The 144,179-nt window shown below is 35.6% G+C and overlaps 3 protein-coding genes and 10 non-coding genes across 16 annotated transcripts; 7 read left to right on the top strand and 6 right to left on the bottom strand.

The window, feature by feature from the left end:
- Positions 1-26,265: 26,265 nt before the first annotated feature.
- On the bottom strand, positions 26,266-42,872 carry LOC115440303 (ephrin-A4). Its single transcript, XM_030164557.2, is given in 2 exon segments — positions 26,266-42,014; positions 42,016-42,872. Coding segments are annotated over 2 exon segments (783 nt in total). The 5' UTR covers positions 42,430-42,872; the 3' UTR covers positions 26,266-41,645.
- An 8,237-nt stretch (positions 42,873-51,109) lies between these two features.
- Trnan-guu lies at positions 51,110-51,182 on the top strand. Its single transcript has one exon. It is a non-coding gene; the product is annotated as a tRNA-Asn (tRNA).
- Positions 51,183-54,800: 3,618 nt separating this feature from the next.
- Trnan-guu lies at positions 54,801-54,873 on the bottom strand. The gene has a single exon. It is a non-coding gene; the product is annotated as a tRNA-Asn (tRNA).
- A 2,708-nt stretch (positions 54,874-57,581) lies between these two features.
- On the top strand, positions 57,582-57,654 carry Trnan-guu. The gene has a single exon. It is a non-coding gene; the product is annotated as a tRNA-Asn (tRNA).
- Positions 57,655-62,450: 4,796 nt separating this feature from the next.
- On the top strand, positions 62,451-62,523 carry Trnan-guu. The gene has a single exon. It is a non-coding gene; the product is annotated as a tRNA-Asn (tRNA).
- A 3,763-nt stretch (positions 62,524-66,286) lies between these two features.
- Positions 66,287-123,250, bottom strand: LOC115440292 (titin homolog). Of its 4 annotated transcripts, none has more exons than XM_030164537.2 (6): positions 123,012-123,250; positions 121,754-121,925; positions 120,648-120,759; positions 118,548-118,619; positions 117,468-117,628; positions 66,287-68,580 (listed from the first exon to the last, which is right to left on the bottom strand). In XM_030164537.2, exons 1-6 carry the CDS (start codon positions 123,028-123,030, stop codon positions 66,732-66,734), a joined length of 2,385 nt encoding a protein of 794 aa, XP_030020397.2. In that variant the 5' UTR covers positions 123,031-123,250; the 3' UTR covers positions 66,287-66,731. The 4 variants fall into 4 exon arrangements, with proteins under 4 accessions (XP_030020397.2, XP_030020395.2, XP_030020396.2 ...); XM_030164535.2 differs by lacking the exon at positions 66,287-68,580 and adding an exon at positions 106,298-108,711; XM_030164536.2 differs by lacking the exon at positions 66,287-68,580 and adding an exon at positions 108,944-111,315.
- Trnan-guu lies at positions 81,997-82,069 on the bottom strand. Its single transcript has one exon. It is a non-coding gene; the product is annotated as a tRNA-Asn (tRNA).
- Positions 88,255-89,275, bottom strand: LOC115440293. Its single transcript, XM_030164539.2, has 2 exons — positions 89,200-89,275; positions 88,255-88,670 (listed from the first exon to the last, which is right to left on the bottom strand). Exons 1-2 carry the CDS (start codon positions 89,243-89,245, stop codon positions 88,351-88,353), a joined length of 366 nt encoding a protein of 121 aa, XP_030020399.2. The 5' UTR covers positions 89,246-89,275; the 3' UTR covers positions 88,255-88,350.
- Positions 118,962-119,035, top strand: Trnan-guu. Its single transcript has one exon. It is a non-coding gene; the product is annotated as a tRNA-Asn (tRNA).
- Positions 119,931-120,004, top strand: Trnan-guu. The gene has a single exon. It is a non-coding gene; the product is annotated as a tRNA-Asn (tRNA).
- On the top strand, positions 121,017-121,089 carry Trnan-guu. Its single transcript has one exon. It is a non-coding gene; the product is annotated as a tRNA-Asn (tRNA).
- Positions 123,251-131,687: 8,437 nt separating the features above from the next.
- On the top strand, positions 131,688-131,760 carry Trnan-guu. Its single transcript has one exon. It is a non-coding gene; the product is annotated as a tRNA-Asn (tRNA).
- Positions 131,761-133,967: 2,207 nt separating this feature from the next.
- Trnan-guu lies at positions 133,968-134,040 on the bottom strand. The gene has a single exon. It is a non-coding gene; the product is annotated as a tRNA-Asn (tRNA).
- Between the last annotated feature and the right edge of the window lie 10,139 nt (positions 134,041-144,179).

Here is a 144,179-nt window from a genome sequence, read left to right as displayed (position 1 = left end):
GCAGCTTAACCAACGGAGTTCCATTTACAAAAATTAATTACCTCAGATAAAACAAAAAACTACCGTCAATCACACCATAGACAAAAAAGGTATTTTGTAGAAAATTAATTAAATATTAAAGAAAGTTCCGGCCAGTACCGTCACACGAATATGGCTGCGATCGCGCCAATCTTTTGTGTGTGTACCGTTAATTACGCAAAACTCTTATCGGAGCTCGTTGTCTATTAACGGCGGATTAGCTATGGTACATTAAACTTCAATGAACGCTTATTCTGGAGCTAGATAGCCCGATTGACTTGGGACAAATTTTATTAGATTAACGCTCGTTCGAATTTCAAATAGTTTAGTTTCGTGCTCTATTTTACAAGTATCTTTACGAAGAGTCATGTTAATCTTATTTGTTACTGATCTTTATAATCGCTTTGAAGGTACGTAAAAAAATTTTTTTAAATAACACTTTTTCATATTCTACCATTGGTTTCTTGTTTGTGATATGGAAGCCTTAGAATATTTGTCACCTGTCGTTATAAAAACTAGCCCGAAAATTATGTCTAGGAATATCAAAGCGCATTAAATATTACTGACGTTAAAAGAACCAACTATAATTCACTGGAAAGTCACTATTAAGAAACCTAACTGCAGTTCACTGGAAAATATATAAATATTTAAATATGTCTATTGATTTAATAGAGTATAAAAAGTTCTTTTTTTTAAATCTTTACTTATTTTACTAATATACATATTCTTTTTTATTTAAATTATTCTGTAGTTATTTTTTATTCCTATACCTGCTTAAAATGAAAAAAATATACATTCCTTGTCATTCTACTAGTTCCCACCCACTTTAACTTGTAAGGTTACAAAAAATCACGGACGGTCCCTCAGAGAACATGCTAAGAGGTAGGTCCTGTCTGTTTCGGTTGTATTACAGATTTATTGAGCCTCCGTGAAGTGACTCTTAGTTTATATTTAATTGATTAAACATGGCAAAATTAGTTAAGAACATAAGTACCTTAAAAGGTGAAAATAATTCACCGATTTTTATAAATATTATGTTTTAAATGCAATGCGTGGGAAATGCAAAAGGGATACCCTAAGATGTTTTTATTACATAGATACGTTATCCGAGCTCAATACTGGCAAGACGAAAGTAAGGTAACTGCCCGACATTCACTTAGTCAACCTCCAACCACTGTCGCGACTAGTCGGCTTACTAACTTTTGTATTTTTATAAATAAAATGCCTTCCTGTGTTTTTAGACGATGTACACATTATACTCCAACTGTGAATGAAAAAACGTTTCATTTTATACGTTAGTAATAAGTATACACTCTTTAACTTATTTTTTAAACTAATAAATCCATTTTATTCGACTGTCATGGCGACGGGGCGGCCGACGCTCGGGCCCATTCGGAACCACTCGGGCTCGCTCGGGCCGTATCGATGCGAGCCGCTAGGGCTGTGACTATAGTAAATACTCCGCTGTTTTTATGTGCAATTTTGTTAGTGTATGACGCGTCTATTTGTAAAATGTCATTGGGGATACCCACTTTCTTAACATGAAAAGACGCCCACGATATTAAATAATTTGTATAAATGCCTGCATTCATGCGCCGCAAGTCATTCCGACTACTTTAAATATGCCGATTCATAGCCAAACGATCAATTCCAAATTCCGTACGAAACACCATTTTGTTTTCGTTCGGAAATATCTTTTTAATGTAATAAAAATGGCCGCAAACACATCAATTTGAATAATGTTCCAAATTCAAACAGTAGCCTGTGTTTATGTCAACAACTTTTTTATCGTTTTAATCGCTTAAAACGGTCGATTAAACGAAACGATTTCTTGAAACAATCGTATCTGGCAATCTGCATAATTCGTTTAAAAAGTTAAAGTTCCAAATTCAAAAATTGATACGTACGAATCGGAATCGTTTTGCAAATATAAATTGTATTTCTCCAACCTCTTATTTTCTACCAAATCAAAACGAATTCTCAATTACTAAGCTTGTAACGAATAATTTAATCGAAACTGAATGTTAGGTTAGTTATTAATTATTTCGAATATTCGAACAAACAGATAATTTCAATATTCATTTGTAATAAAAAAAAAAAATATAAAAGAAATAAGAATCTTAAAATGTATCAGAAAATTCTTGTAATTTGAATATATAAAATAATACGAGTAAGTACGTAATAAAATTACAAGTAACTCACTTAAACAAATTCACAAATTGCTTCATCTTGTAGATATTTATTTACGTATTAGGATTGATGTAAACAGTTTCACTATAGCGTCCCAATTTGATCTCAAATACAATCGTTATTATTCGGTATTCGGCCAAAAAAATGTGTCGAATAGTAGCCAGAAGATTTCTTACAAACCTAATTTAAATCTCCTCAGACGTTCCAATTCCGAAATACGCTAATAAGATTTTATTTTTTAATGACGCGTTCCGTTTTACGCAACATGTTGTCGTTGTTTTTTTGGGATGGGTTATTTTTTATTATGCCCTATCAACGTCCATTACCAGTCATTATGTTTAGATTGTTGTACGGCATCCCCCTGAGTCGATATCCCGCTGTTTCGGCCTGTCTTTTTTATTTCTGTCTGCCTCTTCTGTTAATGTAATGCGGCTATGTTATAAGGCACCAAAATCGATACGTTTTTTAAAATACCATCGTATTTTATATTTTATAGCGTAATATTACCGCGATGACTTGTATTACCCAGGTTATTTAAAAGGACGTTCCGTTGCACGCGTACGAGGGGATACGTTGTACATGTAAACTTAAATTATTTTTTGCAATTTTTGTAGTTTTACGCCAGTTTCTTGGCGTGTTGTTCGTATAATGAATGCATTTATGGTTCGACGTTGTTTGTGGTTGTTTTATAATAAAACCATGGACATGGTTAAGGAATGTTGTACCTTTTGTGAATTATTTTTATTAAAGACAATCGATCAAGAGTAACGGATAAAGAAGCCCCGGCTTTGAAATGTTAATAAGTTCATGATTTGATTGACACATTAACAAAATTACGTATTGTATTTAGAAGCCAAACGAAAGCCGACAATAATGATATTCTGAAGGTGAGTCAATTTAATCAAAAGATCTTAATTTTGAATCTACGCAGATCAGCCATCTACTAAGTAAGAACGCAATAAAGGTGCTAAAAAGAATGAAACCTTGTACAAAGCATATCGATTTCGGAGCAATAAATCGAAATGGTTTAATGCAATTAATGTTATTTTCATTTGGTTGGAACAAAACGCCTCTCTCCTGGGGCGCTTACATTTCTATTTACAAAGACTTAAGACTCTAATAGAATGATGATTAAATTATTGATGTTATTAAAATCGACTTGCGTTTTCTGACGATTCGATAAATGTGGGTCTTTTCCCCATGGGTCGATATATTACGGAGTTAATAGATATGTTGGTCTTACTTATAAAAATTTCGCAAAGTTATGCTTAGTTAAAATGCAAAATTTCTCGATCAAGTAAGTCAAAACCCACCATCTTGCTTCTTAATAAGGTTTAAACTAGGAAACCGGTGATGTTTTTTGATAGATATTTAAACAATTCTTAATCACCTCTTAACGCTAATACAAGTTTATAATTAAGACAGTTAATATCAAGATTTTTTCTTGGTGCAATAATTAAATTGACGATCTCGCGTCTTTCAAGTTATTCGCGTTTTATAGTCATTGTAAGAGATTTTGTTAAACGATTACCAAAAATAATATAACCTCACCACACACATTCATCATCATCATCAACCGCAGGATGTCCAGTGCTGAACATGGGCCTCCACCAAAGATTTCCAGGTCGATCTATACAAAGCGGCCCGCATCTAGCGACCTCTTGCGACTTTTATGAGGTCCTCTTCACCTCACACACACCACCACACATTATCGATCATAATCTTATGTAACCAGCACCTTAGCCACCACCCAAGGCTTGCAGTATACATATAAAAAAGGTATTAGAAAATGTAAGTTTTTTTTTTTTTTTTTTATTTAGTTGTAGTGGAATATGCGTTTATCTTCCATCTCACCTGATGGAAAGTTTAGATGAATACAGAGGTGATACACGCCCATCCAAGAGAAACCTGTTCACTCTACTCTTGAAGACTCCAGAGTTCAACTTATGAGGAAAAATAGACCCAGGCAGGTCAGTTCTATACATTTTAACTCTACGCTCAGCGGTCATCAAATAGCCCATTATTAAATGTAGCACGATTTTACGATTGGACAAAGAAAAAATTGTACAGTAAACCCGAAATTAAAGAGCTTTTTCTACTAACTGACTCATGAGTCCAAGGGCGATAACGTAGAGTGAATCAAAATATAGGCTTTGTTAGTATGTTTTTGAGATTATGTAGGTATAGTAATAGCTTGGTGGCACAATGGTATTGTGTGTACAACACCTCTTTGAGGTCCCAGGTTCGATTCCGGGTCGGGAGTCATGGTTTTTTTGCTCAACATTAACTCGGAGTCTGTTACTTATGATATGGCGATAGGCTCACCCCCTATCAGGTCATGAAACGTTACACACAAAAATTAGTTGCTCTGGTAGACCTATGCCTACCTATAAGGGTATGAAGACTGAAAATAGTTTTGACGAGATAATAGATATATTAGCATGTTGTTGCGTTTCGTATTATGTATGATCTGATTCTTAAAAGGAAAGGGACAAGAATTATAGCATTAAGTCCGCTGTATACGTTTGTATATTAAGTGCAATAAATAAATAAATAAAAATTAGCGCAAAAGGAAATAGATAACGCCTAGGCTGGAAAACCTAAACAGGCATCTTTAGTCCATTTGTACCACTGGTAGGTCTCTCATGTGTGAGAGTCCGCCTGGATAGATACCACCGCAATGTCTATTTCTGCCAAGCAGCATTGTGTAGTCACCATTGTGTTACGGTTTGAAGAACATTGTAGCCAGTGTCACTACTGAGATAATAAGAATTACGAATTATGATAACAAGAATTAAGATGGGGAGCGCAGTGGAATACCATACAATACTGTAAAATTCAAGATGTTGGATGGTGTTTCTACTGTTTATGAGCGGTCGTATCGCTTACCATCAAGCGAACGGCGAGCTCGTCTCGTCATACAAAGCAATAAAAAAAATCAGCTATTACTAAATCAGCTATACCGGTTGGTCTATTCACAGGGTCGCAAATCTTTGACACCTACGTACTTACGAAATTAGAGATTACAGTACAACAATGGTGACTAAAAGTCACAATTAGAAAGCAAGGTCGACTAAATAATTATTTTGTAGCACACGTTTCATTAGCTGGGTCTAATCGGGATCTGTTGTGTACGGGAGAATAATTGTTCGAACTTGTTGGCGAATATGCTGGCTGGGTGGAAAAAAAAAATACGTATATTATAGTGAAATTTTTGTTTTCTAAAGATATCGCATTTTTATTACAATAGTTATTTCGCGGTTCGCTTGAGTGAAATAATTCTTCCGGGAATAACTCCCGCTTTATATTTCTCGGGTCATAATTGAGTCTATATTTCAAGTTAGTTTAGTAAGACATTAGTGAAAACTGCATTCAATTACATAGACTCGTTTGTGCGTGATAAGTGTTAAACATTAACATATTGGTACACAAAAGATCTAAAAACTGTTGTATTAGTTTCTGTTGCTTTAATAAGACCATCTTCATCTCCATATCTTTCTATTTAATAATTTCATTGCGGGTTCAAGACAGATTAGTGTTCCCGGAGACTCGGCGAACTTCACTGCTCAATGTTATAAAATACGTGCCACTGCCAATCATGGCTTACAGTCTAGTGACGTGTATGACATTGGAGTAGCCCTTACTCTATTCATCTAAAACAGCTCGACGTAACACACGTCCGTGTGTTTCCCTCCGCGATATTACGTCACGCCCTCACAGATCGTTCAATAATGAGGAATGACCGCCCGACGGAATGAGTAATGAATCCATAACAGCCCAGTTCTATTGATGGATTTGGCCTGTTGCCGTCGCACTTGATCTTATATTCAGCCGTCAGAATCTGTCTATACGATAGGATAGTCCTAGACTTAGATCGCCCTGGCCGCCCTGAAAGACCTGAGTTTTCCAGGTCAAAGTCATCTATATAGTATACTAGGCGCTGCTCAGGGCTTACTGAGACTGATAAGCATTTCCCGCTACAAAAAGATCCTGAAACAGGGTTTGACGCCAGCGCCATAATAACCTTTTATTCCCGCTTCAATCAGGTTTCAGGCCTGGCCACAGCACAACTACCACGCTACTTAAAGTGACTGACGATATTAGGACGGACATGGAGGACACCAAGGTCACAGTTGTGGCTCTGGTCGATTTCTCGGACGCCTTTAATATCGTCACGACATTCTCCTAGTCATCCTTTTTAAGAAAAATGATTTCTATTTCTTTCCATGGGCGTAAATCACCGATAAAGAATCTATGTGTTTATCCTGGGCATGGTCAAGCCGTGTAGCAAATTCCATCGAAATCTGTTCAGTTGTTATTGCGCTTACTTCTAACAAACATCCAAACAGGTTCTCAAACTTTCGTATTTATAATATTAGTAAGCTAGGAAGTAAGATTCGTCTAGGATTTTGTAAATCTGTGTGGCATAAGTCATAATATCTAATCATTTTTCCATCGGTTGCTGGTGGTAGGATATATTTTATATCCGCCTGGATAGCGACCACCGTACACAAGGTGTTAAAACCCGCCAGGGCCCACGTTAGTGTCGCGTTCAGGGATCAGCCTGTGTATAACTGATTCCAACAAGCCGACATAATTGTGTCGACTGTCAAGGGGTAATCATTTCTCGTCAGTTGATATTCTATTGGATTCTATTTGATATTCTTCACTTCCCATCAAGTGTAGTGGGGTCACTTTGTCATTCCCATATAAAAAAAAAGATACTTCTTACAAATATTTTACAATACTTTAAAAAAAACGTTCAGTCAATTTAGTAGATTATTCACTACTCCCTTGTCAAACATGAACCCAACGCTCAATGTCAAATTTAATAAAAAATCAAAACTAATACGTCTTTAAGTCCCGATTGGACCCTCGCTAAATAGGGGGCGAAACACCCGATGTGTAAAATTCCCTAAAGTCCCGTAATCAAATAAGGTCCTTGGGGATTTGTTGATATGTTCATTCGATCTGTTTAGGGTTGGCACATTCATAAATATTTTTTAAGCTTTATCAAACACCAACTATAGTGTGAGTTGACTTATTGTTGATAACTCATTCTCATGTTTCTTCATTTGCCTTTTATTGATAACCTACTCTCATGTTTATCTATTGTGTTGGCTTACATGAATCCCTCTTAGCCGAATTTAGGCTATGGCGACCAATCTCAACGGAGATCAGTCATATAGGAGATATTATAGTGCACAAGTGCATGCGCAATACACAGGTGCACTCTCTGTTCCTTTACGCTCATAGTCCGGTGAGATGGCCGTCATGACCGAAGAGGGATCAGGAGCAGGACCAATGGCTTTACGTGCTTTCCTGGGTATCCCACCGCCAACATCCTGCCTCCGAGCTGCGACAAAATAATTTTTAATATGGAAAAACCTAGTCATTATTATTTTGGACCTGACCGTGGATTCGAACCCAAGATCTCAGCGTAGTAGTCGCACTCGTACCATGTACGCATTACAACTACGCCACCATGGTAATGGATTAAGTTAATTTGCTTAGAAACAAATGACCTCTTATAATGTATTTATAGAACCTGCTTTATGTCTCAACTGCTACGATATGGTTCCAAGAAATGCATTTCTACGTTCAAGGACTTCATCATCTATTATTCATCCAAAATTATACGACCAAGCTCCTTAAATAAAGACACAAAAAAAAATTATGGCAATCAATATCATCAAATAATTTGCACCCTATAAAAATTCTGATCATCTATTCATCCAAAATTATTTTTATGGCAGTCAATATTATCAACTTGCTACCAAAAACTTCTAACAGTTTTCTGTTATATTTGTTTCCACCCCTAAAAATGCATCAACCCTGCCGCTTCACCCCTCATTGAATAAAAGACTTACCTTCCATGATACGAACAAATCTGATAAACAAACCCTTTGTAAAACATTTGCAGGTATCAATAAATTTTATATAGCTATTAATATTTAACCCTTAAAATTTTAAGGGTCTAGGAGGATTGATTTTTAGGATTTTTAGGTTATAAAAATAGACGTAAGTTTAAGTCTTGAATTTCAAGCATTTCAAGTAATGATTTGGCGTTGTTTTTCCCGAGAAAGTCATTTATACATTTTGCTTGACCTGATATTGAACTCACGTCTCAAATTTACAACCCACTAGACCAAGAGATGACTAATCATAAATCCTAAATGACAATGCACTCGTTGCATCGCTGTCTACCCCATCAAAACACATCTAATCTATACATATTATAAAACAAAGTCTCCAAAAGATCGATCTCTCTGTATGTGATGGATTTTCTCAAAATCTACTGAACGGATTTTTGTAGGGTTTTTACTGAAAGATAGTGCAATTCTTGGGGAAGTTTTAGGTTGATAATACATTACGGCTTTATGTAAATTGACTGAAATATAACGATTACTGTTGAAGTAGTCGCGTGGTTTTAAAAAAATCTAGGTTGGGATTTACGCGGGAAATCTTTGTGAAATACTGATTTCCATGCAGGCGAATCCGCGGGTATAGCTAGTTTTAAAACAAATTGTACTGTTCGTTTCATATCCTCAAGACTAACAAAAAACGATTTTGATTTGATCCCCGTTCTAATAGATCGAGAAATAATAGGTTATAAACAAAATAAAACCAAATGTGCATTTTGTGGTACACATAACATTCGATTTAATTTGGCATTCGAATAAACTAAGAATTCTAACAAATAAATAATTGGACGCTGTATTTAGGCCTTATTTAATTTGATATATCGAATAATTATACTTTACAGCTTTTGTTCGCGGCTCCGCCCGCGTGAAAGTTTTTCTAAGATAAAAGTACCGCTATATATCACGGGATAAAAAACACCCATATCACTAGAAGTAATATAGCTTCCTATTAGTGAAATATCTGCAAAATCAGTTTCGTAGTTCCTGAGATTAGCGTATTCAAACAACCCCATCAGCTTATATTATGTTAATGACGAGATGAGCTAGCCGTTCGTCTGATGGTAAGCGATACGATCACCCATAAACAGTAAAAATACCATCCAACATATTGAATTACAAAGTATTATTTGATATTACACTGCGCTCGCCATCCTGAGACATGAAATCCTGAGACATAAATCTTATTATATCCGGTAGTTACACTGGATACAATGTTCAAAATGGAACACAAAAGTGACTACACACTGCTGCTTGGCGACAGAAATAGACATGGTGCCTTCCCAGGTCGACTCTCACATATAAGAAACCTACCAGTAAGGCATCAGTAGCCCTTGGTATAAAATGCTTTACCTTCAAGCCATAGTGGTCAAACTTTGCAACAACAAAATGTAATTTATTAACAAAAATCTGATACGCAATACTAAAATCCAGGTCATAGGCCACAATGATACATGACCACAGATAGCCATACGCGGCGAACACTCCATGCTTTACGGCTTGTAACAATGACAAACGAAAAACCACTCATTTTTAAACAGATAAGCTCCGTAGAAGGTGTACCGTGGGTATACTGAAGTATATATTACGTACTTATTACCTAAAATACAATTCTTTAGTTTTAACAGAACTGCGTTGAACCTTTTAGTCTAAAAAATAAATTATTATACAGAGTCATTTTGACATTGCGTCACTAAATAAAACCACATACTTATCTTGAAAATGATACTACAATAAATAATTTGAACTCTAAATGTAAAATAAAAAAGTGTAGATGAACAAAATAAACAACAATAAAAAGTAATTTTTAATTTATTCGCCCTATGCCGCTACTACTCCAAATGAGGTAATAATAATGAGCTGATAATGATATAAATGACTATAATATGCACGAAATAAGGTCTATTTTTGTTAATATATTTTCGACAGCCGGATTATCCATAATATTATATCATATAAGAATAATACAATATAAGTTTATGATATGAAGTGTCCCACTCAGGTACACTCTAGCACAAAATAACACTCAAGAATGATGCAGCTTCCTATATTAGTACTGGTAGGTAAAAAAGTGCATGGAAAAGTGTATTGGTCCGTAAAGTGACGTGGGCTCCGGACATGATTTCCAAGTGGAATAGATTTTTTAATCTCTCGTGCGTACACGGGCTTAGATTTGTGTCCGCCATTCCGATTGTCTATTCCGATATCAGGTCGGAAATACCGTACGAAATGTGGGTGCATTCGTTGTCTCTGCCTACACATTCAGGGAACACAGGTGTGACGGAATGTTGAAGTATTTATGGCATTTTACTTGTATTTTTAGGGATTTAAATAACACGTAAATTATCCTTTAGCGAGGAAGGACATATTTTAATATATCGACATGCTAATATGAATTTCAAGTCGTTTATTCACAATCGAAAAACAATTTAAGTAAACCTTTCTTCCAAATAGAAAGTCGCAAATTATTGTGAATCCGAATCGACAATTCCTCAGATAAGGAAAATAAAAATCTAAAAATACCCCTTACCAAATCCAATCGTGGAGGTGACCCCGCGCCGACTGACCCGTGTGAAACTTTGACATCGTGATCTGTTCGATTTTCGAATTTGAAAAGAAAATTAACGCGCGAACGTCACGGCCCGTTGATTGGACAGAATCTGTGTCCGATCGTTGACGAATCTTCACGAACTCGATGTTCTAATTTAGAAAATTGAATTGTGGAACGTTTTTTGTTTAAATTCGGAATTTCGTTTGAATGTTTATGGGCTGATTATGCGAAGTCGATGTACCAACAACCTTTGTTCTAAGTTTGCGCAAGGTAAATTAGAAAGAATGAAAAAAGTATTTTTGTTCGATTTATGAAACTCTTTAGATATTTTATTCTCTTTGAATACAGGTTCGAAAATCAATTTCTGAAGTTATTTCTTAAGAGAGTGGAAATGACGACTCAGCTGTCAAAGAGGCAAAGGTAATGGCGCAAACAAAGCAACTCACGTGTTTAGATTTGCGTCGAAACTCTGCATCCGATTATTTAATCTTTCTGAAAGAAAGTATTTAACATCAATGCGTAAAAAAATCAGAAAAGGATCCAAAAATATATACTATAATTATTAAAAATATTAAGTTCCTGTTACCATAATCTGTGGTCAGAGCTGTGGTTATAAATGTATTTATGACATAAATCCACGCTTTAACAAAACCAACTGTTATTTAAACCTTTATTGGATTATAAATGGACTTCAAATAACATTGCTGTACATTATTATTCGCCTGTACGCTTTATCAAAACTCAATACATCAACTTCGAATACCAGTTCTTACAAAAATAAGACCAAAAGTCACACCAAAGGAAAAGTTCTTTCCGGAAAATACACACCAAATATTTAAACTACTCGGAAAGAATACAAAAGGCACCGCAACTTCCGATGCGAAAAATTCCTCAATGAAACAAGTCATTCTGACTCATAAGTGACATCACTTGTAACAATATGTAAATGTAACCACACGATAGACAAATAACTGTCATTCATCATTTACAGGCACATAGTGGTGAGAGAAGCGGACAGCGATTTCATTTATTAATCTACTAGCTTTTGCTCGCGGCTTCGCCCGCGCGGAGAAGTTTTCCGGGATAAAAGTCCCACTATATATTTTCCCGGGATAGTAGCCTATAACCTTCCCCCGGTCTTATACTATCTCCATACCAAATTTTGCTTTCTTATACCACGTCTTATGTCACGTCCCGTTCCCATGGGAACGGTATAAAAAGTATCCTATATCCGACTCCTGGTTCTAAGCTATATCCCGACCAATTTTCAGCCAAATCGGTTCATCCGTTCTTGAGTTATAAATAGTTTAACTAACACCACTTTCTTTTATATATATAGATATTAATACTAGCTGACCCGACAGACTTTGTCCCGTCTTATCTATGAATTTGCAGCGCGCATTCTGTCAATTGCTGACAGTTATTTCAAACAATTTACAGTTATATAGAATTAATATTTTCGTTAAGTTTTCTAATTTTCCGCACATTTTTTTGAATTTTTTCTTACATAAGACCCTTCTGACAATAACAAACACAAAAAAAATAGTGAAATCCGTCCAGCCGTTCACGTGTGATGGCGTGACCAAGGGAAATGGGGATTAATTTTTATATAATATATATGATAAAGCTGAAGACTTTTTTTGAACGCGCTCATCTCAGGAACTACTAAAACCTAATGTACTTTTTATCTCTAGAAAATAAAAACCGTACTCAGCAGTAGGCAGTATAGGTATAATACAAGGCTGGTGTTGTTAACTGACTGGGTTGCTTCCTTGGTCTAACAACGTATATGGATTTAGAACCAAGAGATCCTAGGTTGGAAGCCCAGGCTGGGTATTTTTTTTTTTAATTAGGCAATTCCCGAGAATAGTGTTGGGGTAGCTCTAGCAAAGCTTACAAGCAGACTTACTAATCTCGACATTTTTTTTAAATACTCCAGATAGGTCACGAAACCAACATTAGAATTATAATTAGATTTTTAAAATTATTTAAATCCCAAAAATAACCGTTAGAGTGTTCTAATTATAACAAAAATCCGTTTAAAAAATATGGTCTGGAAATTCTTTAAACCTAAAATTCCTTGATGTTTCTGACACTATAGTTCTAAACGGTCTTTAAATGTATAAAAAATATTTGCATAAAATTTCTAGGCAACATTTTTGTAGCTATTTTTTTTTATTTATATTGAATTGTGTAATAATTTTGACATATGATATATGACACTTATTAGCGAACATCTTCATTAGAGTTTATAAATGTCTCCACTCGCGACTGTCCAACTATTAATGATTTATTCTTAATAACGGCTATTTATTTTATTAAATTTAGATGGCATTTTTAAATGATACACACATATTCACGCCATACGGGGGCACAAATTTTACACTCCGGGCTGATGCTAAATACATAATATCACTTTGCCCGACCCGGGAATCGAACCCCAAGACCTCAACAGCAGTCACGCTGTAATACAATTACACCACCGAGATAGTCAGAGCATTCCCCGCAATAGCAGCCCAAGTGTGTCGCGTTCCGGAATCAGCCTGTGTACATCCGGTTCCAACAGGCTGGCATAATTATGTACAGTGTGAAGGGGTAATCATTCCTCGTCGTCAACATTCTATTGGACCCCACTTCAGAAAGAAAATATTTATTAAAACAAGCAAAATTACATAATAATTACCAAAAACAAAAATACTTAAATCTATTTGCTCGTCTAAAAAAGCGGCGATAGCCTAGTTGAGTGTGGAACGGACTGCCGAGACGAATGTCCGCAGGTTCAAATCCCAAGGGCACACACCTCTGACTTTTCTAAAAAATCATGTGTGTATTCTTAGTGAATTTATCGTTCGCTTTAACGGTGAAGGAAAACATCGTGAGGAAACCTGCACATCTGAGAAGTTCTCTATAGGAATTTCGAAGGTGTGTGAAGTCTACCAATCCGCACTAGGCCAGCGTGGTGGACTAAGGCCTAATCCCTCTCAGTAGTAGAGGAGGCCCGTGCTCAGCAGTGGGCAAGTATATAATACAGGGCTGATATTATTATTATTATTATTTGCTCGTCACAAAAGCGACCCCAGCCCAGCATATGCTGATAAAAAGAAACCAGCGCTGATCTTCCGCTGGGCCGTTTTGTGAAGCAGTTACCATCAGGTGCATTGGAATCAATGTGCCGTATAAATATAAAAAAGAAATACCACCATCAAAAAAATATGACATTATCTTTAGCTGTTTTGTGTAAGCTACTTTAATGAAACATGTTTAAATTCTTTAAATACATTTTCCCATGTCGGTATGTCTGATGGTATTTGAACATGACCGTGTAACCATTATTTTAAACAAATAACTAATATTTGACAGGATATTGCTTGACGCAGGCGCGTGTCCGAACATCGCAGTGTGCGATGTTAAAGACTAAGGTATTTTTATTGACAGTGGAAAAACGAATTAGGAATAGTCTTTTTTTTGGATTCGATTTACTTTTGGTAATGAGTCTTTTATTATCTTGCTAATCTATACATAATATAAGCTTTTATTTGGTGGTTGGATGCGATTTGATTTATTCATGAACATTTTATTATCTTGCTAATCTATACATAGTATAAAACAGAGTCCTTTTTTCTGTCAGTAGGTTATCGTTTTTGTCAAAATCTAACGCAAGGCGATTTACAACCTAATGAGATATCAAATGTAAATTAATAAGACATATATCAAGTGTGAGGCAAGTAGAGTTGGCACTCGCTTTGATCACTCTTGACTACTCGATGCGAGAGCACGCCTCTGAGATGTTTAGTATATCAAAACATTTATTCGCAAACTTAACGCCTTATCCCATATAGGGCAGAGCGTTTTTATACTACAAGCATGCTGTTTATCGGATAGTAAGCGTCAAGAATACCCATAACCAGTAAGTCACTTTAAAATACAAAACACTGGGTGAGGGTTTCATTCGATTCCCAAAACATCTGATCAAAAATGTATTCAAAAATACTTGGGTTAGCTTTGGAACTTGTTCCTGATAAGATGGTCAGCTTCCTCCTACATGAAACGGAAATGTGCTTCGCGCTTCGTGGGTGCACTAGTTCTTTGCTTACCTTTTGAAGACAGAGGCGTGATTTTACAAATTTTATTCAACATCCGTGTACCTGATGGATGTATAATTCCAAAAATCCTTTACTATGTGCAGTATTTTTTTTATTGCTTTGATTGACGAGACGAGCTTAATGTTCGCCTGATGGTAAGCGATACGACCGCCCATAAACAAAAGAAACACATACCATCCAACACTTAGAATTACAAAGTATTGTTTGGTATTCCACTGCGCTCGCCATCCTGAGACGTGAGATGTTAAGTCTCATTATGTCCAGTAGTTACACTGGCTACGATGCTTTTCAAATCGAAACACAACAGTGACTAAACACTACTGCTGGGCGGCAGAAATAGTCATTCCTGTGGTATCTACCCAGGCGGACTCTCACATATGAGAGACCTACCACCAGTATACTATCATTTCGAATTTGTCAGAATAAATTGTTTAGAATATGCATTAGCTCAGTGCTATAAAAGATTTCCATTTCTCTACATCTTATTTTAAAAACCGTGATAATCAAATTAAAAAATCCAAAACAAAAGCATCTAAACAAAAAGCACTTAATCACCATTAGTAATGACTTCAAATCAGTGTCTTCACTTCTTTTATTACAAGTCGATTACTTGTAATTTATATTGGTATTGCAAATTTGTACCCAATAAAATACATTTCGGCGCGTTATCGTAATGGTACATGACGCGAAAGGGCTAAATTTATTGAGGCAAGACTCAATACCTGAGTACATCTACGTCCTGCTGGGACTGATCAGATCGTACTTTGAACATACTTGGTAATGGTATGGCGGCTGTTTATGTATAATTTACTTTGGCTTCGTTTAATTTCGTATGGGTATAAAAAATTGAAATTTTAAAAATTTCTCTATAACCATCACAATAGAAACGATACCTTTTTTATTGCTTTGAATCGTCATTCACTGCACTACACCCATACAAATAAGGTAAGCCAGTGTAACTACTGGACATAAGAACTTAACATCTCATGTCTCAGGATGGCGAGCGCTATGGAATACCAAGCAATACTTTGTAATTCAAGGTGTTGGATGATGTTTCTACTGTTTTTGAGCGGTCGTATGGCTTACTATCAGGTGAAGGGCAAGCTCGTCTCGTCATTAAGGCAATACAAAAAGCACGTAAAGCCGTTGCTCCTGCGCCTGATCTCTCTCCGGTCATGTCGGATTGCCATCTCACCGGATTTATAAGTATTGTGCACACACTTGTGCACTACAATATCCCTTGCGTACTTGGCTGATCTCCGTTGATATTGGCCACCGTAGCCGAAATTCGGTTAGGAAGGAATCATACAGTACAGAAGACATTATTATAAATAATATTGAAGCATTTAATAATTCAATCATAACGCCACGACACAACATCGCTGTCTCCTTAACAGACATCTTCCAACAATTGCTGCAATGCACATCATGCGCCATTTTGTTCTGTGCTATAAAACAAATTCATGTTCACGACCTTATAAAATATAGAACAAGTGATCCCTATAGAATATTAGCTAACAAAAAGGAATAAATACGTGTGCAAGAATACAAAAAGCAAAGATAAGCCATAATTATTTACTTCAGCGGCTACAAGCGTTTACCATCTTTGTTCGGAACAGGTTTGGTTGACCAGTCTTATATTAATTAGTGTAACAATCCGGCGGTTCGGCAAATTGACTTATTTATCATATATTTGTTATGGTCAGGAAAGGCACACGATCAGTTTTGACTGACGTGGATATAGTTTTTCGTTAACTTACTTACTTCAATTAAATTTGATCAGTTTGTACTTCTCCCATTACATTGATTATATTGACCTAAGCCTTGATATACGGAAAATCATCTCTATATTTTGCGAAGAGAAAAATGTAGTTAAAATGTGACAGATTTACAATGCTTATTGTATTTTTTTTTACTTCCAGTGACTTGACGTCAACTGGGCGGCATCTTGTATGCATACTTACAGCAGCCTCCGAAGCCATCACAGGAATCAATTCTCGCAGTGATTATTTTCCTATCCTATTAAGAGCGTTTACGCATCCGCGCGCCGTATGTCTCAAAAACAGCACTTTTCGAAGGAGATAATATCCATCAAAACATTATTTTAAAAACATATGAATTAGTAATTATTATAGAAAATTTTGTTGTCTAAAAAGTTAGTAGAGAACATTTTTAGATTTATTGAGTATTTGTAAATTGTTTAATGATTACTGAACAGAGGTTTTCAAATTTGCGCTTCGAACGTCTATTTCGAAGCTCAAAATATCTTAAACCACTAAGGAACATAACAATATGTTATTTTTATCTAACTAAAAAGATCCTGAAGAAAAAAAGTTAGTAGAGAAAAAATATCTTTTTTATGTTTAATTCATGAGAAATAAAAATTCAAAGAATTCGAAAATTTCAGAAATGTTGGTCATTTAAATGATTTTTTTTTTATCACTATATCTTACTTAATTGAATATAATATTGGATTACTATAATAGAAGAACATCTCCTTAAAAACATACAATTTAAAAATTCTACAAAATTAGTTCTGTTATTTTTCTATAAATATTTTAAATACCACTATAAAACGCAACGCGCAAATCGTTTCAAATTAGTCCGCCTTGAGGCTTTCTAGAGAGAGGACGTATCGCTCGTCGCTCCGGTGAGACTCCAGTTGGACTTTGCTGTGCGTAGAAAAAATAGTCACGTGTATACAGTGATTGCCACATCTTAGTACTTTAGTAAATAAAATATTTTTTTCTTTAATGATTGACAATAATTTTAGTAGTTACTATAAATTATTATTATATTATTATGTTTCAGACACAATGGGAAGTAAAGCTATTTCTAGGCAAGAAAAGGAAACGTAACAACGCTGAAACTTCGGCTAAAGCAAAAGCTAAAAGATTGATGTACTAATGTTATAACATGCGTCTGTAGTATGGTTGTTGCTTTTTTTACTCATTAAACACTTGAGCATAGTTACTCGAAGGAAAAAAATTGAACCTTAAGCTAAAAACAATTAGCCCATTGAAATGTTACATGAGCTTTGTATTTTTTAGAGGACCCAATTTTATTTTTAGAACATGTGTCGGGGGTCAATAGAAGCTTAATCTCAAGTTTGTGAGGTCGCCCCCCTTGTCCCCTGGCCGCCATCATGGAAAAGGGGTGAAAACACTTTTTTCGCGATATCTCAGAAACTATGCGTCTTACATAAATTTTGTAAAGTCATAATTTGTAGCAAATTGTTTTGCCTACAAATATGTTTATATAACTTTTTGCCCTAAATTAAAAATTAAAGAAGTTATAAGCAAAAATGTGAGAAAATGTTTATAAAAGTTTTCTTTTTGCTCTATAACTTTTTTACATTTACAAAAAATTACCTCAAACTAACTTGTAAATGATCTTTTGAGGAAAATTGTTCCCTATTTTTTTTTATTTCATTCATTTAAAACGCTGTTACAGCGCTCCAAAGTTTACCGGGTTCGTCAATGCTCATGAGAATCCGGTCGAAACAAAATGTTTAACTTATTTTTGATTTTTTTTTATTGTAAATATATTATTACAATTTTTTTGTTAAATTCGTACAACTTTACTTATTTATTCCTAACTCTTTTTCTTTGCCATAGAACTTACCAAATTTAACTTATCGAATGTTATGCAGGTAGAAAAGGTATGAGTTACCATTTGGGGATAAAGGAGAAAAAAAACATATTTGCAGGCAAAACAATTTGCTACAAATTATGGCTTTACAAAAATTTTGTAAGACGTATAGTTTCCGAGATATCGCGAAAAAAGTGTTTTCACCCCTTTTTCCAAGATGGCGGCCGGAGGACAAGGGTGGCGACCCCACAAACTTGAGGTTAAGCTTCTATTGACCCCCCACACATGGCCCTAAAATAAAATTGTGTCCTCCAAGAAATGCAATATTCGGTCCTTAAATTGTAACATTTCAATGGACTAAACGCACATTTCAAAACTCGTTTTACGCCCGCGGGGTGCGCGGTTGTATGCGGTACCCGCTGTATTGGCGGCCAACTATTAGAATCGTGCGGGCCACGGTAGCACCAGCGCGCTCTGTGGTTAGTAGGTGGGCGACTGCAGTAGTCGGTAGGGGAGGGGTGGTTACAGAAATCTGACGCCATTTTCCTCCATCGTGATCGTTTCTGATATGATATATAGCAATACCTATTAAAAAAAAAACTATCCAAAAATATAACCAACTTCCGAAAAAGAAGTCTTTTATTTCTCACTTTTAGTTATACACCTAAAAATGACATCTCATTACATACACCTTCTGACTCAAAATATAAATTCCAATATGTAATTTCTAATGACTTAATTTAAACTTTCAATACGCTAAATATTAAAAACTGCAGATCTATGGAGTAATTATGTGGTCCATTATAAACATCGTAGCACAGTAATTTTCCTGATTTATTGTCTGATTACGGAGTTCTGGTGCCTATCTTTCGGCTTCATGATGAGCTCCACTTTACTAAAGGGTACTTTCTAAATGCAAATGCATTTGCATTTAAAAAATGAAAAAAACAATTTGTAAAATTGCCGTTAAAATTTGTTAAAAATGTTTATTTTTTTTTATAATTACAAAATGATACATATAAACTATTTCATGATGAATTCTTATATATTTAATAATAGAATTCTTCATTTATCATAAATTCATAAATCATAAGTTACATTCCAATTAGATAATTAAAGCGAAAAGATCAAAATTGGTTGGTCTGACTATAAAGATAGCCGACGCGCTAACTCTACGCACACAGCTACGCAACGGCTCTGTGTGAGTGAATTTTGCGAAGAATTACCTATAGTTGACTTCACGCGCGGCACGTAAACGCTCTTAAAATATAATAGTAAATTGTAATTTAAGATCAATATAAGTAAAATCTTTAACGACGTCTGGACTCTATATTATAATATGCGCTCTTTGACTTACCGTTCTTTTATTTATTTCTCTTGCTTCCATTCTAATTATCTGTAAGGTATATTACCTGTAGTAATGAGTCCATTGTACTCTTAACTATTTTGTATGTTTCCGTATTATCTGGAAACGAATTGACTGTGCCGTTGGTATTGCTTTGGTCCATGGACAGCGGGTGTTGCTTACCATCAGACGGACCAGTTGCTCGTTTGCCTACAATAAAAAAATAGTTATTTACAGCTGTCAAATTAGTAGTGTCGTGTCCAAAAAATGGCGCCGATCTATCGCATACCAATTGACTTGTCTTCAAGTGCGTCGCGTCTCGCGTGTCACAAAACATTCGCGGGCACTTCGACTGGTCACACTTATCACAGCAAACCCACCCTTATTCTCTTTCCACAGACATAATTTTCGCATAACAACCATCGTTATGAGCAATTTAGCAAATGTTCCGAATGCATCACGCTCCGGTCGTGGTAATATGCAGCGTGCACGCAATCCTGGCATCTTTAACTTGACCAATTAGATAATGGATGTGCGGGACAAAGGGTGACATTTGATTTAAGTGGTATTTTAGATTGTCGTCACTGATATAATAATAGCTGTGGTGTAAATTGTTTAAACGACATTATTTTGGAATGATAAAGTTGAGTATTGTTTCTATTATACATAAACAGGTCTCTTCCTCGATTGCGTGGTGCCTTCTTTATAAGAAATGTCTGTGTTCTTTTTTTACTTTTCTGCCAGCAATTTCCAAGACAATATTTAATGGCTATATGCCTAAAAAGAATAGAGAGTAAGAAAGAGGAATTTGACGAAAATCTTACTCACCATATAAACGCTGTACCAAGCTGTCACATCATGTTATTCTGTAAGAATAGTACATCGTTCGAGACCATTCATTTTATGCTGGTGGAACGATATATTTTATATTTGCCCAGATAACGACCACCGTACACAAGATGTTAAAACACGCCATAGTGGCCCACGTACGTGTGTCGCGTTTTGAGATCAGCCTGTGTATATCCGGTTCCAACAAGCCGGAATAATTGTGTCGACTGTCGAGGGGTAATCATCGCTCGTCAACATTCTATTCCCACTCCACTTACCATCAAGTGTAGTGGTGTCACTTTGTCGTCTCTGTATATTTAAAAAATTAGACAAATATGTCACCGAGTCTCTACTTTGTAATCATCTAAATTATATTTAAATATCTCAAACAATCCATCCCTTCTACGAGGTCTTGATAACCGGATCAACGCGGCAACAAGCTACTCAAAGATATAGACAATTACGTTTTTACTATAAGCAGCATAGCTTTAGCCGACCCGCTTTGGATGGCAAATTGATTTGCCTTTTTTATTTATGTGGATTAACTTTTGTTCCTGGCTGCACTCGCTAGATTGTATAGATCTACCTCTTCTGGCTCATTGGTAGACGATGCACATTTATCTGCACTTTTACATAAGTTTGATGATTAATGTTTGTGAGTTGGTAACTGACAAGGTTTCTAGAAATACTATATGCGTTGTGCCCATACCAATGCTCATCAATATTACTTATACAGGAGCAACATTAAATTTATATCAAATTATTATATTAATTATTATCTCCATTTATAAGCCACCAAACATGGCTATCAAAATGTGGGTGTGATCACCCCTGCCTGCTCCTTAAAGGAGAAAACTCGGGATGCTATGTTCATACTTTCATCGGCGCACTATAACAAGGTCCTATGTTCCTTTTTTTATTTATATTGTAAAAATTGGAAAAGACAATAATTCATGATGCCTTATTTATCTTCCAGGATTAATGATTTTTTTTACTAAATAATAACATAATTATGTAATATATACAATTCAATGTGTGAAAATAACATAGAACCTTGTAATATTAAACCAGCAATATTTATATCCTGTTTTTCCTAAATTACTTAATTACTTTCCGAACTAACAATGCCAGGCATTGCAATTTAATTATATTTGGTTACTGGAACGACTAATCATGCTCTAATAACAAAGTTAAACAAACATACAAAACCACAATCGATATACAGTTAGACAAACATTGTGTTTTTGTCATCGCACAACTATTTGTATAATTGAATCATTATGGGCGGCTGTTTGCTGTTCAGCTATTTGTGGTAATATTCAATGACTATTTTTAATTGAAATAAAACTAACGGATTTTATCAGGGTTATTTTTATTATTTTCTCTAGACGTTTTGAAGCGTTACAGAATTCATGGTTGTCTGCAAGTCATAGTTACAATATCTACCTACATTTTACGATTATACAACTTTAATTATTTATTTATTTTATTTTAGCTGTTGGTGGTCTGATCTACGCTGAATGAGCTCACAGTGTCTTGAAGTCTGGCAGCCGGTCTTTTGGGTTCCGATTTAATTAAATGTACAATTGGATCACAGGCTTGTGACAGATTCCAACCGTCTCCTCTATTGAAGTTCTGATGTTTTTCAATTTCATTGTTATTAAATGTGTTTTGCTAGTAATATGAGAGCAACTACATATCGACGAGTAAAACGGTAGACGTGAGCGACATTTGTTTGCAACAATAAGTTTCATACATATTTAAAATCAATACTTTTTCTATTTTTTTTAAACTAGTTAAAATTTAAAAAAAAATGTAGCTTAAGTCAATTAATTAGCTTTTCACACACCCACACACAACATCACGCATTTTATCCCCGAAGGGGTATGCAGAGGCGCAACCAGGGCACCCACTTTTCGCTAAATATGTTCCGTCCCATGATGTGATAGGGGGCGAGCCTATCGCCACATCGGGCACAAGTTCCAGACTCCGGGCTGATACTGAGCAGAAAAACCCAAATATTAGCTTCTCAATCGTCAATATGATGCTGGCGATGTTATATTGTACAATTACCATGCCTGAGGTCCGGAATTCGATCCTGCAAGTAAAATATTTTTTTTTACCTCAGTATCAGCCAGGAGTTTGGAATGTGTGCCCGATATGACGGATATAAAATACTACAATATACTACTATTACTATAGCCCTATACTTTTAAGTTGGTGTGTAATAAGGTTTCATAAATCATGACTCATAAATGACAGGCTCCATACATACTTTACCCGTTGGTTAACATTTGTCAACGCAAAACCATACATTAAGCAAAGGAAGTCGCAGTTCAAACTAGTTATACAGCGCTCAAATGATTGTCATTTCGATGTAGTAGGTGATAATAACGTGTTTTGAATTTATAAGTAGTTTGAAATTGAAGAGCGAACATTTCTTTGAAAATTTTTATCATGGTTATTTCAACGTAGATGTCTAGGGAATAAATGATTATAAAGATTTATGGTTTCGCGAATTTTTGACATTCGTTAAGTAGTTTTACTTCAATGGGTGTTATTAAATTTTTTGATACTCTGTACAACGAAACACATCACGCATTTATCCCCGAAGGGGTATGCAGATGCGCAACCAGGGCACCCACGATTCGCCAAGTGTGTTCCTTCCCATAATGCGATAGGGGGCGAGCTTTTCGCCACATCGGGCACAAATTTCAGACTCCAGGCTGATACTGAGCAGTAAAAACCCAAATATCACTGCCCTACCCAGGATCCGAACCCAGGTCAACACAGCGCTTCCGTACCGAGCACGCAATACAAAGAAACGATAACAAATGTGTTCACGACTATATCCCTCAAGGCTAAAGTAAAAAAACAACTAGCGCACCCACTTTCAGCCAACCTTATCCATCCCTTAACGCGATATGAGGTAAAACCATTTCCACACCTAAACTCAAGAAGTTCATGCACGGGAAGACCTTTGCCACGGCTATAGGCACACAGTTCAGTATATATACTTCTTGGCTGTAAATATACTTTGAGTAATGAAGGATCGCGAACCCTTTCCTGGCTTCTCCTTCACAAATCCTAAGAGGGTTCCTTTTCTTCCCCCATTCTTCCGTAACCCAGATATCCCCTCCAAACATTCCCCCAGGGCCCTAGAGTAGCTAAGCCTGGGGATTCCAGTATAACATTCGCAGGTTTTCTCCAGTGTAGACTTCGGGTTCCGTTACACAAAAACAAAAAAAAACTTACGAAGATAGCGTGCCTGGGCTGAGAATCCAAATAATTAAGCTCATAGTCCACATAAACTATGTTAACTAGCATCATAATAGTACATATTTTTATAGTCCAGAAGAGACTAATAGCTGTACTGAATTTTTTCTATCAAACAGACGCCTTTTGTAACCTAAAAAAGATATTTCTTTGAAAATTTTACGCAGCAAAAAATTCTTAGAAAATGAAGTCTAACTTGTATATAATTTAATATTTTCCACGAGCGTGACGGTGGTTATGTTTTTCAAGCCTTCAAAAACAGAATACGTTCAATTGGAGTCTTTTTGTAAAGCCAAAAGGTTTGATTGGAATATGGGCGCAGAGCCAGGGTAAAATACGTTTTGTTCGTAATTCTATATTCCTAGAGTGGAATTAGGTCAGCTGAGATACGTTGAAACTTCAACTTCGTTGATTTTTGAACTTTCATACATGACGTCAGTAAAAAATATTTCTGAATGAGTTGTGAGAAGCGATATCCAATAGTCATCGATAATGTAGTATCTAGCATCAAGTATGGTGAAAGAGTGAGGAGCAGGGACAACAATAGTTATGTCGATTGAATCTATACTTATATATGAAACTGACGAATAAGTTGAGACGATATCCAAGATTCGTCGATAATGTAGTATCTAGGATCAAGTATGGTGAAAGAGTGAGGAGCAGGGACAACAATAGTTATGTCGAATGAATCTACAGTTGTTTATAAAGCTTGAGGGTATGTTTGTTTGATTTTTTTTTATGTGCACGGCAAATCCTACTGCACTTGATGGTAAGTGGGGTCCAATATAATGTCGACTGACGAGAGATGATTACCCCTCAGCAGTCGATACAATGATGCCGGTTTGAGTCCCCTAATGTCTACTTCGCTTACTGCAACTACTCCTGAGTGTTATAGGCTACTTTTGATCTCGAAACATTGTCACACGAGTAAAGCCGCAGGCAAAAGCTAGTCACATACAAACTCTTCAATCAGAAATGCACACACACTTCAATATTCGCATTAAACTACAATATAAAATAGTCAGAAAACTAAACCGGAATTTTTGGCGAAAATATTATCATTATGGATGATTTTTACTACAATGTTAGCAGAGGTAGAGTATGTGGTTTAATTTAGGAACGCAATGTAAATATGCAAACTTTCCTACATCAAGCAAACTTAAAACAAGTCGGAATGTCAGTTCATCAGCCAAAAACAACCGAGACGAGATTAACATACATCAACTTTGCACCGGTGAGATCAAAAAAGAAACCAAAGTCCTCAATGGCGATCCGGCCTTATACGACGGATAAAACTTTAATACATTCAAAAATACTTTCGACTTCACCATGAATGATTCAGTGAATTCCGTAAACGAAAATCTTATTTCTTACTACGATGTTAATCAGTTTAAATTACCGCGTTCGAGAAATCAAAAGGATTTCCAAATACAAACCAAAGTCCGTTTCCTGTAATTCACCTTTATTTTATTACTTCCGGTTAATACATTATCCGTTGACCTTGGTTTGCTTTTTAAATTGCGTAACACTTCAATGTTTGTAGACGATAGCCTAGTTGGGAGTGGAACGGACTGCCCAGACTAATGTCCGCCGGTTCAATCCAAGGGCATGCACCTCTTATAGAGTTATGTGTGAATTCTTTGTGAATTATTTCTTGCTGCAAGGGAATTTCTAATTGCATACCTGAGAAGTTCTCGATAAGAATTTTAAGGGTATGTGAAGTCTGCCAATCCACACTAGGCCAACGTGGTGGACTGAGGCCTAATTCCCCTCAGTAGTATAGGAGGCCCGTGCCTAGCAGTGAGACAGTAGATTCAATGATTGTGCAATTTGAGGTCTAATTTTACAATAGTTTTCAAGATTTATTTTAGCTCTGGTCCTTAAGAACCAGTTAGCAACATAGATAATCTTTCAATTGTTTGCAGCAATGATTTAGTTGTATAACCGGTTGCTCGTTGAGGATCCAGTCACATGATAAATAATCGTCGGTTTTCACTTTTGGGTAACCATCGAAGTGCAGTTAGGGTCTGCGCTACACAGTTCCAATGCTGCCATATAAATAATCCATACTTAAGCCAATAGTATGGATTATTTATATTAGTCGGACGCCCGCCTACAAGGTGGACGGACGACCTGGCTAAGGTCGCAGGAAGTCGCTGAATGCAGGCCGCTTCCAACAGGTCGACGTGGAGATCCTTGGGGGAGGCCTATGTTCAGCAGTGGACTTCCTTTGGCTGAGATGATGATGATAAACCAATAGTATAGATTCCGATCATGGTTGAAATCCCGCGACTCCCAATCACATAGAACGGTTTGCAGACCGCATTTATGCATATTAGTACCTATATTTTATATCGGTTTACCTTTCAGAAGACTTCACCCTTCGCCACTGCTCAGTATTACCCTAAATACATAAAAGGGTTATTAAATGAAAAACATGTATAGTTCTCTCCAACATTTATTGGTCGAAAAATAAATTAAAGACTTTGGATTTTAACAAAGGTCCGAAATCGTACAAATAAATACCTACAGGGTCTACGTCTTAATATAACAACATATTTACAAGATCCATTCTTATTCCAATACTTTACTTAGTTTCGAACCTCCATCACTATTTTTACAATTTTCATAAATGAATTTTTAATAACAATTTTATTTTACCTCTATTCGTCCCATAAAGGTGGAGAGGCGGAGATGTGGACTATTTTTATTATTTACAAAATTTACAAATCAAAAAGCCAAGACGATGCATTAATTTTTTCTAGACTTTTTCAACGGAAATCAATATTGCCAATTTCTCTGGAATTCCAGGAATACCCTTAATTTCAATGTTTTCACATCCCCACCCTCACCATGCGTGTAACGTTTATCAAAAATCAATCACGAAACATACATTATGGCCGCTTGTAAAATTTGAACAGCAACATATGGAACAGCTGCAAAAAATATACATAACTAACACGTCTTCGTTCCTACAACCTATTAAGTATTTCAAACGATAGGACATTCTGTACCCTTGAGGAGAGTCTGAATGACTATTCAGTGGTTGGTATGCGATTTTCACTAATTCTAAGATTAGTATATGTATAAAAATACTTTTAGAAGTTTTAGAGGTAGCTGATGCTTTACACGAGTACATTGGTTTAACTAACCATTAAAAAATTTAAGTACATTAGAAATTATTAAAAAAATCAGTCTAAATTGTTAAAATAAAAATACTATAAAATAAAATAAACAATAGTTAGCCGTCGCTAATAGCACCAATTTTAATATTTTCAATGGAACATTTTTCACCGACGCGAGAGATGTAAGTTATGTTTTTAATAAACGCTGTTATAGCATTTTCTGTTATAAAGATGTAAATTAACTCTTTCATTAGAAATTGTCAGAACTTTGCCCTCAATATTACGAGATCTGGGAGGTTACTAAATATGACTTATTATAGTCATCTTTGTTTGAATAAAAAACGCGTTTATTTATTAAGAAATAAAGCTTACTTGAGCTGGTAGTCTGCAGATCAACTAATTTAACTAAGTCATACGAAGCTGAAACAGAGTTCATCTGAAATAGGCCGAAATTAATTGATCCAGCACGAAACAAAGCCTTGTAGGTTAAAGCTGGGACCTTACTCTCTATGACAGTGTACAAACACTACAAACACGACCGTGTTACGTTATCTTCGTGAAATTAGCGTGGAATGGTATTCTGTATGCCAATTTCTATTGTATTAAACACGACGTGCGCTACGTGCTTGTAACGCACTGTCAAAATAAAATATGGCATAGAGAATAAGGCCCCTGAAGTAGCCTCACGTTGGCTATAATATGAGAACTGGAGAAAATTTTTGTTGGAGCATTCTCTAGTTACCTATAAAGCAATTCACGAAATAGGACATTATGTAATTGAGATTAAGTTGAAAATAATAATGGAATAAACGATAGCAAGGAGAGTACTATATGCTATAAAAGTTTCTTTTTGATATAATTAATGAATTGCGATTACCATAAGTGCTAAGCAACAAAATATTTTTTTTTACACCAGCATCCAAGTTAAAAAGAAAAAGAACACTTATAGGTTGCGTAAACAGCGTTCAAGAATTTATAACCAAAGCTTCGAACTTGCTACCACCAAGGAGACACCACAGACGTTAGTAATGGTTTTACATATCCATAATGGCGTAAATTTCTTAGATTATTCCAGTTAAACATAAACTACACCTCTCGCGTTTCATTAGAAAACAATAATAAAATAATAGAAAACAAATTGCATTCATTGGGCAAAGGTCACACGAATTTACAACCTTCACTGAGCAAACAAATCAATTTCGTCATTAATGTTCCAGAACTCTGCTACAGAATACATTGAGTTATGATTCACATAAAATCGATAGTATACAAACAATATATTACTTGAAGGATTTCATTTTTGGTCATTTTAAATCAAATCTTTGCTAGACATTAACACATCTCCTGCTCTAATAAGATGGTAGTTCAAAAATATACCAAAAAACAATAAAGGAAGATCCAATTTCAATAATTATTAGACCATTGTTCCTGACAAAGTATTCCTCTAGTAATTTTTTGATACAAGTGGACTGAAAATCATAAAGAATTTTAATTAATTTTAGTTCACCAGCGATCTTAACCAGACAATTTGTTTCATGGAAAATTCTAGGCGTCTCTATGACTTCTCCATTGAGTTTAGAACCCCCTAGGTGTAACGGTAAATAATTTTATAAGATTAATATTCCCTATTGCCAGATAGACCTGAGTAGATACCAGTAAATTCGAGCTAAAACCTTACTCTATGGAGCTGAGATGTAATGTCTAATAAAAATTTAATTCATACAATACAGGAACATTTTTTCAGCACTTTTCTGAACGTATTTCACAGAAGAGTTCCCGAACAAACATTTGACAAAACTAGGCACAAGTCATAGGATCAAATAATCCGCATTCCAGCCACTAAATGTTCATTACAATACAATAACTATCCATTATTATAAAAGAAATATGTCACAGATTTTAATTTTAGACTTACATAATATCAATTATTTTAACGTTTTCCGACCAGAGGCAACGTTTTTGTCTGGCAAGACTGGAATTATACTAGAAAGTTCGACATACATAGCAAGCACGAAATCACAAAAACGCATTTCCAGTAACCTGAATATCGCTCGGCAAAAAAATCGATATTTCAACATAATTTTTGCAGTAAAATCATATGACAAGGTTCAATAATTTTTTGTACTTTCATCTGGCAACACTGAATTGACATTTGACAAAAAGTAACAAGTTCAGTAAACAGAATGTAACGAGAAGTTTTTGCTTTCATTGTATTGATTCACCAGATAACCACATTATCGATTTGATAAAGGCATTGGCATAAAAAGTTACGTCTTTTATCTGTGAACAAAACGTGTGAACTTAAAAAAATACTGGCACATTGTTCACGAAGTGACATAAAAAGTACAGAATTATAATATGAGGGCGGCGCGATGTCACATAAACAATATATTTGGCGCTATTATAACCTTATTTTTGTCGTGATGTAGAATTATTGGTCGAAGACATAATAGGTCATATTTAAACAATGCGCCAAGTTTTTCTTTGGTGAATCATTACTGCTCAAAACTTAATTATGTATGAAAATTCCACTCATATTACAAAAATATTGCATTTAAATATCAAGTGGTACGTAATTAATATTCCGACTACGAATTTCACTATAAACGCTGACAGTCAAGCATTATTAATGCGTAAATGGTCGAAGCTAAGTTAGCCCGAAGCAGTAAACACGTTAAACGGCGTACAACTTAAAAAAAAATAGAGAATACTTCGCCTTACTTGAAACAAGCCTCTTTTGCCATAATAATATGACATTTAAAACAGGTCCATTGACCATATACACTGTAGCTAACCAGACCTTGTTAACACTGTTTCAGTCTAGGTTGTTATGTTAATTGAGTTTTTAAGGGTAAAAGAAATATCTGAGATTCACAGCGGGATGTTATTAATGTAGCGAAATGAACGGATGTCGGTAAAAAGACAAAGTTATGATGTATCCTTTATGTCTTTGACATGTATTAGTCATCGAATAGCTCATTTTGAGGTAAAGCTTGTCAGATCTGTGAAAGAAATTGTAATCGCATCGATTATAAAGTTGTAGCGGCGAATATGGTATTCACTATAAAAAGGCGATGCAATACTTTCAAGATAATACAATTAATTCGAATGCAATCCGTTCTAGATTAAATCAGAAAGAGAAATGCTGTTTCTTTTTAGTATACCAAAGATTCTTTGACAGACTTGTTCAAACCAGTTGAAAAATTCTTCAAGTTATTGACACATGCGCATTTTTGACTTTGTCCGTAACACACGAAAGCAAACAAATTAGTGGAAAATTCAAATATTAACATAGAAGTGAAATTTTTCAAAATCAATTCCATGGTCTACCCGCTGTGATTTCTATTTTGACAAAAAGAATAATGAATCAAATAATCTGCCTTAACTAAATTAAAGTTGCAATGACATTTTAGAACTTATTAATCTACATATATCAACTTATAATCTATATACATGGTGTATGCTAAGATAATACGCGTTGTCTGAATACTGGTCGCCATTTTATCGCGTTACACGAATTTGCTTTCTAGAAAACCTCGTTATACGAGTTCATTGTACTTTCTATCAATACTTTGCCGTAAAAAATTAATTCCAAGTTACTATTACAATACGTAAACCTGCTTGGACAGGTTTTTGTTTGGAAATAATCAAAATTGAAGACCTTATAACAACAATCGTAAATTATATGTTAGTTCTTTAAAGTGATTTCATGCTTCATATAATTATAGTCTTGTTTCTTGTACACTTATAATTTATTGAATTATACTTAATATGACTCATGAGCCGCCATATTGAATATCATCTTTATTGACTGTTAGAGTTGCCATGATACAATAATATTTCTAAATAGTAGAAATATTAATGTAAATAGTTTTTTTTGTCTCTGGTCGAAAATCCGCCAATAAAACAGTTTAGTTTAAATATAAAATTATTTTTTTCTCATTAAAAACTAGCGGACTGTTTTTTTCTGTCGAGATTCAAAAATGAGGTTATCATTTTTCATTATATAATAATAATAATTAATAATTATAATCAGGCAATTATTAGACTAAGTACACAGCACAACTAATTGAAAAACTAATGTGAGAGAGAATATTAAGAAAAATATTTCGTTAACGTTCGAGTTTCAAATTATTTCGAGTTTGTTTCAAATATGATGAATAAATATTTCACACCGCTAATGCATTGTTTTAAAAGTTTCCCAGAGCAATGTTTAAAATATTTTAGACCGTTAAGATATAACTTTAATTATGTCATATCATTTATAAAATAATTTTATAAATACATAATATTCTTAGTATAAGAGATGTATCAGAAAAATTAGGCCTATACTTCGTGACGAAATCGTTAAAGCATGATTTTTTTTCTAAAAAGAGCCACAATATACAGTTTTTATTTCACACTATGTTACCAATTTTCGTATTGGATTAAGGGCTTCCGGTCTTACAGCACCCACTACACAAATATTTGCGAATCACAGTACAAACATCTGTTTAGGTGGAAAGATTGAACCTACTCGTTGGTATTGCCTACCTTGTCGGTACTGCCCTATTGTACTTCTCATAGGACGTACCACTCAACAGGCTAAATACCTATTAGCAGCCAACCATTGACATTGGCAACAGGGGCCAACCTTACAATAAAGGTAACAGTGGCCTATAATCCAAATTGAGAACTATGATAGACTTACCGCTGTTTTCAATTAATAATCTACATCTTTTTCGACTCAAGGTGAAAATGAATCAATTTAATTTTTTTTTTTTTGTCATGTTTACAAGGCTTTTTATGGTTGGTTTATCCTCGAGTTCAGATTGATAAAGATTATTGTTTTTATCAAAAAAGCTAATAAGAAGTGATTCCTAACTAAAAAAGAAAGAAACGATTCGCCAAAAGTGAAACTGTAATACTGATTAAGGAAAAAAAATAACTTTCACAACGAATTTAAGACATAAAGTCTAGAAACTAAATAAAATAAAAATATAAAATAGATTTATTTGTTCCTTCGTGATTTGTAACGTGTAAAAACGATGTTCCAGATTTATTAAAATTGAAAAAACAACTCAATTTTGTTTCTACCGCAATTTAAATCAGTGTTATTTTTTCGCAAACCGAATAATTGACAATACTTCTCTTTAAAATTTATGAGTTCTTTTGAAAAAAGACATGAGTAATATATCAACCACAAAGTATATTTACGATAATTTAAATATAATCTAGAGTTTTGAAAACTATTTTACTAATATTATAGTGAACTTCTGCTTTATGCTTCTTGAGAATGGCAACCACGTCCACCTTCAAAGACAACGCGCCAATCGATTTTTAAACCACAGAAGTTGGTAAGTGGAAAATTTAAGAGATCGCAGCATCGCCGTGACTAACATCGGGGTCAGGTAAGTTTTTACCATGCTTCGAATTCTTTAATCCGTTGCTTAAGATGACAAGCGGATTTATTACATCTTATTCAAATAATATTGGCTGTTCTTTGTTGTAATTTGCGTTGCTGGAAGGGATCATAATCTTTATTTATTTAAAGGCATTGAAAATCGATTGTCAAGCTTGGCTATATTTTGCGGTATTGTCAGGCAGTTATTATAATTATTTTTTTCCTTATTGCAAATTTCCTATGTCCTCCACCCGATTCTGACACATCGTGGTGTTTAGTGACGTTTTTGAGTAATATGCAAGTTTTTGTTTGCTAGTTTAAAGTACACAAAAAACCGCAGGAACATTATTTTTGTACGCTCGTAAGCCTAGTACGGTTTTATTGAATCTAAATACTTTTAAAATTATATAAATATGTTAGAAATAATGAAGTTCTATAAATGTTTTAAAAAGCAAATATTTAACATATTTCGTGTAATGTTAAGTCAGTGCGAGCAATAAAATGAACCCAATGATAAAAACATAATAATTAAAATCACACGTTTAGTAATAAAGTTGTAATAAAAAGTGTGTAAAACGTACGCTGCTCGTTAATTTGTTAAATTTAGCAGTTTCACAATGTTTTTCGAGCGATGTTTAGAAATATTTACCCAGACAAAATATTCTTTGAAATTTACGACGTTCTCTAATACTACATTGTTCATAATGATGGATAGACCGTTGGGCCGTTTACTATTTATATTTTCGCTGTAAACTTAAATATTTTGTCTTTGTGGACCAATTTATTCTTTCTTTACTAAGATAGATGCGTAAAGCAATAAGATGCTATAAACGAAAATGACAATTAACTGACAAATAACTTACATCTAAAAATCATGAATTTACAAAGCGAAAGTTCAAAACCTACCGAATTAGTAGAAATTTACTTAATTGGCAACACGGAATTTTGTTTTCTAGCTCCGCTAATACGTCATGTCCGTGACAAGCCGCGATCAATTTAATTTGAGTCGACTTTGATGTCATCTCGAAACGTTTTGCATCGTTTATATCAGAAAATTCAAATAGCGTTGAAAAATGTCGGACGACTTTTAACATGAGTTAAATATACTCGTCCGGACTTATTTGAGTCAAGATAAATGACCACACTATGATTTAGTGACTAATGTTTAAGAGTGGATTTTTTATGGACCATAAAGAAGTTGAGTCTGAAAAATTTGCGGTCGGATGTTCAATACTGCTGCGCAATATTTTTGGATTAGTTGTAGAGGAATATTTTGACTTTGAAGTATTGCAAAACCTATAGGACGAGAAACCCTAATGAGAAAAAAAATACTTATATTTACACGATTTTTAGACATTGAAATAAAATTAGTTTGAGATATTTTCGCGATTTTAAGTTAATTTTTTATTTCAAAGTTTTACTTCAGATTCTGTTTTACGTGTTTTAAATACAACATACTTATCTTGAGTCCCGAATCAATCCAATATATCAAAATGCTTTACACAAACACAATCTTAACTCAATGACAATACCATTAAGTCTTGTTTTTCAATAAATAATAAACCAATATCGCACTGTCCTCGCGGCGGTACACTTTACCGTTATCGAGATAAAATGCATACTTAACACACGAGAACTCTTTCAGATGGTCAACCCACGCCCACACGGAACTTCGACGGGCACCATCCATTAGGGTTTTTTAAAAATCGATTTTCGAACGCTCTGTATCGTTTTTAGTGTTTATACAACTTTTGGCGGTTTAATGTATGGTAACATTGAGATCCCCCAGGCGCTCTTAATGCTGAATGAAAATTTTCGAAATATAAAACACCAATCTTACTTTAAATATAGGATTTGATCGTGTACTCAAGATGCTATGCTTTGAAAACCCGTTACGACTTGATGCAACTACGTATTCAAATCACTCAGTATTTTACTTTATAGGCTAAGCAGACAATGCGCGTTTAGTAAAATAATTTCGTACCAATGTTTCTTAGAAGGCGGCTAAGGTACTTTGAAATTAGGTATGCTTACAATGATTTATCATCTTTGTATGTACCTATATGTTAAGTAATAACTCAATACTGTAAATAGGTGCTACTGATAACCTCCGACCCGCTGGTCCGACGATATTCGTAGGATCGCCGGTGGACGCTGGATGAGGAGAGCGGAGGACCGAACAGCGTGGCGCGCTTTAGGGGAGGCCTATGTTCAGCAGTGGACAGCTGTAGGCTGATGATGATGATGATAACGCCTCTTTCCTATAGTTTCTATCAAACCATAGATTTTGCCTATCATATTATATTTATCATTCTAATCATGTGATTCCAATTATAATGACTATTATATTGTAGCAGTTATGACTAGACGCAATGACGCCGTTTATGACTAATTGACCTTGTGGTTAATGGGAAAGGCCAACAAGGCTGAAGTTGTTTTGTTAAAATGTATCAATGTATGCTTTTAATATTTAGAAAATTACCACGGTCTTGCAAGTGATGAAATAATTTCCAAATTAAATTATGACCTCAGTAACAGCACGTCGAAAAACTAATATATTTTGTCAGCAGACATAAATATAATTATAGATTGAACATCAGGACCAAATTTGAACTCCAAAAGTTATTGGTAATAAGTCGCTGTCTTATTTGAAATGTCCGTTTTATATGCGCATTAGAACATGCAAGTCACTATATGGGAATAAATAAGTGTTTTACATTGGTGTTCTGCTATTTCACGGTAGATTGAGTAACCATCGCATGATCAACATTTTTGTAAGACAACCTTCCCAATGTCCACTCTGTATATTATAACTCTTTGTTTGTCAGCAAATCCAGATTACAAGAATCTACCAACTCGAATCACCACTACGGCAACCTAGATACACTCTAATTGATTGTAAGCAGTCGCAAATCTTTCTACCTAAAATACCATGAAAATTTAGATCGCTGGCCATTTGGGTGACCTGGATTTGCCGAAACAAACTGTAGTCGATGGTCACTAGATTTCGGCCTAAAATTGATTTTCAACGTTATTTAACTAGTTTATAGATAGTTTTTTTGTATTTTGCAAATTAATTGATATTCCTGTTAGTGCAATACCATATTTATGTATTATTTATAATCTGCAAGGGTCCTTACGTTTTTGAAGTTATAGTCTTTAAATCAAATCGTTACTTCTAAGAATAAAGTATATTAAACGTATGCTAACTAGGAAATATCGAAGAATTCCTAATAACATTAGAGTATTCAAAACTTTACATTTCATCTTAAAGCCTCAAATGTATAGTTCTTTTTTATTGCCTTCGTAAGCAAACAAGTAAGGAGTCCGCCTGATGGTAAGCAGCATCTGCCGTCCATGGACTACAGCAATGCCAGAGATACAGCCAAGCTGTCGCCTACGGGGAATGCATAGTTCACGAAACAGTCCCAAATATTTACGCGTCACACAATTTATAGATACATGTTATTATCAGATACGTGTATAGTTATCAAGTGGGTCTTTCTCTGATTAAAAAGATCGATAACTGATTACATTTATCATGCACTAATGTTACTCAGCGCAGCGCAGTTTGGGGACCTATGGGATCGAAAAGCTACAATGCATCAATGATTATTGCTGCATTTTACTGGATTTTTTATTTACACAATCTTTTTATTAATTTACTTTTCTTGTTTGTTATCGAGATATACTATCTTTAGGATTTGATGCATAATGAACTAACATAGTCTAAGACTAAGAGCATAACTTTTTCAATAAAAATGCTAAAAAAAAAACAAAAGCTGGCATGAAACGTAAAAGACATCTGTAAATCGGGAAAGAAAATATGAATCCTCTGGCGTGTAAACAGTTTTTATGAGAAAAATAAAACCGAGTCACTAATGTTTACATTAACTAATATTTTTACTTATGAATGAACATACGGTGGACATAAAACTGAACCCCCGCCTTGTAATCGCGTAAACAAACTAAGTCTGCCAACACGTTCCGAGTTAACATCGTAACTCAATCTCGTTAACCGTCTGATTTATCTAAGTTAAACTGCCGGTTAAACGAACTGTATCGTGCTTTTGATAATAAACTAATCGTGTATTGAAAATTTGGTTATATTTTCAGCTTGAGGGTTACCACGCGAATTTGAATTGGTAGAGTTCAGAATTTAAAGGTAGATATAGCACGATGCTTTCTTTTGTATCCCGTCTTAGTAGAATTTGATAACTTCTTTGAAATGATGAAATTTTGAACTCATTTTGTTTACAAATTTACAAGTTACATATAGATTTGTTATTCTTTCTAACTGTAAAGATAAATGTGCTATCATCAAATATTTGTTCTGGTGCTAAAATCGAAATCTGTGTACTCTGATACTCGAGGCAATCATGGTAAAGATGTATAAGTATTCATTGATTAAAAGACCGATAGCTTATCTTAAAAAACAATTAATACAAGTGAATGAAGACAACGCGATGGTCAAGCGACGTAAATTGAGAGAAACTCCAATTTCATAGGGCTCATCAAAAAAACAATGAATGAAACTGAATGAAGAGACAAATCGAGGTTTAATCGTCGTATATAGAAAGAAACTACAAATTCATAAGACATTATGGAATGTTTTCGTTCTCAGACAACCCTACAGCATACTACCGTATAAGTCGAATGTTTAGTTATCTAGTGTTGATTATGTAAGCCCAGATACCGCGATGTTTTAATTAAAACTTTGTTTGGTAATAAATCTTAATGAGAAATGTTCATGATCCTGCCGTAATAGGATAGATATATTAATTGCAGATCATTAGAAGAAGATGGATTACTGATTAAGATTACAATAGTAGCCAAAATATTGAAGTAACATCTATTGATTTGCTGAAAATCTGGTTCTTATTGTAATTGAATAAGGATTAATAAATACATCCAGTTGTAAAGTAATCCAAGGCTAATTGGATATGTCGAATCTCAAAGAGATAAACAACATAAATTAAGTCCGAAGGCATAAGTTACAGTCCTGTATAATTTCTAATGGCCAAATACGAGTCTGTTCCTTGCTGTTAAATTAATGCCTTGACCAATTGTATTCTTATGATTATATCGACAATACAGTGTTTATTTGAATTTTTTAGAATCGTAGTGTGAGGTATGACTGTCAATACCTATTTTGGGTTAGACATCTCCGACCAGAAATTAAGAAAACATCTCACTCAATCAAACCGTTGTTTTTTTTTTTCCAAAAAACATTAAAACACCCGAGTTAAGACGTGCGCTCATTCACAAGCCCTTCTTTCCTAAAATAGCCAAAAGACAACTCAGCACGGTGTACCCAGAAATCCCTTGGTAGACGTTTAACCGTTTGCTCTAAGTAAAAATAGAACCACTCAACGCATTGGCGGAGAGCTCGCCTTAAGATCGTCTTAGTATGACATTTCCTTTATAATAAAAGAAGATCCTTCATACACTAATTAGTTCAATTTACGAATAATCCGATGGATTAACTCTTGAGATATGCCAACGACAATATTGAGTTTGGCAGACATATTTGTCATCCAGGTAAAAGGAAATTCTAAACACAATAAATACTAATTAGATTGATTTACGACTAATCTCTTGAATTAACCATTGAAATATGGAAACGATAATATTGATTCTGGCAATGTGCTCATTCAGGATGATATACGCTTAGTGAATGATGAAACAGAAGCTAATAATATGTATTCCAAAGAATTCATTGGATGAAGAAGGTTGTTATAAAATCCAGAAATTCCCAAGTAGAAATATATGACAAAGTAACAATATACAGATAATGTTGAAGATCCCTAAGGATGAATAGTGCAAACAGTAAATATAAACGTTGTTATCTAAAACGACGATAATACAGCAGGTTTTACTTCCTTGACATTAGAATTCGGTGTGATAACATAACTGACCAGCCGCATTGTACACTAGATAAGTGTGTTTACTCTCTTATCAATGTTTACTATCATATCGTCAGTGGCACGTAGACATGTCACCGGAGTGTCTATTGATACCTGATAGGGCGTGGACTCTTTCTTTTGATCCTGAAGTTATTTAGGCCAAATTGGACCTACAACATAGGTTTATGAAGTTGAGTTTTAAAAAGTACACCCTATTTTTTATATAATTAACGAAGCACTATGTTCTAGAGGAATTGAATGTTGGCATTAAGGATTATTTGTACAATTACATTCCAAAACTTAGTATAAAAAGTTCATGACTGGACATATTTAAAAAATATTAATATATTTTGTCGAAAAAACTAGATTTTCATAAATATTAAACTTTGTAGTTATTGAATTAACTTCGTTGAACTTAGGCCTGCTAGCTCAATCTAGCTGTATAGTAAAAATATTTAGATACTACAAAATACTTCAAGAATAAGATCAATAATGCTATTAATCACTCCACGCATATTCCACTCTATTGGCCACCTGACTTAACATGCCATTATAAACCACTTTCATGAGCATATTATTTTAAACATTACAGGAAGATAATCAGTCAATAGTCTAACATACTGACACCTCAGATTCGGCAAATGCCAGTCTGCCAGAATTTCAAATGAATTTCCAATCCTGACTCCGTAGCCTTACTGACACGTCACATCAGGCAAGTGCCTAATCTGACGTGTCAGTGTCAGAATTTCAAATCCTGACTCCGTAAACATTACAAGCTCCTAGCCAAGTGAACGGAGATAAACACAAATAGTACGTTTATAAAACTTGTTTAGAAAACAATGCATTAGGGCAGACACGAGCGGTCGTTTGTTTTTTAAATTACCTATCCTCCTGTCTCACAGTAATTAGCTGTTTCACTGTAACATTTGGACTTTGATGTCAATTTGATGTAAATATTTATATCGTGTTTCACAATATCCGAGGCAATGTTATTAAACGGGATATGAGATTATTAATAAAAACTTTAGAACTGCTTAGATTTAACGTACCAAAGTAATTTTGCGTTTTATAGCCGGTCTGCAGAAAATATATTTTATTTTGCTGGTAGGACATATTTATATCTGCCAGGATAGGGACCACCCGTACACAAGGTGTTAAAACCCGCTATAGTGGCCCATATAAATGTGTCGTGTTTCGAGATCAGTCTGTACATATCTGGTTTTAACAGGCCGACATAATTATAGCAACTGCCGAGGGGTAATCATCTCTTATTCGACCTTCTATTGAACCCCACTCCACTTAACATCAGGTGCAGTATAAAAAACTGCAAATATTCACTGATCGCAATGCTCAAAATGGACAGCCGTATTTTGAACAGCATATAATTTAAATTACACTTATGAGAACCTTTTATTACACTTTAATATATCCAAATCGATGTTTAAGGATTTTTAATTTGTTATAAAGATTTCGGCGACGATACTAACGTCTTAAGTTTCGAATTACGTTTTGATTTTACTGCATTCATTACATAAATCTTAATTATAAAACCTCACGGTTTAAAATCAGTCCGAAACTGGCGGTGATCAATAAACACCTCCCAAGTAATTCATCTGCCACCAAACTAGTGATTTTGAACTCTATTACCATTTACTCGGACGTTGTTAAACAGGTCCCTAGTTTAGTTTTCACCATAGATTCTATCCGCTCCATTTCCACACTCCATAGCATTTTAGCCACTACTTTTGTCACTTTCTCTCTCAGTTTAAAACCGTAAGAGGGAGAGAGACAACGCTAAGTGAAACAGCATTAACCATTTTTATGAGAATGTACTAACGCTCTCGGGCATGTAAGAGGGGACGTCAATTCGACGCTTGTTAAGTTGTAGTAAAAAATGTCTACATATGCCACTGCCAGCGCAATATTGTTGAAATTTTGGGGCATTTGGGCGCATATCCAAATCGGGATAGATATGAGTGATCCGATTTTTAACTGCCAAACTCAGTCAGCCTCAAAATTCATTTTTGATGGAGAATATTTTATATAGAGAAATTTTGGAGACGAATGTTTAATGTTTTTGTGTTATAAAAGTATCAAATTTACTTAATTATTATGGATGGAGATTTTTTTTGTTGTTTTTTGTTTCCTTTGAGATAGAAGTTGAATAAAATGCAGTTTAGATCTAGTTTGTGTTCTATTAATTTTAATGTCATTAACACGACAATGAACAACTTCAAAGTCCTGTCCAAATCGCTATGTCGCCTCGGCAAGGCCTGCATAACAAAAACAATTTGAAACTCAAACGCGTTCTTAGAAACTACCTAAAAATATCAACTGTCACTAACTGCGTATGTCTAACTGAAAACCGGTCTATTATTTCTACTATTTAACTATTTGACTATTTTGTATAATGTAAAAAATGTATTTAACACTTTCACATAATGGCACAAAGTGTGCTGCAAGATGTTGTGTCGTTTTCCAAAATATTTTCCAAAAAAACGTGCCCAGACAACGCCGTACAATATTTCCTTACTTAACATAATTACTTATTAATGTCCCTGGGTTTTTTTGGAAAAATATTTTGGAAACAGATTATTTTTGACACATTTAGGCCTTAATAATTGTATACTTCTAAACGGAACTTCTTAAGCAAAGTCATAAGAAAATAATTTGTTTTCGAAGCCGCCATTAGAAGCCATTTTTGAAGCTGTAATAAACATGATTTGTAAAAAGCTAGAATGCAAAATTCAGTCGGTGAAGAATCCAAGTAATCAACTTCATATCACATAAAAAAGCATATAAAGAGAAATAATTACATCCTAAATAAAACCAAAAATCACAGATTTCCTGGACAAGATTCACAACTCGCCCCAGCTTTTTTTTACACATAAATAAATTCTAGACAAGGGGAAAAAATAAAGAAACATGTCTTTTGGACTCTAAATCAAAAACGTTTCCTAATCGTCTATAAGATTTCGCCTATAATAATTCATACTGATCGATCCGCGGACCGCTAGTCTTATAATATCCATTGCCATAATGAAAAATATAAAAAATCGTTTAATTCCTAATGGTTTTAAGAAACCTAATTATTATATCCGTTAACATTTTTTTATATATATTTAACTGAGTTCATAACTACGTTTTTTTCGTTTAAAAAAAACAATCCGTTTATATCCATTCGATTATTCAGTAGGGCCGATAGTTACATTTTAGGCTCACGTTTGGAGTTTCCACTGTCCGTGTTAAGTCGCGGGCCACGATCACTTTACTTACAATGTTCACAGGACACAACATTCACGTGAAGACTAGAGTGTCCGGACGAATGTGCAGCGTCTGCATGGGCTGGGTTGGGCCCGGCTTGGCCAGGAGGTCGGGGCGTGGACGCCTGGCCGCCCGAGCGCACATTCACCGAGCCAGCGGCGCCAGCACCGCGCTCGCGGCCAGGGCCAGGGCGAGGGACGAGGCGAGCGCGGCGCCGCGCGAGTGCGACAGCTCCTCGCTCTTGATCACCTCGTTCGGCGTCTTGTCGTACTTGTGCGTCTTTTTGGTGACCGGCTTCACGGTGGTGGTGGTTGTGGTGGTGGTGCTGGTGGTCGGAGGCGGCGGCGGCGGCGGGGGCGTCGGCTGCGGCGGCGGCGCCGGCGACTGCTCCTCCGGCTTGCAACACACCCTGAACACCAGCTTCATGTTGTGACTGAGGCATCTGCCGCCGATGCGTCTGTGCAGGTCGTCTTTACTGGACGTCGATATGAAGTAATAGTCCTTGCCCGGCAGGGAACTCCAGCCCGCCGGGCTGCGGCGTGAACGGCCGGAACGTTATGGTGAAAAACATCAGTTTGTGCGGCTTGTCGCATATCGCTATTATGCGAGGGTTTGGATTGGTTATTCTACAAGTGTCGTACTCTTCTTTACTAACGTTGTATATTATATACTTTTCCGTGTCTTCCTCGTAGGTGCCGGGCGTGTACACTGGACATATTATATTTACTTGGTCATACTCAAACTGTGCGTTGCCTTTATTCAAGTCGAATACGTGGTCGGTGTTGTCTATTCTGAATATGCTGTTTGTTGTGTTCCAGTGTATGTAGAATGACTTAGCATAGTTCCCCATCACGCTCTCGATGAAGAAAATCAACACGAGAACAGTCCACGGCGTGTGCCTCAGCCCGAAATAAGTTAGGGAAACCATTTCTTACTGGTTCAACCAAGTATCATTATCCAACAGAAGATGCTATTCTACGCGTCTCCACCGCACACACACCAATCCATATTTATATTATACGAACATGTTACGAACGTTTATCATAATAAAACTAACACTGCGACACGGGATAGCGCACAGTTCACTTTTCAACACAGTGAGTCCACCATATTCCTCTACACGCCAGATTCTAGTCGGCGATAATACGAAATTCCATAGGCCGTGGTCCGCCGTGAAAACGCGTCCAAATCACATTCATGAAGCACAGCGAGCACTGTATAAACGCGACGTACGTGTCTAACTTTAGCGTTTCTGTTCGTATAAAGTTGAAATTAATCAATACATCACAGATTTTTTACAATACTGAGGTGTTCTTTGTATTGGGAGCGGGCGACGCGGTGTCGCGCTGTAAACGTAAGCGCCGCGCGGCGGTCGGGCGAACTACTGGAATGCGGCCCCAGCCCCTGTACGCATGCGGCCGGGCACCCCCCGCGCGCCCTCACACCGCCCCTCGCTTACCGGCGCGTTCAAGCTGGTCGGAGCTTTTGAGCGCGACGCCATCTTGCTAAACCTGAGACAAAAAATGTTTTTACCTTACACATTTTTTTTATATTATTACACTAAACTAATTTCGATTTGTAGTACACGCTTGCTTAATTTCATAAATATTTGTTTTATTTATTAAGGCTTCGCAGGAATGATGGTGTTTTTGTGTGTGTCATGAACGCGACCGTAAGCGGCCATTGAAATACTGCACGGACGGGCTACGATCAGCGGTGAAGGTAGCGCGTCCCGAACATTACCATATTCCACATACCTAATTATCAGTTGTACATAATTTTTTTGTTGATTATGCAAAAATATGAATTAATTATGTAAAATTACGATGTGTTTCCATAAATAATCGACATAGCTATTTTTCTTAATGTCATTTACATTTTATTTTGAAATGTTAATCGTCCGACTAAAGTCTTGTTGTATTAAAATATATTGACTTCAAACAAAAGATATACTTGTACTCATTTGTTTATACTGTTTTTCTTGTAGAGCCAATAGCATAGATTATTTTGCTATAACATTCTACGCGTCCAAATTACCACAAATATAAATCATTTTTAAGTTTTTTGTTACAAATTAGCATAATTATAAAGCATTAATTTATGTTCTCTGTTATCCACACTAGCTAGTGACAAAAATATCATAAACGACTTTTTTTTGTCGTAAAACATGTTTTTTATTATCCTTTAATCTAATTATATTGTTTCATAGACTCTTAATAAAATAAATCTATTTCGCCTATACCTACGTTATAAAACGTATTATAATAATATTTATGATTTTTTTATTTTATCTCTACCAGGTCCGCGCTTTCTGTACAATAGAGTACTCTAGGCCTTTTTCATACGCTAGCCTAATATAGTTTACTATACTTGGAATAAAATGTATTAAGACTTGTTATAATATTATACTTACTGTATTTTTTATTATATTTGTATAAGGTAGGGCCTCTCATATTATAGAAAGCGTTAGGGCATTTTAATCCAACAAGCTGACCTAATGTAGTATAATTCACTTGGATTTTTTTTATAAAACAAGTGGCAGAAAGGGTTATTTTTAATTAATAGACTTGCCAGTCTTTTCAGACGGTTTAACAACAAAATTAATACAACATCGAAATAAAAACTAGTTTATCATAATTTTGCAAAATTCTATTTTTTTGTATAATTGTAAAATGCAGATATTGTAACTTTGAGTTTTTGAACGACTAACATCTCATTCTATCTGTGACCATGAAATCTGTAGTCTTCGAAACGTTGAGAGAAAATTATAATATATAAAATCACGATAAAATCCGACAAATAGTTTCATCCTATCTCTAACATTCAAACGTAAGAAATCATCATGAATCAATTGTGACAGTTAGTGATGCATGTCCTGAGACCTTCTATTAACATCTTTTTATATATAGTAGTATATTCAGTTGATGCCATATTGAATTTTGGTCATTGACGTATATTACATAGACACGAACGTCCATATAACTATTTGTTCAAAATCTGAACTAAAATAGCAATTAAAACGTCACAGTTATAACCAACTTATTCACTTGAACAACAAATAATTTTACTTATTTGACTAATATGTTTTATTCAAATCCAGGTTTACACTTAGACTCGTGTTCTTATATTATGAGCGCCAATCCATACACAACCACAAGCTGTCAATATTGACCATACTAAAGTCAGTTTGAATGGATTGCAGTTCAATTAAGTTGAACACAGTGAATGTTCGGAACACCAAATCTAGTACGTAGTACATATACAATGGTTTTAGTTTTGTTTGTGAGGCGTTATCCAGTAATATTGTTGATCAAATACTGGGACTAAAATGCAATACTTAAATAGGTTTGATAACCGTTTTTGAATCGCAAACCGTTTTACTTTCAATGAACATTTACTTGTACAATATTCTTCTATCTCTATGTAGTATCTCTAAGTAATTGAAATTTGATAACTGCCAGGAAAATCATTGCAACCAAAGAGTCCTAAGATTATATAGAGCGGACATAGAAAGATTGTTATACAAAAATATTGAGCTCAAACTACCGTAATATAGCAAATCACCAATGTAAAATACTTCACATTTTTTCCATCTGGTTTGCACGTTTTTAATGTTTATATTAGCATATTTTCTGTATTTTTTGTGTTAATATCTAAGGACGCTGTGATATCGTCATACGGACATTTCAAATAAGACAGCGACTTATGTCCAATTGGTAATAACTTTTGGAGCCTGAATTTAGTTTTGATGTTCGGTTTATAACTAACTATACTGTTTAATGTCGTTGATTGCAACTTTTGGACAAATTGAGTTACAACCATATTCCGGTAAAAATAAGGTCATTTTTACACCAATTCTTTTGGTGTAATCCCTGATAGTCTATTTCTTTTAGGAAGATAAAAAGTAAGAAATCATCGTAAGTAGTAGAGCTTTGAGAAAAAAGAAAGAGTCTTTAGATTACTAATGCACAATACACGATAATAATACGTAATACACTGTCTGTCTTAATTGTAAATAAAATAACAGTAGAAACAATGTAACAATTCATATATTTATGTGAAAAAATACTTGATACTTGATTTTCTCCAATTCCCCTATGTCATGACTGTATTTATGACTGTAAGTAAGCTTGCTTGAGACTCTACTTAGAGATTAAAATTAAAAAAAAATTCGGGTTTTATCGCGGTTTTAATATTTTACTTTTCTCCCAGAAAGAAGAAGAGAAAAGTAAAGTAAAATATTAAAACCGCGATAAAATCAGAAAACTAGTTTAATTTTAATGTAGACATTCGCTAAACATAAGAAATCATTCTACGTAGAGATTATTTGACTTATAGTTCAACAAAACGATGTGGACTATATAATTTTGCCGACGCATCGTTCGCTGGTTGTAATTATATCCGAAGTCGCAGCCAAGATCCTTTTCTACAATCGCTAACGCTAACGTTATGTAGAATGACAATATCTTAGCGATAAACTTATCGATATGTCATTCCCATATATTTTTCCTGTTTTTTATTAGCGTTTACGATTATAGAAAAGCGTCTTAGAGAGACTTATGTAGAGTTTCTAGTAAGAAACAGGAGTACCTCTTCGCGGCGGTTACTCGTTTTTACAAATATCAATTTACGGTAAATAACATGACCCTATTATTTTTTGAAGTCGGTTAAAATATATATAAATCAGTAGTGTGATGATCTTTTCACATCATTAATAGCCCAGTAAAGTAGTTAATGATTTAGTCTGATAATGCCTCTTTGTCATTACCCGCGTCGGATGACAAAAACAATAATGTCATTAGCATTTCGAAATAAATCCTACGTAATTAGCAATGATACGGTTTCTAGTAATGAGGTGACCATGTGTTATGTATAATGGAATTTATAAAATGGTAGATTATTTTTATTGGTTTATATTGTCGTATTAAAATAATTCAATGGAAATTATTGTGTATGTTTAAAATTATTTTTAGTACCCAAATATATTTTAATTATAAATAACTATATATCTAAACTACAATAAACAACAAAAAAACGTTTCTTTTTTCTCTGTATCATGTGCTGTATTCTATATCTTAATTTTACTTTGAAAAGAGCAACACTAGAGTTTCTTGCCTGTTCTTCTCTAGTCCGAATTGCTTACCGAACTAGTGGTAGAGTTAATATTGACGAAATCTAATAAAAGTATAACATTTTACAGGTTTAAATAAATTATGTCGTTTTTTATCTTAAAGGCCTTCTTTGTTAACATGGTTCTATGTGTGACATGAATTGTAATTTAGATTTAACTTAAACAATCAAAGGGATAATATGAAAGTATTTTTAAATTATTATTTTTCTGGTTATAGAGTATAAGTATAAGCCTAACCTAAATATGAAGTACGAATTAAATTTTTCCAATCAATTAACATATTACCTGTGTCCTGCATTTCCCGAAACCGTTGTCATCCGATTCTGCTCCACTTCCAACCATGTCCCACAAACGCCAGAACCCGTGTACACACGTTTCGTCTGACAAATCCTATTACGGAACGTCAAAGTGTGCCTGTAATGAGCACAATTGAGGGGGTACACCCCCACCACGACCCCCCAATTACGTTCAGCTTTGTACGGTATAAAGTGTTAGGTTATTATTTTTATGTTGCTTCCTGTTTCCTGCTGGCGATGTCGATTCCTGTTGAATTAAACTGTATTTTTTGCATTTTTTGTTTATAGAGAAGTTTTTACTATGCTCACTATATTTTTTTATTGCTTTGAATGACGAGAGGAGCTTACCTTTCGCCTCAAGGTAAGTGGCGATAGCCTAGTTGGTTGTGGAACGGACTGCCGAGACGAATGTCCGCAGGTTCAAATCCCAAGGACACACACATCTGACTGTTCTAAAAAAAATGTGTGTATTTTTTGTGAATTATTGCTTGCTTTAACGATGAAGGAAAACGTCGTGAGGAAACCTGCATACCTGAGAAATTCTCTATTAGGAATTTTCGAGGGTTTGTGAAGTCTACCAATCCGCAATAGGCCAGCGTGGTGGAGTAAGGGTATTCCCTCTCAGCAGTAGAAGAGGCCCGTGCCCAACAGTGAGACAGTATATAATACAGGGCTGATATTATCATATTATTATTATATATAGCGATAAGTCCTACCATTCATATTGTGTCGAATTAAGTGATTTCAAATTGCGTTAATAAATGAAGCCACATACACATTCACTGGTGGTAGGTCTCTTATATGTGAGAGTCCGCCTGGGTAGGTACCACCGTAATGTCTATTTCTACCACCCAGCGTGCAGTGAATGTTGGGTTCCGGTTAGAAGGACATTGTAAAAAATAAAAAAAAAAATAAAATAAAAATGCTTTATTCATCACGTAGGCGAACATAGTTGCACTTATGATAAGTCAAGGTACATGAGAACATTTAATTATTACTTAATTAAATTAGCTTATATAAACAAAGACAATTTATATTGAAAATAAAATAAATGAAAAATATAATTAGTAAACAAAGAAGCCAGCTCGGGCTGGCAGGGTAGAAGAAATAAAATGATGTATATATGTATTTTTGAATAAGCAGTAAGGGAGAAACGCGTCGCGATCCTCACCGGTGAGGACAATAAAAGCCCTAACCTAGCTAACCTACCAGCCTTTCACTAACTACCTAAGCGATGACTACCCGAAGAAGAAAGGCAGAAAGAAACTCCGGGCTTTATTTTTGTCATCAATTGTCCATTCTTTTATAATATTGTTATTAAATATATCTTTTTTTAATAAGTCTTTTCTATACAAAGTCTGATTAATTATATAAGCTAATACACGCACATCACCGTAAAAGTGCGGAGAAAATCCACATAAAAGTATTTAGCAATAACTAAAAATTAACGAAAAAACAATAATACTAAAAAAATTATAAAAACTATGAAACAGTGTACAGCGTGCATACGCCTACATTTACAAACATAATATTTTCATTTCATATTTTGTCATAGATCTCGGTCAATATAATTTTGATTATAAATTTTAAGGCTGATGCAACAAAATGATCGGTCGGTTGTCTATTATACATTGATAATTCAATGAGTCAATATAAAATAAAATATGTCACGGACATTTAAAACTGTACACAGTATAATGTAAAAATTGTAGAAAGGTACACATGAGACGTTTATGTAGTTAATTTCTAATATTGGCGTTAACATAGGGTTGGACAGGGTGTGCAGGACTGTTTTTCCAAACCGTCTGATCATCGAGGTAATCCTTTACATTATAATACCCCTTTGACATTGTAGCCAGTGTAACTACTGGACATAGTGAGACTTAACATCTCACGTCTCAGGATGGCGAGCGCAGTGGAATACCAAACAATACTTTGTAATTCAAAGTATTGAATGCTGTTTCTACTGTTTATGCGTGGTCGTATCGTTTACCATCAGGCAACTGGCAAGATCATCTCGTCATTCAAAGCAGTAATAAAAAGAAAACAAACATCTTTTCCTCTGCTAACATTGTGCCAATAATCATTCGTTAATACGAATATTGGCAACCTTAGTAACCTTCAAGTAGTTCATTACAACGTGTACTAATAACCAGTTTGTTCAATGAAATGTTCAACAATTGCATCACTACATTACTCATACAATTATTCCGAGAATTCATACCGCTATATACAATTACTTGCACCAGATGTGTGAAGAAAAGTGATTATTCATTACCCGAGTTTTTGTTGTATTATTTGTCTGCTTCGGTGGCATCGTGTACACGATACGACAACGACTACCGCGCTGAGGTCCTGCCTTCGATTCCCGGGTTGGGCCAAAAATAATTGTGACTGGGTTTTTCCAACTTACAAATTACTCAGCCGCAACTCGGTGTGAAAAAGTTGGTGTGATACCTCCGTACCTCAGAAAGCACGTCAAACCATTAGTCCAGTGCCTGATCTCTCCAGTCATGTCGCGATGACCGTCTCATTGGACTATGAGTGAAGGAACAGAGAGTGCACCTGTATATTGTGCACACACTTATGTACTATAATATCTCCTGCGTATTTGTCTGATCATCTTTGAGATTGGCAGTTGTGACCCAATTCATATTAAGCGCTGTATTATTACCGTCCCACTAATGGGCACGGGCGTCCTCTACTATCGAGAGGGGTAAGGCCTTATTCCATCACGCTGGCTTAGAGCGGATTGGCAGACTTCATTATAATATAACCTCAAAATTAGTTTAGAGTTTCCTCAGATTTTTTTCCTTCACATTTAAAGCAAGCGATAATACCCATACTTTATGTCTTCTTTCTTCTGCTTATTTCTTACTTTAAGGCAAGACTTTTCTTGGAGAATTAAAAAATACTAACTTATTTACATACTTGCTGGTCAGTTTATGCCATAAAAACATAAATATCCATAATCATCATCATCATCAATACATCTAAAAATTTAGCGCTGCAGTTCGAAACTACGGCTGGAATTCAAGAAAAATATTTTACTCATAAGTAGTTCAATTATTATTGCGCTTTTTATCCTAAGAACGGACGTTTACTCGGCCGAAATCGCGAGAAAAAAACTAGTATTCGAATAAAATCATCGCCAACCTTCAAGTAGCTAATTAGTAGCTATGTAATGACCCCATTGTTCACCAATTATATTAACTCAACGCGTATATGCAAATTATATCACTAATGTATGTTTGTATGTCGCAAACCAAACACGATCTTTGGCAGTGTATTATATTCTGTACGTAATTTAAGTGCTATTGGATCATTAATTATACAAAATGTAATGGATTAAGTCATTGTTTGGTATGGTAAGTCTTTTGTATAAGAGGGTCCCGCTGGGGAGGTACCATGGAATGTCTAATTGCAAGCACCAGGGTGTAGTCACTGTTTTCCGATTTGAAGAACATTGGAGCCAGTGTAACTACTAGATATAATAAGACTTAACATCTCATGTTTCAGGATGGCGAACGCAGTGGAATACTGATCAATATTATGTAATTTAATTTTGGATGATGACTCTACTGTTTTTGGGCGGTCCCCTTCCCAGGCGAACGGCAAGCTCGTCTCGTCATTCAAATCAATAAAGAATAGTATGGTCTTCTGTATTTAAAAAATTTGACTGAAGAAGTACCAATGAAATGTCTAAGCAATGCTTTTGAATATAAAGCTCTAGATAGAATTGCTATTATAATATCAGCCCTGTATATTGTCCCACTGCTGAGCACGGGCCTCCTCTACTACTGAGAGGGATTAGGCCTTAGTCCACCACGCTGGCCTAGTGCGGATTGGTAGACTTTACACACCTTCGAAATTCCTATAGAGAACTTCTAACGTGAGCAGGTTTCCTCACAATGTTTTCCTTCACCGTAAAAGCAAGCGATAATTTACAAAGAATACACACATCATTTTAGAAAAGTCAGAGGTGTGTGCTCTTGGTTTAGAACCTGCGGACATTCGTCTCGGCAGTCCGTTCCAACCAACTAGACTATCGTTGCTATTATTGATAGGCATTTATATCACTTAAAATCAGGCGAGCATACACGTCACATCATTAAGCTCAATTCTGGCAAATGTAGAGCGATTTAACGTCTCTACGCCTGTTATTGACATGATGAACAAGAGCCTCCGTGGCGCAATGGTTAGCGCGTTCGGCTGTTAACCGAAAGGTTGGTGGTTCGAGCCCACCCGGGGGCGATTTTTTGTAGAATGCATGCTTACTTGATCAACACATCAAATGTAAGATATAGGTAGAGCTGAACTGTGTTATGATCTTGCACAGAAATAACGAGTGGTCTCAAAGCGATTTCTTCCACGTATTTTATTTCCACATTAATTATTTTTTTCCGCTCTGATTTCAATATTTTTTTATTTTTGATATTGTTAATTAATTTCCGTCTACTCTCTTCTATTTATGTATGTGTAACCTATTGGTGAAAGCTGTTGGATTAAGAACCTTAATTTTCATTCATTTTAGTCATAATTTGTTCCGTTTATCTCCCAAATGAATAAATAAAGATTATGTCTGTTCCTCCCGTAGAAAGACAAAACATATATACACTTAGACCACAGATAAAAACTCAAACACAACTATTTTCACAAATGCATTACCCGGCGTCTAGCCAAACGCGGTGTCAGTTAAAGTTCAGCGCGGCGGCATTGTTTAAAATTTCACAATGCATTAGTAACACAAAACCGTTGTTTGTTTGTTACGTTTATTGATGACCGACGCCCCATTAGGTCGGTGTTGTAGAGCTGGAGATATTGGATAATATTTAACTTTGGATTTCGTATCTGTCATTGAAGAGTTTGGTTTTGATAATAAATATAACATATATTTTCTTTGTCCTTTTGTTGGCGGTAGGATGTGTTTTCCGCGTGATGTGTTTGTGTGTTGTATCCGCCCGGATGGCGGCCGCCGTACACAAGGTGTTAAAACCCGCCATAGTGGCCTTCCTGTGTCGCGTTCCCGGATCAGCCTGTGTATATCCGATTCCAACAGATCAGTAATTGTGTCTACTGCCGAAGAGCAATCATCTCTCGTCAGTCGACATTCTATTGGACCCCGCTCCACTTACCATTAGGTACAGTAAATACACTTTTCCATGCACGAATAAAAACAATATAAATACATCAATAAATATTCCACTTCATGTAATGTAGGTAGATACTCACCTATAGTAGATATAAGCCGGGGTGTTTCGTGGGAGACAGCGGGGGCAGTGCCCCTAAAGAAAATTAAAATTATCAAAAAAAAACATTAAAAAGTGCAGGAAGAAAGGGGGGGGGGGGGAGATCTAACGAAATATATGAAATTTTAACTTTCGAGAATTAAAGTGCCGCTAAAAAAGAAGTGAAAAAAGACCTGGATATAAGTATATTTGATCACTTTTATACTGATGAATCTAATTCAAATATAGTTTTATAGCATAGCTTTTGAAGTGGATGATAAGTATTGTCACTCTTTTATGTTTTTAGTACATTTAGTGCAGCAATAATGTGATGTTTGCTTTATGTGGATGTGCGAATTGTCGCGCTAAAAATACACCATTCCACCTCCAATACGTTACTCATATCCTGATATAGTCGCGTAATTAGCACTATCTTTCAACCGACTTCCGAGAAAGGAGGTTCTGATTTGTATGTGTGAGCCATAAGAGTAGTCGAGCAAATTCAAAATTTTAAATCGCCATTAAACTTTTGTCTTTATCAACAATGGCTATTTCTTCGCTTATATAAACTTTAAAGGGCTTAGTTTATTTTAAGAAAAAAAAAACATAAAGAAAAAATATTTCGATTGAAATAAATGTATAGGACCGTTTTGAAATTTTAAAGTTGTTTAATTACTTTTGTGGCTGTACATAGATTTTCCTGAGATTTATTTTTAACTTTACTTACTACTTTTTAGATGCGACGGTCTACTGTATATGGGCTGTGGGTTCGATATTCGGATTGGGAAATAATTTATGTGGATTTTTCTAACCATATTTTTTCGCGACTGGAATATCTTAAAGAGGGTTGAGATCAAGGAGCTCATGATAAATGGCCAAAAATATTGCTCAGTACCATTCTTGAAAATGTTTGACAGATATAAAATTTTCGAAATTCAGGCTACCTACAGAGAAGTAAAATCAAATAATTAAAGCATGTATGTTCTTAATATTACTTTACAAGCATTCCTTCTACCCGTAAATCATCTTTCACTATAAATAACCTTATCCCACGCAAATAAAGACGAATTTACCTACAGAATAGATGTCTAAAAATATTCTCAAAAATTCCCTGAAAAGGTTGGACTAAAAGCTTCCCTAGACATAGATAAAGAGTATCAGACCAACGCTACCAAATAAAGCATGCTCTAAAATTATCGTTGCGGGAATTTGGAAATTTTCCTGAATCCAGACCGTACTGTTTAGAGGTAAAGTTTATCCTGTTTTAGGTGTTTTATTCCTTTCACTTAACCTCTTCGTTTTCTTTTGTTACTAAGCTCGTTCGTAGTATTAATGATAGACCACAGTATTTTCTATTTTTGCATTGTGTAATTTAGTAGTGAAAACTTGTAATTGACCTTCTTTGAGATAATTCTTTACTATGAATTGTACTAGCTACTAGTAGTATTAATAATAGACCACAGTATTTCTATTTTTGCAATGTGTAATTTAGTAGTGAAAACTTGTAATTGACCTTCTTTGAGTTAATTCTTTATTATGAATTGTACTAGCTACTACTAGTTTCCCAATTATCATTATCATCATCAGCTGCAGGATCTCCACTGCTGAACATGGACTTAATTATAATAAAATAAAATTAGATTACTCCCGACGTACGGAGAAAATTGGACGGTTCATTTTTCCAACTCCTCCACATCATTCTATTTGGTTATTTACTTTGCGGGATAAAGACGAATTAGTGAAATAAAATTAAATAATTTATTTAAACCTGTAAACTGTCATACATTATTTAGATTCCGTCAATATTAACTCTACCACCGCCAGTATTCCTTGAGACTCACCGAGTTTCACCGCTCGGTGTCAAATGCGTGCCACTGTTGATCCTAGCTTACAGGAGTTGTAGTGGTAGGGCTAAGGGGAGAAAAGTCTCTCCGACGTTTCGTTGTATAATTTTAAAATGTTTGTAAGTATTCTAACTGACATTTGAAACGACCAACACTTCAGCTTCCAGATTGGACTAAATCATTCATGAAAACTGCATACTTGCAAATCTTAGGTCATTGCCCCCAAAAAGCTGGCCAATATGTGCCTGCTACTAATTTTAAACTACCCGAATACTTATGTGGCGGTCTGTGCCCATTAAACTGAGTTGGTTCGGTTGTTCTTCGGCGGCGGAGTTCGCCGTGGAACTTTACAGCTAATGTTAGAATGTTACTTTGATCGTTTTGTTTTATATTTAAAATATGATTGTATGTCTTGTTACGGTGGTGGTAAGTTGCAGTTTGATTACAAAATGTATGGGTGAGGTTGATGTAAGTTTTTTGAATATATTTTGTACCCGAAAAAGTTGGAACTGCCAGTCTACTAGATTATTCAGTATAAATCCACGCAAGCCGGCATAACGCTAGAAACTAACAAGGAATCCCATTTCCCTCGTTACTAAGGCTCTATTTTAATTAATATCATGTGCAGTATAATAATAACTGTGCTTAATCAAAAAACATTTTTTTTTTCCAATTTCCAGTGATTTCGATTTAATTTTTATAGCTCAACCAAGAAGAATATATATACAAAATAAAAAAATCTTTTAAAATAAGATAAAAGAAACCAGTATTAAATTAAGGTCTCTAATAGATTTACAACTCGCCCCCGGGTGGGCTCGAACCACCAACCTTTCGGTTAACAGCCGAACGCGCTAACCATTGCGCCACGGAGGCTTATGTCCATCATAGTGTATATGCCTTTCAGTAAAAGTATTTCAAACTAGGCCCATAACGAAAATGCCTTTCTGCAATCGTTAACGCTAACATATCCGCAACCAAGTAGCCTTTCTAAAATCGTTAACGTTTCGTATGACAATGACTTAGCGATAAACTTATCGGTAGGATATGTTATACCCAAACACATTCTCTTTTTTCTATTAGCGTTAACGATTGTAGAAAAGCGTTGGCTACCAGAACCTGATGCGGACAAATGCTTTTTCTTCCCGCAAGAGAAAACTCCATCTTCATTTTTATAATCATATTTATTATGTAGTAGTTTTTTTTTATACACGAGAGTCTAAGTAGTTATTCCCAATCAGCCTTGTTCAAATACTTATTTTCCATTTTAAAGCAATTTCGAGACAGTATTAGTATTTCTAAACAAACTTGGCGACTCAGTGTGATCGACAAAGCGAGAAGTGTTGGGAAGTTCGAAATCAAGCAGGCAACTCAAGACCGTGCGGAATGGAGAGGGACTGTGGACGCCCTCTGCCCCATCGAGGGGATATAGGACCTAAATGAATGAATTACAAATTCACAAAGAATTATCTTTAACGGTGAAGGAAAACATCGTGAGGCAACCTGCACACCTGGAAGTTCTCTATAGGAATTTCGAAGGTGTGTGAAGTCTACCAATCCGCACTAGGCCAGCGTGGTGGACTTAGGCCTAATCCCTCTCAGTAGTAGAGGAGGCCCGTGCTCAGCAGTGGGCAAGTACAGGGCTGATATTATTAGTTATTTATATTATTATTGAATGAATTACTATTCATATTATATGATTCACTGCATCGGTGGCGTAGTTGTACTGCATGTGGGGCACGGCAGCGCTCTGAGGTCCTAGTTTCGAATTCCAGGTCGGAGAAAGATATATTTGGGTTTTGTGCTCAATATCTGCCCGGAGTCTGGAATTTGTGACACAGCGATAGACTCGCCCTCTATCGGATTATGGGACGAAACACACTTGGCAATAAGTTGGTGCCCTAGCTGCGTTCTGCATACCCCGGTGATAAATGCGTGATGTGAGTTTGTTTATATGATTGACAGGCCAGAGTCAGGAATATGGTCTGTTATGGCGAAAGGCTCGTCCCCACACATCATGGGACGAAACACACATGGCGAAAGATGCGCCCTTGCTCCTCCTCCTAATCACCATCATCATCATCAGCCCTTTATTATATACTGTCCCACTATTGGTCACGGGCCTACTCTACTACTGAGAGGGATTAGCCCTTAGTCCACCACGCTGGCCTAGTGCGGATTGGTAGACTTCACACACCCTCGAAATTCCTATAGAGAACTTCTCAAGTATGCAGGTTTACTCACGATGTTTTCCTTCACCGTTAAAGCAAGCAATAATTCACAAAGAATACACACATAATGTTTTAGAAAAGTCAGAGGTGTGTGCCCTTTGGATTTGAACCTGCGGACATTCGTCTCGGTAGTCTGTTCCACAACCAAGTAAGCTATCGCCGCTATGTCTTCCTAATTATTCAGGGATAAAGTGTTGTGTGTTTTATTTGTTTGTTATTTAGACTTAATATTGCATAACAGACCAAAGTTCAAACATACCTGAAACCGTAACCCACACACGAAGATCACAGTCAGTTAACCTGCCGTGTGACGAAGTCGGTTCTCATAATGTTTAGTAAACAGCTGACGTTTACGTCACGTTCCACGAACTGTCTGTAGTCAGGTTACGAAATGGGCATTCCGTTCGCTGTTTTCATCGTTACTGCTACTGTTTAGAGTTGCTTTTGGCAGCATCAATGTCACTTTTAAGTAGAATCTCAAGTATATGCTTAGTAAAAACACAAATTTACTCGATCAGCTGTAAGTCAAAACCCTCCATCTTGCCTTTTAATAAGGTTTAAACTAGGAAACCGGACAGCTATTTAAGCAATTCTTAACCACCTCTTAACGCTAAAGCAAGTTTATAAGTAAGACTGATTATGTATTGAACTATTAAACAAAGCTTAAGTTGGCATTTAAGAGCTTGTACTCAACTGAGTCAGCACTATTTGACAAACATAACTCAATTGTCAAAATCCGTCACGCATTGTGGCCTAGATATAATTTTAACCAGTTTTATTATGGGTGTTTAAAAGCAAGTATCTTAAGATACAAATTTTAAGTGACAACAGCTCAGCTGATTTGCACTTAAGAGCGATACTGAGTTATACAGGACTAAGTCATCTAGGTTTCTCGTATACGGGACTTAAGATGGGCAGTTATTACAACTAGACGAGCTTGCTGTTTGCCTGATGGTAAGCGTTACAACCACCCATTAGCAGTAGCAACAAAAATGTGAATAGCAAAGTACTGCGTGGCACTCCAGTTCCCTCGTCTCCCTGAGACATTAATGTTATTAATTTACGTGTACGTCATAATGCCCAATAAGTACCTTGGCTAAAATGACCTTCAAATCAGAACACAATAGTGCACGGACACTGTTTCTTGGCGGTAGCAATAGACATAACATAACGTGCCAAACGGCTACTATTGTTGTGTTCCGGTTTAAAAAGCATTGTGGCCAAAATAATGAATGGGCAAGTCAAGAATTAAAAATCTCGGCTCAGAGTGAAGAGAGTTCAATGTAATAGCTTTCTAATTCTTCATTACCTGTTCTAATATTTTAAGGGAAAGTTTAAGAAGGATAGACAAGAGCCTCCGTGGCGCAATGGTTAGCGCGTTCGGCTGTTAACCGAAAGGTTGGTGGTTCGAATCCACCCGGGGGCGATAAATTGATTTAATTCTTTGAAACGGAGTCTTTATGTTTCTCCTTTGAGAACCGCGATAAATCATATTTTAATTGAAAGTCAGCCTTTCATTGAACTTCAAAATCATTGTCCGTGATTTTATCCTTTTATGATTTCGCATTAAGCCCCAATCTGACCCGGGGAACTGCGGACCTTACCTAATAAGTAATCGTCCTCACAATACGAGGAGGGGCTCTGAGATATCATGAGACAATGCTTTGATTGCTACCAGAACCATAGCTAATGCCTTTTTTACTCTAATTGGATATAATCTATACTAATATTATAAATATACAAATTTCGTTGAGGGAGAACATCGTGAGGAAACCTGCATATCCTAGAAGTTCTCAATAGGAATTTTGAGGGTATGTGAAGTCTACCAATCCGCACTACGCCAGCGTGGTGGACTCAGGCCTAATCCCTCTCAGTAGTAGAGGAGACCCGTGCTCAGCAACGGGGCAGTATATATACAATAAAGGGCTGATATGATTTTTTATTATAATATTATAAAGAGAAAAAGTTTATGAGTTTATTCGTAAGTTTGTGGGGTCTAATCTTTGGAACTACTGAACGGTTTTGAATATGCACTAATAGGAACACTCACTGTGTTCAACTGTATACTGCAATTCTGTATTGGTTGCCATTTTACTTATACTCTATTTAAAGCGCTTTAGCACTGCACGTTTGAAAAGTTTGGTTATACGACGATTGATGTTTAGCGCTGCAGCGAACTTTAGTTCTAACTCCAGGTTTTGAACAAATCACTACATAGTATAAAACAAAGTCGCTTTCTCTGTCCCTATGTCCCTTTGTATGCTTAAATCTTTAAAACTACGCAACGGATTTTGATGCGGTTTTTTTAATAGATAGAGTGATTCAAGAGGAAGGTTTATATGTATAATAACATCCATTAAATGGTGGAAAATACTGTTATTTTGTTATGTTATACCCGTGCGAAGCCAGAGCGGGCCGCTATGTTTTTATATACAACGTTCACAGTTTTTCTGTAGTGTACTTAGTATCAGCATTGCACACGTGCAAAGCCGGGGCGGGTCGCTAGTAGTTTATATGTATCGTGTCTATAGAATATACGTCAATATAACAAACCTTTGTTTCAAAATAGCAAACGTCAATTCGTATAGATTTTGAAACAGTTTACCTTAACGGCGACATTTTATAACCCAAAAGGGATGTTTTCAATTAATTTTACAACCCAACCCTTTGGTTTCATGGCCGCTCATTGCCAAAGTCATAAAATAATATTCACAATACTTTGTCGGTGTTTTTAACCCGTTATGTATAGTTTTGGTTTACTGTTTAATTACAGTTATGTCTTAAATAAGGGTTATTTTGCATGTTTAAATTTACAAAAAAATTAACGGATAGTTAATGAACTTATATTACTTTTGTTTTTACAGTTGAGATAAGTATTTACCCGCTTTAAATTTGTAGTTACTTATTACTTAATAGTAAGAGTGATATTTTAATAACAAAATAAATTACTTACCTTAACGAACATATAATGTATTTTCTTGCTTTTTTATTTTTTTGCTGCTTTAAATTTGTGGTTACTTATTACCTGATAGTAAGAGTGATATTCTAATAACAAAATTATAGCTTATATTAACGAATATATCACGTATTTCTCTTGCTTTTTTAAGTCTTTCATTAGAAACGCGGTAAATACATAGTTTATTTATCTAAAATGAATTAAAACAGTATAAACATTAAACTAAAGAAACATATTAAAAGCTTTGTCTAACAGAATATAGATAAATGAACATATTCATAATAATCTGATTTATTGAATTTTAACACCGTAAAAAAACCTAAAGAAAGTAAATTTTATTTTATTTATCAAATTTACCGAACATACAATTTTCCTTATAAACTAAGACAAATAACTTTTAGGTGGTACCATACTAATGCTATTAAATTGAGATCATACGACTAAACTCTACCTCTACACGACACTAGGCACAGCCTGTATCATAGGCGAAAGATTTGAAGTATTATATGCTATACTTTACGTGTGATGCCTATACATAGATATGTTTTGCTTAAATCTAAGATCACGTTTTTCTTGAAGTAACTAGCTTAAATATAATAATAATATCAGCCCTGTATTATATACTTGCCCACTGCAGAGCACGGGCCTCCTCTAGTACTGAGAGGGATTAGGCCTTAGTCCACCACGCTGGCCTAGTGCGGATTGGTAGACTTCACACACCTTCGAAATTTCTATAGAGAACTTCTCAGATGTGCCGGTTTCCTCACGATGTTTTCCTTCACCGTTAAAGCGAACGATAAATTCATAAAGAATACACACATGATTTTTTAGAAAATTCAGAGGTGTGTGCCCTTGGGATTTGAACCTGCGGACATTCGTCTCGGCAGTCCGTTCCACAACCAACTAGGCTATCACCACTTAAATCTACATATGAGTAATAAGTATGTATGTATGTCGTACAAGCAGCGACATTGTTTCTTTGAGTACACAGAAGTTGTACGTCGTGGGTTGTAAAATTTATTATAAAATATTAAATCTGTAGGTACCGTGTTCGGCTACTTCGACCATTGTTTTGTCGTTTACGATCACTGCCAAGTTTATATTAGTTATAAGATATGACTGATGTCTCCTTTCTCTAATTTTAGAATTGCATGTTTATTCATCCCCGGGTCCGTATGCGCTGAAGGCCACCGCGGGTTTTGGTTGGAATGCCGGTGTGGAGTATACAGGGGTTAAGGACTCGGTGTAATGCTTGCTCGGATGATGTTATACTCCAGAGTGTCGACATTGGGCCGTAAGACCGGTGAAACCAACATAACCGTTCCTCTCACCCTCCCAAGTAACGGTAGGCATAACGCGGTTTTTGGCGGCGAAAAAAAATATTATTCATGTCAACAATTTCACCTTACATTAGAATAACTTTGGTTGATTTCAATATAGGTATCGCATGATTTTCTTAATAATTATATTAGCCCTGTATTATACCATCCCACTGCTGGACACGAGCCTTCTCTAATACTGAGAGGGAATAGGCCTTAGTCCACCACGCTGGTCTAGTGCGAGTAGACTTCACACACCCTTAAAATTCCTATAGAGAACTTCTCAGGTATGCAGGTTTACTCGCGATGTAAAGAATACACATATAATTTTTAAGAAAATTCAGAGGTGTGTGCCCTTAGGATTTGAACATGCGTCTCGGCAGTCCGTTCCACACGTTTTAACTAGGCTATCGACGCTTACAAGCGTTTTATATTATACAGTTTTAAGTTATGACTTATTTTGTCTCCTTTCTCTAATTCTATGATTTAATTTTTATTCAAATTAAAACTTTAATACCTTACCTTAATACCTTTATTAACTTTGGGTGATTACCTGTTCAATATATTTCATGATTTTCTTAATATACTTAAATTAACTTTGATGCTAAATGATTCAGAGTAATTTATGTGCTAGACATTAGGGATTAAGTAAAGTTCAATTAAAATAATGCTTCGTTGTTCAGTTTTCTTTGTCTATGTATAATTAATTGGTGGACTTATTAGCAAGACTTATGCTTTCTATGCTTTAATAATAACTAATCCAACATGGAAAGCAGGAAGTCTTTTTTAAATGTTTATTTTATACCAAACAAAACACATTTTAATTTAAAGCGAATACAATTTTGTATCAACATTTTCAATATTGCCGAACTATGGTCACCCCATTTAGGCCACGTTGTCGAAACGTCAAATACAAAACACATCAACAAACTCGCGAACACTAAAGCAATTGTTCTCGCGCATGTCGCTTGACGCATTCGTCATTTTGCTATAATAATCTTTGTTACAACATACACGGGATTTTATTCTTTAAAATTATTGGTATAGAGAGCATATTTGTATGACAAAAGAATACGATTCTTTGAGAAATGGGTATTGTTTTTGAAAATGGAATCCGGGTGACGTCTTTGGCGGGCTTTGTGCGCCATTTTGAAATATAGATTATTTAAATGTATTTTTTATTTTTCATAACGGCGTAGAAGGTGTCTTGAATCTTGGTTTCATTTTGTATCAAGAGAAATTACAGTACAACTCAATTAAGATTTTATTTTAGTACTTTTTTGAATAATCTTAAAGTATTGAAAATTAAAATTAAATGGATTATGAGGCTTCTCATTCACCTGGTTATCAATAAATTTCGTAGCTACATTATTAAGCCACTTTCTTTCGAATATTTAATAATTTTGAGTATCAAAGAGAAAATATAATTAATTTCTGATTAAAAATATTTATAAAGACCCTTAATTAATCAAAATGACGATCAATACGTTACACAATGCTATGCAATACTTTAATTCAAAATTGTGAGTGGCGTTGCGAATTAATCGACAAGCGTGGCGCGTCAGACGAGGAACTTGCTCTTCTCGGCTTCAATTATATCATAGCTTTTAGGGCTTTGGCCGTGTAATTCTTTTTCCGGAATGCAATGGACAGCAGTAAAAAATAAAAAAAAAATCTTCATTAGTAAAATGTTATATTTTTCTGGGAAATCCTTAATATTTTGGAGTGAATATAGTCGAAGTTACACCTCATGGAGTCAGTTACCTTTATGGGAAAGGCTAGTTATAATCGGTTCAACTGTTTTCAAAATTAATGAGATCAAAAGGAAAAGTGAAGAATCCGTTTTTAAGTATGGTACTGTTTAAATTTTCAAAGAAAAGGAGTTTAGATAACTCATTCATTCTGCTATATTTCAGCAGATGGGAATATAAGCTGGAATTATTAAGAGCCTCCGTGGCGCAATGGTTAGCGCGTTCGGCTGTTAACCGAAAGGTTGGTGGTTCGAGCCCACCCGGGGGCGAGATATCTTTTATAGTTCACGACAATGTATATTAGAATAAAGATATAAAGAAAATATTAGTCATTTACAAATATTCTGAGACAAGGTACCGAAGAACTAAACTTTTACACCTAGCAAATGACATACCTGCTATTATATACATTTTCAAATGTATTTATTTTTATTCCCAGGTCGAGGTAGGTGTTATTAGGTTTTTCTGCTCAGTATCAGCCCGGAGTCTCAAATTTGTGACCAATATGGCGATTGGCTCCCACCCTATCACATCATATAACAGAAAACACGGCGAAAAGTGGGTGCCTTGATTATAACCTCTGCCTGCCCTTTCAAGAACATACGCGTGAAGAGAGTATTTGTTATATCGAGTAGAAATTTCAAAAGTTATTTGAATCAAAAACTGAAATCTCATTTACCTGCACCTCAGTATCGTCATAGTTCATTAACCTGCAACATCAATGTATATTTATCATCATTAAAGCCACCGCAGGTTTATTTCTTCCGTAACTTTGTCCGATAAACGTATTTACGTCAAACGGCAAAGGATTTCCGAGTCCTGTTGGAGTTTGTAACAGTTCTGAATTCCGCCTCTTAAGCCTGTGCCGCGTTAAAGTTTTCTAGAAATTTCGAATTAATGAGGTAATATAAAAAACATTTTAATTTACCTGGTTTTAGATAGGCTTGTTTATAATATGTGAAATATAAGTACTTTGACCTATATATTGTTAGAATTTATTATAATTACTATTTTATTTTGTTTGTTTTGTAAGAAAATATATGCCCCTTAATGTGCGTGTTCACATTATATCAGACAGTGTATTGACTTTTAATGTTCATTAATTAATTCATTCAATCATTCATTCATTTATCCATTCATGGAGGCTCTCCCGAAAACTAACGATGGGAACACGCACATTCGAGGTTGAAGTGTCGTACAGTAAACATCATATTATAAAGTGGTTACCAATAAATTTAAAATTTTACAAAGTGAATAATAAAAGTTATTACGAAAGCAGAACTGAATTATTATTAGAACAGCCAACAATATCATCTTTGCTATGACGTTACTACAGACTTATTAATAAACGAATGGAAATTCACTCCACTAAAACCTATAACAGGAAATTTAATTCTTGTTTGTCCAACCTTATTCTCATTATTTGGGATCGGGTCTTCTCACTAGTTTGCCCTAGATTAATCCTAATGTTTATCACTAGTTATTAAACTTTTTTGATGTCTCTTAATATTAAACAACACAACTAAACAAATTGTAACAACTAACATACATTTTGTAACTTGCAATATGTTGTACTGACTCTCCATTGAAGTCTCATTGCAAGGCAGCTTAGAACTTTAATCTACAAGTTACTAAGACAAAACACTTTAATAGTAAGTCATTAAGTGATTTGTATTATACCTTCATAGCCGTATAAGTTGCTTAGAACTCCTGTGCTGTAAATGGCCTCTGGGCATATTAGCGTAGGTAACTATGGATTATCTCTAGTGGGGAGAGAGGGGGCAAACGGCAGGAGGAATAAAAAATGGTCGCCGAATTTAACGAAAGGCCTGTACAGCCGTGCTAAGCACAAAAGCGGTATGTCGGGGAAACCTTATTCCAAGATAATCGAAGTTTTGTAAATATAGTTTTGTATGTAAAACTGAAATAGAGAAACTCTTAAAGTTTTTTTAACAAGTTCTAAACAAGATGCCGTTATTTAGGTGAGTTCATTGGATGGGTATTTTTTTAAGCTATCCGACGTCATTAAAATCAAGAATTTGATATTTTTTTGAGATACCCCTTTTAAGCTTAGCACAGCAGTATATCACGCGAAGCCCCGGTAAGCGCAAGGCTTTTTCTATGGCTCTAGTTATGCCTTGGTTGGCCCACTCTCGCGTTCTCCCACGTGCCTCTCATAGAATTTAGCAAGGCACATTAGGACTGTCTAATGCAAGCATCGTCATCATGTGATAGTAAAACATGACACCCACTTTTACAACACATCACGTTTAATAAAAAATCTATACGAAAACCTTTATAAAAAATACAATGATAAAAACGGTGTAACAAAAATATTGAAATATCATTGCACAGTTAAAGAGATTGCCCAATTTCTTTTTGTGGTCGTAAATGCGGCCTAGTGGCGGCGTAGCGAGATATCGATAAAGAATATAGATTGTTTTAACCTTTGTGTAAATTTTAATTTTTAAATCCTTTTGTCAAATATTTTAGCATTACCTATGGTCAGCTCAAAGAATACTATAACCTATTCGGGGCTGCAAATGAAAACAATTACTGCATTCGACTTTCAACTTTATTGTAATGGTTGCATTGGCGATTCCTTAAAACGTTCGAAATACTAACGCTTTTTATATTTCTTTTAATTTTATATAGATCCCGCTTTTCGAATTTCATGTCAAAGTACAGTTAATTAAATGGGCCTCGGAAAGTCATCCTTTAACAAATTTTCACAACTTTCAAAAGAATATTTTCGAAAGACGTCGCCATGTTGTGAAGTCCATAGCACAAGGCAACTTATTGTATGCCCAAGATTTTTATTTTTGTCGAGTTTTAAATGATAATTCTGAAGCCATATTGTGTCCGTACCAACGACATTTATTATTATTTCGTTCGTTACTTTTGAGTAAACTAATTTGATTCCATTTCTATAGCTACTTGATTTTGCATAGCTTTAATTATAAATGCATAATTCTATGATTAAAACATTGCTTTATATTGATATGGCTGATGACTCTTCTTTCAATGTAGCGTTAAGTAGCATCTTCAGTTCGAGTGATTAAATTGCTTTCAGCAACAGTTGGAAATCTCGAGATAGATGACAATATGGGTATAGTATATTCAATTTATACTGCCGTTTATGCCGAGGAAGTCCTTCAGTTTGAAGTCTTCTTATTAGGCTCTTCTTACCAAAAGAACGAATAGCCATCTCGAATGCATCAAAGATACCGCTCTCGGGGTTTTGATAGATATCTCGACGCAGATTATTGCATAGACTACCAGGTATTCTAATCTTAAAAAAAAAATAAAACAGATAGATTACTATCAATTGTCGATAAACGGTTCACGCATAAAAATATCGACTACCCCATCCCTACCTCGACGCCATTAGCAGCGCACTGTCAACTGGCATCAATCAATCATAATCATCTTTTGTTAGGCTCCAGCTATCGAGAAATTTTCCGGACAATAATGGAAACTTGGGGTCCGTTCTCGTCCCTGGATGATTGACTAATAGCGATAAACGATATGCACCGGATTGACAAATGTTTGATCAAGATACGCGGGTTGGTTTAACCTGTGATAAATATCAAATAGCTTTAACGATGAAGGAAAACATCGTGAAGAAACTAATCACTTATGTTGTATAAGAATTTCGAAGGTATTAGAAATCTGTTTGTTATGTTTGACGTATCTACCTTCATACATACATTTGAATGAATGAGTGAATGAATGAATGAAAACAGATTATAGTACACCACATACAGCGAAATAAATACTTATTTTTTTAATACGTGCAACAATCTTCGCTCGGTCTTATCTCTAAAAGCGATCTCTTCCAGACAAGAAAAGGCTAAATATAACAAGCTCTAGAAGGCTACATTAATGATTTGATTCATAATTTTGAAATACTTTACTTTCGTCTAAGAATAAAAATGATGTTCTTATTTTAAACTTTATAATTTTACAATATTGAATACATAAAGCAAACATAAATTTAAATAACAAAGGTCACATAACACTTGGAATTAAATTTAAAATTAAATTAAGTAAACTCAAAATAAATTACACTAATAAATTTAACAATAAATAACAGACAATATAATTTAGGAGAGCACATAAACAATTCTTCTTGCTGCTAAGATGATGTTTCATAGACTTTTAACTACGCATTTGCGAACCAGAAGGTAACTTCATTACACAAAAACATTAGTTCGAAGAAATTAACATTGTAACACTTAATATATTAAATACATGAAATGTTCTAAAAAGAACACAATTGCAGTAACACTTCACACTACATAATTTTCTCAGAAACATTCATTTAAGTTTAGAATAAAATAATGTACACAAACTACGACATTAAAATTGATTTGTCCGAAATATATTTTATAAAACAAACTTAAAATTTCGAGGTAACAAACTCCATTTATTTATCATTTGTAAAGGTGTTTATTCTAGAAATTTCTTTTCCAGTTCAATGTTTCTTATCTTCTGAACTCTTAGATGGCTTATCTTTTTTATCATTGTTTGGATCATCGCCTTGTTCTTCTGGATCAGCCTCTTCCACTTCTTTGGTCTTGTCTCTTTCTTTACTAGAACTTGGCGGTCTTGATGTGCTGATATCAATATCAGTTTCGTCCAAATCTATATCAGCTTCTTCATAATAATATTTTGTGTCGTCTGATGTTGTTGCCCTCGATATTGTGGGTTCTATATCTTGTAAAATAGCTTCTTTTAGTCTTTCAGGCAAATCGACATTCTCCAAACGTTCTTTAGACGCCGTAGCTACTTCGAAATAAGGTTCCGCATCTACTATTCCTTCTACACTGACTTCATTTTCTATTCTTGTTTTGTCCATATCAGTTTGACCCTGACCTGTATACATTTGATTGTCGCCCTCACCCAACTTTTCAACTGATCCTTCAGTCATTTTCTCTTGCACCTCTACAGGCTGTTTTGCTTCTGTACTAGTTTTAGATGGTAAATATTCACTAGGTGCAGTTTCTGCCTCCGATGTTTTCAACTCCTTATTTTGAGGTTCTTGAACAGTTTCATCTGAAGATGTTGAGGGCAATTTGATTCTTACGGATGACTTAGATTTTGTTGTTTCAGTTTTTGAAACTTCTGGTGGACTCATACTAGGTCTTTCGCTTAGCAACGCTGTGTCGTCAACTGGAGGTACATTAGTTTTATCTTGTTTTAAATTTTCAAACGAAATAGTTTCGGGTGAAATTGCGTCTTCAAATAATTTAGTTGCTTCTGGCAGTGCAATTGGATCAGATATTTCTGATGAAGCGCTTTTTTCAGTAAAATTCTTTTCAGCGTCAATAATATTTACACCTGATATGGGTGGTTTTGCCTTTAAGGCAGATTTAGTTTCTCCAATTTCACGATTGGATGATAACTCAGTGAGAGTTGATGTTTCAAGCGAAGTGTCATTTGGTAGATCTGCAGATAGTGTTATTTTATCTATTGATGGATCAGATTTTGCTGGGATAGCTGCTTCGTTAGAAGTTGTAGATGTCTCTTCTTCCTCCGACGTTTCCGAAACATTTGGTGCTCTTGGAGTTTCAGAAGAAAACTTTTCATTTTTTTCATCTGCAGCAGGTTTTGTTAATTTTTCTGCTTCAATTACTTTTTCTTGAGTTTCTTGAATGCGATCCGTTAATATAACCTCAGTTGATTTACGTGCAGATGATTTAGACTCTGTAGTGTCAGTTCCTGTATCTGAGTGCGATAATAATTCACTCGAACTTGTAGTCTTTTTTGAAGTTTTATCTTCGGTAACACCTTCTCTGAGTGCCTTAGTTTCATCTAAAGATGCTTCAGGTATGCCAGTTAAAACTTCTGGTTTCGTTTCAGGCACTGCAAGAATCCCCATTTTTTCCTTAAGCATACCGGTGTCTTCAATTATCCCTTGCAAATCTACCTTTTCTACATCTAGCAAACCTTCCTTTTCCTTCTCAGTTTTTACAGTTTGAAACTGTTGAGTTGATTTATAAGCATCACCAGTTTCGCCGGCTACTGGCGGTTTTATAACAACGAGAGGGTCACCGCCCTCCGCAGCGGGAGGCGCTGCTGCAACTGGTCCCTTTGCTGGCTTCCCTTCAGACTTTATCTTCACTTCTGACACCTTGTCAATAACTTGGGTCTTCTCCCCGGCACCAACCTCTTCCATTTCTTCTAGTGCCTTTATTTTGTTCTGCTTCACGCGTTTAAGACGGAATATCTCTTCTCTTTCTTTCTCTTCTAACTCCGACAATATGTAACGTATGCTTGCAGAAAGTCTTGGTATGACTATTTTCGAAAGTACGTTCTTTTTCCTGTTACAATAAATATAAATGATTAGAATACGTTGAAACACCTTTTAAAATCGTAATGGTAGATATCAATTTTGTGAATTGCCTGGTTATTTTCAAACTAAAATTAATTATGAGTTGAACTACTTTATATATAGAAAAACGACAAGTAATTCAATAATAATATTGGCCGGTTGTCAAAAAATTATTAACAAAAATAGACCTTATTTCAGACCATTAAAATCGCCTTCAAAAGGCTGCTTGACAATTGACAGTCAAGTGGTGAGATTATCGTAAGATTTTCTGGTGGTGGGATATATTTTAACATTAGAACAATTGATGACAAAAAAGAAAGCCCGGAGTTTCTTTCTGCCTTTCTTCTTCGGGTAGTCATCACTTAGGTAGCTAGTGAAAGGCTGGTAGGTTAGCTAGGTTAGGGCTCATGTCCTCGCCGGTGAGGATCGCGACGCGTTACCCTTCTAATTGCCCCTACTTGCCAGCCCGAGCTGGTTACTTCGGTTTGTACCTTGTCTTTTGTATAAACTTTATCCCTATTTTAAAATGTCCATAGTTATATAAGTAATTTTAATAGTTGTTTAGAAATAATAATTATTCTTATTCTTTGTTTTGACGTATCATAAGTGCAACTTTGTTCGCCTACGTGATAAATAAAGTATTTTATTTTATTTTATTTTTTTTTATATACAAGGTGTTAAAACCCGCCATAGTGCCCCACGGACGTGTGTCAGATAAGCCGGTTTCAACAGGGCGGCATAATTGTGGCGACTGTCGAGGGTAGCGACTCCCACTTCACTTATCATCAGGTGCAGTGAAGTCACTATACCGTGCACAAAAACGTGTAAATCGTATAATAATAATTATACGATTCGATAAAACCTAAATATTTTTTTTATTTAGTTAAATTTTGAAAAAATACTCTATTTCCTACTGAGTATATTAAAAATGTCAATGGTTATAAAAAGCTATTCATTTAAAAGAATTGCATCATATATTTTTTTCTGTTTTAGTTGTAAAGCAGTTTAAAGCTACTACTATCCGCCATTTTCAATAAACGACCCCATCGCTTTTTCGATCTATCTCAAAAATGGACCAATCAAATTGTTTTTTAACATATTAGCAAATGAGCTGTTTTGATTGGTCCATTCTCGGAATTGGATTAAATATTGAGATTGGGATCGTTTATTGAACAGCTGATATACTAATTCGTTCAATGTCTAAATAACTATGTATCTACACTAATAACTGTATTAACTCGCACGCTAGCCTTTCGTAAACAAGACTTGCAACAACCTCAGAACAATTACGATTATTGTCCAAATTTTAATCCTAAATACAATGCAATTTAAGGCCATACCACAAAAAAAAATCATAATATTTGAAAACATATTGGTTTAAAGATCGCTAATCCTTTTGTTGAATACAGAAAGGTAAGTCAAGGAGGTAAAAAATTCGTAAGGGTTACGTTAAAATGCTCCGAGAGCTATAGAAGGGTCTAGAATGGATCAAAAGGATGGAACTTAAAAGATTAACGAAAGAATAGACTTGCAAACAAAGACATTAAACTATATAGTTATAGACTGAACGTTCGGGCCAAATTATTGCTCCAAATGTTATTTATTACAAATTGGTAATAAGTCGTTATCTTATTCCAAATGTCCGTATGACAAGATGTCACAGCGTCCTTAGATATTAATACAAAAAAATATATATATACATTAATTCGAATATTAGCAATCGCTAGAAAATACTTCATCATTTTTCCAAATCATGATGTGGAAAAATGATGAAGTATTTTCTATTAGTGTTTTGCTATTTTACGGTAGATTAAGTAACCATCGAATAAGCGCAAAATTTCTGTATGATAATCCTCCCAATGTCCGCTCTATATAATCATAGAAATATTTACTTGCAAATGACTATAATAGTTAGATATTTCCTAACCATGTTACATAACTGCGGTAAAATGTATGAATACGCTCTATGCTCTTTCACTGTTACCCGAATAGCAACCATACATAAGGTGTTAAAACCCGCCATAGTGGCCTTCGTAAGTGTGTCGCATTCTGAAATCAGCCTGTGTATATCCTGTTCCAGTATATTTGGTTGCTAAGCCGTCATAATTGTGTCGACTGTCGAGGGGTAATCATCTCTCGTCAGTCGACATTCTATTGGACCCCACTTCACTTACCATCAGGTGTAGTAGGATCATTTTGGCGTTATTGTATAAAAAAAAATGTAATCAAAAATTTCATTAATATGTTTAAATCCTGTCATCAATTTAATACTAATTAGCTAGAAATTAACTGCCGCACTCAGTAGTGACTTCATTTTAATGATCATTAATTTTATTTGATTGTTTACAACTTCGTCAGTGCATGCGAATCTTTCTATATAAACCTCTTTCTTTTAGAATACTTCATAATATCAAAAGAAACGTAATTATTTTCCTTAAAAACGTTCACAGGAACTACAAAATGACGGCTAAAAACATCTTAACAATACGTTTAAACCTTAGCACAAAGTAAACCAGGTAAATTTACAATCCTTTGTTATTTGTAAATAACTCCATCTTTAGTTTATTAAACAATGAAAAGTGACAATATTATGGATATTCGTATTGTTTGCGCCTTCGTTGTTGTGCCTTAATACTTATTTCAGTTCTTTTATGCTAGTAATCCAAGCTTATAATGATATTATTATTGCGTGATTTCAATGCTTATTATGATCCAAGTTTAATTTATTGATAAAATAATAAATTATCGTATATAAACGGAGTTAGTTTTTATCAGAAATTACACGACTTGAATCATGAAAGAAGACAGTGAGTACAGTTTTTTTTTAAAGAAACCTCTGCATTCACAATAATTTACATTAACAAGGAGGTTGCGTTCTTATTTCTTCAGTTATATGTATACTGTCGCACCGCTAGACACGAGCCTATACCAGTGGCGATGGGTGAATTTTACCATAAGGTCACCCGTCACGACATAAAGTACTAATAATTTACATAAATTCGGTCTCGGGATTCTCACTCCCTAATATCAAAGGTCGCGGGGTGCGCAAATGCATGCAACCGCAACTACATAAATTCGGTCTGCAAAGTCTTATGATAATTATATTTTACAAATTACGAAAGGGAAGCCGGTAGGAATCGGATTATATGGACCCTTCGCCTGTATTACTAAGAGGGTTAGGCCTAAGACCACCACGCGGAGTACTTATTGTTATTAATAAAATGTGTACAGAAGTTACTGTATGTATTGGAAAGGAGGACGACCACTACATCACAAATCCGAAAATTACATAATAATAATAATATATAATAATAATAGCAGCCCTGTTTTATATACTTGCCCACTGCTGAGCACGGGCCTCCTCTACTACTGAGAGGGATTAGGCCTTAGTCCACCACGCTGGCTAAGTGCGAATTGGTAGACTTCACACACCTTCGAAATTCCTATAGAGAACTTCTCAGATGTGCAGGTTTCCTCACAATGTTTTCTTTCACCGTTAAAGCGAACGATAAATTCATAAAGAATACACATATTATTGAATTACATAATATTTGGCAGCTAAACTAAGTTCATACTTTTATAAATTGTCATGGTATGCTCTTAGTTAACAACTACAAATAGTAGATTGGTTCAATGACAAAGTGAAAATATAGGAAGAAGTAGCTAATCAATTTATAAGTGAATAATTTTCTACACTAAATAATTGGATAAAACGTGATGAATGCCTGTGTTCTGTTAGAACAAAATAGAATTTACACGAAAGCGTCATAAATTGTCTTCCTTTCCAATATTACAGAATGTGTATTAATTTTTAAACATTGTTGTCTGCCATTAATTTCATTCGGGAACAACACCCACACAATAAACAAATTCAATACAAACATTTCCAATACGTCTAATAAAAACCACGTGACTCGTCAGAAACCGTCGGTCGGCCATTTTGTTACGTTCCGTTACGCGCAACAAAATGAAATTAAAAACAACGGAGCAACAAAGCGAGCGGAATAATGGTCTATTTATTGCGTGAATAGGAACGTAAAGGATTTTTGGCTCGTCGCGCCGTTTGGGCAGGTCATGTGCCCTGAACAATGCAGGCTAAATTAAATATTCAGAGATAATGGATGATGTACACTCGCTTACGCGCAGAATTTTATGATTTACGGTAATTTTGTTAGGGTTCTTTATAATTATAACCTAAAAATATCTTCCTCATTTTACATCTGCATTTGGACCCCTCTTTAAGACCAATAAAGATTTCAAATATTGTTAATACGTTGCTAGAAAATAAACCTGGTATAGAAATTGCGATAAACCAAACGCATTTTGTAGAGCCAGAATGTATCAAATCGTTCCGAACATTGCAGAAAGTCAGTTATAACAACACAGATATTTGTATTTTAAAAATTATCATAGAACCATTGTAGCACAGATATTTCCCCGAAAGACTGCAATAGGACATAGAATTTTTCATTTCTACATATCGTGAGAGGTGACATAGGTATTTTGATATTACATACAGAACAAAACTTCCGTAATTTGAAGAGCAAGAGCCAAGACCTGTCATTGCTCACATTTATTTCATTCTCACGGTTTGAGCTAACTTACAATTTGACGTAAATACAGACCTTCGCCGTCTGTCCAAAACAATGTGACAAGAATACAATACAATATCAGTCCTATATTATATGCTCTCCCACTGCCGGGCATGGGCCTCCACTACTGATTAGGCCTTAGTCCACCACACTGGCCTAGAGCGGATTAGTAAACTACACACATCCTCAAAATACTTATAAAGAACTTTTCAGGTATGCAGGTTTCCTCACGACGTTTTCCTTCACCATTAAACAAGCGATAATTCACAAAGAATACACGAAACTTTTGAAAAGTCAGAGGTACGTGGCCTTGGATTTCGAACCTTGAAACATTGTCACGGCAGCCCGTTTCACTCCCAACTAACCTATGCTTTGTACAATACAATAACCTAAAAACAAACGCCAGATATTTATAAACAATTCTATTAGCGCACTATTTAAATGGTTCACATCGTCAGACACAAAATAAAATGAACAAGAATGTCGTAGTACAGCTTACGCCAGACGTGTGCCGGGCAAACTGTATTATGTTCGTAATGATCGGAGTTTTTTTTAACGGCCTTGCAGTTTGGTGAGATATGTTTTTTTTGTGACACTAACTTCATACATGTATTTAAATCAGCACTTTTATCTATTTTTTTTTAAACTAGAAAAAAGTTTTTCGAAAAAAAAATGTCGCTTAGATCAATTAGCGTTTTACCATCGATAAATTGATGTTTGTAATGATCGGAGTTTTTTTTTGACGGCCTTGCAGTTTGATTGGTGGGATACGTCTTTTTTTGCGAAACTAAGCTTCATACATATTTGAAATCAACATATTTTCCCATGTTTTTTTAACTTGTTTAAATTTTTCGAACAATAATGTCGCTTAAGTCAATTAACCTTTTAAACGTCGATGTATTAATCTTTGTAATGATAGGTATTTTTTGACGGCCTTGCAGTTTGATTGGTGGTATAATATTACTTATGTTTTTTTTGCGACACTAAGTTTCATACATATTTAAAATCAGCATTTTTTCCATGTTTTTTTAAACTTGTTAAAATTTTTCTAAAAAAAATGTCGCTTAGATCTATTACCTTTTACCATCGATAAATTGATATTTATAATAATCGGTGTTTTTGTTTTTGAAGGCCTTGCAGTTGCTTTGGTGGGATATATGTAAATTGTGGAGAGTTGTTTGGGTAGAGTCAGGGTTTACCGCCGTTTTAATAAACAAACTTTATCCCTTCGTAAATTTATCGTGAAAATGCACCAATTAAAACAAAGATTTTTTATTTGCTTACAAATTACTTATTTTGATTGGTTTATTCTTGGCATCAAAAAGAAAATTAAGATTGAGATCATTTATAGAAATCAGCTGTTAGTAGATAATAAATTAAAATTTTAAATAAATTTTGATTAAAACTTCACACATAGTTAAACTTACGTTCATAAAACTTACCAAAATTAATATATCATAAAACGCATAATTATATATAAAGTTGTGTTAAACAAAAACTATATCAATTCCATAGAAATTATAAAGTCATATATTTATCTTTATATCATAGCGTATATCATAGTTTTTACAAAAACCGGTATTATTTTCGGTTAGAGCAAAAATATTTTTGTTTGTCACTCAAGACAGAAAGAATCGTAATGTGGTGATAATGTGTCGCATTTTTAAGTGACATTAACGACCTGTGGAGCGATATGTTGACATCTAAACGACAATAAAATGCACTGCAGAAACAGAAAATCGTGAATTCTATTACACAATGGCTAAAGCATCTCTCTATAATAGACAGAGAATTAGGAAATATATTAACAGTATATTATTGTTTGTTGCTTCTTTTAACGATGAAGAAAAACATGGTGAGGTAATCTATATCAGTCTTACTTATAAAAATTTCGCAAAGCTATGCTTAGTTAATACACAAAACTCGATCAGCTTGCAAGACAAAACCCGCCATCTTGCCTCTTAATAAGGTTTAAACTAGTAAACCGGTGATGTTTTTGACAGATATTTAAGCAATTCTTAACCATTTAACAAATTTATAAGTAAGACTGCATATATTATATATTCTCTCTTAAGTTATGTGAAATTTGCCTACTTGTACTAAGCCAGTGTAGTGGACTAAGGCCTAAACCCTCTCAGTAGTAGAGAAGGTCCTTGCCCAGCAGTGGGACATTACATACAAGACTGATAAATGTATTATTCATTGGATTTATTTCCGTCCTATGAGCTACCTGCATTTCGTACCAAATGAGTCCATTCTACGCGATCTCAAAATCAAATCTAGGCTTTCCACCATCTATTTGCACGGTGTATTGGAGTTTTTCGGCCACATAGCCAGAAAGGACGGACATAACCTCGAACAACTGATGGTCTACATAGTCGAAAGTAAACGTCTGAGAGGTCGTGTCCCCATCAGATGGTCGGACCAAATCCGCTCTACGCTTTGCACCAAACCTCATGTTGCGCTCCACAATGCTAAAGATAGGATTAGATAGCGCAACTTAATCAAAAGAAATATTACTCCATGTTCAGGGGATCACGACCATCAGAAATGAGGAATATGATGCGGGGAGCAGGGATACGTGATGGCGAGGATAGCACTATATCGAGCACAAATTCCGTTTCACATTGACGAGTTTTATAATTATATAATTCGTAATATAAGCGAGATGTCTACGAACGTATTTCCTTAATGTCTATTTCTATATCAACGCAGCAGTAGGTATGCAAATAATGCGTTTTGGTTTAAAGAGCTTTGTTGTCGACACTGACTACCTTGTGGCGTAGTTGTATTACGGTACCACGGCAGTGCTCAGGTCTCGGGGTCGATCCCCGTGTCGGGCACTGATATTGGATTTTTCCACCCTGGAATTTGTTCCGGATCTGGCGATAGGCTCGCCCTCTCTTACATGAAACGGAATACACACGACGGACAAGTCGGTGCACCAGTTGCGCCAGGCCGGCATAATTGTGACGACTGTTAGGAAAATCACCTCTCGTCAGTCGACATTCTATCGGACCCAACTCCACTTACCATCAGGTACAATGGGGTCACTTTGACGTGTAGGTAAGGAAAATAACAGCACCTCTATTTTGGCAACTGGCGAATATCAATCCAAACATACCGCAAAAACTAAGCCCAGCCAGTTATAATTATCATTTTTCCAGCACAAATGGCGCATATTAAACCGTACAAAGTCTGACGGAAAAGCTTTTAAAAATTAATGAAAAACTGCTCTATATTCGGCGGATATCATTGACAATAGTAAATTGACCGCGCGACAGGCAGTCGCGTTATCTATTCCCTACATTAGTGGCCATTATTGATGTTGGAATTATATAGAGCTGTACAATTTTATTTGCAACCAGATTTTTGGTAAAATTGTTATGGAGAGCTCACATAGTTCAGGACTCTACGATCTTTACTTTTGCCGTAACAAGCGAGCAAAAATATTTAACAATATATACGTATTCGCTACTTCGAAACAGTATAATTTTTTCATAACCCTTGGGCTTTAATCCCCGCACTTGGACAATTTTTTTTATAATCCACAAAGTTTTTTTCCCAGTAATAGATAAGCTCAAAAGTCCCTCAGTTTCTGACATCCATGGTTCAAAATAAATTATATATAATAATAAATAAAGCGGCGATAGCCTAGTTGGGAGTGGAACGGACTACCGAGACGAATGTCCACAGGTTCAAAACCCAAGGGCACGCACCTCTGACTTTTCTAAAGTTATGTGTATATACTTTGTGAATTATCGCTTTCTTTAACAATGAAGAAAAACATCGTGAGGGAACCTGCATACCAGAGAAGTTCTGTAAAAGTTTTGAGTATGGGTGAAGTCTGCTAATAAAATTTGCGCTTACCATTGAGTCAAAATATTTGTGTGACTCGTTTTTTTTCATTCATACAATTTTATAAAACTTTCTTGTATTCCCTCTATACGATGTCCGTACATTTGCCTACATTAACATTCGGTCCATTTCAATTTTAGCTTTTATTATTGAGTTTAGATATTAGTGCGATATGACGTATTCATTAGGTATTATTTTAATTGAAAATTATTACTATATACGCTTATTAGACTAACACGCAATGATGTGAGCAAACCTAGTATTCTTTAGAGCGATTTCGAGGTAATACAATGTGTAAATTATGCAAATAAAAAATTATATTGGTAAAGATATGTATGTAAATCCTTCCTTCGTGGTACACGGAAAACATAACCGTGTGCTAAGCGTGTGGCAAGAAAGCAAGACACGACACCGTGTCGTTTCATTGTGATTGGTTGAGAGATTAACACGTGACTGACGTATTGGTCGCTCGACCAATCACAAACATCGAAATTAAACGACTTTGATTTACGAGTCCCGTTTTTTGTGACATTATAATGGCAGAACGTCTTTATTCTTCTTTTAAATTTAAGGTGGTAGCTCAAGGTCCATTTTCATACATTTTGTTTCGGCTTTAATCTGGGTAACTAAACAAGTATTGGCAAGTAATGAATTTAAATTCACGTCTAGTTAGTGATTAGTTCTCGCAGTTGAAAGAAAAACGTAAAAATAATTAGTAATCATGGATATTTCGGCCTTTAAAATTTAATATGACGAAATTTTAAAGGCAGAAATATCCATGATTATTAATTATTTTTACGTTTTTCTTTCAACTGCGAGAACTAATCACTAACTAGACGTGAATTTAAATTCTTTACTTGCCAATACTTGTTTAGTTACCCAGATTAAAGCCGAAACAAAATGTATGAAAATGGACCTTGAGCTACCACCTTAAGACCAATGTAAAGTTAAAACATTAAAAATATTCCAGCTATATGTAGATAATAAAAAATAATATAAAAACCTTTATTCATATTTGTATACTCTAATTCAATAACGTTTTTTACAAACACGAACACAACTTTTTTCAGACCCATAAAACCGAAACGCATCGAATATCAAATCAACTGCAACCCGCCATCTTGAAAAAAGTTGCATTACGTAAAAAAAAAACTAAAACGACGGCAAAAAGGCCAGTATTTAAGAAATAAAATCGTAAATAACCGCGGAGCGGGCGCGACGAGCGCGGGGCGGGCCGCTGGCCGTAACTCTTGGCTGAAAGAAATCTGCGCCTTAATCTGCTTATATAATCGACCCCCTTAATGTTAGCGATAATGAAAGTAAAAATGGCCTTTTATTTTTCTAGGAATGGCTTTTTAATGATGCTTTTTTAGGGGTCACCTTCGGTACTATCGATCAGCTGTTATGGTCGAAATCTTCTTACCCAGATTGTATAATTGCTTCTATAGCTGATGAGAGCATATTTTTATATTGTTTTTGCAAAATTACCCGCACGATCTATCTAATAATAAAAAGGCAATCATATCAAAGCGATAAATGAACTGAAAATGATTTATATGGATATTTGAAATCGCCATTTTTTTCTGCGTCGTTTGGTCTAGGTTTTGTAGCTCTATATTTTTGATATTATTAGACAATATTTCCATAAAGTAAACAGTTTAAGTGTTATGATTATTCTTATTTAAATCAAAACGGCTCTATAATCAATATATTATATAAAAATGAATCTCTATTTCCCTTGGTCATCGCATAACCCATGAACGGATGAAACAATGTCCCTAATTATCTTTTGTTGTGTTAATTAAAGTCATGAAAAGGTTCTTATGAAAGAAAAAATTAAGGAAGTTGAGCGGAACATTAGAATATATGAAAATTTTGCGACAATTTTTTTATATAACTGTTACATATACAGAAAATAAAACGAAGAATGTTGTGTATCATAGAACATTACAATAATAAACACTATATTATGTTTGAATATTTTTCTTATTCGACGACCTGGTGAGAGTCGCCCATGGATGAGGGCGGCCCAGAACCGGTCCCTGTGGCGCTCAATGGAGGAGGCCTATGTCCAGCAGTGGACAATTCCCAGCTGAAATGATGATGATACCAATTCGACTTTAGAATTAGATCGGGAAAGTGCTTACTCATATTGTACGTAACCCATAAAAACCTAACAAAAATATCACTCAATCGAGTTAAATATATAATTCTAGATTTGTTTCAATAGCATTTCCATTTTCAAATAAACAAAGCAACAGGTATCTATAAGGTATTATTAAAAAACCAATAGCCGACCATTGACAGCGATACGAATAATCACGTTGCTTCGCAGCATTTCAAATAAAATCGATAGCGTTTGTCGATATAATATTTATAATGGACGTTTCCAGATTGCCCGGTCAAAGGGAATCGTCAACTATTCATACATTTATATGTTACGATTAAGATTTTGTGACAGTTTGTATGGTATTAATTTGCCTGTAAACAGCAGTGGTATCGCCCAGAAATTTATTACAACTGTACTCCATGCGCGGTACGGCAGTGCGCCGAGGTCCTGGGTTCGAATCCCGGGTCAGGTAAAGTGATAATTGGGTTTTCTGCTCAGTATCGTCAGTCGACTGCGAAAGGGTAAGCATCTCTCCTCAGTCGATATTCTATTGGACCCTAATCTACTTACCATCAAGTGCAGAAGGGTCACTTTGAAGCGCCTAAATAAAAAAAATAACACATCATGGAAGAAACATAAGCTTGGCGTGGAGGATGCATTAATTTGTGCCTCTGCCTACCCCTTCGGGATTAAGTGCGGAGTTAATTTACATATCTCCCTATTTATACAAATGAATTAGAGATGAGTAAATCAATTGCCTGGTGGTAAGCGAGACCACTAAACATAAAAAGGACCATCCAAATATTTTACTAATAACCACTTCGTGGCATTGTCCTGCGCTCTTCATCCTGATATAGGATGATTTTTTTTTTGAGCAATGGATCTCGCAGTCAAGACCAAGAGAAATCTGCGAACGGTGTACTAGTTTCTCTCAACCCCGCAGTCAAGACCAAGGGAAATCTGCGATCGGTGTACTAGTTTCTCTCAACCCCGCAGTCAAGACGAAGGGAAATCTGCGATCGGTATACTAGTTTGTCTCAGCTCAGCGACTGCAAGACCCTGAAGGAAACTTGGGAGGGAATAACTGGGAAGGAAGTGTGGCGGAAGGACAAGGAACCTTAGAATGGGAGGAGGGAAGGTCCTTATGAGCCTTAATGTGAATTGGCAACCATGAGGTATAAACACATAAGCTTGGCCTAGGGTAGCGACAAATGAGCACCCCCCTACCCCGTTTAGAGCGAGCATTCGGTGTGAACTGAGCGCGATATAAGATGTTAAGTCTCATAATTCCAGTGCATGCTGTGACAACCTTCAAAAGCAGTGCACTTAGAATTTAAGTTTTTTTTTTATATTGTGTAACCTTAATATAAGCAATAGTGTAACTTGTACTCGTTGTCCATAAATAAATAAATAAATAAATAAATAATTCCCAGGCAAACCGACTACGATGACTTGAAGCCGAAACTCAACAGTCCTGCCAGTGTTGATCGATGGCAGAAATAGAAATGGCGGTGATATCTTTCCAACCGGACTCTGACATACGAGAAATGGACCATAGTCCCACCTAACAGGAGGCCAACCTTTCGCTTTTGAGCACAAATTCCAGGACTGATACTCAGCAGAAAACCTTAGATCACTATGCCCGCACAGGGAGTCGAATTTGAAACCTCACGTCACCAAAGCTATAAAAAGTCTTGACCATATCGTAAACTATAAATACCTGCATGGGAAGTATGGCATGGCCGTTGCGGCGTCGTCTATAATACAATCAAATAGGCTGTTATTACGTTGTGAAAGATTTTAATTACCGCGGACAATGCTCCGGTGTTCTATAATTCTAGTAATTACGACTTCTATTCATGTTTCATAGATTAAATCTATGGTTCATTGTATTATTGTGTACTTGCGGTCATCCAGTGATCGAAATTGAGTGTCGTATTTAATATATTAGTAACACATATAGGTATAATAATATAATATCAGCCCTGTATTATATACTGTCCCAATGTGGTCACGGGCCTCCTCTACTACTGAGAGGTATTAGACCTTAGTCCACCACGCTGCCCTAGTGCGGATTGGTAGACTTCACACACCCACAAAATTCCTATAGAGAACACCTCAGGTATGCAGGTTTCCTCACGATGTTTTCCTTCACCGTTATAGCAAGTGAGAATTCACAAAGAATACACAAATATTTTTTAGATAGTCAGACGTGTGTCGGGTTTTGAACCTGCGGACATTCGACTCGACAGTCCGTTCCATACGCAACTAGGCTATCACCTCTGACAATAATAGTAACACATATTATACATAAATAAACATTTTCTGCAATCTTTTATATTATGAACTTTTATCTGGCCAAATATAACACTTCTATGTGCGCGCAATATGCTAAATTAAAAAAGCGTGTACATAGTTTTCTCTACACGTATTAATATATAAATGTAAATAAGACAAACATTCTAAAAGCAATGGCAATATCGAAAAATCATCATCGTTTAAATTGTTAATTATATCAAATCTCACAAAAACCATTGAATGATTTTAAAATAGTACACAAAAAGAGCATTCTTAGTTAATAAAAAGCTATTTATTATTAAAAATAGGACCAAATGGAACTATAATCTGGAATGAGTGATAATAATAATCGATTCGCAAGCAATTCCTTATTTTACATAAAAATAACTCATTACAGTATTACCAATGGAAAATATTTGAAATTACACTTGATATAATAACTAAATATTTCATATCACATTATAACAATGGACTGAAAACGTCATTATTTGCGTGTGAATTGAATAATATACTTTTCTTTTCACTTGTTGTTTACAAAACAGTCCCGCGCCCCCGGGTGGGCTCGAACCACCAACCTTTCGGTTAACAGCCGAACGCGCTAACCATTGCGCCACGGAGGCGATGAAATTGTCTTCGAAAAAGTCAATGTCTTTTCTATACGCTGTTACGAACACAGAGGATATAAACAAAAAGAACGTCATGTTAAGGAAAAAATAATACCATAACACAATTTAAGATACTAGATGTTAAACCTCATTATAGTTTCCTTGACTACAATGTCCTTGCGAACCCTCTAAATGCTTCAACACTTCTACTTGACTTCTAAAAATTACCGATAGCGGCCTACCTAAACAAACTCTTGAACATTTTTATTTTGTTTATTTCATCTTTATTGTACTCCAAACATTATTATAGGTGCTTAATACTAAAAAAACAAGAGCAAAGACTTCGACACCTCTCTGAGGTCTAGGGATTTGAATCCCAGGTCGGGCAACGTGATATTAGGTTTTTCTACTCAATACCCGGAGCTTCGAATGTGTACTTGATATGGTGATAGGTACCTATCACATCACGGGACGGAAGAAGAGTGAATACCCTGGATACACTACTGTCTGCCCCTTCAGGGATAAAGGCTTCATGTGTATAAAGACAGAGAAGTATATAATTGGCAGTATTATCGCTCAAGGCAATCTCTTACAGACAATCATATTAATGCAATTGAAACCTAAGCGAAAACAAACATATAACGAAAACTAAGTTCAGATATAAGAAGAAGTAAGTTAGTATTTCCGGATAAAAAATAATCTTCAGAATAACATCAGCATCTGATTCTGAAAATTCATCCACTAATAACAAAATCACAGGAACTAACTAGCTGGATGCAGACCGCTTTAGACAGATCCGTCTAGAATTCTCTAAAGGCGTACGTTGAAAAATAGACTTCATATAGCTGATATTGGTAAATAACAAGTTATATTATACGTGTCGATTACTTATTAACTGGTTAACGAACATTTACAAAGTAGCGAACAAAAACTTGTTAACAATCCCGCCATAAGCACTCCACCGGTAACAACTGCAACTGAGTAAACTTGGCTGTTTGAATAACAAAATTGTCGTCGATATGCTATAAACGGGGCCAATTTTCTATAATCTTCGATTTACGTACTGTTTGTCCAAGCCTATAGCGGTGCGTCCACACGTTATAATTTGGACGAAATTTAGATGGGAAAACTGTTATGAGGGCGTCAGTCTTATTTGGTCTTATTAGGGCTTTGTTATTCAAAATTCATGCCGATGTTGCTTTTTAGATGTGCACAGCAAAGTGACGCCATTGCACCTAATGGTAAGTAGAATAGGGTCCAATAGAATGTGGACTGGCGAGAGATGATTAACCATCGTCAATCGACACAATTATGCCGGTCTGTTGGAACCGTATATAACCAGGCTGATCTCGGAACGCGATACACACTGGCCACTATGTCGGGTTTTAACACCTTGTGTACGGTAGTAGCTATCCGGGCGGATATAAAATATATTACCACCAGCAAAATAATTATGTTTATAAGCGGTCGTGTAACATTCAAAATTAGCTCTTAATAATATCAATATAGATAATATGAATGTAGCGAACTCAAAATCTTGCTTGTTAGTTACCTATATCAATATATCAACTAATTCATTTATAATGTTAGACGAATCGAACTCTAGACAATCGTGTGGTTGCACGCTAATAATGTATTCCGATGAAATTACCGGTTACTATTGACGTCGCAAGCTTTGCTAACCGTAGTAGCTTCGACAGTTAATAAAAGAAATTCCTTGTTACAATTTCTTCATAAATTATGTGGGATATTTCAACATTTCTTGTTGTAGAAGTTTTATAGTGTGCTGTTATTCGGGCTTGCAATTACGTGTCATATGTTAAGTGATAAGTTTTTTTTATTGCTTTGAATGACGGGACGAGCTGGCCGTTCGCCTGATGGTAAACGATGCGATCGCCCATAAACAGTAGAAACACCATTAATTACAAAGTATTGTTTTGTACTACAGTATCTACACACTGCTGCTTGGCAGCAGAAATAGACATTGTGATAGTACCTACTCAGGCGGATTCTCACATACTTATATGAGTAACCTAACACCAGTAAATCGTGTTGTAAATCGTTGAAATCGTATTTACACCTGAACACACACACCCACGCGTTTATCTCTGAAGGAGTAGGCAGAGGCGCAACTAGTCCACCCACTTTTCACCGTATGTATTCCGTCCCATGATGCGATATACTATTCGGTACAAATCGCAGACTTCAGGCTAACAATAGACTTGAACATTGCTGTCATACCTTAATACAACTAGGCCACCAAAGCAGTCTATAACTAAACTCCTCGATAAGTACTATAAGTCTATAAAACGTTACTGAATATTTAAACAAAACTGAAAAAGCAAGCAAGTCAATGTAAGCTACACTGTGTACAGAATCCAGTACACTAAGTTATTAGCACGACTCCCAGACGCGAAATTTAACCCAACTTCCAACAAACTCAATTTCCTGAACGATGATATTACTCAGTGGAACTCATAGCGATTTCTGTTTTGCGTACCGCCGTGTACACGCTTGCGAATTTGCGTTTTTAAAACGTTTTAATTGTGACATTAGTCAATTTTTAATGCAATATTCTTATAGTTTTAAAAAATATACCGATAAAATTGTGACATAGATCAATATGTCAGTAGATCCTAGTACCAAGTGATCAAGCTGAGCATTAATATATGTGTCGATTGGACATAAAAATACACACACACGGATGGACATACATCAAAGTATAGAGAGAGTTAGCTCCACACTTTGATAACTTTCACACTCCACACTTTCACCTTGGTTTGATAAAGTAAATCAGGAGGCGTTATAACTCATATAACTATACATTACAAAGGAGCAAAACACAAAAATAACCAAACAATGTCAGAAAGATTTTGCAAGATCAACATAGAATCTTCCTAAAATATTTTGCGCACTATTTAAAATTGATCTAAAATTGAAATGAATAGTGCATAATACAAAAAACATCGTCATTTCTGCAGAGGGAAGCAAAACCATATATCTACTTATGACTTTAAACCGACTAAAAGTCGCAGAAAGTCGCATCACGTGAACCGTCCCGCCACTTCATATTTGTTTTGGAACACTCAAACACACATTTGAATGTAAAACACGTTGCCATGAAAACAGAGCCATTTTTATTATAACATTGTATTTATTTTTGTATTGAATCGTGAGAACGCCTACAATTCAATATTTTGATAGGAAATTATGAAGGAAACAGACGGCCCGTAATTCTTGAAAAATTTATACTATTTTTTGGAACACAATCAATTCAATTTTGTTGGAAGTAGAATGATTCATTGTTTTTCGGAGATTGTATTGACTTTGAAGTGTTTTTTTCAGTAATTCAATAACGTAAATAGCAGCTATAATAATATTTGCAATCGCGTAAAAACATTTTAACGAAAAATTACACCGCTTTCAAAAACCACTAAAAACAAAAAAAAATAACACTACTTTTATACTTGTTAACTACCTTTACCTATACTGATTACCGATTTTGAAATCGGCGACTAATTAAAATTACTAGTTATCGTACATTTGTTCATGTATTTATCTAACTTAACTAGCAATTTTAATTATTCATCGACTCCAAAATCTGTAGCCAGTATATAGGTAATGTTAAATATTTTTTGGATTTTTAGTGGTTTTGTAGAATGATTCATTGTTTTTCGGAGATTGTTTTGACTGAAGAACTCAACTAGAAGCTACGATAATATTTCTAATCGTATAAAAAAATCTGTCTGGTCTGAGCTTTACCAACCAATATCTTTTTTATTATATTTTTATTTGGGGGCTTTTATTCAAAGTTGGAATGTTAGTCCCATCTTATCCTAATCCATATAATGCTGACAAAGACCAAACTATATCAAAACTTGCTTTTAAGGAGCAATGATGACTTAGACACCTTTGATGGTTTTAAAATTATTTTCTTAAGATTTTAGATGTTTTTACCATGATACAAGTGAGGCATTTTTTATGGCTTTGAATGACGAGGCGAGCTTGCCGTTCGCCCGATGGTAAGTGATACGACCGCCCATACACAGTAGAAACACTATCCAACACCTTGAAGTAGAAAGTATTGTTTGGTATTCCACTGCGCTCGCCATCCTGAGACATGAGATGTTAAGTCTCATTATGTCCAATCTATTTGTCTGATAATGGACGAATATACTAATTAGGTTCGCCTCGGCGACGTAGTTGTACGATACGACTGCAGTGTTGAGGTCTCGGGTTCGATCATGGTCGGGCAGTGATATTGGGTTTTACTCATTATCAGACTGGACTCTGAAATTTGTACCCGATATGGTGATAGGTTCGCTCCCATCACATCATGAGACAGAAAACGGACTGTAATAAGTGTGTACACCAATTTTGAGCCTTTGCCTTTCCCTTCGGGAATAAAAAGCGTGTGTGTGAATATTGAAAATACGTTTTATGTGTTTTCTTTTTAATGTTTGTTACAAAAAGGCAAACCACTGCAAAAATTCGTACGGTACTTAGTCCACAGATAAGTCACAACTTAGGTTAACATAACTAGTTTGAAATTTTTCTCTTAGAAAACGTTTTTAAAGCTAGCAAAGGTAAAATCAAAGCGCAGAAAAAAATCGTTATTATGTGTTGAAAGTTAATTATAATAAATCATTATTATTATAACATGGAACTATTTAGCCCTTAGCCCGTACATTTGAAAAACCAAATACTTTTATCATAAAAAACGCCATATTTCCCCGACCACATTCTGAATTCATTCAAACTTCACAAATCACCCGGTGAAACACTAATCACTACACATGTCCCCGTGTCAATGACCCCGAGGGGTGGCGGGCGGCTGGTGGGGATGCCCCGCCCCTTTGCAAACTAGACGAGTCAAGAGCGAAGAGTTATTTATAAACATCGATCCAGCTTTAGCCAACGGAAAAATGGGAGGTTATGACTTTTTTGCTGGTAATGCTGCGGTTCTTTAGTCGAGTTGTTAATTGATATAAAAATGCCCTGTTATGATATTCGTACGTCCTGATCTCATCGTTTAACCGATTTTAATGGGATTTTGTATGATTGGAGTCAGCTTGATAGAGTTTGGAGCCGATAGATGGCGCTTTGTGATGTAAAAAAAATAGTATACTACCGAGGAGATGGTCTACCGAGGAGATGGTCTATGTCGGGAATAAAAATATTTAAATGGCCTATAAAAATATTACATTGTTTTCGTATTCCAATAGAAAACTAATATTCCAAATGCCCGACAGATCTATTAAAAAAACACATCCAACTAAATATAAGCCGCCACAAGACCATTGTGACAATAACAATTATATGTAACCCCACAGTTTTCACATAAAACTCAACTCTGTTATGAATGAAAATCACACTTTTTATGCTCAACAGTACAAACTCTAAATAGAGACATAAAAACTTTTCACGTAACGACTTCTTTAATGTCACTTCTCACTTTTTGGGTCCTGAATACATATCATAAATTCAATTCTTGTACTACTTACATCTTCAAAAACACTGGCAGCTAAAAGTTTCAAAATTCGAACATATTTTTTTTTTAGGGCATTTGTCTCCTCTACACCTGATGGTAAATTAAGTCTAGAGTATAAATTATGGTGGTCATACTCTGTCGACACTTTTATGCCGGCCTGTTGTAAAATAATATCAAAAACACATTAAACCTCGCCCGTACGTTAATTCGATGAAGTTTTGTATCGATCGCGCCGGTTGATGGCAATTCGCTGTTTAATTAATTAGCCAAGTTTGAGGCAATGAAGGGCTCACTTAAATCTGGAGTGGTGTTAACCGACTCATACGGAAAAGTATTACTATTTCGTAAAATTATTGAAGCTCAGAGTTCTTATAATAATCCTTACTAATTGTTTTTCCAACTGATTTTATTCGATAGCAATTTGGGTTTGGTACAGTATGCTTTCCCATGCTGCAGCTTGCAAAACGGAATCGGCTCTACATCACCGGCTATCTGATGTAAACCCTTTATGACCAGTGTAATTGGTGGGTCAGATACATCTAATATGTTAGACTGATAAGCTCAGTCGAGTTCCTTGCAGACTCCTATAATCAAAACTTCCAAATTCAGTAACTACAAGACAACTAAAGCAACAAATATATTTACTTAATAAAAACATCTCAATAATGGTACAATTTTTTTATTTCATTCACAAAACGCATTTCTAGGTCATATAACAAAATTTATAACAGAGATATTTTGACAGGTCCTTCACAGAAAATATCTCACAAATATACGATTCAAATCTGATGACTGTGTTTTGCCCTTAATGATATATTACCCCGTCTTTCAAATCAAAATTGTAGTGCGCGTTGGGTCCAGGGTCAGGTCGTACGGCGACGACGATAGTACCATTGGGGTTGACCCCACCGGCCAGTTTATTATGTGGGTCTGATTCTATTACTGTAGGTGGCTTGCTGTCTTTATTAGCCGGCGTGAAATATAAGTTTCCGTCTATAAAAGACAATCCTCCATCGACGTCAGGTTTCTGTTCTCTTTTCCAATCAGAGTGTTCAAACTTCCACCTTTTTGCTTTGGCCGAATCCGAATGGTCAATCCATGGTGCAGCTGATATTATTTGCAGACCTTTAAAAAGAACATCAATAAATATATGTATTAAACTATTTTTCGGACTTTATCGCAGTTTCAATGTTTTAGTTTTCTCCCGATATTTCGAAGACTTTGCAGCCTTCATGGTCACGGGGGGGACTGAGGTGTTGGTCATCCGCAAAGTCAAAGTTACATATAAATATATGTATGTTTTTTTCTGTATCTAAATGACGAGAAAATCAAATTGATGTAAATGTCATGTCTTCAAACGGACTCGGTTTTGCGTGGTAGTACTGCTACTGAGAGTCACGCTTATTACTACCAGGCTGAGGTCTCGGGTTCGATGCCCGGATCATGCAGCGATATTGTCTTTTTCTGCTTATTATCAGCCTAAAAGCTCGCCCTCTATTGCACGGGATTTAATATGGCTATCATAATATATGTGTGCGTTACTCTCGATGAAAAGAGAAAAGGACCTGATGGTATTTTTGTATGTAAAAGATATCATAAGATAGAACAAGATGAATTAGAAAAAACAATGATAAAATAATGTAAATATACTCACACGCAATCAATATAGCAACAATACACACTTGCACGAGTCGCGACATGTTCCAAGATGACTTCACTGTTTGTATGATCAGTGGTGAGGTCCCCTCGCCCTTATATACACGGATATAACTTATTATCATAAAGAAACAAACGAGATAAAACTTTAATTAGAAATGATTATAATTCGCGGGGTCAAATGAGCACGTGAGTCACCGAAACTAAAATGTAATCGCTAATTCTCGCGATAGCGAAACGAAACATTTTACAATTATGTCACGTGATAATAATTTAAATTATAATTCGCGGGGTCAAAAGAGCAGGTGAGTCACCGAGATGAAAATTTTCCCGCAAATTCTCGCGATAGGGAAACGAAACATTTGATAAATAGATCACGTCATAATTACGTCAATACGAATCTCATTGTTTGATTAAATATTTTTATTAACGGGATTGGATAGATAAGTTAAATTACTGGAGTAGTTTGGCACAAACAGCGTAATCTCGCAACAGCGAATCAAAATATTTGACAAAAAGATCACGCGATAATAAAATAGGTATTAACCCTGCTGTTGATAATTAAATATTTTCCGCATTATTAGTGAACAGATTTAATCAACAAACAATTCACCATCGCAATAATTGACCTTAAGAACCACAAATTCTCGCGATAGCGAATCGAAATATATGACAAAAAAGGTTCCTCGATAACAGGTTAATTATAGCAGGAAATTGACAAATATGCACAGGCTTTCTTTCAGTGAAATCAAATTGACAAATTGATAATTATTTACTTCTTTTATTATACACCTACCTCCGTCCTCTCTACACCACCCCAAGGTTGACTGGGAGAGAATGCCCATGGCATTAAGTCCGCCTGTATACCATGTGTACAAAGTGTTAATAAATAAATAATGAATACCAAGGTGGTCGGTTCCATAAACAACGAAATTGTATGTTTTTTTAAGTCAAAAGTAACAATAGTTTTCAGGGGGCGAAAGATGAAATTTTCCGAAAGGGTCCCCATACATTAAAAATAAACTATTTTTCGGATATTATCGCGGTTTTTATATTTAAATTTTTCCCCGACATTTCGATGACTTTACAGCCTTTATGGTCATGGGGGGGACTGAGCTGTTGGTCATCCGCAAAGTCAAATATCTATACGTACCTACGTACATTTTACAATTATACAACAGGGACTGAGGTGTTGGTCATCCGCAAAATCTACCTACATTTTACAATTATACAACTTTTCAAACTTTTAGCTGTTGGTGGTCCGATCTACGCAGAATGAGCTCACAGTCTTAAAGTCCCATACTATTGGATACCCATACAACAACCACAAACATGTAAGTACTACAATGCATATAGGCGGCCTGCAAATCGTTCTGATGATAATTAGATTCTACAGAAATTCCACATAAAGTTAAACCGGCAGGAATCGGATTATATGTACGCTTCGCCACTGAATTAGATTTAAGTATTATGAACTTTATCGTCTCTTTAAGGCGATACCTCAAGGTCCATTTTCATACATTTTGTTTCACCTTTAATCTGGGTAACTAAACAAGTATTGGCAAGTAAAGAATTTAAATCGCTCAAGGAGCATCTAAAGCGCTCAACCAAAAGCCCGGTGTGTTAAGCCGACTTTTGTCAAGCTAACCAAGGTATAGTCAGATAAAAATTATAGCTATTCAAAATGGCCGATGGGCTGCCTCGGTGGCATAGTTATACTGCATGCGCGGTACGGCAGTGGTCCGAGGTCCTGGGTTCGAATCCGGGTTGGGCAAAGTGATATTTGGGTTTTTCTGCTCAGTATCAGCCCGGGTCTGGAATTTGTGCCTGATGTGGCGATAGGCTCGCCCCCTATCACATCATGAGACGGAACACACTTGGCGAAAAGTGCGTGCCCTGGTTGCGCCTCTGCATGCCTCTTCGGGGATAAATGATGTGTGTATGTGTTCAAAAGGACCCAAACAACTTTGAAAATATATTTCCAATAATTAACGCAAACTCGCTAAGACCTTCCATTCAAAATCAATTTTATTCATTCCAAAAGACGTTAATAATGTGAAGCTTTATTTCAGACTGGTTTTAGATATTTTCACAGATCTTAGGTCATTTGTCTTAGGCTTTCCAAGACTTAGATAACTTTGGAAAGGTTAGCGACGGAATCCGAGGTCTGAGAATTTATCGTCATTTTACGATCTTTCTTTTAGGGTACCGGAGTGAGTTACAAAAAATCCTTCTTATTTAACCAAATAAAAAAATATTATTTTCTCCCGACGTTTCGAAGACTTTGTCGGGAGAAATATATAATATAAAAACAGCGATCTAAAAATAATAATATCAGCCCTGTATTATATACTGTCCCACTGTTGGGCACGGGCCTCCTCTACTACTTAGAGGTATATAATATAAAAACAGCGATATAACCCAAAAAATAATTTTACTTCAATGTCTAACAATCGCGTAAACATAAGAAATCATTATTACAAAGTTTAACCCTAGCTATAATTAATCTAGACGTGCCAAACATTCATGTTTCAATTATGTGAGCGATTGCTTTCTTTACTAAATATATTAATAATCACTGGGTAATCTATCTATATATATAAAAATGAATCCCTATTTCTCTTGGTCACGCCATCACATATGAACGGCTGAACCGATTTCACAAATTTTTTTGTTGTTTGTTATTGTCAGGAGAAGGTTCCTATGAAAGAAAAAAATCAAAAACTTGTGCGGAAAATTAGAAAATTTAAAAAAACTTAACGAAAATATTAATTTTATATAGCTGTCAGCGGTTGACAGAATGCGCGATACTAATTCATAGTTAAGACGGGACAACGTCTGTCGGGTCAACTAGTAATTAATGAATTCAAACAAGACATCTTAAATCAAATGAAGAGGAAACTAAGTCCAGCTGACGACGCACGCCGCTCGCAAGCATTTGTAGTGCAGTCCATCTAAATGCATGTACCTTACCGGTACATGCATTTAGATGGACTGATAAGTAAATTTCTACACAAAAATATTACTTTTCGCTTTGTGTATTCCGTCCCATGATGTGATAGATTGCGAGCCTATCGCCACATCGCTATCAGAAATTATTTATGAAAGTATTATTTGTGAGCGATTGTGTTTTTTAAAATATATTTTTAAATGATTAAATTAATTTACTATGTATTAGGTAATAATTAGTGGATGCAAGCAAGACATCTTAAATGAATTGAAGAGGAAAATCAGTCCAGCTGACGACGCACGCCACTCGCGAGCATCCGCAGTTGGAGTCCATCGCAACGAATGTAGCGATAAATAATACATATCTTTATTGTAAGGTATACCACCTATCAATAAAGAAGTTGGGTTCCAAACCTCCACCGTCCATGGTTTTTATATATTTTTGTGTTGTGCAAAAACATGCTACGAATTTATAGTGATTTGTTGCAATTTATTCAAAGTTTTTATATTTTTTCATGAACCGACGATGTTTTTCAAATTAGCTGGGGCATTAAGGATTTCGTTACCTTATACGCAGAAATATCACGTTAATATAATAGAATTTATAAAGTTAAATGACAATCAAAGTATTGGAGATAAGTTTTATACGGCCTTGATAAAGCGATTCCACTATAAATACACCTAATATCAAGTGCAGTAACGTCTAGATTATCGACTGATGACAGGTGATTATCATTCACTAACATATATCTTTGCCTACCCATGAAAAGACCAAGGTATGTTCCTATATATGAACTATCCTAGTAAAATCGACACAAGTTAAACCACTATCAGTCTTACTGATAAAAAAATCGCAAAGCTATGCTTACTTAAATGACAAATTTACTCGACCAGCTGTAAGTCAAAACCCGCCATCTTGCCTCTTAAGTTTAAACTAGGAAACCGGTGATGTTTTTGACAGCTATTTAAGTAATTCTTAACCACCTCTTAACGCTAAAACAAGTTTATAAGTAAGACTATATCAACTGTATTTTTTCACCGCTGATCGCTTGTCACTTGTCCCACGTTGTAAACCAAACCGCGACCACGTCAGGTGCTCGTCAGCTTCCGAAACTGGTAACCCAAATACTCTCAGTCTTGTCAAAATAATTTATACAGGTAGCGGGTGGCATTGGACTGGAAGAGTAGAGTTGTTTTTTTTTGGGAATGGACTATCACATGGTAGGAGTTGTAAGCCTAGTTTCATGACCGTTGCAGGCCAGAAGCTAACCTTAACTTAGCTGATATAGGCAAGGGGGAAGGGAGGGTAGCTGTCCCCCCCCCCTCCCCCTCTAAAGGTTCTAAAACTCGAATGAATTCACCAATTCCATTCACAATATTCCGTATGCTCAATTACACTATTGTATGTTATTGTTAAAACTGGAGAAGGGAAGTCCAATTCATACTTTTCTCATTCTCCATTACTACTTTTTTTTTTTAATAAACACTACACTAATTTGAAACTATCAGTTGATGAGTTATTGAAGCCACTGCGTATTTACAGAAGAATCGTTATAAGAAGCAAGAAGAATACTGTAAAGACTAAGTTTTATAAAATGAAACTTATCCACAACTCATCAAACTCGAGTAAGTCTAGAATAATTATTATTAATAGCAAATGTATTATTTTCAAATAGAGGCAAACGTTCATACTATTTAAACAAAGAAATATTACTACTTTCATACTTAATAGAAAATAATTCATTCTGGTTCCTTTTCGCAAAACTGTGTCCTTTAATACAACTTATTACAACTTAGTAAGACTTAAGTTTCAATGAATATAGTGACGTATTTATGCAATAACGTGTGTGTGTATTAATCGTGTGTATGTAGGGTAAGTGCTGTATATTTCTCGTTATAATAATAAATATGAAGCAAATGGCACGGGAGGCGGGGCCGCGGCGGCAATGCGCGGTTCCTTCTAGGAATTTATACTAGAGGTTGGCTGCAAACTGATAGAGTTCATTTAATCGACTATATAAAGAATAAGTTCTGTATTCATGTTTATATATTTTTTAAATGTATTTACACACGAGTTCATTTTAACCTACTACATAAAAAAATAAGTTCTGAATTCGTGTTTATAATTTTTTTAAATGTATCTACATAGATTTTTCTGAGGTTTGTGGGCTGATTTGCATGGTTCCTTTTTTATTTAGAAAAGGAAGATTGCGAGGTGGTACCATTAGATCATTAATTTGGATTTAACATTTATTACAATTAATAATGTTAAATATTAGTTCACTAAGCTGACGTAGGCTATGTTTTAGCTGTCTCTGTTGTAAAATAGTCCATTGTAAAGCAATAGGATGAATGTATTATAATAAAGATCTGCATCACAACTTTTGAGTAAAGGTTACTAAATAATAAATGTATAATCCGAACAAATACAAAAGTCATACTAATCTAGTCAAATACTGACTAATAATAAACTCTTTAATATGACAACTGTCAAATAAATGGGCAAAAAATATAACCTATTACTTAATATAGGCTAAATATAAAAATAAAAGAATTTTTTAAAGTAAAAAAAGTGTTTTGAAAAGAAAAGATTTGACTTAATTTTTTAAGTTAGGTGACTTGTCTATTTAATCAATTCAATATTGATATCCCTATTCACCCTATTTAACGTTACAACAGACTCAAGAATTCCAGCCTAGTTATTCAGACAGTTCAAACTTTAGCAAATAGCGAACAAGCTATATATACGGCGCGGACCATTTGCACTTTAATCACGACTCTCAGTTTAGTATAACTTTGGCTTGAAAACACACTTTGGTCGGTTAATGATCTATTTTTATTGTACGAGTGGTTATTTTTATGTGAAAGTGCGAAGAATTTTCAATGAGTACAGATTTATGTGATAATGCAGGATTAAATGTATGACAGATCCAGGCTATAGACGGAGTTGTCTACAGGAATGACTTGTCACTTGAGAGTCTGTCTTACAGACAATAGGTTAATTGACTACTTTTAAATACATTTATAAAAAATAAAAATTATTTTTCAAAATCTACGCATTAATTAGTAAGTTATAAAACTTTGAAATTTGTGGAAGGGATAGTTGTCAAATAACAGTAACAGCAAACTGTGACGTCACCGAGTGTCACCGGCTATGTGTATGAGAAAGTGATGGCGCGATAACTCCACTACTGCCTACTTTAATTTACAAAACTATTAAAAGAAGAATAAGTGTTTTATTTTGAAACTATTTTGAGTCCGATTTAACAGAAGAATTTAGTTTTTACATTAATGTATGTTACATATAAAATTATGTAACAGAAAACTACTATAATTCGTAAAGTGACAACTTACTGTTGCATTTCGAATTGTATATTAGACTAGTTTTTGCACGTGATCCTGCGCATGAACGCCCATTGCCTTGACAAAAGTAGACTTTTGCATTTAGGTGTCATGTAGCTTGCTATTAGTCAAATAATTTTCGTCATCACAAATATAATTAAACATTTTTATTAGTTAACATTTCTGGAGGTAAGAATCCTACAACGAATACACTACAAAATTAAAGATACGCTCCAATTACGTTTTTTAAAGATTTACTAGTAAGACAATATCCATGCTATAATGGAGGTATCATGATTGCAAAGCTATATCCATAAACTTGAGGAAAAATAAATTTATTCCTTTCTAGTAAATTTCCTTTCTAGTATATGGAAAAATATTTCAAAAATAGAAACTTGATGCTAAAAGACTGCAACTTTTTATTAAACTTAAAAAAATAGATTAGATTTTTGTCATAGAAATAGAGGGCGTCCTACACTAAGATGTAAATTATCAATACATTAGACGCATATTTAATTCCATTCATACCACCTACCACGGTAACTCGCAAATCACGAAAATCACCTTTATAGTGTGTAGTCACTTCTTACATTCGTTTTGGGATCGGTGACGTCATCCACTAAAGAATATCGCTCATAAACAGTATCAGCAGACCTCAAACAAAGTCATCCTTAATCGGAATATCTCCATATTATACGTCGCACTAGTCCAAGCAAAAATAACAAAAATAGCCATTATTGAAATTAAAACGATCGTCGGCGGGACGGTAGCGCCGCGCAGTACACGCATGGCGTCCGTCCGCATTTTCCGTTCGAGTTGTTGACGTGATAATTGGAAGACATGCGTGTGCCGCGCCGCGTCGGTGTCGAGTTCCACTGGTAACACTATATTTTGATTAAAATTGCGTGATGCCACGTCGCCGTTGCTATCTATACTTATAATAAATCTGTAGAGAGGTCAATTCTGTACATGAAATATATTTCAAAAATAACTATCAGGGGGTGATTAGGGATCGATACTGATTCCAAAAATGCAATTAGTAAAATTTTTGTCTGTCTGTCTGTCTGTCTGTCTGTCTGTCTGTCTGTCTGTATAACCGTTATAGAAACAAAAACTACTCGACGGATTTTAACGAAACTTGGTACAATTATTTTTCATACTCCTGTGCTGGTTATAGTATACTTTTCATCACGCTACAATTAATAGGAGCAGAGCAGTGAAGGGAAATGTTGGGAAAACGGGAGAAGTTACTCCATTTTTTAAGCTTCCGTCGCGTGTGCAACCTTAATGGTTAAAGCTACATAGAAATCATGTATGACGGAAATGTTCTCCTTAAAATTATGTAAAAAATATCCCACGACAGCATATGTCTATCTTTTATGGTTGACTCACAATGACACGTGTAACTCCCGATAGCTTAGCAGTTCGAAGCTTTCTCATTATATTTGTTTACTAATCTTAGGAACTATCGGTCCAAACTGAAAAATTCTTTTTGCGTTGGATAGCCCTTTATTTGTGGATTGCTATAGGCTATATATCATCACGCTATACCCAATAGGAACGGAGCAGTAATGAAACATGTTACAAATACGGGGACAATTTATTAGTTTTGAGAGCTTCCGTTGCGTGCGCTGCGTAAACAGTTAAAGTTATGCAACAATGATGTATGTCGGGATTATTCCTCTTAAAAGTTCTAAAAAATATATTATAAAACAAAGTCCCCCGCTGCATCCGTTTGCCTGAACGACTTAAACTCAAAAACTACCCAACGTATTAAGATAAAATTTGGTATGGAGACAGTTTGAAACTCTGGGAAGAACATAGGCTCCCGGGAAACTACTACTTTTATAATGGAAAACTTTAGCCTGAAAAACTTTATAACGCGGGCGGAGCCGCGAGCAAAAGCTAGTTTTTAATAAAATCACGAAGTGTTCGGTATTTGAGTGTACTGCTTTATAACGTATTTTATATTATAAGTATATGATTTTATAGTAAATATTCGTAGTCTGATCTAATGGCAGAGTATTTAGGTTTTGGATTGAGATGCCTTGTGGGTATGATGCTTAGGCAGAACGTACATTTCTGTGTTGCTTTTTTCGAAAAAACAGTCTTGATTTAAAAAAAACTACGTAGTCTCACTGATCTGATTTTGTATTGAGATGCAGGATCTTCTAGGTTTGATTCTCAGGTAGAACATAATTTTATGTTTCTTTTCGGATTTTATAAACACTTGAATTATTGAAGATAATAATATATGTCCAATATAGCGAAAGCGTCGTCTCATATCACATCACCCGATAGATAATAGCCCAGCAAACTAGTTAGTAATGTCTCTGGCTAACTTTTCACACTAAAATGTTGCTCAATTATGTTATAAATATAGCTTTAACTTACGATTTTCTGGTATCCAATAACGCGATAGCCTAGTTGGGTATGGATAATGGAACGCACTGCCGAAGCGAATGTTCGCAGGTTCAAATCCCAACCTCTGACTTTCCTAAAGTGTGTGGATTTTTTGTGAATTATCGCTTGCTTTAACGGTGAAGGAAAACATCGTGAGGAAACCTGCATACCCGAGAATTTCTCTATAGGAATTTTGAGGTTGTGTGAAGTCTACCAATCCGCACTAGGCCAGCGTGGTGGACTAAGGCCTAATCCTTCTCAGTAATAGAGGAGGCCCGTGCTCAGCAGTGGGCAAGTATATAATACAGGGCTGATATTATAATGGCGAAGGATGAATTTTTTCAAAAGGTAACCCGAGGCAAAAAAAAATTGCCTTAGTTGACATACCATGGCCAATTTAACAGAAACCAAAAACTAAGACAAACGTAAATAAACTTAAAAGGGAAGCCAGTAGAAATCAGGTTGTATCGACGCCTCGCCATTGGTCTACACCTCAAAAAATTTCTAAGATATCCATACAAGCCCAAATTAGGGGGCTAAGTCATACACTAGAGACCCGTGCCCAGCAGTGGGACAGCAAGGGTATTACCATTAATACGATGGACGCCGCGAGACGTTACCAAACCGACATTTCGATTTAACATCGCCAACTATCCAGATATGTCGAAAGATTTTTTATCTTGCGGTGTCGCGTTACGTACAGCCACCGAGAGCGTCGCGTATGTTTTGTAATTAACCGATAGACATATCACGTGTCGAGTGACAGCCGACCGTACTAATGGATATTAATTGAATTAAAATTTATAAATAGCAATAGGTATAAATAGTATAATAATAATAGCTGTCAATAACGATAATAGCAAACTGTGACGTCACCGAGTGTTTCCAGCTGTGTGTATGAGAAAGAGATGGCGCGAACCCCACTACCGTCCACTTTAATTTACAAAAATATTAAAATATGTATCGGAAAAGACTTGACACACGGGCGAAGCTGGAAGCTACAACTGGTTTATAATAGAAACAAACTGACTGTATTTTACTCGGAATGAAATATATAGATAAAGACAAATAAACTTCCGAATTGACAGTTTCTCTAATGAATAAAAATAAGCAACGTTTGATCTGACAAAGTAAATCACTGGACCAAATAAGTAGTTCTTTCAGTCTTATAAAGTCAACCAACAAGACACTGCGCTATGACAGCTGACATTATTACTGACCGTTCCATGTTTTAACAAAGGAAACGAGATTAAAGACAATCTCGACTCAAACTCACACCACAAAACCAATCGACAACCGCTAGTAATATTCGATCGACATTGTTTCGCAGCACGGTCGAATGCTCCCAGTCGCGTGTCGAGCACCCAACAGCGGCGCGAACAAAACTGTCACTTCACATCATCACGGCACTGTCCGGATGGACGACATCCCCAGCCTCCCCTCCCGCCCTCGCACCAAAATCATGCTAGACAAGATTGATTAGGACCACCATTAACGGCAATATGCACGTGTAACATTATCGTGGCTTGATTTTCGCAGATGGATAGCCTCTCCCCTAGTTCCCCTATAACACGCTAGATTATGATTAGGACCACCCATTTATGTAAATATTTAGGTTTTACACGTGTAATATTAGACTTAGTTAGTGGTCACGAAAGGATATGGTCTTCTTGTGTTACGGTAGCAAAAAGTTGAAACTTTATGTAGAAAATTATTAGATAAAATGGACTACTTGGTAGTACGTAACCGACATTTTCAATGAACGTTCCCAAATGCTTTCTCAATCTATCTCAAAAATGGACCAATCAGAACAAATTTTGAGAGTTATTTTTGGAGTTAGCGGTGTGATATCCCCGTGCCTCGCAAAGCACGTAAAGCCGTTGGTCTTGCTCCTGATCTCTCCCCGGTCGTATCGGTTTGCTGTCTCATCGGACTGTAAGAACGAAAGAACAGAGAGTGCACCTGTATATTGCGCACTATATCTCCTGCGTACCTGGCTGATCGCCGTTGAGATTGGCTGCCGTTTGGCTAACTGGGATTCACACTGAAATATCATAATATAAACATCTTTTTATCCTTATTCCCGTTAAGGACAACAAGCGTAGTCGTGCGCAAAATCTATTTCCAAATATGTAATAAAAACAAATACATATCACGACCTAATCCCGAAAGGGTAAGTAGAGGTGCAACCAAGGCACTCATATTTGGCAATTGTGTTCCCTCTCATACGGGCGAAGCTATCACTATATCTGGCAAATTCCACACTCAGGACTAATATTGGGCGGAAATATCTCCTACCATTATCAGTTATATGCCGTTGATGTTGGAATTTCAATATTTAAGTACAAATAATTAAACTATATTATGTTGTATTGATCTTATTAGAAACCTTCGTGTTTAATATTTATCCATGTCATTTATGCAGTTTATGATTGTAGGTTACTGTCACGTAAGCCTTTCAAGTGATTGACGAAAATATAAAATTTAAATATAATTTATTCAGTTTTTGTCTTTAACCTTATTTTCCATAGTTGATACCGGGAATTTGACCTAATCGTGGTCAACTAGTTGCGAACCAAACCACGAGCAAACAAGACATGAGTCATTGCATTTCACGTGGCAGATATTTCATAACTTAAAACTATGAGGTCAATTCGTGATGTCAAATATTTTGCATTAAGGCGAAACACTAAGCGACAATGATTTTTAAATTAAAAGGTATGCGTTATAAACAATATATGAGTGCAAAGCTAAAATTGAGCATTTTTTTTTTAATACTGCACCTGACGGTTTTTGGAGCGGGGTCCAATAGAATATCGTCTGACGAGAGATGATTACCCCCCGACAATTGACACAATTATGTCGGCCTGTTGGAACCGGATATACATAAGCTGATCCTGGAACGCGACACTTACGTGGGCCACTATAGCGGGTTTTGACACCTTGTGTACAGTGGTCGCTATCCGGGCGGATATAAAATATATCCACCACCAGCGACATTGTATCTAGTTAGTTATAAGAATATTTAGTTATCTATGTCTGTGATAATGCAGTTTTTGAAGCCGAGTGCAGTATACACATATATAAATATCTATTATTATCTACACCTTTTTACTAAAATATAATTGTTTAGCAAATATAATAATAATGAATTTAACATACATTTCCACATTGTTTCAACAGATGAACAATTTTTTTTTGTCCCAATACCGGCTGATGTATTAATATAATTTCTTAGAGATCAATCACGTCGATATTTGAATCGAATGATGACGTTCTTTGTAGAATAAAGTACAAAATAACCAAAAAAAAGACTACGGCTCTATGAAGTGAACAGGTCAATTGTTTCATGTTTTACTATAATATTTTTGATAGATATTTTCAATGTAAATAAGTTTATGAGCAAAATGTCAACACTTAATTATGATTGGTGCATTCGCGAACGAGAGATACAAATTAAGATCGTTTAATTTCGACCGTAAATCAATTAACATTTAATATCAAATTGCACTGTCTCTTAACAGTTACGGAGTGCAATAATCAACTCTACGATATGATTGTTGTCCACAAAGTATCGGCTTGTTCAGTTGACACAATATGCCCACTTACAACTGACGCTAAAAGTGGCGACTTGGGGAAATATTTGGAATGATTTATCGGCTTTAGATAACAAGCTATTGACCGGGTACATTTTGAAATTGAACTTAATGCTTATTGCGCCGAAATATCATATTTGCCTGTAACATGCTTTACTTAAGATGCCTGAGAGAATATAAACTAGGAACTCCAATGAATAGTCGACTGGAGCAAGTCATCGCAGTTCGAACAAATACCAGTAACTCAACCGATTAGTTGACAACTTCTTGCCTCTAACACACTTCTCTAACAAAGAAATCAATCGTACATGACTTTAGATAAACAGACCAACATTAATGTGTCAACTGGTGATGGATAATCATCTGACAGCCTGATACTCTATCTGAGAAGGGTCCCAATACGACTTTCTACAATTATTAACGCCATACATAATACAAAACATAATTATGTTCAGAAATAGAATACCTAAGCTATAGACTTATTGTTAGAAATGTCAATCCTTATACATTGTTTGCTTATTAGCGTTAACGATTGCAGAGTGTGAGAGATTGTAGAGACGTCAAGACTACGGCCTCTGCAGCCACTCCACTTCAAGAATAACGATAACTGTTTACATATGAGACCTGTCAACATGATCCCCACACTAATCTACGCTTGTGTTCAAAGCAATGGCAATCGCTGTTGTAATGAAGAAAGAATTTACATTGGTAAAATATAGTATCAACTTATAAAGCATAACAATAATAATTAGGTTGTGTGTGCGGTGTGTATGTTAGTGCATGTGTTTCCTTTTGCACCATCATAAACAGTTTTTCAGCAGTTCTTATTATGATACTTGCCATCAGGTACAGTGGGGCACTTTGCTGTGCAAAAAAACTGCTTCAAATGTGCCCAAGTCCCTTGTCCACGCGGTAGGCTGTAATAGAAATGTAACAATACAATTCTGTCGTCGCTGTTGCGACATGGTGCGCTATAAACGGGGACCGGTCGCGCTCTGCTTGTCCGTCTGTATGTCATTTAGCTAATGTGCTGGTGAGAGTTGTCGAAAAAATGGCCTATTTGTAAACCGCGAAGTGTAATAAGTCTAGTTTATTTTTTATCCCAGATGTAGTTATAGATTTCCTATTACCCAATATGACCAATATTTTGCTGGTAGTAGGTTATTTTTTTATCCGCTTGAATAGCGACCGACGTATACAATGTTTAGCCCAGCTTTAAGGCCCAAGTAAGTGGTTTGCATTTTGGAATCAGCCTGTGTGTTGTGTATTCAAAAGGCCGGCATAATTGTGTCGACTGCCGGGAGGTAATCATCTGTCATCAGTCGACATTCTATTGGACTGCACTCTGCTTACCATCAGGTGTAGTGAGATAACTGCGGTGCCCGTATATAAAAAATCGCCGGCTTTAACAATTTCGTCGGTAAATTAAAAAAAAGGTTCTCCAAGGCACCGCGCGAGGTCCCTGGCTATTGTCCGGTTCGCCTCCCGCAAGGACCTCCCTATGCCTTCCATCTTATCATGAATTATAAAGCCCAGTTTTGATTGCAAGTTCACCAAACCCTCAGGGTTCAAGGCATACCTATTAATATTCGGATACAAATCGCAACAGACACGAGAGATAAAGATCTGTAGTAACGAGTCGGTAACGTATGGACTCGTGTGGGCATGCGACGTCGTGTGACGTCGACGTAGTACGAGCCGTGGACGCGTGCCAAGGCCTCGACTTACCGGGCTAGGGTTGGCGGGAATAGTAATATAATTTTTGGATATAAATTGTAAAAAGAGCTTATTACAGTAAACATTATATTAACAAAAATAATTACAGAATACAATTTTAAACATTTTTTGACAACCAAGGAGAATAATAGAATAGTCGTCGCGTGACATCTTCTCTTCTGCCAGCCTGCCCGCGCAGCCGAAAACGCCCGATGTCAATCGGCTAGGATAGCGGCGCGTAACAAAATATTATGAAATTATGCGCGATTCAAAAGTATAAAACGATAGTTCAAATAATTGTACGTTTGTAAGGGAGCTATTAAATTCTTTACGACTTTTTGAACGCATTATTGAACACAAAGAATATTAATATAACTTGATTTATCAAGTCAAGATTTGTCCAGTCAACTTAACATTTAAGTTAGGAAAAATTCGCATAGAGCTGTTCTGTTGATGTCAATTAGCCTTTAAACCGTCGATATGCTTAATGAACAAAACATGTTGTTTAATCAACATTTTACTTGCAGAAGTCCTTAATTTTCGTCTGTAGAACAGAGCAGAGCAGTTCGGTTAAGATGTCGTGTGGATAATCCATGCTCTACTATAATCTATATGTTAGCAATAAATAAAGCAATACTGTAAATTACAGCGTAAACTACCAACGTGTATAAATACCATGCCATCAAAACAAGTATAACGCGAGCGAGTGTATTTCATGAATAAAATATATCAATTTATTTTCTTACAACACCAAATTTGTGACACCATTCACTATGAATGTAACATCTATTGCCAATAAGAATGATATTGGATGTTATTTTAAATTTCAAGTTTCACTCAAATCGTTGTATTCTATGGAGATGGATGAAGCAACGCCCTCAGTTACAGCCTGACCAGGCACATAAAAAACCTCACCATGTTGTGATAAAATATAGAACTAATTTCTCGTACTGACAACGCTAACTTAAAACGTAAAAACAGGAGTTGTGCCCACAAAGGAGGATTTTTTCTCGTTAGGCTATATTATAACAATTATGTATAAAAAATTAAGGCACTACACGGCTAATACATCTGTCATTAGTTGTACAACATTCAGTACTACAACCAATCAGACCACTTAAAGGGCCAATGAGATTTTTTTTAACATGGTCATACGTTTGTTAGCCCAGCAGGGCCGGCTTGACACACCGGTCTTGCGGGTGAGGGCTTTAGGCACTGCGAGCCCTTAAGCGACCATGCTGAGGGCGACCTTCTAAAGGGTCACGGCCTCGGCTCAGGACGGTCACTGAGAGAGAATGAGACATCAGCGATTATGGGGCTGAACAGAATCCTAAAACAAGACAACTCTCCACAAGTGACCTCATCACTTACTTTTCCACTAATATGAACGTAATCCATTCTTCACTGCATTATTTTACTCGTATTGTCACAGAAATATCAATACTTGTCAGAAAAAATAATTAAGTACCACGTGTTAACCCTAATAGAATCTCGCAAAGCGCGCCGCACGCGCCGCGACAAGTAAAAAAAACGCGCGCGGCGTCCGACGTTTTGTACTAATTATCCGCTGTCGAATGCGCCATCCTAATTATTTTGTTATACAACACATTTCGTATGTCTAGACATGTCCGACTGCAGAATGCGCCCGTGACGGAATAGTTTCGAGACTGGGCGCGAAATCAATTTGTGAGCACGTTAAATTCATTTGTCTTTCTTTAATTGCGTGAAAGTGTTTAAATATTCTTTTGAGATCGATTTATTTTAAAAAGTTGTATATTTATAAAATGTAGGTAGATATTGTAACTCTGACTTTGCGGATGAACAACACCTCAGTCCCCCCGTGACCATGAAGGCTGCAAAGTCTTCGAAACGTCGGGAGAAACGTTAAAATATTAAAACCGCGATAAAATTCGAAAAAAGTTTAATTTAAATGTCTAACATTCACGTAAACTTAAGAAATCATTATGAGATCGATTTATGTTCATGATCATTAAACATCTAGATGAAGGTCAAAATTCACGTAATGAAACCTTACTTACTTAATAATAATAATATCAGCCCTGTTTTATATAATGTCCCACTGCTGAGCACGGGCCTCCTCTACTACTGAGAAGGAATAGGCATTAGTCCACCACGCTGGCCTAGTGCGGATTGGTAGACTTCACACACCCTCAAATTTCCTATAGATAATTTCTCAAGCATGCAGGTTTCCTCACGATGTTTTCCTTCACCGTCCAAGCAAGCGATAATTCTCAAAGAATAGACACATAATTTTAATAAAGACAGAGGTGTGTGCCCTTGAGGTTTGAACCTGTGGACATTCGTCTCGGTATGCTTACTTTATTGGACAAAATGGAATACCTAAATTGATTTAGATCTTCGAGTACAACTTAATCACTATGTAAAGTATTTGTTAGTGTTAGTATATTTTAATAAGTACTTATTTCTGAACTTCATCAACAACTTTAAACTAATTCAATAATATAAAATCACTCTTTGGAAAATATCTTTTCTCTAATGTAACTAAAGCTCCTTTATTTATATCAATAGCAATAAGTTATATGAATGTCAAAATGTGTTCTTTAAATCTAAATATTTTTAATCACTTGATTTAAAAGCAATCATCGTACTATAATTACCGAATGTCGATGTTGCATTCGATAGTTTACCACTTTTCATATGTTGGGTATTATAAAGAAAATGTAATGGTTTTTAGCACTTACGTCAGCGTTATTCTGTCGGTGCTATATTATCATTAGCTTTGTCTTATTTACCGCCAAACAGTAGTACGAAAGCATTTTTATTTTTAATTTTCTAGGTTAATCAATATATCTGGCAATCGTTAAATTCTAGATCCAAAGGCCTAAAGACCTGATAATTTGTGAAATAAAATTTATATGCAGCGCCTAAATCTTCCATTGTTTCGATTTGATTAACCTAATTGGCAACATTTGTTTTGCTTTCTAGTAATTTATATAGTAACTTTAAAATTATTTTCATAAAACTGCAATTAGGCGACGCCATTTGTAGATATATAAATATTTCTGTGCTATATTTACGTAGTTACTATATTGAAAAAACAAAACAATCTTTATAGTTATTTCATTTACTAATGTGAAGATTCTTAGAATACAAGGTGTCAGAACTATATGAATATTTAAAAGAATTCTAAACATAGTTAAGAAACATAGTCTTACCACCTAAAGTAATAGTAATCATTGTCATGAAGAGACTGGCATTTTCGAGGATGTTTATAATAATTGCACGTTTTTCTAGGCACGCAAGGATCAGATTTGCATGAGCAATCTTTCATCGAGATCTTTTCACAAGTATGCTTCTTTCTCATCGGCCTGACGTCAAACCTGGTTGACCTTTTCGTACAGGTTGCGGCATCTTTTGAACATACGTTAGTAACTGAAGATCTCCCTGAGGTGGCACTGTCTTTCCTAAAGCAAGGAGCTGTACTAGACTTGCTTTTAGCACAGCACACTGACTTCTGCGACTTTCCCTCGACTACGTCACAGCACGTGCTAACAAATGAGGTATCAGAGCTCATTTTTGACAAGCAGCAAATGTGTTTCTGACTGTGCATAGACGGCGTAGGTGACTTAGTACATGTTATACAATATTCAGTGCAAGAACCAACGCCTATGCTTTTGTTTGAAGCAACATCAGAAGATTGGGACATTGCCAAGGTGCCGCAAGACGGACAACTGGGTGTTTTTTCTGGAACCACAACTTCTACTTGACATCGTTTACTTGACATTGAAGATTTTTGCGATGGGACACCACTTTGCAATTTTGATATGCAGTTTTTGCATATGTTTTTAATCTCCAACTCGCTAGTAGGTTCAATTTGTGATGGTGATGGATAAGATGGTAAAATCATTCTCTTCAGAGACTCAAACATAGATCCTCCTAAAACAACTTCTTTTTGGGCCTCCGCTTCTTGTTTTTTCTTTGCTAGTTTTTCTTCAAAGGAGCAAACTTTGGGTGGCTTCATTATAATCTTAATAGTGCAACAACTTTCAGCGCGTTTGAACGATTCGTCTTGGTCGGAATCTTTATTGGGGTCTTTATTATTAAAACTAACGCCTGGTGATTTTAAGCTGGTAGCTTTGCTCGGTGTCGTGTTTAAATCAGTGCTAGATGTCCAAGTATCTCTCCACACAGCATCAGTTGCAGTAGTTTTTATTTTTTCGTCTTGTTTTTCCTGTTTATCCGGACAGTCCTCATCTCCTTTACAAGTTGGAAGACAACACGTACCTCTATCTTCTATTGATTTCTTAACCTTTATTTCTTTGCAACATGCTTGTACGGAGGCATTAGAAACCGCTTTTTGTAATCCTTGTAAGTAAGACTGGGATAATTCACCGCCACAAACGGACGCTGACTTCTTTGGACAACAAGTTTCAAGCGATGTTGAAACTGACATTTTACCAGAACCCTTTTGAGGTGTTGCTTCTGGAGGTAAAGTTACTCTAGAATTTTTTACGGAAAAACAATAACCTCCATCAAAATATGTAACCTCATCTTTATTTGGCGAAGATTTAGGATGATATTCAGACATACATGACCGCAGTTTCGGCTCCGACATTTGTTGGCTTCTACAACAATGTTCAGATTTCGCTTGTTTAGGACCTGGGTGGTATGAACTTCTACTATCACCCCCGTAACCACCTCCACCTCCACCATTATCAAACATTTCACTGCTTGCGGTTGCATCAAAATTCTTAGGTTTGCGAGGGTTTCTTCTCTCCGTTTTAATTGTTATCACTTGTTTTTCTTCGCTAATAGTTCCGTCCTCATTTTGCAAACGCGTTATTTTTACGATTTCTTTAAACTTTTTCTCGAAATGGCCAAGCTTATCGTCTGTTTCTGGAGTAAGATTATAAGTGCTGTCAAAACACGGTGGTTCCTCCGTGGGTCTATCACTCGAGCAGGGCAGATTCATAGATTCAGAAGTACCAATTTTTGATGCAGATATTTTACCCGTACTACCTAAAGCCTTTCGACACAAATCACAAAGAGGCTGAGCGTTAGCATAATCTTCGATTTTCTCTTTTACTTGACTGCATGATCTGATAAATTTTTCTATACTCGGTGAAATAATTCCTTCCATTTTGTACTGTTTTGAGAGATCAATCACGTCATCGATGTGAGACATAAGATGTTCTAAACGTTTTTTGTTTTCTTTAAGATTGTCCTCACTTTTACACGGAACTATATTAAGTTTTAATTCTGACGGTTTGGGTTTTATTTTTTCAGCTGTCTTACATAGTGGACATACTGTCTCTATGATTTTTTTATCAGCTGCGAACATCGATCGGCAACAACTACATACGTGTTCACCGGCGTCGTCTTTTTGTCTCTTTGTTTTCATTTGTTTAAATCTTTTAAGTCTAAACATGTCTTCCCTTTCTATTTCATCTATTTCGCATATGACGTATTTTATTGTGTTTTTTAGTCTTGGTATAACTATCTTTCTCAGGACGTTCCATCTCCTGTGAATTTAAATGTTTGGTCTCAGTACTGCTTGAGTTAAGAACTAGTTTTGCTGCAATAAACTCACCCTTCTGTCATTTTAACAAAATTGTATAATTATATGTATTTTAGGACACACCTTTTTTAAACCATATCTATATTTATAATTTGAATTAGATAAAATATATGCAATGTAACATAATATAATATTGTTATAACTATTTACCAAAATTACCCAAAAAAACGAACGACAACGGTAATTAGCACTTTATTTTTTATCTTTACATAAGTTTTAATGGAGCATTGAAAAAGTATTCTACTTATGGTACTATGTGAAAACGTAAGAAAGACAATATGTTACTGAAGACTAGGAGTTATTACAATTAGAAGTGCTCGTTGAATTGTTTTGTGATTGTAACAAACTATTACAAACTGAACTTTCATGTGTCGTGTCATGTAAGCTTCTACCTTCAACCGCGGTAGCCGAAAAGCAAGGTCTTAAACTACATTCTGCCATTGGGTACCTTTTTGTTAAATTCTCTGACTGACTTCGTAAATTCATGAATCCTCGTTGAATTAAATTAGGTGTCAAACACAATGCAACTTTCTTTTCATCCTCTTCGATTAATGACTCAAAAGACACGTCGCCAAAATCATCATCATCATCATCTATCGTAGTCTCGTTGGGATCGTGTTTCTCTTTTCTCACTGTTATAGTCTCTTTTTCTTCTCTTACAGTTCCATCATCATTCCGCGTTCTAGTTACCCTTGTTATTTTACGTACTTTCTTTTCAAAGTATCCTAATGTACTATCAACTGGACTTGCTGGTTTCTCTTCCTTTTCTTTCTCTTGTTCCTTTTCTGTTTCACTCTCTGCTATGTATCTTCGGCATACGTCACACATTTCAGATGAATCCTCTGGCGTCATGTATGCGGGTGAAGGTTCTTCTTCTTGGGCAGGTTTGCTGCAACTTTCGCATTCAAGATCAGAGTCAGTTTTATTTTCTGGGGGTTCTCCTTTGCACGTATCGCAAAGTGTGGGTGGAAGCTCCGTTAACTGTTTATTTTCTTCGTTCATCTGTTCGCATTTTTCACATATATCTTGTAATGACTCATCCATACTGCACATACAGCTACCACTGCATGTCGGATATAACATTTTACCATTAATATCTTCTCCAGGATACCTTTTGTACAAATCCATCTTTGACTTTGTCATCTCACAGGATTTAATAAAGTCTTCCATGCTTTCTGTTATCAATCCCTCTTTCTTAAATTTTGAAATTAACTGCATTATATCACTTATATTAACTTCAAGTTCGTCTAAGACATTTGGTTTAGCAGTGCCTGACTTTATTCCCTGCTTGGATTCGATCCGCGATTTTATATCTTCGCAAGATTTTATAAAATCTTCAACACTAGCGGACACAAGTCCACTGGCTCTTGCCGCCCTGCTTAATTCAATTGTCTCATCAATCTGGCTGACTAGCCTTTCTAAACCTCCTTCAGTGGGCGGAGTTTCATCTTTTTCCTTTCGTTGTGATAATTTCATCTTGAAGTCTCTGCATGATTTTAAAAAGTCTTCTAAACTAGGAGACAGTAAACCCTCGGACTTGACTTTTGTTGTCAGACTTTCCAAATCTTCGACGTGTTCTTTTAAATGGCTAAGCTTTTCTAGGTCCGCGGATTCTTGGATACGAGAGTCAATTTTAGATTTAATAACTTCACAAGATTGAAGAAACGCTTCAGCACTGGGCGATAATAATTCTTCCTTTTGATATTGTTTAGTAACTTTTACCACGTCGTCAATTTGGGTCTTGAGCTCTTTAAGACGGTTCTTTGTTGCGTCGGTAACCGGTTTAGGTACATCTTTCTTCATGTATATATTCAATTTTTCATCCACATTTTCGCATGTTCGGACAAAATTATCAACGCTCGGTGACAAAATTGCTTCATTTCTAAATTCGTTCATGACACCGGTAACTTCTTTTAAATGAGCCTTCAAATGTTCAATCTTAGAATATAAAATATCTCCCTTAGGCAAATCTGTGGTTGCTTCACTTTGAAATAACGTCTCGAGCTTTGCTTTAGCCTCTTCGCATGCTATTAAAAGATCGTTAACGTCTACATTTTGAATTTTGTTCCCGACAAAACCGGAACCCAGCGCAATAATTTTTCCTAGTTGATCCATCAGATATTGTAATTGTGATACGTCTTGAGATTCATCTGTAGTTAAAATATGCAAAGGATCCAATGCCCGCCTTGAATCAACATGTCTTGCAGACTCGACTCCTTGCTTTTGAACTGAATGTGATATCCTTTCTGTTGGTGCAATTTCCTTTTTATAATCTTTCACTCCGTCTAATTTCTTAACGGAAGGTTTTAGTTTGGGGACAAATATTTCTGGTGCCTCTTCAATCTTTCCTCCAATCCTTTTAGAACATAATGGGCATATATGACCGGGCTCTTCGTGATCAACCTTTTTCTTAACTTGCGCTTTTTTGTGTTGAATAATTTTTATTCTAAACAATTCTTCTCTGGAAAACTCTTCCATTTCAACTATTATGTAACTGATTGTGGACTTTATTCTTGGTATAGTGATTTTCTTTAAAACGTTCATCCGCCTGAAGAAAAATTGCAATTTATTTATTGTTCGTAGTCATGGCTGCCGTTACCCACCCTTTTGTCTCAAAGGACTGTCTGGTCGTTGTATTCTTTTTATTTCAAATAGATTAAGAATAGGAAAGTAATAGTTATATATTGCAACAATTTATGATGTTCTATAAACATCACAAACTTGAGTCAGTAAGATATCTTATATCAAAATGAAATGAATTACTGCGGTTTATATTTCTGAGTTTTCCAACAAACACATTATTAACAGACTTAGAAATACGCATACTGGGCATCTTTTGGAATATTTTGGATAGAAGTTTCATTTCTGAAGGGGATAAATAAGAAACACGATCGTCATTTCCATCTTCTTCGTTACTATCACTTGTGCGACCGATATAGCTTAATATACTTTTAAATTCTTCCTCTGAACTAGAACACCTACGTATATTATACACAGAAGCGTTGTTACTATCACAAGTAAGCTTCTGTTCGAAATCAATATCGCTGACTGAATCACGTGCGGTAGTTGAAGAATGCCCTTGTTCTACGGAATCATTGGTCATTGTTGATTCTGAGTTAATATCTAAGTTTACGTTCGTAAAGGCAGACTGTTTAAAATATAAACCCTTATTAGACTCTATTGCCATCATTCCTACAGTCTTCTTGCCAGGATAAGGATTGGATGTAGAAGATTCATCTGACGGTTGGTACGGTACTCTGCTAGGATTACTTGGTACTGAAGTCGTCTTAACTGGAGCTTTGATTTCTCTCTTAATTTTAACAACTTTCTTCTCTTCTGTGATTGTACCGTCTTCGTTCTTGATACGTACTATTTTCGTAATTTCTTGTATTTCAGTTTCAAATGTACCTAAACCTAGATCTATTTCATATGGTGGTTCTGCGTGTAGTTCACACAATTCTGCCGGTGGTGGAAGGGGCGTTTTAATTGGTTCTATTTCGGGAAGTGGTGTCGGTAAACATACAACTGACTCTGTTTTATTTTCTTCTGGTTCTTTTGCTTCTTCTTCTTTAATTTCTTCGAGTTTGGCCGCTTGTTCTTCATCAAATCTCTTTTTACACTTCTCACATAATTGTTTAATATCTATATCAGACGGTATTGGTCCTATAATTTCTCCTTTGCTTTCTAATTTCTCTTTTAAAGTTTCAGCCGTTTTCAAAAATTCTTCAACACTTTCCGAGAGAATTCCTTGTTCTTCGATATCCTTAGATATATCTATTATTTCTTTTATATGAGCCTTAAACTCTTCCAACTTATCGTCTTCCGGTTTATCTTTATCCGATAGAGGTTGTTTAGCTTTCCCAGGTTTCAACAATGCACCACAAACAATACACTTGGCTTTCGCAATCTCATCCTGACTCTTTGCTTCTAAACAGATAGGACAAGAGACTATTTCTTCTTCGTCCCCTTTAATTTTACGCCTCTTTACTTCTAGAATTTTCTTTAGTCGAAAGAATTCTTCTCGCGCTATCTCCTCCAATTCATTTAAAATGTATCTTATGCTCATTTTGGTTCTTGGTATAACAATTTTGCCCAGCACGTTCATTTTCCTGTCAAAATTGTGACTTTTAGCTCATGTTTTTCCAAGCTGCCGAGTGTCTCTAAGGACTGTACGGGTTATGTCTTAATTCTAATAGTTTACACTCTCTTCTTCTTCTTCTTTAAATCTTCTTTTTCCGCTACAGTGACGATTGTCGTTTACTAGGCGATTATATTATGAAAAAATGTATTGCAAGAATGACTCTAAAACTGTGTAGTACTTTAGTAAATATTAGTTAATATAACCGGTGATTAGATATATTATTTTAATTTTGATTTGCTCCCATATATGAAAATAACGCTTACAAATTAAGGATTATAAACTTCCAAGTGTTTAGACCAGCGGCCTTGTAAATATAGCTTCACTACCTATCAAATAGGAACACTATAGTGCTTGCATAATACTGCTGGTTGCAGTAATGTGGCGGTGGTGCCTACAGAGCCTTAATATCGCATACGAGAGAAATATCACCTAGCACGTTATATGGTGGTAGGATGCATTTCACCGCCAGGATAGCGACCGCCTTACGGTGTTAAAACCCTCCATAGTGGCCCACAAGTCTGTCGCGTTCCGGGATCAGCCTGTGCATATCGGGTGCCAACAGGCCGGCATAATTGTATCGACTGCCGAGCGATAATCATCTTTCGTCAGTCGACATTCTATTGGACCACAGCTCCACTTACCATCAAGTACAGAGGGTAAACTTTGCCGAGCACAAATAAAAAAAACACATAAACAATAAGTACAGTCCTATTTCATTACAAGTTCGATATACATTCCTATAACATCACATTTTATTTAAAGTCTCATAGACAGAGAATCAGTATTTCATACACTCACGCCTTTTGTAACGCAAGGGGTAGGCTGACGCAAATGGACCCACTTTAGAGCATTTCATTTCACAGCTTTCCGCTGTGTATTCCGTCCCGTGATAGAGGGCTAGCCTCTTGCCATATTATGCACAAATTTCTTACTCCGGACTGACATTGAGTGGAAAAAATATCAGCCTGACCTGGGAAACGAACCTAAGATCTCAGCATCACAGTTGTACCATAATACTACTAGTACTACTTCATAATTATTATTATATAGTTCACAATTCGATCCTCAACAAATCCACTCAGATGGTACATCTCAATATGGTCCCATGCGGGTCACTTAACGAATTTAGATCAATGGCCAATCTGTTGGATTTTTTAATCCACTCAAGAGGTCTTTGATCCTTCGGCAGTCCCTTACAGTTTTTGGAACGGATTTATTAAATATGCGAGAGATATAATGAGATAAGATGTAAGTCAGATGTTTGAACCTAATTTCTTATTTACAATAATATTTTACTTTATTATTTATTTATTTTTTTAAATTTATTAATATCTCATAATCACATTAAGTGCTACTATTAAAGTACATACATGTTATTATTAAAGGGTATGGCGCCTGATATAGGCATGGCCTGTGTTTCAAGTAACCAAATTCTCACCTTTTGGAAGTACAAAAACAGTAACAAAATTTGGATTAAAGCATGCAGAATTAAAATTCGACAAATAATAATTATCTATTATCTTCGATATTATAAAACAAAGTCCCCCACCACGTATTTTTGTCTGAACGTGATAAACTCAAAAACTATCAAACGAAATTCGATGAAATTTGGTATAGAGATAGTTTGTGAACATGGGAAAGATATAGAGTACTGTTTATCCCTGAAATATACATAGCTTGACTTTTATCCCAGAAAAACTTTTTCACGCGTGCGAAGCCGTCACGGCAAAACCATTGAAACCTGCTATGGTGGCCCTCGAGAATGTGTCACCTGTGTATCGTCAAACAGGACAGCATAATTGTGACAACTGACGTGGGGTAATTATTTCTCCTCAATCGGAACTATTTGCATCCTACTCCACTTACCATCAGGTGAAGTGGGGTAAAATTACCGCGTTAGGTATAGAAAAAAAAAATTAACTAACAAAAATATTAGGCACAAAAATAATTATTTTTCTTGAAAATAATAATAAAATTGCAATAATTCTTAATCACATATTAAGGAGCGAAAAAATATAATTTAAAAAATATTTGTATATAAAAATTGTCATAAGTTATATTTCAATCGTCACCCATGCAAAAGTAAGGAAAATAGTGAATTCTATTGTTTATGTACAAAATATATAAGACGTACAAATTCCTGCCCATTCGATTAATGAGGTACAAAAATAGAAAAATCTTAGTAGAAATCCAATCCGGCATACGGTAATACGAAAGAATTTCTCCAAATAAATACGTATAAAATCAAGTTCATTAGTGAAAACATAATTTAAATATTTTCAGCCAGTAATATTTTATACATACTGGCATTAAATAAAAATACATCCCCGTCCAGTCCTCAGATAGACGGAAGGGTGAGCTCATCGGCAGCTTGGCCCTACGAGGGCTTAAAAATATTCCATATACCTACACTACAAACAAAATCAGCAAATACTGGCACAAAAATGTTTGTTCTAAATTCAAATTTATTCAAATTTAGAATGTCATGTTGATAGACCGCCATTTGTTGGTTTCGTTACGCCATTTTACTAACTGAAAACTAACTACAAGCTCTATATTATAAATATAGTTTCCGCTTCCATTTGCAAATAGAAATAAAGATGGATGTTAATTTCTTTACTATATTGTGCATTGTTTTATTTGCTGTGATTATGTCATGAAAATGTAATCTTACTATTTATTTATAATTATTGATCTTATTGAAAATGAGTTTTTCACCAATTATAATCAGCCAATAAAAGCGAAAAATATACTACCTCATACTTGTGACCATTGATTATAATCGTCTCGCTCGTAATTGCGAAAAAAATGTCGACAAATAATCGCGCTGTAAAGATCTACATCAATACTTATAATACGTATGAAATCTTATGTCGGTATTCATAGACGTTATTTATCCAAGGACGGAGCATTGCTGTGATAATAAGTCTGTTTCTCAGCTTTGTTTATCTGACAGCTTGCTGCTTGTTCTGCTTTGGTTATCAGACAGACAACTAGATTCAGGTTGTATCTTAATATTAGCCAATCACAACGGCCCTATATCTATGCTCTCCGAAGGATGCCATGTCGTCAGCTCTGAGAAACAAACTTGTCATCACAGCAATGTTCCGTCCTTAGATGAATAACGTCTATGAATAAGGAGGTTACTATTTTACTAAATCACTATAATCAGTGGTCACAAACACAATAGTTAAAATAAATGTATTGTTCAACACTTTTTTTTTTATTTTTGTGACTAAGGTTGTGAGTTGAATGATGTCACGATATGTGTACGACTTAAAACGTCTGCCGCCGCAAATTAATTAACTCTTTTGTGCGAATCAAGATTGATTCACACATTTTATGACTCGTGTTTATACGCCTAATTAACATTGCGTTGTACTTCATATGTCTTTGACATGGAATTATTTTAAAAAGATTTTGAAACAGATTTGTATTATTATAGACCCATTTTGAGCTTGTTTAAGGAGCTTGATCGTAATACAGCACCATGTCATTCCATAATATGATATAAAATACCGCAACAAAATTCGTTAAATAGTTTTATTTTTATGTCTATATTATTACGCACCACCTTATATAATATGACAGATAAAAACTTGACGACTGTGGAATTATGCCTAGAACGAAGAAAAAAAACATGATTTTTTTTCTTTTTGCATTTAATTATTATTTATTTTAATGAACAGTTATAATATTAGCCCTGTATTAGAATGTCTTATTGTTAGACAATAGTTTTCTCTACTACTGGTAAGGTTAGGTTAGGTTATAATTATTAGTTTAGACGTAAATATCGCGGATGCACAGTAATATATGTTTTAATCGTGACATCATTAAGATATAAAATTGAATACATATTAACTCACCTAACACAAACTAAATAGGATTTAGGAACAAAGATTCAGAACTAATATTAACTAATTTGTAACCAAAGTTTTCGTATGAAGCATTGGTTTACTAAATCGGTTACCAATAAACATTATTCATTTGTATTTTAGTTAACCAGTGCTTTGCAATTTTGATCATTACGAAGGTTAGTTTAAGGACCATGAAAAAGTAATTTTGATCGTTACGACAATTAATGTTAGGTCCAAAGAGAAAAACACTGATAAGTTTGTTTCAGACTTAATAAGTAATGACATTTTTAAACTATTAGTTACATAATCGAACAATGTTTAGAAATAACATGAGCCAATGCATTTTACGAATAACTTTTATTACAAACAAACTACATTTTGGACTGCTACTTAGTAAAAAAACAAATAAGATAGCAGTGCAGTTTTATATAGTAATTTTATAAAATAATAACGTTAATGTTAAAAGTCCATTCACGCTTCTGGAGCAACAAACGCGTCAAACGAAACTTCAATCAGTTCATCAACATAAGGAATATATTGCATAAACAAACTGCTCTGTCATACTGTTCTGTTTACTATCTGTAGCCCTCATCTTCTACGACTCTACCACTAAGACCTCGCGCAGACGCTGTCAACTTATTACCAAAAATTACTTAATACTCATAGCGTCTGTGCGGTGCCTAGATCAATCGCAATCCTTACTTGGTAGCGCTCTTGTGGGCCTGCTCCAGCTGGTAGAAGCTTGTCCTCTGCTGCAACATTATGATGAGCCTCTTGAGCAGGTCCAGCCACGCCTTCTTCGCGCCCTGGATCGTCTGTCCACCCTTCTCTATGCCCAGGTGTGGGTACGGCTTGAATCCTGTCTGAAATTATTTAGATCTTTAATATGCGTGAGTCTTTCTAATGATCGCACCTTTAGAATTACAATGATAAATTGAATTTATAATCCACATTTGAAAAATGACAAACTATCGACTGCAACATTGACTTTCGAGTAATTTGCACTTGCATCATTGTAATTCTAAAGGTGCGACATGTTATAACTTATGTTCTAGTTTCTAGCATGTTATAGCTAACATAAAGCAATATAAAGCTTATGGCTTATGGCCACTAGGCACTTTCAGGTCACTCCAGGTTGGACGGGAACGTAGATAGAAGGTCTCCCGATGCCGGTGGTTTCTGAGGCCACCTTCCCCCCTTCGCCCACAATAGGAGGCGGGCAGCATTAGCAAGAAGCATTGCGTCTGGTGCGGACTACTTAGACACTCATCGCGGAGTTTTAGTTAGTATGCGGTGCGTAGGGTGTATATGGAGTTAGGGATCAGCCCGACGGTCGCCTGAATTTACCATCTCTCAAGGCGACTCAGCGCTGGGTCACGAAGGCCTGGCGGTATATATAAAGCACTTTCTCCGCGAAACCAAAAATAAAGGTAATTTCAGATCAAAATTCTGGGCAATTTAGTTCTGTATATAGAATTTACAAGTTAAAGTTCAGGGTTAACTGCTGCGAGGCGCCTACCAACGTATAAGTCATTTACACATAGGCGGTTGGAACTAGAAAGGCTGATTGACTAAGCGACATTGTTTTTGCGACACTAAATTTCATAGATATTTAAAATCAGCTCTTTTTCTATATTTTTTTAAACTGGTTAAAAAATTTTCGAAAAAAGATGTCGTTTAAGTCAATTAGCCTTTCAACCGTCGACATAATTTTCTTTCCGGAATGATTAATATGGCATTGACGGGCGTTAAAAAATTATATGATGTTTAAAAATGTCTTACTTCTATAACTTCCAACTGCAGGACCTTCACGCCAGATATCGACTTGGAAGATGTCGCCACAGTGACGCATGCCTATCAAAAAAACAAAATCAAAGATTATTACACAAAAGAGAATACAGAATAAAAAAAATGTTTTAACTTCGACTTCAACTTCCAAACAAAAAAAGAAAATAATAAAAATATTCAAAAATTAAAAATAAGTATAAAATTTTAAATAACGTAATTTACAAAACATAAATATTGATTTATAGTGTAAATATAACATTTTACTCATCAATTAATTTATGTCAGAATAAGTGATTATTCAGTTAAACAATATACATATATTGTCATATTTTGTCAAACTAGCGTCGAATATTGATGGTAAAATAGATCATTAGATAAGCGTACCGTAATTTGGAGCATGACACCGCGGCCTCCGTGGCGCAATTGGCTAGCGCGTTCGGCTGTTAACCGAAAGGTTGGTGGTTCGAGCCCACCCGGGGGCGATATATTTTTGTATGTGAAAAATCGAAATACAAGTACCATAATTATAGCACAGCCAAAAAAAATCAGACTTACTACATTAGAAACAAAAAAAAAACGCATTCATAGAATATTTTAAACAATCAAATATATTTTCATGTTTTTAACAGTTTACTGTTCAATGTTTGTATACAGTCATTTGTTTCTACATCCAATTAATTGTAACTTTAATGAGACCAGTTTCTGCGAATCTTGGATAAATTTAGACTTGTGAATATTTGCACAGCTTTATTATTTTTTTATCATACTTCCAAATCCGGCTATGGCACGAAACATGTTCACTTTTATATTATACGTATTCCATAAATATTTTAAAAAGTATTTTTTGTATTATAGGTGTATTTCAACTACTATCCTAGTTTCCTCTCGCGTCCTTTTTTTTAAATTATAATTCACGGGCCTGCATATGTGCAGTAAATATTTTTAAATGTTGCACATCACTTAATTATTAATATATCAATTAAATTCTTCACTGGCTTCCCTGGCAAGAGCTTTTGAGTATTACCGATAAAAAATAAATCAAAAATCAAAAAAGGCATAAAAATATCATACTTATTTGATATTAAATTAACGAATTAAAACCAATATGATTTATAAATAATTATGATGTTTGGTATGTAATTATGTACATATTATCAATATTAGCATGCTGGAAGAATCCTAATTAAAAATATATTATATTTATAATCATGAACAATTAACCAATCAGTAATCCCCAGATAAAATAATGATTGTGATAATATTTAATCATCGTCAAACAAAATCGATTTATCTGACGGATAATGTTGGAATATAATTTTATTTCAATGTTTGGTAAGGCCGAATTTGCATCCGTAATTTTCGACATTGATTCCCAACGCCTTCGTGGCGCAATTGGTTAGCGCGTTCGGCTGTTAACCGAAAGGTTGGTGGTTCGAGTCCACCCGGGGGCGGCAAAACTTTTTACTTTGTTCACTACCTATGTTACTAAAAAACTAGATATGTACAAAGATTTACTCCACAAGTTGAAAATTTGTTCCTAGTATGTTTGTAATAGAATTGATAATCATCTGGAATTTGACCGATAGCTTTTAAACGTCAGCCCGCATCATCCGCATCTGTTCAGCTGCCTAGCCGCTAAGAAAAAAACTTTACACTAATTTATCTCTAATAAAATTTAGTAAATACTATTTATGTAGTTAGTAACGTTAAAATCATCAAAAAGATATTTAAGTGGTTTTTATCAAGGTTTCTTTGACGATAAATATAGTTTTGTCCACTTCACGAATGGTCCGAACTTAATAAGTAGTACCATAGTCTTAGAATAATAATATACTAAAATCGGCCCTGTATTATATAATGTCCCACTGTTGGACTCGGGCCACCTCTACTACTGAGAGGGATTAGGCCTTAGTCCACTACGCTGGCCTAGTGCGGATTGGTAGACTTCACACACTCTCAAAATTTCTATAAAGAACTTCTCAGGTATGCAGGTTTCTTTCGCCGTTAAAGTAAGCGATAATTCACAAAGAATAAACACATAATTTTTGGTTATAAACGTTCCGAAAATTACAACAATCAATATATAAAACTCACAGCTAATGCCACATTTTCCAACACCGTGTTGTTCATGTTAGGGTAGAAATATCTTCCCCTGGCCAACAACATGAAGGCGGACCGCATGTCTTCAGCAAAGTTCTTGTATGTTCTGATAAAAAAAAAGTATATAATAAAAAATTCAAACGTGGAACGAAAACGAAACTAACTTTTTTCTTTTTTCTAAAAATATTCCTTGATTTATATCCCAAGGCCCAACACTCTTTGCCTTAAAGAGTTTGTTTTTTTTTTATTTTTTTAATAATTGTTGACGTATGTGTTATCGTATTTTATATTTAAAAGAGGTTTTGTTGTTAAATTTTTGTAAATGAGAATTTCAGACCGTATGTTTCAATAAGTGTCAACGTCGCCTCCGTGGCGCAATGGCTAGCGCGTTCGGCTGTTAACCGAAAGGTTGGTGGTTCGAGCCCACCCGGGGGCGAAAATAACTTTTTAAAATAATCAAACAAGATATAATATGAACCTAGAATTCGAAGATCTGTAAAAGTATTAATATTTCGACACAGGATAGAAACTGCAACGATTGACAAAATGCTATGACGATTTGACTCACCTGCTAAAGATAGGCAAATTTTATCATCCTTCTTTTACCAAATTTCCGACACTGCGTTCAGACGCAATGGACGTCCACATTATTTATAATAATACGAGTGTAGGTTCCGTTCTGAACTGCAATTTTAAGTATTTCTAAGCCGTTTCTCTAGCGAAGAAATCTACTTAAAAGATTTAGAGAAACTGCCAACTTCAACAGCCTAGCATTGACGCGATTCTCTAACACTAAATACACACGGCATACCTTGGCAAATCACGCAGTGATTCGATTTCGGTGCGTACAAGACGACCCTGGGATATTCTTTTACACAAAGATAAATGGGGGAAGCCGTCTCTATAACTACAACATACCCGCCCCACTACGAGATGTTTTATATTTCTTTTTTCGAATACCTGCATGTTGAGGCTACTACATCTGCTGGTAAGTAGGATAGCCTCCAGACAGTATCCATTGACGAGAGGTTATAATTATTCCTCTGAGACCACAGTTATGTCAACTTGTACTAAGATTAGCTGATAGAAAGCACTCTTACTCGTCAATCTCGCCAGCGAGCCTCCTCAGCTCGCGACCGGTGGCCATGGCAGTCCATTTCATCAGCTTCTTGCCGAGATGGGCCAGGTGGAGCCGGTTCCTCATCTGCTGTAACGCCACCAGGGACGGCATGCAAGGATACCGAGTCGCGTTCACGCTTGACTCTTCTTCTTCTGCATATCATAAAAAAACATTACAACCTTAGTGGAATAGTTGAGTTACGAGCGCGGTCAGCACCGCTCTGATGTCCCGGATTCTAATCCCGAGTCGGGTAGTGATATTAGGATTATATACTTAGTATAAGCTCGGAGTCTGGAATTTGTACCTGATATGGCGACAGGCTTGCCTCCTATCACATCGTACACACTTAACAAAAAGTAGGTGACTCCTTCGCGTATAGAGGCGTGATGTGTCTTTGTTTTATATATAGAAAAATGTAGTCAATGCCCTAACTACCAGACGTCCCGTACGGAATTTGGCATCCTCAAATAATACCGTTTTGTTATTTGGTGCTACAATCTCCTTGAGCATTGATGCTCCTCCAGCACCTACAGCACATGCTCCTAAGACTTAATGCCATACTGTACATATTAGGGCTGTGGTCTGTAGAAGTTGTTTTGAAGGTATCTACTTCATGGAATTGCTATTATTGAGGACTTGGTTATTCCGCTACCGGGTTAAAAGTGAAGAATGGGGATTCAAATTCTCACTTTCTGTTATTTATTTGTGAAACAGATGTAATTTCCCGGGAGAACCAGAGGTTTTTATACAGCATAGTGACCCCAACGCGCTTGATGGTAAGTGGAGTTCAGATAGAGTGTGGACTGACGAGAGAAGTACTCTCGCCATTCGAGCCATTATGCCGACCTTTTCCAAGCCGGATATACACAGACTGATCTCGGAATGCGACACACATAGGCTACGTACAGGTTTTGCACCTTTGGTGGCTATCCATGCCAATGGAGTTTCCTACCACACACACCATCACGCATTTATTCCCGAAGGGGTATGCAGAGATGCAACCAGGGCACCCACTTTTCGCCGAGTGTGTTCCGTCCCAGGATGTAATAGGGGGCGAGCCATATCGGGCAGAAATTCCAGACTCCGGGCTGATATTGAACAGAAAAACCCAAATATCACTTTGCCCAGCCCGGGATTCGAACCCAGGACCTCAGAGCGCTACCGTACCGCCAGAGAGAGTGAGTTTCCTACCACCAAATGTAAAAAACTATTTTTTAAAAGAAAAACTGAAAGCATACCATCGTCGTCTCCCCTCATTTTGCTTGGTTACCACGGATTCCGGTGTTTTTCAGTCAAAATTTGCACATTATGGAATTGCTGTATAGATGTTATAGCATACTGTTTAATTTTGCGGTCAGATTTTAGGAATAAGGAAAGATTAAAAGGTATTTATTGCTTTTTTATGTCCATTTTCTATTTTATTGTTTAATGTTTAATTGACTAGTGGGTTTGATTGACAGATTCTGTTTTTGATGTTTTTTCAGTATGAAAAAAGTTATGCTACGTAAACGTGTAAAGAACTCTTTTTGATAATTAAGTCTATAAGTCTTTTTATGGAGATAGAGGAATAATAATTCCCTGAGCACTCAACTTGTTCCAATGATTTATTTTTTTAGTTACCAATTATTTCCCTTCAAACAAATCAATGACGATTTAAATCATTACACTGCACAAATATGCATTTTAATTGAAGATTTTCAGAGCTCTACTTACACTGGTCGCTGCCGTGATACAATTCCAAAGAGAATATAACCCATTTATTAAAACACATAGCACAAAACACTTCATAAGAAAGTTCTCTATGAATTTACACGATGGTGCCATACCGTAGAGCTCAAGTTATAATGGTCGCAGCTGAGTCGTATTCGTGACAAGCCTGTACAATGCCTATTATGAGAGTACAAAAGTAAACCCTCTTTCACACCTCTCGGCTCTTGATTTGAACGCGGTTTACATTATTCAAAATTATATTGTAAGGAACATAATTGTTTTTGCGTTCAAATTTATCTGACGCGTTTTCTTGGTAATTGGATAGATTTTAATGTAGATTGTAAAGTTCTAGACGTTTTTTATTGAGCAGCGAGGTTAGAAAATACTGCTCTTAGATAGAAGCAATACTACTACGAACTATCAATTCCAAATACCCTAACCACATTGTACATTTCGTTCGTTATCCTGAGGAATGTTATAAGATACACTATCCTTGTTATACGAATTTGACTCATAATGAATAGAAATTTCGCGACCTTCTTTCCTTAAAACCAGGAGACAATAGTGCTTGAACTACGTGGTAATAGCCAAGATTTTCGTTCGCCACCCTTAAAAACTAAGCGATCATGCTGACAGCAACCCACTAACTAGTTACGAATCTCGGCTCAGGATACTGGGCGCGGATGAGACATCAACCATTATGGATGCGCGTACTCGTAGTGAACTAACAACTATAACCACGCGCAATGGTATTCATTAAGAGAGAGTCGCCCTTAATATTAGTAAAGAATTGTAAAGCCTCGGAGTAGAAACACTCATCTACAAGATTTGTTACCTCGACCAGCTCGATACAATTAAGCAGGCCGGCATAACCGTGGCGACCGTCAAGGGATGTTTATCTCATGGCGGTCATGATTTGAGACAACTCTTCACTTACCATGCAGTGAGGGAATTTTGCCGTGCCCTCGAAATAGATAAATTAATTATTGCAAAATAAATCAAATGACAGCTTGATGTCACGTTTAGTATGGTGAGTGAGGTTACCGATGATTGAATCATCTCTTCTCTTATGCCTATTTCCTTCAAGGCCAGCAGGGCATCTACGATTCTTCTGGTTTTGTAGTTTCATCCGCTCAGTAATCGGGCTGTTATAAAATGCCTAATTGTCTATTTTTGCCGCTAAATGGCATGGTACAAGGTAGCCAGTGTCATTACTGTGCATTATGCGATGTGTCGATAGCTTAGATGGATGTAGAACGGACTGCCGAGACGAATGACCGCAGGTTCAAAATCCACGACATACACCTCGGACTTGTATATAGTTATGTGTGTACTCTTTGTGAATGATCGCTTGCTTTCACGGTGAAGGAAAACATCGTGAGGAAACCTCCATACCTACCAAGTTCTCTATAAGAATTTTGCAGGTATATAAAGTCTACCAATCCGCACTCGGCCAGCGTGGTGGACTAAGATCGCCCTCTCAGTAGTAGAGGAGGCCCGTGCCCAGTAGGACAGTATATAATACAGGGCTGATATTATTATATGCGATGTGTCTAAGGATAAGTGTACAGTGCCATTCCAAGCTTCATAATGAAATGTTCTGGTGGTAATGCAACTCATTATAACAGAGGTTAACATCAGACCAGCTCCCACACCTTTATTAAAAAGTTTATTAGCAAAGGAAATATCAAAATTTCACACCAGATATTAAATGCCTATTTTATAAGCAGGATATTAGGGCTCGTACACAAACAATGATGAATAGTACAACATTCACACCTTATTTGTCTGTACGCCATTTGAGAAGTGTGGGACGGTGCTTTATTAAAGCTCACAATAAGCTCGTTGAGAAAGCGACAGCTCTGTACGTATAATTCAGAAAGTCTGTCTGTATGCCTCAATTTTTCTATCGTGTGAAAAGTATTTATTTTAATGCAAGTTAAAATGTAACAAATAAATAAATTTTACAGTTTAAAAAAGGCAACTACAAAATATATAAATATTTGTTTTTTTATTAAAAGAAATGAAAATTTAACAAATGAATACTCTTAAAGTTGTTCAAAAATCAACTATGACATATTTAGCTATTTGCTTTCCAGCTCTTATTTTGTGTGCTTTTGACGGTTGAATAGGCAAGGCGTTTGACCATAATCATAGCTTATGAAAAGTACAGATAATTATAGATTTAAAATCTATTATGATATACACTTGCCTAAGAGCTATCTATTGGCTATAGACTTGAAGAGTTTCCCATTATAGTAATACCAGAAGCTATTCGTTTACCTTTTTATATCCAACAAGAATTAACACATTTATTAAGAATTCCATTTCATTCCAAACTTGAATATTAAACGAAGACAAAACCGCGGCAAAATGAACCTAATTTTGTCAGTAATAAACGACATCTAGCTTTAAGGATATTTGATTTCATAAAATGGACACTTCAAACAATACATCCACAAACAAGCCTGAGCGGAAATTGAACCTTAAACTTTTTAGTCCAAGGTAGCCATCAAAACTAGGCAACTAATTATGCTTACATCTATATATGTATAATCTATATATATATATTCATATATATATATGAATCCCTATTTCCCTTGGTCACGCCATCACGCGTGAACGGCTAGACTGATTTCACAATTTTTTTTTTTGTTGTGTTTGTTATTGTCAGCAGTAGGTTCTTATGAAAAAAAAATTCAAAAAATTGCGCGGAAAATTAGAAAACTTAAGAAAAATTAACGACAATATTAATTTTACATAACTGTCAGCGATCGACAGAATAGATACGCGCGTGCAAACATAGTTAAGACAGGACAACGTCTGTCGGGTCAACTAGTTTGATAATAAGTATTATTCAAATGTTGTTATCAAGCCCCTTGACGGTTTGAACAATTTGAGAGTTCCTAATTTGTTGCCAATGCTCATAATTGCTATTTCAAATTTAAGGATATCCAATATAAGACGTTGGACCGTTTCGGCTTAATATTCTTTTTTAATTAAATTAATCCAAAGCGCTTGGTGATTTATAAATATACCTAACTTAAGAATCATTTATTGGGCTACAGGTACAATTATTAAATCAATATAAAATATACAGTTTTGATTAATATAGGAGAACTAAAGTACAGACCCTAGAAGTCTTATTGGTCTTTAAAATTTCGTCATATTAAATTTTAAAGGCCGAAATATCCATGATTATTAATTATTTTTACGTTTTTCTTTCAACTGCGAGAACTAATCACTAACTAGACGTGAATTTAAATTCTTTACTTGCCAATACTTGTTTAGTTACCCAGATTAAAGGTGAAACAAAATGTATGAAAATGGACCTTGAGGTATCGCCTTAAGTTACTTACGTCATCTTTTTTTTTATATACCAGCTATGTCAATTACATCGGTATGAAATAATATTTGCAATATTCAGCCGTTTTCCTTCATAATTGCTGAATTTTTAGAGCCTAGATGTTTTCGCACCTCTGAAAGAAAAAAGTTCTATCCAAGACATGATCTATTTTACGCAATATTCAAATCTACTCAGAATTTTCTACGTCCTGCTAAATAATATTAAAAAATCGAACAAACTTTCACATTGGTAATATTTATAATAAAAAATTAAAAAATAAATAGTTCGGAATCAATAAAAAAACCTTCGTCGAATATCGTTAAAAAAAATACAAACAAAAAAACCATCTATTGAAATCCTATGCGTTACAAATCCATGTAATATACAGTATATGCATGTCAAAACGCCAGACAGGCCACTGACCTGACCCCACCATGTATAATCAAAGATAATTAAACCATAGACGCGGCTCAAGTTACGCTGGTTGCTCCATACAGGGTGGAATTATTATTTTCCGAGTTACACAACCCTTCTCTTGAGTGTGGGGTGATTTGAAACGTCAATGCGTGTGCGTACGTAGTGTGCATGTTTTTCATTTGAATGACTTTGATTACGTTCGGTTTTAATTGAATAAAAGATTTTATAATATACGAATACCACTTCAAACACCGTGTGATGTGAGCAGGATGTACTGTGGCTTTGCACTGTGACATATTAAAAAAAATGTAGAGTCAGGGGACCTTATTCCTACAGGGATAAAGCCGCATTTTTGTTATTATTGGAGTTTTAATCCACAGACAGTTTTGATAGCCAAGTCAAAGGCAAGACTAAGAGTCAAAAAATATCCTATTTACCTCCATGGCTATCAAAGTTGTCCTTCGATTAGAAATCTCGTAATTGCAAAAAGACGAATTCGCTCTCTTGACCTTAATGCCATTGAATTTTTCTATCCATCTTAAGTCAAGTACAAAGAAGTCCAATAATAAAATATTTTGAAAAAAGAGAATAACGATTGCTCTACCAAATCACCACTAATGTCTACGAGGTGATACTAATAGAAAAATATTTACTTACGATTGTAGTTTTTAGAAGTTATTTAACTGTAAGATTGAGCTATCTGTATATTGAGTCTTTAAGTTCTTTGTCAATATAAAAAACATTAAATTTTACCCTGCTTTAATTATTAAAACATTAAACGTAATTTATAATAAAAATTAAAACAAAAAAATAATAATAATCTTTATTGAAAACTCGTGCAATTTTAATAGCTTCCCAAAACCATTGCCCTACAATGTCCATCTTTACACGCTAACCCCACGCTAAGCGATGATTTAAAAACAGTTTCCAACCACTTAAGTTGAGCGACATCTTGCGGTAATTGGGTGAAATTACAATTTTAATTGTGTTACTCGTGGGGCCGTGTCGGTAATTTTAAATTGAAGACGTCGTGTTTGGGAAAATAGGCTCTATATTGCTGACGCGATGGCTTCTGTCTTCAAGAACGCTGTTTTTTTTAGTACCAGAATCCGATGTCAAGACTGGTGGCAACTTGTGAATGGGGTACTGGAATCTCCCAGCTTAGCGACTGCAAGACCCTGGAGGAAAGTTTAAGTTTCCTTGGGAAGGTCAAGAACCTGGTTGGGTACCGGAATGTCTATTTCTACCACTAAACAACATAGTGCAACATAAATTGTGTTCCAGTTAAAGGACAGTATAATCAGTTTACAGTATGATTACTAGACATTATGAGATTTACCATCATCGTCCCAGGATGTTGGACGCTGTGCAATGCCAGGCAGCTCTGTAAAACAAAGTTCGGGAGTTGTGACTTCTGTTTATGGTTAGTTCTTGCTTATCATCAGACAAGCGGTTCGCTCGTTTCATCTTTTATTTGGATTGAAAAGCATCGCAGGAGATGACACTGTGGAAGCATGTGCTCTTTTAATCTTTATTTTTTTTTTAAATCTCACCACCTTGAAGATTGCTCTGTGGAAGCATGCTTAACTATATGTATCTTTAGCTTTAGCTTTTGTTCGCGTCTCCACCTGTATACCAGCCTGCCTACTCTAGGATGTCCAATTCGGATCTTTACCACCCTAAACGTTTCCCGACCTGGACTTCAAAACCAAACACCCTATACTACTAAACCGAGACAACATTAATACAAATCTATACTCTATACTATTATATAAAGCTGAAGAGTTTGTTTGTTTGTTTGTTTGTTTGTTTGTTTGTTTGTTTGTTTGTTTGTTTGTTTGTTTGAACGCGCTAATCTCAGGAACTACCGGTCCAAACTGAAAAATTCTTTTTGCGTTGGATAGCCCTTTGTTCGTGGAGTGCTATAGGCTATATATCATCACGCTATACCCAATAGGAGCGGGGCAGTAATGGATAATCTCAGGAACTACCGGTCCAAACTGAAAAATTCTTTTTGCGTTGGATAGCCCTTTATTCGTGGAGTGCTATAGGCTATATATCATCACGCTATACCCAATAGGAGCGGAGCAGTAATGGCTAATCTCAGGAACTACCGGTTTCAACTGAAAAATTCGTTTTGTGTTGGATAGCCCTTTATTTGTGGACCGCTATAAGCTATATATCATCACGCTATGACCAATAGGAGCGGAGCAGTAATGGCTAATCTCAGGAACTACCGGTCCAAACTGAAAAATTATTTTTGCGTTGGATAGCCCTTTGTTCGTGGAGGGCTATAGGCTATATATCATCACGCTATATTCAATAGGAGCGGAGCAGTAATGGCTAATTTCAGGAACTACCGATTCGAACTGAAAAAATATTTTTGTGTTGAATAGTCCTTTGTTTGTGGAGTGCTCAAAGTTATATATCATCACGCTATGACCAATAGGAGCGGAGCAGTAATGGCTAATCTCAGGAACTACCGGTTTCAACTGAAAAATTCGTTTTGTGTTGGATAGCCCTTTATTTGTGGACCGCTATAAGCTATATATCATCACGCTATGACCAATAGGAGCGGAGCAGTAATGGCTAATCTCAGGAACTACCGGTTTGAACTGAAAAAATCTTTTTGTGTTGGATAGCCCTTTGTTCCTGGAGTGCTATATATAGGCTATATATCATCATGCTATGACCAATAGGAGCGGAGCAGTAATGAAACATGTTGCAAAAACGGGGAAAATTATTAGTTTTGAGAGCTTCCGTTGCCTGCGCTGCGTAAACGGTTAAAATTATGCAACAATGATGTATGACGGGATTGTTTCACTTAAAAAGTTCTAAATAATATAACAAAGTCCCCCGCTGCATCTGTCTGCCTTAACGTGTTAAACTCAAAAACTACCTAACGTATTAAGATGAAATTTGGTATGGAGACAGTTTGAGACCCTGGGAAGAACATAGGCTCCCGGGAAACTACTATTTTTATAACGGAAAACTTTAGCCTGAAAAACTTTATAACGCGGGCGGAGCCGCGAGCAAAAGCTAGTATGTTTATAAGGATCGATACAGAATTCCTTTGTCCAAATACTCTCAAATTCCCACCAAGGTTTCCTCATTGTATTGAATGTCCTTGAAATATTTGCCAGTGAAGGATTCGCGGTATGTGTATCCTATTGTGTAAGTAAACAATGAAAGTAATATAAAGACGTAATTAATTGTTGAAACCGTTTTGTCCTGAAAGGTCTTTCCACAAATGTAATCTGAGATAACAAGTAGCAGTCAGTTTATTAAAATTAAACTATTTTTCGGATTCTTCGCGGTTTTTATATTTTAATTTTCTCTTAACGTTTCAAAGACTTTGCAGTCTTTGTGGTCACGGGGGGAATTTAGGTGTTGGTTATCCGCAAAGTAAAAGTTACAATACCTACCTACATCTTACAATTTAATATAACCGCGCAGGGACAGTTGCCGTTGTCAACCAGACATCATGCCTGAAGAACTTCCGCCTCCAATGCATCACTGGAGGTAACCGTGGGGTTTTATCCTATGCTGATGGAGGATATCCATGTTCAAGACCTGGTCTACTGGTTGATATCTCCATATATTCAGGCAGCTTAACACTGAGTCATAAGGACGCTGAGCCCAACAATTCTCATCGGCCGTCAAGGCTAACTGGTTACGTTAAAAAATAGTGGTTTTGTGCAACTGTCAAGGCCTTACAAGCCAGCATAATTATTGACTGACAAATAATCATCCTTCTTCAGTGGATACTATACCTATAGACGCAGAAGTAGTAAACTCAATTTTCCATGAGTAAGACGCTATAGTAATAATAGACGTATGTAGTCGGTATGTGGCTCTCTATTTACGCCTCAAGTCTGTGAATTTAAAGATATGAGCTTACTTAACAAAAACAAACACAAATAAAGGTTTAAGCTGAATAAATATAAGTGCAAATAAAATAATATAAATGTTAAAATAACAAGAGTAAAACATTAAACTATTATGAAAGTAATAGTCAATTCTATTTTAGATTAGTTGTAACATACATAGACCAAGAACCTAATATCCTGGGTTCGTTTCCCAGGCCATCTCTTTGTATTTATTTACTAAGTATAAGTACCAACCACTTATTTACTAATTATTTATCTCTGAAGGGATAGGCTGGGGTGCAACCAAGTCACTGACAAACACTCATGCCTTTTATACCCGACGGGTAGGCAGACACGCTAATGGTGCACCCACTTCCCACCGTGTGTATTCCGTCACATAATGTGATAAAGGGCGTCTATGATGAGACTATCGTCATATCGGGCACAATTTTTAGACTCACAGCTGATACTCATACATTATTTTATATACTTTATATTCGTATTCTTAAATTCTTGTTAATATAAGTATAAACTGGTCCATGTAGCATTCTTTATTGGAAGCTACAAGTAGAGCCTCCATGGCGCAATGGTTAGCGCGTTCGGCTGTTAACCGAAAGGTTGGTGGTTCGAACCCACCCGGGGGCGTGGAAATTGTAGTCGTTAAAAAATTTTTGGACAACTTCTCTGGCCTTCCTGACTATGGTACCATGTAAGTTCTGAAAAAACGCATTTTATATGCATTCTGGGCCTTTATTCTGTATGATAGTGTAAACGTGTAACGCGGCCGTGTCATGTTATCTTCGAGAAATGTGCGTGGAATGGTATTCTGTAAGCCAAATTTCTATTGTCCTAAACATGATGCGTTGTGTTACGTGCTTGTTACGCACTGTAAAAATAACGTGCGGCATAGAGAATAAGGCCCCAGGAGTTTACGACATCATTAATATTATAATACATTTATTTCTTATTAATCAAAGCGTTTGCCACATTAATATTAACTTCCACGAAATTTTAAATCACTCTAAAATAGACAAACCCAAAACATCCCTAAATACAACTAACACAAAGCATTAAACTGACTTTAAAACCACCGTGACAACTTTAACAAACAGCGACATTCATTATGTGTACTCTCAAAATGGCGTTAAATATCCCAACAAAGAAAAAGCTGAATAAAACCCGTATTTATGTTACCACGCATTATAATAGATGAAGGTTCATATTATATCCCACCACGTCTTCACACGCAACTACAGACATCCAAGATGGCGTACGCAGAACACTTGACATATTTCAATTCACTTACATCAAAGGAAGACATTCTTTACATAGGGGAATCTCCCCTTCGCCTAGATGCCTAGGTAATACCGCGAGATACGGAGGAACAGTAGGGAAATTGCTTTCAGGATCATCTTTTCTATTACATTTTTACTATTAACCGAAATATATATAAGCCTAGATATAAATAGCATGATGAATATATATTGGTAAAAAACAACTGTATAAATAATATAATAATGTATAATTGCTTACTCTAATTGTAAGTGCGTATATGTTGCATAACGCAACGGTGAAATATGTTGCACATACAATATTATATTAAACATAACAATTTATACCATGCTTTAGCAAAATAAATTGTTTTGATGTTATGTCTTCATTATTTAATAACTAGAGATAGCGTAGATCATTGTGGCATATCAAGGCATTAGAAACTGCATGATAGAGGTTTATTATAATTAAAAAAAAGATTTGGCTGCCATAAAAATCAAAACTAATATTTTGTAAGAGAGAAAATCGATAGAAAGTTGTAGATTATGCTTTCTACTTAGATATTGCGCAGTGCGTTACGGACAGACTCTAAACAAAAACTATAAAATATCTTCATCGCTGCAATTTTTTTATTTTATTTTTTAATTAAGTACTATTAGTCGCTATGAAAAAACGATATTTAACAATAACGTAAACAACTGATTAATATCGTTTACAGCAAAAAAATTATAATATTATTTATTAACCATTCAAACAATACTTTCCTTTTCTTTTCACTATTCTAAAAATAAAAAATATTTTTACATTATCGTTATTACCATTTTAAAATGTTATCCACATATTTATTTCACATGCCATACTGTTCGCTACATACTCTTGCAATAGCTAGGCATTACCCGTATGTATTACTGGGGTAGGTGTTCGCTATGTAAAAATATGAAATGCCAACTGACAAAGTTATATTTGCATTTTATAAAGCGATGTAGGCGCGGAGGGAAATCTAGCGTCGCATCGCAAGTGAGACTGGAGACCACCTCGCACGTACAGACATAAATATCACTAACATGCTTAGGTTAGGCTTTTTAGAAATATTTTTAGTATGCTGGCGGTAGGATATATCCTATATCCACCTGGATAGCGACAGTACACAAGGTGTTAAAACCCGTAGTGGTCCATGTAAGTGTGTCGCGTTCCGGGATCAGCCTGTGTATATCCGGTTGCATCAGGCCGGCATAATTGTGACGACTGCCAGGGGTAATCATCTCTCGTCAGTCGATATTCTATTGGACCCCACTCTACTTTCTATTAGGTGAAGTGTGGTCACTGCCCAACCCTAAAAAAAATATGACATAGTTCAACCAAATTAAGCCAAAATATACCAACTACTTAAACATTTGTTGATTGTTAATTGTTACAGCTGCATTTTTTAAGTATAAAAATGTGTATATTGGATAATTCTTTGGTTTATACATTTTAGCATAACTGAGACTAATTAATCCTGGAAAAAGTTTTGACGCCGAAGACGCGAGCAAAATATAGTTTTAGATATAATTTATGATAGAATTTTCAAAATATTACCCCGCCCCCGGGTGGGCTCGAACCACCAACCTTTCGGTTAACAGCCGAACGCGCTAACCATTGCGCCACGGAGGCTCATGACCACAAACCCCAATAAATTATTCTGCATAGACAAAGAATCAAATCTTATTTGACCAGAAAAATCAAAATCATAGGAGTAAGACCTACCAAATCAACCTATGGGCTCTCAACACGCACCTCTTACATTAGTATTTATCAATTGTTAACTATAATCGGCGAAAAGTAAGTGCGCCTCTGCCTACCTTTTCGGAGAAAAAAGCGTGAATGTGTGTGTGTAACAATCGTTCTTTTTAATAGATTTATCAATAATTGTTAACTATAATCAGCGAAAAATGAATGCACCAGTTATGCCTGTGCCTGCCTCATCGGGGAAAAAAGGCGTGATTATTCGAGTTTAACTAACGCCCTTTTTAATAGAAAAATATAAAAGACGATATGCGTAATGTAAGGAAACCTGAATACCTGATAAACTAAACATTTCAATGATAACATTTAAGGCCGCTAAACCGCACTAAGCCAGCAGAAGCTAAATCCTTAACCCTCAATAGTCGAGGCCCGTGACCAGCAGTTGCAGTACATAGGATTTGTATTTTCATAATACCTAACCTATCATCATTCCACGTGAACAATGAAGATCATTATATCATCAGGTCAATACTTTACAAATACTGCATCATCTGAATTAGATATTTCTAGATAGGACCACCAACAGCTAAAATTTAAGAAGTTGTATAATTGTAAAATATCGGTAGATGTTGTAACTTTGACTTTACGGATGAACAACACCTCAGTCCCCCCCGTGACCATGAAGGCTGCAAAGTCTTCGAAACATCAGGAGAAAACTAAAATATAAAAAACCGCGATAAAATCCGAAAAGTAGTTTAATTTTAATAGATATTTCTAATTAATAGTATTTATCTGGTTTTAACCTAGATTCTTTTGAATGCCAGATTCTGACTGTGTAGATACCTCCGCAATATCTATTTCTGCAACTAAGCTTCATTGTGCCACTTGTATTCCAATTTGAAAATAAGTTATGCCTGTATATTTACCAGGCGTTATGAAACTTAACATTTATATCATAGAGTGAGGTGAATGCTTTGTAATTTAAAGGTAGTGTTACTGGTGTTTAGAAGAGCTGCTTGCTCGTCTCGTCATTTGAATATAAAAGTTATTTTTCTAGTTCAGTTCTAGAACCCATTCACGTCGCACGCAGATTCTATGAAAATGAAAACAATATAACGCTCCACTTTCTAACTCATATGAAAGCCTTCAAAAGTAATATGGGTCAAAGTTACTTATACAATAGCTTTTGTATTAGATAACTCCTACTTGCGACCTAGGTTAGTGTGTTAATCCCAGATAGGTTATTCTAGAAAAGCTAGTGCTTTCACTGTCGTTTCTACTTTGTGTAGCATGAACATGGTTATGAAGAAAAATGTTCTTAGTTAAAGAGATTAAAGTGTTTTAATGCTGAATCTCAATCAAATATTGATCCTTAACTGATGGTAGGATATATTATATCAGCCAGGATAGCGACTACCATATACCAGGTGTTAAAACCCGCCGTAGTAGCCCACGTGAGTATATGCGCTTCGCGATCAGCCTGTGTATATCTAGTTTCAACAGACTGGCATAATTGTGTCGTCTGACGAGGGATAATCATCCCATCAGTCGACATTCTATTGGACCCCACTCTACGTACCATCAGGTGCAGTGGGGTCACTTTATCTCTTCTTCAACGTTTTTCTCTGATTTTTGTACAACACATGATGATATAGTGTCATTTATTGGAGACTGAAGAGTAATTGCATCTCATGGCGATAATTTAAATAATTGCTTCACTTATTTATTTATTTATAAATATATACCAAACAGATTATGGACTAATAATTTAAATTACATTATACTGGATCTAATGGTTAGTCAGAATCCAAATAGTGTATACAACTTATTCAAAGTAGGTGACACGTACAAGTTTAAAGAAGAAATTACTGTATTGGCTACAATCGGATAGCATCTCTTTCGTATAACATAACATTTGAGCTTATAACTATGTGTAAAGTTGTCTCTATTCCATCAGCAAAATACAATACAATACATAATCCAGCACATTCATCAAACACTTCGAATGACACGAACGCAAACTCAATTCTATTGAAACGACAAAAGACACATTTTTAATTGGAACTAGAAATCCCTAACCCGATTCATTCTGTTTTTTCCCTCGCTGTTCCCGTTTCTAAGCATCTCACCTGCCCTTGCGGATATCGCCTCAGCCCCGGTAATACTGTCACAAATCGCTCGGCGAGTGTGAAACGGTCCACAAGTATCTTAAATAGGGCATGGTGAGACGATGCTGATGGCACAGTAAAGGATTCAGCGCTGCAGGTTTTAGAATTTTTGGGAAGACCGGTAAATGCATTGACGTATAGAAATTAAAGTCCATATAAACATAATCCATAATTTCTTCTTTCCTGCCAGCCCGAGCTGGCTTCTTTGTTTACAATATTTTTCATTTATTTTATTTTCAATATAAATTGTCTTTGTTTATATAACCTAATTTAATTAAGTAATAATCAAATATTCTTATGTACCTCGACTTATCATAAGTGCAACTATGTTCGCCTACGTGATGAATAAAGCATTATTTTTAAAAAACTATTTGTTCAAAATCTAAACTAAAATGGCAACCAAAACGTCACTGTTATAGCCTAATTTTTCATTTGAACAATAAAACTTATTTGACTAATATTTTTTATTCACATCCAGGTATACACTTAGATTCGAGTTCTTATATTATGAGCGCCACTCCGAACATAACCACACGCTGTCAATGTTGAAATCATACTAAAGTCAGGCGTACGGATTGCAGTACAGTTGAGTCGAACACAATGAGTGTACTGAACGCCAGCTCTATTACGTAGCACATATATATTGATGAGTAAGTGTGATTTTAGGACCTATAAAATTACTACCAAAAAACCTCCAGTTTTAGTAGCATTATGGATTCGTTCCTGTCCTTCAATGAAAGGAACAGGATTCGGAAAGACGTGTGTTTTGGGTCTCTTAAGATTGTTAGATAATGTCTAACCATCAAAATCAATAAGCTATCCCAATTGTTGTCTTCGAACCTATCACATTAACCAGTCGAAATAATTCGTCACATTCTATTTTGACATTCGTTTTCGATCAAGCAAACAGTTAGGGTATGCGGTATCATGTAATTTGGGGTATTAGAAACAAGATGTTACGGAAGTTTGTTACCAATAGAATTCAAATTGATTGCCTTCACCCACTCTCTATCAAAAATTAAGCACGTCATTTTAATTTTAAACAATTTTGAAATTCGAATACGCTGGAATTAATAACTGCTTTCTTGTATACGAAGTATTGAACTGCCAGTTTCAAATACGAAGCCATAAAAAAAATAACCGCTAAATAAAAATAGTTCTAAATCTCAAATGAACCTGGCCCACTGGCTGCACTGTGTCCAAGCCCAGATAGAGCACTGCTCACATTATGCGAGCAGGCAAGCCCGCTAAACACCTATTACTGGCGCACGCAGCCTCTCCAGCGGCCGTAGACCTGGGGAGACAGACGATGCAACGCGCAGAAACGGCGCGCGAAGGAAAGGGAACTTAGTTATATTTAGTACGTTATTTGATTGAATAAACATTGAAGGTTTGAAGAAAAGTTAATAAATACTGAAGAAACTTTAGGAGTTTGAGAAGAAATGTTAGTAAAGATTAAAGTAACCTTAGTAGTGGTAGTTGCTTTAATTAGAACGTTAACATTATCCTCTTCTGTAATTATAAAACAAATTCCCCTTTTCTGCCTGTCTGTATGTTATCGATTTTCTCAAAATCTACTGAACGGATTATTATGGAATTTGGTATGGAGATAGTTTAAGACCCTGGAAAGGTTAAATTACTTTCTATTCCGAGAAAATATATAGCGGGACTTTTATCTCAGAAAACTCCTTCACGGGGTCGAAGCCGCGAGCAAAATCTAGTTATGTATAAAAAGACAGGAAATAACTACTGTTGGGATAAACATATATTTGTGAGGGTATTTGTGGCACCTTTTGATATAAAAACACAGACCAGTTGGTCGTTGACAGTCTTAAAAATCGGTTGGTTGGTGAAATATTAGTGAAAGTATTTCTATAGTCAGTGATATTTGTTTTTATTTCAATCCAAATCGCTTTTCCTAAAACTACAATACCTAATAATTATGATGTAACTACACTTAAAAGAAAACAAAGATTGACTTCCATAAAATTTTGTTTAACTTCTCTTATTATGTTTTTATCAAAATTATGTGCTCTTTAAAATTTTATATTTGCAATTAAAGTCCTACATGAACATGATAAATTAATCACTATTATAAGCAGCCACATCATCAATACCACATAATTATTACTAAAAACCACAAAATCAAATTAATAAGGGCTAATGTTTTAAACAACATACAAAATTCCAACAAATAAATTATTATGAATGACTTTTTATGTCAAATAACCTATTTTGACTACGCAACTACAATGTTTTATTTGTTAATTTTTTGTCCTGTAAATAACTTTTATCTGATCACTAGTTATTGCTCGCGGCTTCGCATGTCATTCCATTTACGACAAATATCATTAAAGTAGTATACGTCGTTACTTATGAATCAAGCTCACTGCCTAACCTTTAATCAAAATCGGTTCAATGGCACTATTTTCGCATTTTGAATATTCTAGTATTGATACCAAATCACATCATGAGACGGAACACGCAAGGCGAAAATTGAGTGATTCATGCACCTCTGCTTCCGATGATAATGCGTGATTTTTTTTATTATCCTTATTCAGTATCCCTGTTTAACGGCAGTTCTATAGAGTTCCATGCCCCGCGCCCTTTGATCGCGAGGGGCTAGGATGTAAGTAGTTACACGCTTTTATAGTTAAATTAGACCACAGCCCGCATTAATGCAGAGGGAGTGTTCTTTCCCGTATATCAACGGCTCTCAAACTTTTGAGGTCATCGTTGTTATTTTTAAAACCAAACTGAAATAAAGACGACACGGACGTTCGTGTCGTTTGTGATTGGTCGAGAAACCGACACGTGACTGCGTTGTCCCTCCAGTTACAACAAACTTTTAAGGTCATCGTTGTTATTTTTAATACCAAACTGAAAGAAAGACGACACGGACGTTCGTGTCGTGTGGTTAGTCGAGAGACTGTTGACAGGTGGTCTCTCAAAATACAATCACAGTTAAACTATAGAGACCTTCGTGGCGTATTTGTTAGGCATTGAGATTTTTTTGAGTATCGGACCCCGCAGTCAACTGCGAGGAAACCTGCGAATGAGATACTAGAATCCCCCTTAGCGACTGCAGGGCTCTGGAGGAAAGTTGGGAGGGGATAGGGGAAGAAAGTGTAGGGGGAAGAAGAAGGAACCCTCTTAAGATGAGAAGAGACTTAACTGTGTGTCTAGGGCCGAGACAAATGTCCCTTTGCATGGGCATTTAGTGTGGAGACCGAGCACACAAGAATTCCCTCAGGGGGGTACATTGGGGGGTTGTGTTCTGGCCTAAACGTTTCCTATACGTTTTAACTATCGGAAGGACAAGCACAAAAAGCGATTATTCTAACACGACCACGTTCAGATACGTGCTAAAACAGTTACATTCGCATACGTGGCGAAATCGTATAGGCTTATAGTTCTGACGGAATAACTACGAGAATTGACAATTCTGAATCGACAACGTGTACGATTATCTTCAGAAATGGATGTGCTCGTAACGCTCTATATACACGATGACGTCATTAAAATAAAAATCAAAAGTAATCCCCTAATGCGAGCACCGCCCCCTGCCGAAGCAAAATGGACCTAATTGAGAATCTTTGCAAATTTCTTTTTACTCACACTGCTCGCTCAATTTTCCGTATTAAGACAAATCGTATTAAGACTTTATAGAAATCTAAACACATTGAATTGCAAATAACGTACGTATTCGAATTGTGTGTAGAAGTTGTTAATAAAAATGTATGTATTTGAGTTATATGTTTCGAACCGTCTATTTTCTATAATGTTTATAAGATGCCACATTTATCGGGCATTGTAAGACTTACAGGTAGATTATTCATGAACTATATATACTGTCCCACTGCTGGGTACGGGCCTTCTCTATTACTGAGTGAGATTTGGGTTTAGTCCACCACGCTGGCCTAGCCAGCAGTGGAACAGTATATAATACAGCGCTGATTATTGTGTTATAGTTGTGTGACTGCTATCAGAGAAATCACATATTTTTAAATCTGTAGTATCGCCATTATTACTCCCATTCGCTCAATTATCAAACACAGCTGATTACTAGTTAAGCAAAGCCTTTTATAATTTGCGTTTATTCTACCATAAATTTCGTACAAAAACCTCCTTTATTTAAAAGTAGGCTAAAATGAACTTAATTAACTCCACTCTGAATTCAAAGGAACTCATACAAAGAACAAAGTATTACAGTAGTCAAAAACAACCTCACCACTCCAATAGCACAATAACCAAAGAAATGTTTATCAGACTAGACAGGGAAAAAGAAACATTTTTTTCTTACTGCAAGTCAAAGGCTCTACAAAACTCTTGTAGGTAAATGTGTAAAAATAATATGAAAAAGCCCACAGAGCACTCTGGACTCATTCATGGTAAACTGAAGGGGAAAAAGAAATTCTTACCTCTATGCGTGAACTAGACGAAAGGGCATGAAATCTAATGTTTTTCATTTTATTTTTACGCTTCTATCGGTGTGGAAGTGCGCTTTTTGATGTTTTGTAAACGACTTTTACACGCATTTGGTCTACTATAAAAGGAATCTTAATAAATGCAAGCATGGGATAATGAAACGCAAACTGAACTAATTTAAATGAAATCTCATAAAGATAGACCATTGAATTAAATAGGCTTCATTATAACAGGTGAAACCGCGTGCAAAACCTAATTGAATGTGATGGGTTAAATCAACTGTTAAAAAAAACTAATAATTTAATGACAATTCCGTCGCCTAAACATGCAAAAACTGAAATAACTTGAAAACGACTGATGGTAGGTTTATCATATGTTGGAGTACGCCTGGGTAGATATCACTGCAATGTCTATTTCTGCCGCCAAGCAGCAGTGTGTGGTCACTGTTGTATTTCAGTTTGAAGGAATTGTGGCCAGTGTAACTAATGGACCTAATAAGACTACATCTCATGTCTTAAGATGGTGAGCGCAATGGAATACCAAACAATACTTTGTAATTCAAAGTGGATTGTGTTTCTACTGTTTGTTTGTTTGTGATCGTATCGATTACCATTAGGCAAACGGCAGGCTCGTCTCTTCATTGAAAGCAATATAAAAAATCTAAAGTAACTTGGAAAGAAATAGTTATTAGCCATTTCAAAATAAACACCTTATATCTACCTATAAATAGTTATTTTAATCGCAAGTTGTATATGGTGGCTATCAAAGTTACATAATTAGCATAATGCAGACATAAGTATTACATATATATGCGAACTTAAGGATAATTAGAAAGGTGATTTTAACCCCCCTATAGTGTGAAGGCTGCAATAGAGGGTCGGCAGCGACTGGAAGCATAAAGCAGCAGACCGGACTCTGTGGAGTATCTTGGGAGAGGCCTATGTCCAGCAGTGGACTGTAACGGGCTGATGATGACGACGATAGTGCGAGGGCGGAATAAATTAGAAAAAAATATATGAATAATATTATTTAAAATGAAAATTAATTTTAAACTCTCTTATAATGATAACACAATTGATCAAAATTCAACTTTGTTCCCAATAAGGTAAGGATTACTTATAGAAATCTCACTAACATGATTGAACTATATTAAAATTTAATAAAACCATGCATTTTATCACAAAGAGCTAGTTAAAGGCTACTAATAGCCGCACTCTTAAACCTAATGGTCAAGATTTAATCGATAAAAAATTTACAGGGCAAATTTACTGCAAACAATATTATTTATACCGCCAAAATGAAATACAAAGGAAATTGTAGCTTATGTGAGATGCTATAGGATTGAAAGTAGAGTCAATGGATGGTAAAGTAGAGTTTGTAAGGGAACAAAATGGCCGACCCCACGTCGGTAGAGACAATAAACAATTTTCTTTCTATAGAGCTCACTGGCCACTAGTTCAATGTTAGTAGTTTGTTGGTCATAGACTAAGATTTAAAATGGTTAAATAATGTAAATGCAATACGTTAATTTAGATATTTGTGTTCTAACAATAGTTCCATTTATTAAATGTAATTGTTTTGGTAAGATATTTTTATCCGCTCGAATAGCAACCACCGTACACAAGGAGTTAGAACCCGCCATAATCATCCACGTAAGTGTGTCCCGTTCTGGGTTCAGCCATTGTATGTACGGACTCGAATAGGCCGGCATGATTGTAGCAACTAAAAGGGTTAACTCTCAATAATGGATCTGGATATCGCTTCACTTAACAAACGCGCAGTGGAGTAAATTTTCTATGTTCTAGAAAAAACACAGAAACAACAACGATTGGCAGACTTCACAGCGCACATCTTTGAAATTATTTTGGAGAATAAACATCCGTGGTTCTTCGCGACGTTTTCCTTTACCGTTAAAGCGATAAATTGTCAAATAATATACACATGTAAATTAAAAAGTCATTGAGTAAAGTCATTCTTTAATAAATCGTCAAACAATATATATTATGTACGTGTAAATTAAAAAGTCATAGATCAAAGTCAATCTTAGGTTAGATCCAGGCTTGCACAAGCCTGGGATCCAGTGCTACATTTAATTAAATCGGTTGTGAGCTCATTCTGCGTAGATCGGACCACCAACAGCTAAAATAAAAAAAAAATATATAATTATAAAATGTAGGTAGATATTGTAACTTTGACTTTGCGGATGAACAACACCTCGGTCCCCCCCGTAACCATGAAGGCTGCAAAGTCTTCGAAACGTTAGGAGAAAACTAAAATATAAAAAACCGCGATAGACTCCGAAAAGTACTTTAATATTAAAGTCAATCTTTTAGGCACAATTCACGATAACCCTTCTGCACTTCATTCACTACGTAGCCGGACTTCAAACAATCGCACGCTAGGGTTAAACAAATTAATTATTTACCGGGCCCATTAACACTGGCTTTGTCGAGTGCCCTCCAACTCTCCACTGGTCGCGGGTCGCAGCTGCCAATATTCTTTGGCCTATTAGACCTTATGTTTTATGAGGGCTAGAAAATTTTTGTTTCTAAGTCCGGTAACCTAGTCTTTATGAGCATTGTAGTTGATGTTTATGTTTTGTGGGGCTGTTTGTGAGATATCCGGCTCTTGTTGCTAGAAGTAAATATTTTCTTTGTGAGCTGAATAATGATAATCGCTCGTTAAAACTATAAAAACCTCATGTATTTCGTAAACAAATCCGAAGCTATCACTTAGTAACGCAAATAAATAATTGTATAGCACGATAGGTAGACTTTAGTCAGCCATTTTGCGAACGGCGCTACAGAGAGCAAGGTAATTAATTTGTGGAAACCTCTTCTAAAGTGGAAACGTGATAAAATTGTGCCTCAAGCTGAGATCTTTTGGCGGAGATTTAACAATTTAATTTGCTAAGAGATAGGACAACACAACACGATACGACGTCGTGTTTATGTGTATGATCCCAAACGTATACGAAAATAGGTCTTATAGTGACGTCAGCCGGTTGTAGAAACTAAGCCCAGTTTGATATTGTTAAAAAAGTATGTTATAGCCAGTGTAACTACTGGACATCATAACTTAACATCTCATGTCTCAGGATGGCGAGCGCAATGGAATACCAAACAATACTTTGTAATTCAAGATATTGGATATTGTATTTTTTTTTATGGGCGATCGTATCGCTTACCATTCAATCTCGTCTCGTCATTTAAACCAATAAAAAATTAAAACCTATGTTGGACTATAGAATAAGGGAAGGTGGCAGTAGATGAATATGATGATAAAAGTTGAATTAAAATATGGACGAAACCGAACGATGAGTTAGTTAAAGGAGTACATGTGTGTTTGCTAGTTGTAAGATATTTAAATCCACCCAAACAGCGACCATCCATAATAAAATCATCGGTTTAAAGCCCGTCATAGTAGTAATAATAATAATAATATCAGCCCTGTATTATATACTTGCCCACT

The sequence above is a fragment of the Manduca sexta genome, chromosome 18 (assembly GCF_014839805.1).
Source record: "Manduca sexta isolate Smith_Timp_Sample1 chromosome 18, JHU_Msex_v1.0, whole genome shotgun sequence".
NCBI classification, from domain to species: domain Eukaryota; kingdom Metazoa; phylum Arthropoda; class Insecta; order Lepidoptera; family Sphingidae; genus Manduca; species Manduca sexta.
This window is presented reverse-complemented; position numbering and strand designations above follow the sequence as displayed.

Bases quoted from the DNA above. Each gene is read 5' to 3' on its own strand.
- LOC115440293 (XM_030164539.2), bottom strand. From the start codon at position 89,245: ATGTCGCGACTCGTGCAAGTGTGTATTGTTGCTATATTGATTGCGT. The intron at 88,671-89,199 runs GTGAGTATATTT...TTCTTTTTAAAG, and splicing joins TGTTGCTATATTGATTGCGT to GTCTGCAAATAATATCAGCT.
- LOC115440292 (XM_030164535.2), bottom strand. The intron at 117,629-118,547 runs GTAAGACATTTT...AAATAATTTCAG, and splicing joins TGCAGTTGGAAGTTATAGAA to ACAGGATTCAAGCCGTACCC. The intron at 108,712-117,467 runs GTAAGGATTGCG...TTAAATTCACAG, and splicing joins GCCCACAAGAGCGCTACCAA to GAGATGGAACGTCCTGAGAA.